Genomic DNA, 144,179 nt, shown 5'->3' with positions numbered 1-144,179 from the left:
TTGTAGTAGACCTGTTTAATTTATAATTTATTTTTAGGTTGGGTTTTATAGTTTGTATTTAAGAAAGGAATTTGTACATTTTCCCTAGATTATTCATTTTCTATTGACAGATACCTTCAACATTTCTTTTTAATAGATTTTTTATGTTTGAAAAGCTGTCAGTGGTGTCCATTCTTGCCTCGTTGAGACTTCTATTTTCTTAATTAATTTATGCAAAAGTTATGTTATTACTCATGAATAAGTTTCAACTTGAGATTAGAAAAACATGCTTTGTATACAGCTAAAAGTCTCTCTGGCTCCCTCGTTCCTGCATAATGTAAGTGCCATCTAAGACTTTCTAAGTTCTCCCAATTAGAGATTCCCTGAGGTTTTATCCCTTAGAACTATGGGGTTCTTAACTGTCTTTTCCTCAGTATGGAACCTGTTTAGGAAGCTGGAACATCTGGAACAGCAGTCCCTAAAATGTAGCAGTTCCTCTGCAACACCAACTACCCATAAGCTTGTTAGAAATGTAAGTTCTCAGGTTCCCCTCCAGATCTACTGAGAAGACCTTGTGTCTGGCATACTTTTCTGTTGCTGTGATAAAACACTATGACCAGGTTAAGTTACAGAAGGAAGACCTAATTTGTGTTTATAGTTCTGGAGGGTTAGAGTCCATGATGGTGGCACACAGACAGCAGACATTGTGGCCAGAACATAGAGCTGAGGGCTCACAACTTGAGCTGCAAGCAGGAAGCAAAGAAAAATAATCAAAGCTGGTCCCCAGTGAGGTATTTACTCAGTCAAGTCCATACCTCCTCAGCCACAAAGCAGCAATACCAAGGACCCAGTATTCAAATGTCCCATGTGGGACATTCTGATTTAAACCACCACACTTTGTGTCCTTTAAATACACTTTCCAGTTGAATCTGATATTTTACAAAGCTATCAGCAAAAAATGGATAATCCAGGTAAAATGTACAAATTACCACTAATCAGCCCAACCTTCCATTATACCCATCAGGATATCACATATAAACCGTGCTGAAATCAAGAGAAATTGGTCTCTCCTACTAGTAGGTCCTAAAGTTCTTCTCTGCATTGGACTTACTCACTTCCCAATGGCATTGGTATATTCTGGAACAGGAATTCTGTGAACAAAAGATTAGGAATAACTAGAGTTGTCATTTAGGTTAACTTCAGTTTCTAACTATAATGTCCTGATAACAGAAATAATGCAGAAACTGATGTATCCAAGAGAATACTGGGGAATATGAGGAATATGCATGGGGAGAAAAGGCATTATTTTACTTGCTTCATTGAGAGAGAGAGAGAGAGAGAGAGAGAGAGAGAGAGAGAGCATGAAAATGAATGGGTGGGGAGGATCCAGGAGGAGATGAGGGAGCAGAACCCATCATCAGAACACATTGTATGTAAAGAATTATAAAAATCAAAAGAGTAGACAATTATGGAGTTTGAGAGTAGACAGGTGTTTTAGTAATCACAGTCTAGGTGTGATGTCCTAATAATTGCCATGGTAGTTTGGGCTGCTTAATGCTGGTTGCTCACAGATACACTGTTCCTTTGGCATTCCCATAACCTTTGGAGTTTTGCTAACTTGAGTCTTGTTAGCTTAGATATTCCCATTTACCACAGTAATGAATATGTGTATAATGTAGTGTTCCCTTCCCCACATTGGTACATGCAAGTGTCAGATCTCTGGAGATAAGGTTTTGCTAAGACATGCTCATACTTCTGTATGTTTATTTTCTATTTTCATATCATATCTTTTCTTGGCATATTATATGAATATGGGTGCAATTTTTGTATTTAACAACCTTAAATAGGCCAAGGAAATATTTTAAAGGCAAAGACAGCTATATTCTGTGAAATCATTTTATTTGTTTAAAGTTGTGTTTATAATTCTTACCATACCCTGTGATATTACCACACAGAAGAAAAAGTCAAGAGACCTAGATTCTAATCTGAAAATTAGAAAATTGTAAATTAACTACGCATTAACTTCCACTCTTGAACAAATTGAAAATCATCCTCTCAATTTCTTTATCTACAAAGTATAGAAAATGGCTTCCCAAACCTACTTACAGAATTGCTGTTGGAAATTAATTAATCAACAAGTTCAGGAAGTGTATTAACTCCTGCATGCTAGGCAATTGACATGAAACACAGTGGGTGGGTAAATCCTCTTCTATTGCCAGGGGACATAAAATAGAAGCATAGCAAGCAAAGAAAATATCAGGTAACATGACAGATGGTAGTAAGTACTAAACAGAGGAAAATAACAATAGAGAATTGGCATAGAGAATGGTCTAGGGGAGAGGTATATAGGATTTCAAACGGATTCGACATGAGAATCCCGTGAAGAAGCAAAAGCAGAACATTAACTAGAGATCGTTATACATTGATTGCAGGAGAAAAGGATACAGAAGGAAGACAAAGCCAAACTACCAATGTCAGGGGTGTTCAGTAATCAGAACAGGTGCCACAGTGCTTGGTATGGAATAAAAGAAGGAGTGGTAGAAATGAGCTCAGAGTGGTTGTATAGGTTGGCGTAAGGACATTAAGTGGTTGTGAGGCTTGTCGTGTCACACAACTTTTCCTGGGGAGATACAATACACATCTGACCACTCACCCAAAATAGGGAGCCCAAGGCACACCAAAGATACGATCCAAGTTCTATTTGGCAAATCATGAGTTTTACTATGGTTACTTGCTGGAACATGGGCGAGGGGTTACTTACAGCATCAGAAATAACTCAAAGATAGCTGCTTTTCCAAAGTCCAGCCCCAACCCCAACCCAAGCATGGGTGGCAGCTTAAGCCTGCTAGCAAGTCAACAGGGTGGAGAGTGTCCTTTCGTGTGCCTCCGTTGGTCTAGAGCTACTCCATGCAGCTCAGATGGCCTCGGCATCTCCTTGGCAACTCAGATTCCTTCTGTCTGAGAACTCCCAGCTTTTATTGTTTACTGAAACAAGGAGCTCCTGGTCAATCTGGTCAATCTCGGAACTTCTTGAAGTGATTTGAGTGGCTCACCTTCCTGTTTAAAGAGCTTCCCTACAGGATGGAATGTTTCAATCTAGGAGGAAACAGTTACACAACTAGGCTTCCATCAGGATATTTGTTATTGTTTAGAACCAAGCAAGGGCTATTGTAGAGTTTTGGGCCTAGGTCTCACATCACCTCATTAGTTTTCAGTATGGTCACTCTGGCTTCTTTCTAGGAACCAGCTCACCACTGCAGGACTACAGAAATTGCAAGAACAGACTAGTTAAAAATCAGTGATAATATTCTTTAAAAAAATAACCAAGCAGTTCTGAGAAGTGGTCATATTCTAGATTTATCTTTGCAGGCAGACTCTGTAGGTAATGATGAGGTTGCTCTTAGCAGGAGGTTGACACCACACACCTGGAGTGAGTGAATAGGAAGATACAATTGCTTCTTCTTATCTGCCTTCTTCAATTCCATGACCAATCAGAACAGGGATCTATATATGTCTTCTCATAACAATTATTCTTCCTGACCAGGATCCCTTCAATAAATGAACTTTGTATTATAAAAGATTAGTCTCAGAAGATTTAATGTGGAGAAGTAGTTCAGAGTTCAGTACCCTCTGTTAAATGGTCAAGGGACTGAGAAAATCTACAAAAATCTACAGACACCATATAAGCATATCTACATGCACACACAAACAGATACTTAGATACTCACAGTGTATCTTTGCTTAGCAGTGTGTTCCCCTTTATTTGACTTGAAATATCTTTGACTCATTTATCTTCTGCTGAAATCTCACAGAATATGTAAATTACAGAAATACTGGTATATTTTTTGAGCTTCACTTCTAGAATGCACTCTAAGCCTCCTATTGACTCTAGTCACACTAATTTTCTTATGACATGATTTTTATGGGGGGGATGATGGGGGAAGTGCTTCTGTGTATGTGTTTGTCTTACTGGATGATAAATAAAGTACTGTTTGGCCAATAAGGCAGCAAGTTAGGCAGGACTAGGAGTCGAAGAGGATTCTGGGAAATGTAGTAGAGAAGTGGTGATGCAGGCAGGAAGTGACATAGCAAGGAGACTCATTTAAGGAAGGAGAAGTAGGAAGTGGTCCTTTTTCTCCTTCGCTTCCTCCAGCAGCGCCATGTGATTCACCGGCAAGGGAGGACACCAATGGAAGGTGTCCGATAAGAGAAGTCTTATAAAATATATAGATTTATGATAATTAAGACTGAGCTAACAGTTGAGAAATCCTAGTCATTGGCCAAGCAGCATTTGCACCTAATACGAGTTTCTGTGTATTAATTGGGGCCCTAACTCGGGCAGGCGGCTGGTGTAAAGCACACATGTGGTAATGGGGTGGTGGCTTTTGCCAGAAAGATTTATCGTTAACAGGGGAATTACATTATTTTTTCAAAAGTCCTATAGAGGAATCCTATAGGATTAATTCTGAGTTCTACATTTAAATTATTCACAACAATGCCATCCTCTTGAAATCCCAGATTCAGGTGTATGTTCTTGCAATGGCCTCCAGTTCCTCCAGATACACTTTACGATATCTGTGAGTTCTAGAGAACCTGCCTATATAGGTGGTTTCTGTTCATTAACATCGCCTAGTGCAAGGGCTGTTTGTCCTACCAGTTTCTGATGATTACTACAGGCTGTGGCAGGCTTCTAGCAAACCCAAACAACCCTCAGAGATTATGGTCTTTATGTATTTTTTAGGACATACTTTCTCGAATTGATGCTAACATTTAAAGTTATGGGCTTATTTTCAAAAATATATTTCCTCGATAGCCTAGATTAATTTTTACTCTTTCTTGTATCATCCATGGGATCTCCACAACCTTGGAAAGATATGCATTCATAGACATTTGCAGAACAGTTATTGGTAATTTTGAAACAAGTATGCTACCATGTAAGATCTTGTACAGTAATAGCACTTGCTGTTTTCTATTGCTGGTATTTTCTAAATTTGTTCTAATTATGATCCATGTTCTTTCATTCTGTATGCTGACATGTTTGCATGGATGTCTATAGGTGTATTCTCACAGGTTGCTGGCAACATCATAGAATTAACCTCAGTACCTGGATATCATGGGAAGTAAGAGAAAATGGAAATTAGGAAGAACACACTACTGGGGAAAGGAAGTAACAACAGGCCCAGTCTTTATGCAAAGAGCAGCCTGCCAGTGTGAAACACAGCACATGTAGGTTTGCTTCCTACCCAATATTGCTTGCAAGATGGAGTCAAAGGGTTATCCTGACACATCTGGCAACCTACCTACTCAAAATAGGACTAAGATTTAGAAACAGGACCTATCTTCCTAGGGCAAAATCTGCAGGTGGTTTGGAATTAAGGCAGTCTGTTGCACTGGTGAACACTGGAATGCTGGAGAGAACCTCTAGTGCCACAGACATGAGCAATCGGAAATGGTTGAGTGGGAGACTGCCTGTGTTAGTTTATCTTGTGGGACCAGCTCACTGTGTAGTCTTTACAGAAGGCCTAAGACTTAGGAGCCTCTGCTCTTTAATTTGAAGAAGAAAATACCTGCTTGGAAACTTTAAAAACTTCTCTGTCTGTCTGATTGTCTATCTTCTCTCTCTCTTTCTCTCTCATTCACACACACACACACACACACACACACACACACACACACACACACACACGCACACACCCCTTGTTCAACATCAGGCACTGCTGGGTCCTAAGGAAACCTTTCTGTTCTTTATGTGTATCTGGTCACTGGAGCACCAAATCCCTTCTGTAGTCACTATTCCCCAGAAAACGGATGAAAGGAGCCTTTAGCTAAAGAACACCATTAATAACAATGACAGAAGGGGGCAGGGGTGGTAGGTGAGCTAGCTGGCTGGGTAGCCAGTCCTCGGTCCACTATGTTTCCTATGTTCAAGCAAATGAGAGCTCATTGAGCGTGTGTCCAGCTAGAGTAAAAATAACTGTGATATTAGTAACAAGCTTTGGTGTTTACTAAGTGACAGGCACTTGGAGAAAAGCATTTCTTTCTTCAATACATTTACAATAGCATGTCATTGGCCCCGTGGTGTTGAGGTATTGTAAGAGCTGGTTCTGGAGCTGGTAAGTTGTACAGCTCAGATTCCTCCCAGCAAAGGCAATTCTCTAGGGGTTCAGTGTGAGGACACCACTAGGAGTCACTAGAAAAAAAAAAGTCTAAGGGTTTTGGAGCCAGGAAAGACAGCTAGAGCTAGGATGGAGGTAAAAAGCTGCTTGACGGGAAAAGAAAGGGTTAAAGCAGTGAATTCCCAGGAGCCAGTCAGTAGCCAAGGCCAGAATCCCTGCAGCAGATTGCCCTCCATTGCTTTAGAAATTCAGATTCCTGAGCCCCTGTCCCTGGGGATCCCAAGAGTCTGCATTTCAAAGCTGACGTGTTTGTGAGAAGCAGTTGCACTTGTCAGTCTCCCAGAATAGAGCTCTCCACTATGTTCCCAGACATGGCTCAGCCACACCTCCTTTTTCCTTGTTTCTCAGTTGAGAAACTAGGCTGAGAGGTTGCTAGGAGTTCCGATTGCCTCCCTGACTTGCTTTTACCTTGGTTAGTTCACAGACCTGGCATTCTCAAGCTTCTACGGGGCCCAAGCCGTAGCGAGGGAGCTTGAGGCTGCCAGAGGCAGCAAGACTCCTGTCTGACCACTGGATGGCAGTGCTGTCCTTCCTTTCCTTACAGTATTCCTGCTCAGCATTCGCAGTTCTAGTGAGAGTGCCACTGCAGCCTCTTGCCAGTGTCTCCTCACAGCAATGAAAAGCAGTGAGTGGAGCCTACCAAGTCCTCTGGCAAGCAGGGAAGGCATTTCAGAGCCAAGTAGGCCCTATGTGGACGTGCGGGACAGCACATCTAAGGTGAAAGAAAAATGCTTCTGGTTTTATAAAATCAGCCTCCCTGGCTCCTCCTGGGATATGTTTAGAGGCCATGTTTTGAGTACTGGGGAATGAGACCAACTGAAGACAAGTCCAGGAGAGGTGAGCAAATAAGATTTTTCAGCAGGGAGGGTTTCTGAGCCTGCAAAACTGCTGAAGGAGAAAGTGGAGTGTTTTTATCTGATTTTGGAGGCAATTTGTATTCAGTGAAAGGAGTCATTTGTTTGTTTGTTTTTTTATTTACTGCCCTCTGGTGGAAACACATTTAGAATTTAATTTTTAGAAAGATGCCCCAAATAGAAAGGAACAAAGAATCCTGTCACACTTCAAAGACTCAGTCCTGCCTGGGAAGTCAATACAAGTTTTGTATTTGGAAAGTGCTTGGGGACAGGGCTGCTGCCTTACCCAAGCAAATGTTAAGCAGAATTTCATGTGAGCAGGAGTGATAGAAGAGCTCGAGGACAAAACTCAGATGTTGGAATCTGCATGTTAGAATCAAGATTTCTGCTCTCTTCTGGGGATTTTAATTTTTGTTTATTTACATGATGAAAATAAAGTAGCCTTTTACACTCTTTTGTTTCTTTGTTTTTCAAGACAGGGTTTCTCTGAATTGCTTTAGGAGCCATTCTGGATCTCGCTCTGTAGACCAGGCTGGCTTTGAACTCACAGAGATCTGCCTTCCTCTACCTCCCAAGTGCTGGGATTAATGGCATGTGCCACCAACGCCTGGCTGTGTTGTGTTTTCTATTCTTAAATGTCTTATAGTCTGACTTTTTTCAACCTTCTCATGTTTTCCTAAATTTTCACCCATTTTTTGAAGTCCAGCACACTCTGGCTAGGCAGCTGCTCTTTTGGAAGGAAACGAAGCTCTGCCTTGACGCTGCCCGTTGACAGTCTGTTTCTGGTTAGAGTCTTGCTAATGTAGTAGTGGGATGGACAAGCTCCAGTCCTGGAACTGAACCCATGAACCCCAGGTTTGCCATAGAGACATTTGGCTGAGTCCTGAATTCAGAGGGAATCTCAGTTCTGGGGATGGTGGAATGTGCCTGGGAGAAGAGAGCTGGACAGCTCCCAGATCTGCTTTCCACACTGTAGTTAAATCTGGCATTCCTTTGCGTCATGCTATCAGTCCCAGCAGCAAACAAAGAGAATAGATATCCAACCAGGGACATATTTGATCCATATAATTTTTTTCTTCCTTAAAAAATTAAATTTCTTTGCCTTGCCTTTCTTTCCTATTGTGTGTATTAGTTTATTTATTTAATAGTGGATGGAGATATTACTTATCCATTAGAAAACATACATATGCATACTGCAAAAACTGATCTGACTATCTTGTTCAAAATATAATGGACACTCCTGTGCAATATCAATAATCAGATATTAAAACAAGTCATCCTTATTGAAGTCAGAGGATAAGGAGACCTTGTCTCTTTCTATAGATATTTCCTTGTGAAGTCTCAGCTCTTTGAATGGAGACTAGTCTCATGTCTCTCTTTGATGGTACTAGTGTACCTTAAGTCCAGGGGGGGGTCACTTGGTTTTGTCTCTGTGAGTGCTGCTGGCACACTTCTATTTGTAGCTACCATAAATTCTAGAGTATTTGTTTGACTGTAGGATGTGACCCCAAATGTCTTTCATTTGAAGTATTGGAAACTAAAATATCAACGGAATGGAAGGCTTTTGAGGGTCATCTTCTTTCATTCATATGTTCTGAGGGAGCCTGATGTAAAATAATGAGTAGAAGCTGCTGAACTCTTACACTGTTACTAGTTAATTCCGGCCTCCATTCTGCAGTAGAGTGCACTGGAAGAGTGTTTATTAGTGTAATGATTCATGAAGGCATGAATCCAAAGAGTAAATATGCTCTTGTACAAAGGACAGCTGGTCCTTTGCCATCCCCATGATGTCTGGCTCTGGACCTCCAGTTTTTAGGGCTCACCACTGTGTACAAAGAACACACTGAAAGTGCATCTGAGACTCACTCCCATGAGGTGAGTGTGAGAAGCTTCAATTCCACCTTCTATGAAGCAAACTCTGAAGGAAGCTGTGGGGGACTGGATTTAGAGTGGGCTTCATTGTGTAAACTGTTAAGGGGGATGTGAGTCCTTACACATTGCATGGACTCTGTCATTAGACTCCCCTCTGAGAACACGTGGGTGTGAAGTATCAAAAACTTGTTATTCTTTCCATTTCTGCTATACTTACAAGCCACCTGCTGTTCGCATGATCTTTCTTCAAGTGTGGTTTAATGAAATTGTTTAGACTTACATCTGACTAAATTACAATCTCATTTTAGCCTCAACTCCTTGATGTCTCCTCTCTCTAGGCACTTCAGTTAGAGTTTTAGATGTTTTCCCAATGTGCTGGCACAAGTGTAAGACGTCTCTGGGTATGTTATGGATGTCTGACCACAGAAGCATGGCATAATGATAGCTTCCATCAGACAGCTATATTTCAGAGCTCCGAGGAGACAAACCATGGTTTTCCCTGTGTGCCCACGAGAATTACCACATCTCATATCCTCTAGTGTTTTATTATAAGGCAATGGCTCCTTTAAAAAAGAGCAGTCTGTGCTGAGAGCAGGTTAATCCCACTATGTTCTGGGAACCTGGCAGAATCATTAATAAGGAAACCAGTTGTCTGTAGGTTTAAATTAATCAGCAAGCAGCCAGCAGCCATAAACCTGAGGGGAGGAGAGAATGTTTCCCCTTGAAAAGAGAAATATAATCCTCTCTCATTGAGCGCAACACACACACACACACACACACACACACACACACAGAGAGAGAGAGAGAGAGAGAGAGAGAGAGAGAGAGAGAGAGAGAGAGAGAGAGAGAGGTGCATAATGTATATTCTGGCCATAATCTTTTATCCCTTAGGGGTTTTGTCAAGCTGTGCAAAGGAAAATGTTAAAATCTCTGAGACTAAGTATGTTCATAGGACAATACTTTCAAATGTAGAAGATAGGGAGCTGGTGGAGGCTTCTATTTACCTTAGTGGGGTGACCTATTTGGACTTCAGTCTGAGAATGGCAGCACATTTAAAATTTCAGCTCAAGTGAGTGAGGTGGGAGCATGGACACACAGATAGGGAGGGGAGAGCATGTGGCAGGATGTAGGGAAGCTGAAGGTTTCTTATCATCAATATAATTCATCATGGGTCTTCTCAGAGTTGGACAAGAGTTCTGTTGCTCTCCTTGATTAACACTAATGGCAACTAGGGGAAACAGACAACTGTGGGGTGTTAAACAAGGGACAGTATGAAAACACCAAGAGTTTATGTAACATCTGTATAAGTCAAAAGCTATTCAAGATAAAAATAGAAAGTTGCTTATTTTGAACCAAGTGTAGTTGACTTCAAATTTGTGAGACACACAGGTCTTATTTTTCTATTGCTGTGAAGGAACACCATAACCAAGGAAATTTATAAAGGAAAGCATTTAGCTGGGGGCCTGCTAACAATTGAGTTTGTGAGAGTGAGTTTGTGAACATTATGGTGGGGATCATAGCAGAAAGCAGGCTGCCATGTTGGGGGCTGGAGCAGATGCTGAGAGCATACATCTGATCACCAGGAGCACAGACAGAGCTAGCTGAGCGTTGAAACTTCAAAGCTCACTCTAGTGACACAGCTTCTCCAACCCAGCCAAATCTCCTCCAACAAAGCCACACGTCATAATTCTTACCAAACAGTTCCATGAACTGGGGGCAAAGCATTTAAACCTATATATCTTCGTGGCAATTCAAATTCAAACTGCCATGTAGCCGGCTTTTTTTTTTTTTGACTGCCAACCACCTCCTGAATAAAGACAGAGACTTATTTTTTGTTCTTTCCCTTTTGTAACAATAAACACTGAACAAGAGAAGTTGAACCAAGGGCAAAATGTTGGCTATTTCGAATGGTAGTTTTCTACTGTTCTGAAATCCTTTACACAGTAAGAAATATGAAGGATTCAAACATCAGTACACACAGTTCTGTGGTGAAGCAAGACAATACACGTGAACAAACTAAAATACAGAAAAGGACAGCTAGCTGTGGGCTGCTAGAGGACACTAGGAAGCTTCTGTATGTACCCAATGTTTTTCTCAATGGTTTTTTTTCATTTTTTTATTTGAATTAGAAATAAGATTGATTTACATGACAATCCCAGTTCCCTCTTCCCTCCCATCCTCCCCTAACACCCTCCAAACTAAAACCCTACCTATCACAAACCCTTTCTTCTATTCTTCACCTGACTCAACCTTCCTGCTCTCTCATGACCTCTGCATCCTTCCTCTTCTTCCCTTCTCATTCTCGTAGCTCCCTCCCCCCTCTTCCCATGCTCTCAATTTGCTCAGGGAATCTTGACCCTTTCCCCTTCTCCAGGGAACAATGTTGTCTCTTTTAGGGTCCTCCTGTTTACTAGTTTCTGTGGCAGTGTGGACTGTAGGCTGGTAATCCTTTACTGTATGTTAAAATCCACATATGAGTGAGTACATATCACGTTTATCTTTTTGTAATTGGGTAACCTCACTCAGAATGGTTTCTTTGAGTTCCATCCATTTGCCTGCAAATGTCAAGATTCCATTGTTTTTTGTCTGCTGAGCAGTACTCTGTTGTGTAAATGTGCCACATTTTCTCTATCCATTCTTCAGCTGAGGGGCATCTAGGCTGCTTCCAGTTTCTGGCTATTACAAATAGTAATGCTATGAACATCATTGAACAGATGTCCTTGTTGTCTGAATGTGCTTCTTCTGGGTATATGCCTAGGAGTAGAATTGCTGGATCTTGTGGTAGACTGATTCCCATTTTCTTGAGGAGTCGCCATACTGATTTCCAAAGTGGCTGTACAAGTTGGCACTCCCACCAGCAGTGCAGAATGTTCCCCTTTCTCCGAATCCTCTCCAGCATAAACTGTCATTGGTGTTTTTGATTTTAGCCATTCTAACAGGAGTAAGATGGTATCTCAGAGTTGTTTTGATTTGCATTTCCCTGATGGCTAAGGATGTTGAACATTTTCTTATGTGTCTTTCAGCCATTTTAGATTCCTCTATTGAGAATTGTCTATTTAGTTCTGTACCCCACTTTTTAATTGGATTGTTTGGTGTTTTGGAGACTAGCTTTTGAGTTCTTTGTATATTTTGGAGATCAACCCTCTGTCAGAAGTGGGGTTGGTGAATATCTTTTCCCAGTCTGTTGGCTGCCGTTTTGTCTTGCTGACTGTGTCCTTTGCCTTACAGAAGCTTCTCAGTTTCAGGAGGTCCCATCTATCTATTGTTGATAGCAGTCTCCTGTACCAATTAATTAAAGGGTATTTCCAACTTTATCTTTTAATAGGTTCAGTGTGGCTGGATTTATGTTGAGGTCTTTGATCCATTTTGACTTAAGTTTTGTGCAGGGCGAAAGGCTTGGGTCTATCTGTAGTCTTCCAGTTATTCCAGTACCATTTGTTGAAGATGTTCTCTTTGTTCCAGCATATCAATTTGGATTGTTTGTCAAAAATCAAGTGTTGTGTATTTTTGAAATTTTTATTTAGAAAGAGAGGGTCATGTGTGTGGATATAACTGAAGGCATGGCAGATGTATGGATGTCAAGGACAACTTCTGGCAGTCCATTCTCCCCTTTCACTGTGGGTTACAAAGTTAACTCAGATGATCAGACCAGCACAGCACAGCAAATGCTTTTTCACTTGCTAAGCTAGTCCACTGGCCCTAAACCATAGGTTTTGTTTTAATTATCACAGAGAGGGAGCACACAGTCCTGAATCATGGGATTTTAAAAATGATGTTTATATACTTTTTCTTTGTATTTGATAATTTGGCAAAAATAAAATTTATACGCACCCTATACTAAGTTCAACTTCTGAGCTAGACAAATAAAATTAATAACCTTAAGTTGCAATCTTAAAAAAAATCAAGTGTTCGTAGGTGTGTGGGTTAATATCAGGATTTTCAACTCTATTCCCTTGGTCTACCTGCCTATTTTTGTGCCAATACCAAGCTGTTTTCAGGACTATAGTTCTGTAATAAAGCTTGAAGTCAGGGATGGTGATGCCTCCAGAAGTTCTTCTATTGTACAGGGTTGTTTGGCTATCCTGGGTCTTTTGTTTCTCCCTATAAAGGTGAGAATTGTTCTTTTAAGGTCTGTGAAGAATGACAGAGAGACTTATTAATTTATATGCCTGTATATAAAACACACACACACACACATAGTTATATGGAAATAGATGCATTTTATATATCTATATAGACATAAATATTTATATGTTTATTCCAATATATTAAGTTATCTCTAAATGTGAGTGTTTAAACATAGGTAGATATTTAGATGCAGATAGGATTGAAATAATGACAAACCAGTAAGGTGTTGAAATACATTCAAATATATGAAGAAAAGGTAAAATAAAACCACTTAAATAATAGCATTAAACATGTTATTATTAATTTTAATGGTAATTTTAACCCCAAATTACTATCACTATATTGGTGACCATTGACCCTCTTGGTCAATTGCATGCCACTTTATATGTGGAGCAGAATTCACTATTGTGGTTATCTCACTGACTGAAATTACTTAGTGCTGACTTACAATATGATCCAATCTTCCAGAATCCTTCAGGACATGTCCGGCTTTCAGACAGGATTCGCTTTTCCATCAAGTGTAGATTGACTTGCATATGATGCGCCTTGTGGCTTTCTGCAGATTATAACTCATCATAGTGGCAGTGACTGCTTCTGGCTTCCTAATTCCACAGGCCAATGTAGACAAAATGGCAAGTCTGACACTAATATTGTTGATAAACACTTTGACATTGTGTTAATCTGAACCATAAGGATCATAAATACTCTAAGCATGTAAGGCATATTTTATATCTTCTTTAATATTAGTGTTCGATCTCATATAGCCTAATGTAATATATCAAGTATATTCAATACAGTTTTAATTCTAGAAGCTGTTAAACCCCTAGGTTAAAATAAAATGCAGTTAGGAGTTGAAATGTTCTTGTTTATTAATATTGTGCTCTTATCTTCTTCCTCCAGTCCAACACAACCTATGCGACTGACACGTAGTTATTGTAAATTGCTTCTTAGTGGCTCCTGCTCTAAGGCTTGCAATATCTATTAAGAATCTTAATGAGAGGGATTATAAACCTTCTTGGCAAAGATAAACAATATAAATGTTTTGATGAGAAAGGATAAAGTGAAATGGAATTTGAAGCGGGCCTAACAGCAATCACCAGGCTGGAGATTTTGTTCCACTAGGAAACAGCTTTACAACATTTCAGTGTGGAGCATGGCAGCCTGGCATTAGAGTGTGGTTGTTTTTTTTTTTTTTTTTTTTTTTTTTTTTTGTTCTTTGTTTTACAAAAAAAGACACAAGTTTCATTGGGTGATAGAATATGGACAAACTATCATTTTATGGCAAATATTACTTTCTTGGACCCTTTGTAGGAAGCATTTGCTATCTCTGTTCATATCCCACTTTATTATTTTCTTCTAGTGTTTAAATGGAGATAAATGAAATGAAATAAAAATACGCATCAAGATGCTTGCTCTGTATGTAGTACTGGATATCACAAGTTTTTGCATGGTTGGAATTTTTACTTCTGTCTGAATCTTATTGTGCAAATGACTTTGGGATGTCATGTGATTGATGTGTGTCTGAAGGTAGAATATGTCATTTGTTCCTGTTATTTACCATTAATAATGGATTTGATAATCCTCTTGTTTCTTTTCTCTTTCATTACTTCATGCCTTCTTGATTTGTATTGTGTCCTAAACTCCTTTAGCCTCACATGCATACTTGATACCATAGCTAATCCATAATCATAAAATTTTTGTGTATTTGATTAAACTTAGATACTTAAGTTGTGCCTCAGATCTAAATAAAATATGCATGGATAATACAGGGGAAATTATTAAAATATAATTCTTGGAAATTAACCAGTATTTATACTCCAAATCTAGGTTATCAATCAACTAAAATCATAAATCACCAGCTACAGCACAAAAGGTCACTTGTGAATTATCTCTCTTGGGAGAGCACTAAAGAGGTATTTGCAAACTTCATTTAGATGCTTAACTTGTACCTCTGAGGAAGGGACATATTGTTTTCATTTGATTCTGAAAGTCTGCCCATATGATTGCACATTATGACAACCCTTTTTCAGAGACTACTGCATCTCACAAAACAAAGGCATTGTAGTTACCATTGCTGTTTTCTAAATATTGATTATTAACTGAATCAAACAAACCACTTCATTATTTAACATTTTTCTATTTCCTGCAGAATTGAGTGGTTTCTTTCTTTTGGTTTAAAACAAACAAAACAGGATAGAAAAGTGAAAGAAATATGCAACCTTATCTTGTCAATGGAAGTAACCAATATGTCAGTATGAAGGCAATGAAAGTAATTAGTATGTCAGTATAAAAGCAATGGAAGTAAGCAGTATGTCAGTATAAAAGCTTTCTAATATTTCATTGTGACTGTGAAATCACTTTTGGCCATTCAGTTTAGAATATAGGTTCTTTCGGAATGAAAAAAAATCTGAGTATTTTATGTAGATAATATTTGTCTCATGATTTTTTACTGTGTCTTTTCTTTTTGAAATGAGTCATATAAGGGCTCTTTGTTCTTAGACAAAACTTTGACTGAAAAAAAAAAAGAATTATTTGCGTCAATGGGTTTGAGAAGAAAGAGGGTTTAAGAAGCATTAAATTCAAGAAAAATATTGTTAAAACTGAGTTCATATTTAAAATGTGTTGAAACTACTAACTGGAATAGTTTTAAGCCTCCAGTTGTTGCCTCTTGTTCACTCTGCTTTAGCAGGTTGTCCTTTGTGTATTTAGAGGTCATGGTGATGGATGAGCTGGTACCTAGCCAATGTGCTTAAGCATAACCTGGGAATTCTTGGGATAGCAGAGCACAATTCATATAATGCATTGGAAGCACCCAGAAGCTGTATTGCTAGCTTCCCCATCAAGAGAACTGATTTGTTAAATTCACATCCCACTGTTATTTATTTATTTTAGTCAAATAGCAATTTGGGGATACTCTTCTAAACTTTAGACTTACTTTGTATTCAAACATAAAATTTGAATTTTGTTCCTATAAACAGCAATAGGAAAACATGGAGAATTTATACTGGAAAGTAGTCTGGGCTCCAAAGTCATTACCAACTCTCCGATCTGGTCTGAGCTGGAAAATAGAATTACTTTCATTTCACAGGCAAGAAAATAGAGGTAGAGGTAGAAGAAATGATTTGGGCAAATTATAAAGGGAAGAAATTGTGCTCCCATCCCAGGGTATTTGTTTATCTATCCCCAAATAATATACTTGGAGTTATTTGAAGATTTGTTTTGTTGTTCTGCTTTATATAGTCCAGATGTCACAGAATATGTGGATTTTTATCAAATCCTTAGAAGAACATTAGCCAAGGAATTGTTGGGAATATTTGTACAAGGTAATGGGAATTAGTGGTGAATGAAGACTCAATCTAAACAAGATATTTAGGTCATCCCCTCAAAGGCTTGGGGACATTGTTCAAGAGTGGTCAGAAAGAATATGTGTCTGAGAAGGGTGAAAAAGGGAAAAATCATGTTTTGAACAAGACCTAGATATTACAATCATGAGCTCACATTATTTGCAGATACCCTCACTGGGTCAGCACAAGAATGGGCCTATCTGTAACATGAATTCTAACAGTTCTTAAAAACAAAAGCCTTGAGTTAGATATTAAGGGGTGAAAGCTGAAAGATCAGAGAAGCAGAGCATCCAGCCACTAGAGCTCTTACCTTTACAAAATCCTCAGACTGAAAAGAGACTTGAGTTCCTGTCTCCTCCCACCTATATTCCTCTCTCTGCCCAGCAATCTCACTTCCTGTCTGTGTAGTCCTGCAGTCCTCTGTGGTTAGCTAGTGGCTATCTCCACCCTCTGATCTTCAGGCAAGCTTTATTTGTTAGAATAGAAACAAGATATCATTATACCTATCAACAGTCAGGCATGGATAGAGAAGGGGGCCAGGAGTCTCTTAGTCATCACTGCTGAACTATTTGCTACTGATTTGATAGAATCAGGGAGAGGGAATCATTACCTTCAGTGCACTCACTAATGATCCCACTAAAGCAGAGTTTCAATACAGAGACCAGACTGATGACCCTGGTTAAACTAAATGGGTAACAAAAGAAGACCAGAAGTCATAATTCTGGGAATGGGATAGGTTGGGATGAGGGTTTGTTGATAGGAATGAGAGAGAGGGTGAGCACAATACATTATATACATGTATGAAATTGTCAACACAATTAATCAACAAAATAACACACAAAAGTAGCTTCAAAACATGATGCTACAAGCCAAACTATAAACAACCATTTAAGAAGAATCAGCACAGGTAGATTTACAAGTAACTTTCCTCATTCTAGAGTGTGCTCCATTTTATTTTTGAATAAAGGTCACAGTGCTTTCTCTGTTTAAATTCTGTTATGGTTAATTAAAATCATAATACTACATCATTTGTGGTGGTGCTGTACCCACCATTTTTCTATTTTCTTCAGATGTACTTGCTTCTCTAGTTTATGGAGTTATCTTTCTTGAATACAGATCATCACCTTATTAATCTCACTATTTTAGTCCAGTCCAAAAACATTTTGAAGTTTGATTGTAATCAACTATTTGTCTAAGTACTGTGTTCTTTGAAAAGTTACTTTCTAAGACAGTGAAAACAATTTTAGAGCATTTATAGCAAACAGGAAGAAGTCATTTCACTGATCTACTCTCATTGTGGAGCATCACTTAGATGTGAATCCTTAAAAATTGCAATTTTCTACTAAAGTTTCTTAGTTTCTAATTTAAGTTTTCTCATCTCTTGTCAAAGCCATTGTGACTGACCTCATTAACTCTGTTGCTGAAGCCTCACCACATCATGTTTATGTACACTATGCTTTCTGCATCCTAAGGCTATCCCACCCAGTAATTCTTTTAAAGAAATAAATTAGATGCATTAGCCATAACTTACTGATAATAAACCTAAATTGAGTCCACTATTTTGAACTCCAGTAAACTTTACGGAGGGTGAAATGTAGTAGAGACTCAGTCAAATGCACTGATGAGGCTCAAGTGTCATATGATGCTTTGAGTTTTCAAGAATTGTTCAACCAACTGCTGAAATGTCCTATTTTATATACTTCGATCCAGGAGAAAATTAAACCGAATTAGTAGGACAGCTATGTAAAATGTTTTCAATGAGGAGCTCACTAGTTTTCAGGATAATGAATTGGTTTACACAGAGAATTTATTACAAGATACCATGAACTATAAGCACGTGGATCCAAAACGTTTAAACAATAGTTGTTCATCCGTTAGGAGAGAACTGTGTGCAGTCTCTCTCTCTGACCCACTGGAACTCTATCAAAGATTTCTAGGAAACAAAAGAAGTTTTATTTAAGTTGGCCAGAGACAGATGTGTATGACACCTTTCCATTTTAGTGGAGTGGGGCAAGCATCACTGACTTGCTTTCATTGGTTTTTCTCTGCTTATCTTGCTCCAGCTTTTCAGATAACTGCAGTGTTATGAAAATGAATCCTGGACTATAGAGAAAAAACACAGAAGCTAGGTGAGAATTTTAGAAAATTATTACATGTCATGAAATCTAACTTTCAAAGGAGGTCATATTGTGATATTCCAAATCTCACCAAAGGATAACTTTCAGGGGATTGTTTTCTCCTTCATTCTGTGGGTTTTGGGGATGAAATCCAGGGTGTTAGGTTTGGCAGCAAGAGCCTTTCCCAGCTGAGCCATCACCTTGTCTCTAACTAGGTAATTTAAATACCAAGAAAATATTTCTTTGCCCTTGGGCTGCTTGAGAAAAGGAAAAGTTAGGGACATGCCATTTTCATGGGAAGGCCTGGTATGAAGACAGACAGACTGTAATTGAAAAGACTTGCAATCTCCTTCTTCATTGTGATTTGTAGTTTTGTATATGTGCTCTAGTTTCACTATCTGTGAAGGAAGACTTGGAACATCTTCCCTAATTATAGAAGAAAGTTACTGTGATGAGGAGTCAATGCTAAGAACCTCTAACAAGGCAGTGTACTTGTAAACACACACACAAAAGACTTAGTGCCAGAGAAGCAGCTGTTTTTTGTGCCATTCTCTGTCTCTACTTTTGCTTTTCAACACCCCATTCAAATGATTAGTTTCCTATGGAATCATTCTTGCTGACTACTTCTCTCCCTCGCTCTTTTTCTTCAGTCTTAAGTTTCTTCCTCAGTTTTTCTTCAGTCTTGGTCAAGGAATATGAATTCTTCCTTTTAATTGCTCTCCTCCTGGCCCTGCAAAAGCAAAAGATATTTTCAGATGAAACTGATTATTCGGTCCCATTCTAAATCATAATTTTATTGTTTGCAAATATATTGAATTTTTTCTTTTCTTTAAATTAGAAACAATCTGATTTTACATATCAATCCCAATTCTCTCTCCCTCCCATCCTCCCATCTATCCCACATCTCACCCCCTATCCACTCCTCAGGGAGGGTGAATCCTTCCATGGGAGATCATCAAAGTCTATCACATCATTTGGGGCAAGGCCTAGGCCTTCCCCCATGTATTTAGGCTGAGCGAATATCCCTCCATGGGGGAATGGGCTCCAGAAGTCCATTTGTGCATTAGGAATAAATACTGGTTCCACCACAAGAGGCCCCATAGACTTCCCAGGCCTCCCAACTGTCAGCCTTCTTAATTGAAATTATACAAAATACAAGTTTTTGGACTTCTCAGTATCACCTTAGTCTTTCTTTTCTTCAATCTCCTGTCCCTGCTTTATAATCCTTGCTCCAAATCCTCCTTTGAGATTAAAATAAAGTCAAATACCTGGGGCTTTTCCTACTAAGACCCTATTTCTGGTATTTAGTCTCTGTAACTCCTCAATACCTAGTTTCATTTCCAATTTAAATAAAATCTTTTAAAAGAAAAATGCTGCACTAGTCTTTTAATCTACATACCATGAAAGTAACCCAAAAGGTTTAAAAGAATGTAAAAACCCCAAACACTCTCAAAATCATTGGAAAGAAGTGATAGTGCATTATGATTTCTGAATCTTTTCATAGAAGGACCCTCAACTCTAAGCACCATGGTGGAATGTAAGTGTTAATCTGAATGTATTTAGGTCATATTGTGAGTATACCAAAGGAAGAAAATGAAGTCCAAGGCAGAAAGAATGCATGTGTCCTTGTGGACACTATGCTTTCCTCTGCTAATGCCATTACTGTTGGTGGTAATCACATTGCTCTGCAAACAAAAAGATTTTCATTTTATTTCATGGTTCTAATGAATAGATCTCCATTTATGCTACTACAAGTCATTTTAGAACAGGCTCTTCTCTTCCAGTGCAGTTAAAATAATGAATGATCTTTTCTACAATTACTCGGCTGTAATTAAATCTGTGGATTTTTGCTGACTGCTCTAATGGCTGAGTGCTGAAGCTTGTTGCTGGAGGTTTGTGGTATCAGTAGAAGGGCAGTTATCTTGCTTGGGTCTCTCCCTGAAGGTGGGTTGATAATTTTACAGGGCATAGCATCCTTTTCAGAACATATTGGGTTCAACACAGACACCAGGCTGACAAAAATTCAATGGGGACAGGGACTTAGTCATCATTTCTGTGTCACTGCTCCCTAGCATGACATGGCAGTCAGCACATAAAGGTCCTTAATACCACAATGACCACTTTTAGACCTGAGTCTGAGCTGATCACACACAATTGAGGAACATTGGATCTAGAAATCCGTATTTCAAGGCTAACAAGAATATTTGCCTCCCTACTTGTCTACAATATTTATGGACAGTGTGACAATGTTAACTTGGGTCAGTTTAATGTTCAACATTTTATATCCATGCTTCATGATTAAAAGAGAACCTAATATTCTTCATCTGGATGGGAATCACTCCATACAGTCCCCTGCTTTCTGTACTAAAATACTATTCAGTGAGCAGTAAATACTTCTAATGCTTTCACAATTCCTCCAAAAGCCTAAACCAAATCTCTAAATCTGTTGAAGTTCTTCTTTTATGTTTTCACCTTGTCTCATGAGAAAACCATGGCCTTCCAATATTATATACATAAAATTCCTTTACTAAAAATACATTGCTTTTCCTGATTTCTTCAAGAACAGTAATAATGTGAGAGGGGATGAATAGAAGGAGAGTGTAGGAAAAAGGAAGAGGGAAGCTATGCCTTCCAGAATGCATTTCCCCCGACATACACACAACTCAGCAAAATACAGAGGACACCTTTTAGGACATACATCATGTGGCATTTTTATCTCTGGACCTATGCTTTTTAGGAATGACAGTCATTTGAGGGTTCTTGTTTAAAATGAGGAAACAGAAGTTGTAATTCCTCTCTCAGATCCCATCATGATCATGTCTGCTGCCTTCAACAAACATTTTTCATATATTACCTAGACTTTTAAAAATAGGATGGTTCACACTAAAAGTACACATCTACATTAATCCAGCATAGGCATCCTTTCTCACTGGCTTAGTCTCAAGCAATATCTTTTGGACTCTCAGTTATAATATGATTTCCAGAGAGAGATGGGGAGGGACACAGTAGCATGGATGTGTCTTCTTCAATTTGACTAAATGTTTTATTTTTGTAATTGTTAATCTAAAATTTTCAGGTGATTGAGAAGCAGTCCTTATTTACTCTAAAACTCACCTTTTAAATCCATAGACTTGATTTCTATGCCTAGGCACAAAGAAGCTAATAAACATGGAGGTCCCTAAGAGAGACACACATGGTCCCCTGGAGAAGGGGAGAGGTTCAAGATCTGCTGAGCAAATTGGGAGCACGGGAAGAAAGGGGAGGGAGCTAGGAGAATGAGAAGGGGAGAGGAAGAGGGATGCCGAGGACATGAGGGAGCAAAAAATATGAGTCAGGGGAAGAATACACGATAACAAGAATGAAGATATCATAATAGAGGGAAACATTTTTGGTTTACAGAGAAATCGGGCACTAGGGAAATGTCTGGAGATCTACAAAGATGACACCAGCTAACAATCTAAGCAAGAGAGGAGAGGCTACTTTAAATGCCCTCCCCTGATAATGAGATTGATAACTGACTTATATGCCTTCATCCAGCAGCTGGTGGAAGTAGAAGCAGACACCCATAACTAATCACAAATCTGAACTGGAACCCAGATGCAGAGAAGGACCAGTGAAAAGCACAGAGGTCCAGATCATGCTGTTGAAACACACAGAAACAGCTGAGCTGAACATCTGGGAACTCTTGCTCCCCAGTCGGACAGCTGGAATACCAGCATGGGACTGATTCAGACCCAAGGAACATGGGTTTCTGTGAGGAAACCTCAGAAATCTATGGGACCTCCTGTAGAAGGCCAGCATTTATCCCTAGCATAGATGTGGACTTTGGGAGCCCATTCCATATAGAGGAATATCCCCTGAGCCAAGACACACGGGGGTGGGCCTAGGCCCTATCCCAAAGGATACGAAATACTCTGATGACACCCCATGGAAGGCCTCACCATCCAGGGGGAGCAGAAAAGATATGTGACAGATAAGGTTTTAGTTGGGGGGGGCAAGTAGGGGAGGATGGGTGGGAGAAGGGAAATGGGATTGTCATGTAAAACAATCCTGTTTCTAATTCAAATAAAAAAAGTTGGAAAAAAAAAAGAAGGAACAAGGGTAAGGAGATTGAGTGGCATCTGCACTGGCTTTTGTTGAGCTTTATTTTGGTGTAAAGGGAAGTATAGACCTATTTATATTGATTAATGCCTTTTTCTTTCCTTCTCAATAAGTTTGAGCTACTGACTGACAAGCCTACTATAATATTATTCTTTGTAGTGGTTTTAATGGCCTCCATAGGCTCATATATTTGGATCTTTGGTTCCCAGTTTGGGAAGGAAAATGAGGTGTGGCTTCACTGGAGGAGGTGTGTCATAGTGGATGGGCTTTAATGTCTGAAAAGCCCACACTAGGCCCAGCCTCAGACTCTCTCTGCCTCTGTCTTATGAATCAGCTGCGTCTACCATGACATGCCTGCCCACCAGCTGTCATGCCATCCCCCAAACTTGATGATTATGAATTAAGCACCTGAAGCTGTAAGTAACCTCCAGTTAAACACTTTCTTTTATATGTTATCTTGGTCATGGTGTCTCTTCACAACAGTAGAACAAAACTTAGATATCCTTTTAGTTATAAATTTAAGGAAGCAATCATAAGCTTGATGGTTGCTATATAACAGCAGGAATGTAGGAAAACCAGAAGAGGAATGTTTGTAAATGAACCATAAGAATATGTTGGACTACTTAACAATAATACTATAGGGGTAAGTGTTACCGTGCCCCAAGTATGATTTTCTAGAACTAAGGGTACCATATTCTTGAGTTGGTAACATCAGCAATTCTAGGCAAATCATTTGAAATTCAGACTTTTTACTGTCTTCTAGACCTACTTCATGAGAACACTGGAGGAAGATGATTCTTATTCAAGTTCAGGTATTAGCCCCTTCAGTCAAATGCAAGTGCTTTTCCATCAAGCACATTAGGTTTAAATGGAAGTCCATCACTTGCAGTATTAACCTTAAATACATTACATGACCTCAGAGCCTTAATTTCCTTCTCAATAAAAGGATTTCCTCCTTTTCTAGGTTGTTATGAGGATCATACAGCTAGTGAGCTGCGTTTCAATCTTGTACTTACTCTCTATCAGGCTTTGGCTGCACATGGAATGTCTTCCTTTGCTGTTCACAATCACCTACTGAAGCATGGAATTTATAGATGAGGAAACAGACAGGAAGAGGTACTCTTTCAGGCTCATTTAGTTTGTAAAGGGTAGAGACAGATTCTACAGATTTTTTCTTAATTATTCTTATTTTATAAGATGTTGGAGAGTAAGTATTGATACTTTTCAACTCATTTTCTTGGCATGCCATTATATTAACTATCATGAATTTCTTAATTGCCAGTTTATTCTTATTATAAAATAGGAATATTAACTATGACTGAGTAAAAGTTGAGAACTAAATCAATATAGATTCAAAATAAAAGTCAAAATATGAAGATTTTGGGGAAATTTAAGGTAGCCAAGGAGTCCTCTGAATTTGATTTTTCTCTTTCTAGCTAGTTCTATTTCATAAAAGAAAAAGAACATATAAAAGAATTTAATTTTTTTCTACCAGTTTCCTTTATCCTCTTACAAAGTATTGAAACTCTGTAGCAACCTTGTTTATATGTTTTGTTTAATTATAAACAGTATCACATTTTATCTCAGTCTGGTCTTGAACTCATGATTATGATCATGATCTTTCTGTTCTGCTTCCCAAGAGCTAGGTTTATAGGCTATAAATTGGAGTTTTTAATTAGTCTAAATAATAAAAACCTGGAGTCAGATATAGAGGAAAATGCTGAGAGACCAGAGAGAAGAAGGAGCAAGCCAAAGCCACCTTTACCTTATTAGCTTCCTAGAGGAAAAGAGCGAGTTCCTGTTTCTTCCTACTTACATCCACTCTCTGCCCAGCAATCTCATGTCCTGTCTTTCTGTAAAGACCTCCAGATATCCATGGTTAGTGAGTGGCAAGCTCCATTATCTGATCTTCAGACAAGCTTTATTTGTACAAGCATGATATCACTACAATAGTCATGTACCACCATGCCTGCCGTATATAAAGTTTATCGATGAAGATTACTGATTTTGAAATTAAAATATAATTATTAAAAATTTCAACCTTTAATCATAACAGTTACATGTGATCATTAAAAAATTGTGAAACTGGGGTTGGAGAGATGACTTAGTATTTAAGAGCACTTGCTGCTCTTTTAGTAGACTTGAGCTCCTTGCCTGGCATTCACATTAGGTGTCTCCCACTGCCTGTAACTCCTGCTCCAGGGGGATTTCACACCCCTCCTGTCCTTCCTGGGCATCTGCAGGCACATAGCTTATATTTACGAAGGCATACATATATATGCCTTCGTAAATATATCGAATGACATCGAAATTACATCTAAAAAATAATAATTATGAAGCAAACCATATTTACAATTGGAAACCTTACTGAGGAGAATGGTGTTTTGCTAAATTATTAAAAATCTGCATCATGTCTGGGTTTATAGAGGACAATTAATATTTATTCTTCTGAATTTCACTTGCTGCAGTACCACATGAGCTAATCTTTGGGAAATGCTTCTATCTCGTTCTAAAAATATAAAGTTTTTTTTTGGCTATGAGGTTTAGTATTATTATAAAATGCTTTTGGTATTTCAGATGTTCTGAATAGGTCTTAGGCTCACCAAGGGGTCTCAGACCATATTTTGAGAACTCTCTGTGATAGGGATGGAGATCTACAGCTGACTCATTATACTCTCATTTGAAATATCTTTCCTATTGGTAACAGCTTGGAGGTACTAGTTTATCAGCTAAGAATTAGAGTCAATTCATTTGTTGGTAACTATAGCTTGAACCCCAAAGAATATGATATGACACAATGGGGAGATACTCCGAAACAAGACAAAACTACCCTGATTTGGTTATTAATATTAACTTTGACAGCTGAGCCAAAACCAGTTACAAATTGAATGTAAATGAAGTAGAAGTAAAAGTGGGGGAAAAGACAAATGTATTTGATGACAAGGAAGTGTGTATGTGTGTGTTTGTATGTGTTTGTGTGTTTGCTTACAAATGGTTTCCAGGATGCCTATGTAACATCATGTCTTAGGGGTTATGCAAACATTTATAACTTCTTTTTCTTAGCAGTGAGCAATTAAAAGCAAATTCAAGATGAAGCTATTTGAATTTTACTCCTAGGAAAATGATCTACTTCAATGAGTAGTCATTCTAGTACCAGTGTTTATTTTTCACAACAAAAATGAACAGTATCCTTAATCTGTTATTAGCTTATTATATTCAATAAAAAGAATTTGAAATAGGATAATGTGATGGAAGGAAAGGAATGAAATAAAATAAAAATACTTTAAAAGGAAAAACATTGCAGTGTATATACTATATACAGTATGTCTGTTATTTTTATGTGGTCAAGTTGCTTTATATTAATTATTTTTGTATGAATATGACAAGCTTTCCAACACTGGTTTTGATGCTCTTAAAAAGAAGACAGTTTGCTCTTTAAGTGTACAAAATGTTCACATACTTTATTATATATATATATATATATATATATATATTATCCATTTCAATTTCATTGTCACTGCAGAGTATGACAGAATTACAATAGTGCAAACAGGATGGCTCATGTATAATAATGAATGATTTTTTTATAGAAGTGGTACATAAAACATATACAATGAACATAATATTTAGTATACCATAGATCATATTTAGCATGTTCAGAAGTTATTTTATAAGCATATATGAAATTTTATATCACTCCCAAACAGATGGGGAATAAACAGTAACAGGACTTGTTAATTTTTTTTATTATACATTGGGAGAAAAGAAGTAATAATGTTAGGAAAAAACATATTGAGGCTAGAAAACTATATAAAATGTTTTAAGACCCATTTAAAAATCTTAGGGTAGGAAAGGAACATAAAGTTAAAATGTTTTGGCAGCATCTGTTGTCAGTCATGGCTGCTCTATAAACCAGTTTTACATAGTAAGAAAAAATATTTTCAGGTTAAAATACAGCCAGCTGTTTTCTGAGATTCAGGAAACAGATACATGCAGAGTACATGAAAGAGGGGAAGAAAACTTTAAAATTTATAATGTAAAACAAATTAAAGCAAAGATGAAGACTAATTTCTGGCTTAGGTCTAACTGTAAGCAGTGATGCACTCCCATCTCTCTGGCCATCTGGGCAGTTCCCAACAGTTTTGGATGTGCTGCTTCGGATCTAGATGAGTAAATGAGCAATGGAGGAAAACTGCCCCCTTGTCGCCTTGCTCCAGACTTTTCAGGACCCCACCCCCCACCACTTGCTCTCCTAGATTTTTGATGCCTTCTAAACTATCATATCAGAAACAAGTCTTTTCCAAGTATGCTTAACCTTCCATATTAGCTGCCTGGTAATCCTCTTGAAAATAGATATAGTCATGTCCTGCCCAAGCTTACAAACCTCAGCTGCCACTGGGTGCTCCCAGGCTACACTTGAATATGGAATGTTCCACTCCTCACCCTCTGACTCATCACACACTCTAGTACCATCCTGGATCCTGCTGCCACTTTTTTTTTTTTTTCAGATGGTCTTCCTCTATTGTGGAAAAGCATCCTCATGTTCCCACCCACACTCAGTTTAGGAAGTCCTTGCTGATTTTACAAGTTGATGGTCAAATATATCTTCCTAGTATTTACAGGTTTCTGAGAAAAAGAACTGAGCTTCTATCAGCATCTTTACAGAATACTGTTTTCACACGTCCATGGACATGAGTATACATTTATTATGTGTCCATGGACATGACTATTACACTGTACATTTATTTATTTATTTATTTTTGGTTTTTTGAGACAGGGTTTCTCTGTGGCTTTGGAGGCTGTCCTGGAACTAGCTCTTGTAGACCAGGCTGGTCTCAAACTCACAGAGATCCGCCTGCCTCTGCTTCCCAAGTGCTGGGATTAAAGGCGTGTGCCACCAACGCCCAGCTTTACACTGTACATTTATTATGTGTTTACAGTCTCCTCTGCATTGTGGGCACCAAGAATATTGCAATGTCACTCCTGTGTATGGTGAATGGGAACTATGTGTTGATTAAATAGTTAAACGGTAAAGAATTTGTGACGTTTTAACAGACATGGGATTTTAGTATTCTCAAATTAAAAATGAGGCTTGGGATGTAAATCCTCATGGGAGAGTAACAGAAGTGGTGGTAGATTAAATTGAGAGCAAAGGTCCAATACCCTCTTTTGATAACTGTAAGCAAGAAAGAAGCAAAGAAAAGATTCTTGGAACAAAGAGTGAGAGAAGAGATGAAAGTTCTTTTTTTAAGGGGGCAGCAGACAAGCAAAGACACAAGGGCCTCTTGTACTGAAAAGCAATCTGATAGAAGCCTTTGGAGTTAAAGAGGAAGCATGTCAGTTGTATACTTTGTTTCAATTAAAGGCAAGAGATCTAGAACAGAGTACACTTGCTTTAGACAATGGTGACAGGAGCAGATACCTCGGTCTTCGTACGTGGGAGAACAAAACCCACTGAGGGCTATGGATGCAGATAGAAGAGACTTCTGTGTGTGGAGGGGCTCTTCCCTCAGTGGGCTCCATCCTTTTCTGCCCCTGATGTTTCCCTGGGTTGAGGTGGAAGCCAAAAACACCTTCTTTTTGCTACCTCAGAAAGCTTTGTGGCTTCAGTTACTTCAAAGACCCCCACCATCTGGTATTTTGAAGGTCAACTAGTCACAGTGTTAGGGATTTGGGGAGTCTTCAATCCCCTGTGGTCTCTCCAGTCTACTCTCTGAGCCTCTAACCTCTTGTTGTTGAGAAGAATATAAAACTCTGCTGCCCTTGACCAAGATGATCAAGTAAGGTGTTAGAGACTGAGAGTGCTAAATCTTATTTCCTTTACAACAATCAGTCTTTCGAAAATACAAAAATGCCTTGGACAAGAAATAGTAAAGAGCAGTGGGCTTTGAGTATTAATTGGTGGAGGATTTTTCCCACCAACAGTGAGACATGGGTAGCAACTTAGTCGTGTGTGTCAAAGACTGACACTTTCTACTGTCTTCACGTTATCTTTGCGTTTACTTCACGCTGATACTGAAAAGAAAAACAAGAAACCTTCTCATGTGGGGAAATATTGAATAGATCAAGCTGAGGTAAGTAAAATGTCCTGACTAATGGGATCCTGCTTAATCAGGGAGAAAGGGAAAACATGGGAGTGGCTCCGTCAACGCAGTACAGAAGTAGGTTGACCCTAGCACACATTGGAGACTCATAAGTAACAAGGAGGTTTCTGTTCTTTTGCTTAAAGTTTCCCCAAGCAGCCTGAGGCTGTAATGAAGCTCAGAGGAGGCCAGAGGCCCAATTGAGTCTCTTCCACAATTAATTCCCACGAATTTAGGAAAGGTAGCTTGGGAAGCAATTAAAGATTTTTTCAGTCTCGTTGCTTTTTTTTTTTTTTTTTGTACAAAATCTGGGTTTTCTGCTCCTTCTGTTTTTGTCATTTCTTTTAAAGCAAAGATCTAAAAGAAATAAAGCAGTTCATGATTTTTGCATCAAATTTGCACTTTGAAATCACTAGAGGAGGGAATGAAGCACAGACAATAGCTCATTTGTACCTGCCAGAAGACATAGCATATGTACTTCACCTTGTTGTTCATGTCACATCAGTTCATTTTACTTAGACAAACAGTGAAGATGTCCACTGTCTGAAGCACCACAATTTTAGGCATTAAAAGAAAAGTAAGAGTTTTTGCACATGAGATCAATATCCATGGAGATAGAGCTGTGGATAATCTGACAATGATTTAGCAAAGGTATAATACTATAGTTAGCATGCATATTTAGCAGTGATTTATCATCTGTGGTGGTTTGAATGGCCCCACAGGCTCATATATGTGAATACGTGGTTCCCAATTGGTGGAGCTGCTTGGGAAGGATTAAGAGGAGTGGCCTTGACAGAGGAGGTATGCCACTGGGGGCAAGCTTGAAGTTTCAACAGATTCCTGGGATTTCAGTGAATCTCTCTGCCTGTTAGTTGTAGATTAAGACACCAGCTCTCTGCTGTCCCTTCATTCTGCCATCACAGACCCTAACCCTCTGAAACTATAAGCCAAATTAAATATTTTATTTGAGAACCATGGTGTTTCAGTATAAAACAGCAAAGTAACTAAGACATCTTTGTAGCTTCCATTCTTTTTGGCTACTTTGCAGGGACACAGCCTGTTCTACATGCATTCTGATTTATAGAGGCTCCATATGACAAAGCCTTACTCTGGCCTATGCCTCTTGCTTCTTGCACTGGGTTTTATCTAGCTGTGTACAAAGCATCCACAGAAAAGAGGTGGATGTTTTTGTTTTAGAAATCTGGAAATATAGAAGAGCTAATATCATCAGTACAAGAGGTACAGGCCTCCTGATGGGTGGAGAGCAAGAGCTGGTGCATGTGTGCTTCTCTTTGCTGTCATCTAGAACACACTCCTGTGGTAAAGAGTAGTCTGCCAAAGAGTTAACTGCTTAAAACTATAGCCCCAAGTGCTGTCCTTGTTCTTCTCCACCCACACTCAACCTTGTCTATCCCACAATCTTCAATTGCTTAAATTTGAAACAGATACCTTCTCAGGCATCTAGGCCTTAAGTACTCAATTATCTGCTGAATGTTCAATTTAATTATCAAGTAAATAAAAGTTAACATGTACAAAAATGAATTCTGGATACACTTATGTTCTCATCTCTGTTAATGCCAACTTCATCCTTCTAACACTCAAACCATAACTGTAGACATATCCTTGAATTTTCCCTTTTACTCAGACCTGCCATCCTTCCCACACAAATGCTGGCTCTGTCATGTAGTATAAGCAGAATCTTAGCACAGATTCCTTCCACTGCCATGTGCTGAACACTCCTCCCTATTGCATGAACTGGTTCCAGCCAAAGATCTCCCTTATACTCCCATAGCCCACCCCCACCTATAATATTATAATTTTTACATTTTAACACTGTTTTTTAACCCTGAAAAATGCTTTTGTCCCTTGTTAAATAGTTGTAAATTCAATGGAGATAGCTGTGTATATTCATGATCAACATTTTAATTACATCTTTGGGGCAAGATATTTTTGTGGATGATTTTAAATCATTTAAATTAAAATGTCATTTATAATAACACCTCTACCAGGGAAAGGAGGAACTATTATTTTTTTAAATAGACTCACATTTGCTGAGGTCAAGTCATTTCTTGTCACAATGTTGATGTCTTTATACAAGAATGGGCCACAGAGACCTGAGCCAATACTCAGGAACCTGGTATTAGTCCTGTCCACCTAGCCTTCTGTCTCTTTAATGAGTCATTTCTCCTCCCGAGTGATTAGTGAATTCATACTGCACGGAGCTATTGTATGAAATGATATCATTTGTCAATGAATTATAAGTTATTTCCCATTACAACCTAATGAAACCCCCAAGTTTTTCTCTTAATTGTTTATAAAACTGTGTCTGGGTTGTGTGAATAATACAGCCTTTCTTTCATTCTGGAAATTAGTCTGTTGTTTTCATCATCTTCCCAAAGAGATATATAACCCAACAAAGAACAGATCATAGTACTGCTCAAATAAATAATCAATCAGCTGCACTCTTCCACATTTTGTCCTCAAAGGCTTCATTGTAGGTTATTTTATCCTCAGAGGCTTCATTGTAGGTAGCAACATAGAACTCTTTAACAAGAAATTTTGGCTTCGGTCTTTAAAAAGCAATGATGAGTTAACAAATTTCATGCATCTATAGCTGGGTAACAAGGCTAATGAGCATGGCTTTATAGGAAACTGTAAAGGATATATAGTTCAGCAATCTTAACACTCCTGTAATCTAGGCCAGACTACGAAGTTCTAAAAGCACATAGGGAACCACTTCTAAACTACAGACACAATAGGTGCCTACTGAATGTTTCCTACTGGTCTAATACCTCCTCTTCCCTGCCTCCTCCTTTTCTAGGCAGTTACCAGATCCTCCCTAGGCATAGAATGGTAGTGTCCTGGCTTCAGTCCTTAGAACAGTTCTGTCCTGAGAGCTTGGAAAGTAGAGACCCAAGTCCCAGAAAATAAGTGCATGATTGGGAGTCTGAAGTCTGTGTGGAATCCCAGCTCTGCTATTAAAATCACTTTGTGACCCTCTGCGGGTCCCTTAACCTACTGTGCTGCTATTTGCTCATCTGTAAAATTGCTCTCCCTCTTGGGCTCTTTGTGAGGATAAAAGAAAATAATAGGTGGCAAAGTGCAGTGAATGGTAAAAGTCTAATACTAAATCAAAGTATTATCATTTTAGAAATTTATCCCCGAGTAGTGCTGACATCTACATCCAGAAGCTGAAGCTGCAATTAGGGACCTGCTTCATCTTTAACCCACCAATGGCAAAGTACACTCCCAGCAGTGACCCACTTTCAGGTACCCTATGGCAACTCTTCCTTCTTATCCTTGGTTATGCACAGCAATTCAGGATTATTTTAGGACAATTTCAACACCAACTACTCTATAGTCTTACTTACTTAAGTTATGACTTTATAAAATGTTGATTAAACTATTAGAACTTTACACATGTGTATGGTTCTATGTTATTGTTTTCTTTGGGTAAGGAGATTTTTGGCCAAAGCCTGCTATATGCCAAACCTCAGGAACATGAAGGGCAGTGCCTAACCATTTGTGGATGCTGGCAGTATAGTACAGACAGATTAAGAAAATGTGTTCAAAGCAATGAGACCCCTTTCCATTAATATGGACTCCAGGCTTAGCACATTCCTATAGCATTTCACCAGTTAGCATGCGTTTCACTGTTACCACTAGTAAATCCTCGGTATCCTATATTAGTTAATTTTTCTCATTAATATGTCAAAATACTCTGACCAAAGCAATTTAAGGGAGAAAGGGCTGTTTCAGCTCAGTTTGTTTATAATGTCCACCACTTCAGAGAGGCCATATAGCACTAGGCTATTGAGGCAGTTGGTCATGCTGAATCCATAATCATGAAGCAGAGAGAAGTTACCACAGATCTTGGGTCACTTTCTCCTTTTCATTCAGTCCAAGGCCCATGAAATAATGCTTCCCAGAGTTAGAGTGAATCTTTCCAACTCAATTCACCTAATCTAGACAGTCTCTCACATACATGTCCAGGGGTTGTCTCCTAGGTGATGCTATATCATACCAAATCGACAATCCAGGTTATAACCACTTCACTTCCTAAGAACCCCAGGAGGCAAGCAATCTTCTATACACTTTGAGTGCCTGCACTTAAGCTTCAGAAATGTTAGCCAATATGTTTCCAAAAGGATTCAGAAATCACTCTGCTTGACTGTGATTCTATGCTATGAGGAGTCAAGAAAGCCCCAGAGAAAGCCAGAAAAGCAGCTGCGGAGTGACATGGAGTGCTAAGCTAAGCAATGCACTTGTCTGTTACCTGTATGTTGTGTGTTTTCTTTAACGTAGGCAATTGATTTTGCATTTTGATTTTATAAAAAGTACTAAATGGTTGAAGTAGCATGAATTCTAATTGTTTTTAACAATAAAAACTTGGAGTCAGCTATCTGGGGGTGAAAGCTGGTGAAGCAGAGAAGCCAGCCACTAGAGTTCTTACCTTTGCCAATGCTCAGACCAAAGGGCGATCTTGTTCACCTCAGACTGCATCCTCCAACTGATGCCTTTCTTTATATTCCTCTCTCCTCCCAGCCATGTCTCTTGTTATCCCCAACTTCTTAGTGCTGGGATTAAAGGCATGTGACTCCCAAAGGTGTGAGCCACCACTGTTGGCTCTGTTACTCTTTTAGACTTGATCAACTTCCTGTAGCAGAGGGTAGCCTTGAACTCACAGAGATCTGTCTGCCGCTGTCTCGCAAATGCTGGGGTTAAAGGTGTGTGACACCATTGCCTGACCTCTATGACTAACTAGTGTGGCTAGCTTTGCACTCTGATCTTCAGGTAAGCTTTATTTGTTAGATCATAAACAAAATATCATCACAGTTATCAAAGAAGCCCTCTAAGATATAAAAGACGTATATAATCCTGAAGATTTTAGGGCCTAAATCTCAAATCTTTAGAAAATTAAAACTTTTTTTTTATGAAAGCCCTATCATTATAAATGACATTAATAAAGTGCTAGATGCCTTAGTAGGCACCCATTATTCGGCCTTGACAATAAAGTTAACAAAGGCCAGTTTAGGTCATGCTTTCTTTTGTACATTTGCTGCATTCATAAAATTATTTTCTAATGACTTTTGGGATTTAGGGGTAACAGAAATGTCTCATTATTCTTTTGATAATTACTGATACCCAAGTTTTCACTGTGAGAGCTTCATTTCTTTTTACATGAATTTTGAAATCTATTAAGTCAGAAAAGCATCCTCGGAATGGCAACTTTTAAAATAAGGGATCAGAAAACTATGTCCTATGGGTAAGAAATGGCCTAAAGCCTGTTTCTGTATAATGTTCTAGGATTTTGTTTTTTATAACTTTAAAGAATATTTTAGGGTGCTGGAGGAATGGCCCAGTGGTTAAGAGCACTGGAAATTATTTCAGAGGACCCAGGTTCAATTCCTTGTACCCACATGGCTGCTTGCATCTCCAGTTCCAGAGGATCTAATGCCCTTTTTTTGGCTTTTTGGGGGTACTTCACCATGGTACACAGCACACATGCTTAGCAAACTACCCATACACATCAAATAAAAATAAACTCTCACAAAGAGAGTGCTTTAAAATAATTTGGAACAGACACAATATCTATCCCTTTAAGACAATGTCTGAACCCTGCTTTAAGTTCTAAGGTATGCTTTATGTGTCCTGAAAAGGTTAGTGTTCTAGCAGAGCAGGAGGCCCAGGGCCCTGGTCATGTTTCTCACTTCCCCAGGGCTTATGGGAGCCAAGGAGGTATGCCACTCACTTCTCCCTTTAGAATAAAACTAAACTTTGGAAAGAGTGCATTTTCTACCTACCACATCCACAAAATCTGTCTCTTCTTGCATTTATTGATTCTTGGAGAATTTTGTATTGTATACTATTTTATCATATTCTTTCCATTTCCACATTTCTTCCCAATCTAATCCCTCCTCTATTCTACCCACCCAATTTCATACGTTTTCTTTCTGTAAAAATCAATGAAGGAGGAGGAGGAAGAAGAAGACGATGAGGAGAAAGAAGAAGAAAGAGGAAAGGAGGGGAAGAGAGACAGGGATAGAAGGAGACAGACAGAGACAGAGACAGAGAACAAGTAAGCAAAAACCATGGAGTCTCTCCTGAGCATGAGGCCTGCTCTGGACAGTGGTTGATATAGCAGTGTCACTTCACTGAAGAAAGCAGATGTTCCCTTCCACCTCTGTTTTCAGTTTGAAGTCAAGCTTTTCTTTGGGTAACTGTGGAAGGTAACTTATATCAAAGACCTCAAACAAGTTCTCAGAGAGAGAGAGAGAGAGAGAGAGAGAGAGAGAGAGAGAGAGAGAGAGAGAGAGAGAGGTGGAACCACTTTAACTGTTGAGGTGGAAGGGGGTCTCTTAGTGGGCTTGTAGCTTGCCAATTTTGGATACTCTTGCTAACTTGCCCCCATGGGTTGCATCTTTACCTCTTAAATTCTGAGACATACATAGCTGTAGGGAATCTGCGCTTAGACTTGCAGATATGCTTTATGCATGGAGCCATGTTTGTTGCCCTTCAATACACTTATTTTTATATGAAACATCCTAAGCCCAAAGTGGGCCAGTGTCTTGCCTCGGGGTGCAAAGCAAGTCAGTTCAGAACCACCTCTGCAGCTTCAGGAGTCCCACTTAGAAGTCTGTGGACCTGAATCCCCAGTTCCCTTTCTAAAGGGGCACATTATTAGTACCTGTGTTACAGCTCTGGCTGAACTCCATTGTTATACCTTTTTGTTTCTGTCCCCATTTTTTTTCATATAGTTCCTTATCATGCCATAGCTTTTTATAAAAATAATTTTTATTGATTATTTGGGAATTTCATATCAAACTTTGCAATCCCACTCATTTCCTAGTCCTTCTGTACTCACTCTTCACTCTTATAGTGCCCCCACACACAAAGGAAAACTAAGAAAAAAATAAGAGAAAATGAAAATGAAAACCTGCAAATAAGAATATTAATTAAAAAACAAACAAAACACTTTGCTTTACCATCTTTTCTGCTTCTCTATCACTTCTTCATTTCATCTTGGTGGCTTTGGGAGCTGCTGTATATCATGCAGTATACCCCTTTGTCCACACAGCTTTACTTCCAATGTTCATTGTATGATGTGTATTGGTCAGGTTCACAGCCTCTGGCACACCATCAATATTAGACCATCACCTGCTGTTTTACTGAGTCAGGAGATCCCTTCACCACTCCAGCAGGTCATAGATAGGGTAGATGTTAGGGAGTGCCACTCAAAGTCCTGGGTGTATATCTGCATGGTAGCTGAGCTATTCTTAACAGACCACTGGGGCCACCCTCCCCAGGTGAGGGGGTGAGCTGGCTCTCCCATCCTCATAAGGAGGTGTGGGGCCAGCTATCTCAAGTGCTGGGGGTGGAGAGTTGGTGTAGAGAAGCTCTCCTATTAGGGGCAGGGCCAGTTTTCTCCTGCCAGAGTCATTGAGGTCCCTTGTCTTAGGTTCTAGAGGGGTGGGGTCAGCTCTCTGGTGAGGAGTGGAACCAGCTCATATATATGTAAGCACATAGCTCAACACATGGTTCCCATGCGCCCTTGAAGTAACGTGAGCATAAACCCTAGCTTCTGCAGGACCATGGACACAGACATGGTCATCAGCTACAGCTTGAACCCAGATGTCAACATGGCCCTGGGTAGAAGGCATGTGATGACATTTTGCTGTTGTTGTCTATTCACTGAATTTGAAGAGTCACTAAGAATTCACAAAATCCTAATCTTTTTTGCTCAAATCTTTTCGTATCTATATTTCTATTTTGGTTTGTTTAATTTTGGGGTATGTGTGTGTATGTAGGCTTGTGAGTGTGTGTGGGGTGGTACTATGCATATATATATACGTGTGTGTGTGTGTGTGTGTGTGTGTGTGTGTGTGTGTGTGTGTGTGTGTGTGTGTGTCTACAGGCTTATATGTTTGGGGACATGGCTATTCCTATATGTGTATTTGTGTGGAGATCAGAAGTCAGTGTTAGGTGATTTCTTTAAACTGCTTACTTTGAGCCTGAGTCCTTGGAGCATATCAATGCAGCCAGACTGACTGGCCAGTAAGTCCTAGGGATCCTCCTGTCTCTGCCTTCCCAGTGCTTGGACTGTGGGTGCTGGATCCGAATCACATCTTCATGCTGTGTAGCAAACAAGCACACTACTACCTGGAACACATCTCCCGCTCCTATATTTTATATTTTAATATGAAATTACTATTGTAAAAAATCAGGAAGTATAAAACAATACAAAGATGAGAATAAAATTTATCATGTCTTATGTTACAGAATAACCACTTGGAGTTTGAGTAAGAATAGCCCCCATAGACTCAAATATTTGAATGCTTAAGGAGTGACATTATTGGAAGGGAATAGAAACTGTGGCCTTGTTGGAGTAGATGGTGGTATTGTCAGAGGATATATGTCACTGAGGATGGGCTTTGCTGGTTTCAAAAACCAGTCTTAGTGCCTCTCTCTTCCTTCTGCCTGCAGATCTGAATGTAAAACTCTCAGCTACCATGTCTGCCTGTGTGTCACCATCATCCCTGCCATAAGGATAATTGGACTAAACCTCTGAAATTGTAAGCCAGTCCCAATTAAGTGCCTTCCTTTATAAGAGTTGCTGTGATCATGGTGTCTTATCATAGCAATACAACACTGACTCAGAACACCACTACCAAGATTTTGGTGAGATCTTTTATTTTGTTAAAGAACAATCTTGAAATAGTATTCTCTGTAAACTTATATAAACATGTAAAATGCATACTAGATACTTTACAGGTTGGTATTTATTCATTTTACCCATTTAAATTTTAATATATTTTATTTGATATATCATAATGTGTCCTTTATAGAATATTATATAGTTTATCTTTAAAGATTTTTTTAAGTTATATGTAATATGTTTCTGTGTATGTGTGTATGCGTACATGCACATTAGTGCAAGTGCCAGAAAAGGCTAGAAGTGATTGATCTCCTGGAGCTCAAGCTATAGGCAGTTGTGAGCTGCTGTACACAGGTGTGGGGAAGTGAATTCATAGCCTTTGAAAGAACAGTTTATGCTTTCATCTGAGAGGCCATCTCTTCAGCCCCCACACTATGTATTTTAAGTGTTTCATAAATGAATTCTATCTGTATATTTTATAACTTGAACACATACCACTTTGTAACTATTTTACAAACTAACTTGGTAGGGTTTTCATTGAATATGTCACATGTTACTACTTTGCCAGTGAAATTTTCTCTCTCTGATGTGATGGGTGCTTGAGTAAGCATTATTCTGGACAAAACCTCACTAATTATTTCCACATTGTATTTTTAACAGCACTGGGGATTGAACCAAGGGCCCACTGCACTCTAGCAAACTCTCTATCATTGAGCTATGTATCCCAAGTACCATTTCCATGTAGTAAGTACTCAGGATACATGCAAATTACAGGGTGATAGAACACAGTTCATTCCATCTTATTCATTTATTTTAGCAAAATGTTTTTCAGAAAGATTAGGCTGTTCACATACACTAACAATGTAGGGATGGCCCTTTTCTTGAATCTTTGTTGCCATAGTAACTGGCAATTTAAAAAAAATAGAATTACCCTAAGAGAATTAGGAACTATGATATCAGGTTACTTAATTTTCATTTCATTAGTTACAGAAAGATAAGTGCAAATCCTTTTGTGCATTTATAGGTCATTTATACTTTTCCTGTAATAAATTGCTTATTTTTGCATATCTACTTATCTTATTTTAGAATATTCATTTTTTACTAACTGAGATTTTTAAAATATACTAAGTTTCTTGATCTTTTAAAATTGCATGCCAGAAATATTTTTCTGGTTCCTCATTAGCTTTTTAATTTTATTTGTGAATATTTTTATTATATGAAAGTTCTGAATTTGTATGTGAATAAATCTGTCCTTTTTTCTTCACAGTCTTTGAAGTTATACTGCAAAAAGCACCCCTCCTTCATTTGAAAATATAAATACTCATCAGGATTTTCTTCCATTTTAATAAACAAATTGAAGTACTTGCATTTAACTTTCATTTATGATTTAACTTAGCCCAAAGCTACTTTTGTATGTGGTTTTCCTTTTTCTTTTTGGTATGTGGGCATTTTGTACACATTATAAAAGAAACAAAACTGAAATAGATACAGGTTTTTTCACATGTGGATTTCCTCATTTCTTGCATAGAAGTACATATGCAAAGAGTGCTTACCTGTGAAATATGACTCCCAGGGACATCTCAGGAGATCTCTAATGTCTTAATGCATCAAAAGACCTTCAAACAAAGGAGGCTTTTCTCTTTCCCTGACCTACTATATTTGCATAATCTTTGACGATGTCACATAGGAGGGACTAGATTTGTTCTAGCATCAGAAGGCAAACTAGGACAGGTGGTGGTGCTATGCAGAGAAAGAGTTCAGCTCAAATGTGGAAGATGATGCCACTTGGAACTCACTGTCTGCTGTGAGTCATGCTAAGGGTATGTCTGGTACTAGGATGCCCGTAGTATGGTGCTCTGTGGTAAGACTTAGTGAACAGACATCCTTAAGAGTGTGGAGTGATGATGTCGTTGAGTTAGATCACTAGAAGGTCTATTCTTACTGTTTTTACATTCTGTGTATGTGTGTGCGTATGTGCACATGGATGCAGCACCCACAGATGCTACAGGCATCAGATGCCCTTGAAGCTGAGTTAGAGGTGGTTGCAAACTGCCTGAGATGGGTGCTGGGAACAGAACGTGGGTTCTCTATAATAGTATGTGCTCTTAACCACACAGCTGTCTCCCAAGACACTGGGTTAATTTAGATACCTTGTTTCTTTCCTGTATGAGAGAGTTACCTATTTTTTTTTTTTAATTTTTGTGCTCTGCACACTAATCTTAAAGGGTAGATCATCAGAGCAATAATCATTTAGAGTGGGGAACAGTGAAGTACAGATGAATTTATATAATTCATTCAAACCTCACAATAACTTGGATGCTAAAGACCCAGGCAGACAGCCCCTTCATTTACTGTCTGGCTGCATCTGCAGAGCTGTTGTGTCTGCTTTAATTAGGGCACATTTCCAGTTCAGAAGGGAATGAATGCAGCATCTATTTGTTAGTTTATGTGCCAATAGCATCACAATGGTCTCGGGTTTATTTGCATTAACTGCTCTGGGGAACAGGTGGCTTTTTGATCATTACCTTCCTCTGTTCAGCCTGTCAGGGACCAAGAGAAGAGTAATAGGGAAGGGATGAAGTTGGTAACGGCAGTTGCATTACTGCTCCATGTTGTGTCTTCTAAGGGGGTTGTGGCCAAGACCACAGGATTTGGTCTAATGAGACAGTGAAAGCTGAATGCACACAGTGAGATAAATCTCCCTTTTTTGACCTGTTTTAGAGGCCATCACGCTGTTTAAATTTAAAAGAAAAGTAAATGGGCTGAGTGGAAAACTCTAGCCATAAAATGCACTGGAGATTTGACTAACCGTTTTGAAGGATCACTTTTCTCAAATGAAAATGATGTTTGTCAAGTTGTTTTATCCTGTATCACATCTACTCATTATCTGGTGATTTAAATTTGTCTTTGTAAGCAGCATCCTCCTTTCAACCTTTGGCTTCTAATCTTAACATTTATTTTCATGGAATATTATATCTAGCCTCAGCTTCCCACACTTGGAAACTGATTCCTGTTTTAAACATAAAGGAATCCAAGCCATTTGGCCTTGGCAAATGTTGGGTAGCATCAGCTTGTCCTCACAAGGACCTCTCCCTGCTTCCTAGGCCACAGCTTCTCACACTCCATGCTTAGTTGCAGATGCTAACCCTGCAATGGCACCTGAGTGTGGCGCCAGTGTTATTGCCTCCATGACTTACTGCCACTTACATCTCAGACTGGAGCTCAAAGATCCAGCTGTGGGTACAGCTCAGCCAGAAGGTGTTTTCATTTTTCTTACATGGAAACTTTTAAAGGACACTGTCCAGAAAAGAAAATCCTTTTTTTTTTGTGGTATGCATCAATTTAGTGTGAAATTAGTTCATTTAAAGTGCTATATACATGCGCAGAGGAACACACTGTAATCAAAATTGCGCCTGTACTATTGACTCAAAGTCATAAAACCAACTCATTGTCACTTTCTCATCTTCTGACTACTTGTAACCATTACTGGCAAATGAAAGTTCAGTTCAAGGTCAGCACTGGATGCTTGAAAAATCCAATATCTATGTCCCTAAGAGCTTGGGTTCCCCTTGCATGGGCAATTGAATCGACTTTTGTGATCATGCTTGGCCTTTTGTTACTAGGTCATTTTGTTCTTCCTCGCCATTTACAGTTATTTTTTAGCTCTCAATGACAGACAATAACATGTTTTAAGGAGAGATTTCTGAGGATCTGTAAGGCCCGGTTCCTTTACTTATGTCAGGTCTAACATACTGCTTAGCTTCTTAAGCTTTGAAAAATGAAGAAATAAATTATTGGAACATCTCAGGAACCTTTGAAAACTATTCTGTGGTGGTAGGAAGGACCACCTAAGTGCATCTTGGTTGTCTCTTTGAATCGGTGTCATTTTGTATATAAATTCATTGAGCATCCAATGACCTTCCTGAAGCATAATAACTGAGTGTTTAAAATAACATCAGCAGTTCCTTCTATTCCCTGTTGTCTTGTAGTCCTCTGAAGTGCTGTATTCTTTCCTGTTTGTGAATCAGAGAGGAGATGATGGGGGATGTCCTTCTGTATGCTGTGAATACATGTTTCTCTTATTAGTTGATGAGTAAATGCTGATTGGCCAGTAGCCAGGCAGGAAGTACAGGCAGGACTACCAGACTAGGAGAATGCTGGGAAGAGAAAGGCTGAGAGGAGCTGCCAGAGAGATACCATGTAGCCACCAAAGGAGTAACATGCTGGAGCATTATGGGTAAGCCACAGCCTCATGGCAATACATAGTTTAATAGAAATGGGTTAATAATTAAGAGAGAGCTAGCCAATAAGAAGCCTGAGCCATTGGCCAAATACTTTATAATTAATATAGACCTCTGTGTGTTCATTTGCAATTAAATGGCTATAGGACCTGGTGGCACAGAAACTCTGTCATCAAGGAGACTTGTGTTGTACCTCAGCTATTTATTTCACAACACAAACAAACACAAAACAGTGAAGGTTACAAGATATAAAAGTATTGTTAATTTCATGTGGAATGTTCTTCAGTAGGAGTCTCTTTTCTAGTTCCAAACCATATAATTGTTTATCTTCATATGAGGAAAATAGCATCTCATTACTAAGAAAAGTGTAAACTCTTAATAGCAATGGTACACAATGGAACACATCTTATAGGCCTTAACATTTGTCTCCTGGATTTTATTTGACACTTGAAGATTGAAAAAGCTATTCCTAGTCCCTCCATGCTGCCCTTATACATACTTCCAAGTAACAGACTCTACACACACACACACACACACACACACACACACCCCTGCTCCCATATTGTTCTGTAAGGAAGCTGAGACTAATCTAACAGGGAAGAACCTGCCCCCCCCCTCCCCAGTGCAGGGAGGTAAGGAATTAATGATGTTCCCAGAATGAGGAGGAAGGAGCTGTCCTTTAGCCAGTTTTAGCAGCCTTACTTTATCCAATTCATTCTAGAGTGGTTCTTTCCTCATCTATGGGACAGAGATATATTTAATACTTATTCACAGAGAGCCTCAAATTTGATAATTTCAGGAAAATTCAGCATAGACTCCTGCACATAGTAAATGTTCAGTTAATGTTAACTATTTTTACCACAAAACATGCCAGAAGCATCTCAGAAGAAATGAACGAGGTGGAGGGAAGAGCATCACAAAAGGGATACACGTCCAGGGAAATCCAGTTCAATTCGTAGCACTACTGCTACTGCTGTAGTTGGCAGAGTGAACCTGAGAGAGAGGGCCTAAAAATGAGGTGGACTGAAATCGGTTGTAATAGTCAACAACATTCAGAGCATCAGACAATTTATATTCTGAAGGTATTCTGACGGTTAAGCAAGGTCAAATGAGCAAAGGTCACAGGAATTTAGGCTGTAGGCAGGGCAACCCATGGATGGAAACAGCATTCTGAATAATAATGGCTAAAATGATGGGTAATCTGAAGCCAAACATACCCCTATTTCCTACATCTCAGAGGGGCACAAAAGCACATTCTGAGAATAGCCCACATTAAAGAGAAATGGAGGTTATAAGACTGTTGCTTTCTTTCCTTGGAGTTTTCTCACAAGCTCTCAGAATTCTCCTCACAGTTTCATTTGTGGACCATGTTCACTACTGACTGCAAGGCCATCCCCAGAGTATCCAGTGCCCTCTCTGACCTCCACAGGCACTCAAATACATGTGAAATACACTCTCACAAGATACATGCAGATATAAATAAAAATAAATATTTAAAAAGAGGCAACAAACACTCAAAGGAATATGAATACAGGTAATTTGGTTTCAGGATAGCTCTCTTGGAAGATATGGGCCACACTAACCACTGGTAGGCCTCTGTGAGGTTGCAATCTGTACACATAGCCTGTAAGACTGAGCCTGGGAACCTCTATGAGGCTATTATCTGAGTACATGCAGTCAGCCTGAGTGCCTAGGAATTTTGGCCTAGGTACCTCGGTGAAGTTGCCCTCTGAGCACACACAGCCTGGGAGCCTGAGTGTAGGCACCTTTTGTGAGGTCACCGTATGAACACACATATTCTGGGAGCCTAGGCCTAGGTACCTGTGTGTGTCACTGTCTGAGCACTCATAGTCAGCCTGGGAGCCTGGGAGCCTGGGAGCCTGGGAGCCTGGGAGCCTGGGGGCTTGGATCCTGGATGCCTGAGAGTCTGAGCCTCCTCCTTAAGTATCATTTTCCCAACTGAAAAACTGGTGCTTCCAAGAGAATGGAAATGGTCTCTGAGGGGAAAGTAATGCCCATTTGGGAGAGAAATGGGTGTCCTCAGCAGGAAAATAACAGAATACAGCAAAACAAGCTTAATGCATGTAAAAACGATGCACACAAATAGCAACAATGAGGCATTTGATTATATCTAGAACTGTTCTCATTGTAATATTCTTTCCCTATTACCTTCAAAGGTGCTCTCCCACACACAATTAAGTCAATTTGTGTTCTACTCTCTTTAAATTCCATCTCAGTAGCTCCTTCTCTGGAAGGAAAACACATCCCCTCCAATAGTAATGCAGAAACAGGGCAAGGGCATTGGCCCATATTCAAGCAACTACCTACCACATGGGAGGAAGACACTGAAACAGTGTTGCAGGGTTTGCTTGGTAGTGAGGTTGGTCTCAAACAACAGTGTTTTGTCATTCAAATCTCATTCAAGCACAACTCAAGGGTCAGTTCTAATTCACTCTAAATACTTTGGTCTTAAGAAGTCTGGGAATGTGTGTAACTGACTTCCTCTGCAACACCAAGGGATTTCAGAAGGCACTATTACTAATGGAAGCAGAGGATTTAAACAGATGAGGGATTGAACCAGGGTGTTCACCAGAAAAGAAAGAGGCTGAGTACAATGTTTACAAATGACCAAACTAAGGCTTCTTAAAATAAGGGTCATGTAACTGAATATGGGGTCATGAAAAACTTGACAGCAACCAAAGTTGCCTGAACACAAATTGGCCAACACCTAATTCAAAGCCAAATCATAATTAATCTGACATGTTTCTGGTATCTAGCAGCTCCCACCCATGTGGCACCACAGGATATAATTGCAGCCTTGGTTCTCCACATCCTGTATGTGTGCTTTGTGCAGAGTTACATCAGTGAAGTTGCTTGTGACACCTCCACTCAGATTCAAGACTATTGTTTTATGAATTGCAATCTTTATATGAACCATTCATTCAGTTTTCTGCTCTTATAAGATGCAATTTTATCTGTGGAAAACAAAGACTTTAACATCGTACTGCCTTATTCCTTAACATATGTCAAATCAGGCAATCTTTAGAAGGTATCAGAAGATTTAATTTTAAAAAGGGAGTTGCTGAATAGAATTTTATTTAAAAATCATGAAGTGAAATTGGGCTTGGGACTTGAATTTCCATCTATTTCCAAAATGATCCTAAGCTTATCTTCTTCCAATTTATGTTATATGTTTACATGAGGTAGTATTGTCAGCATTAGTGATTATGAAATCAAAATATTGATCGACTCTGAAAACTGTTGAAGATACTCTACATTCTGTGCTGTCAAATATTCAGCTGAGATTTAATTCCTTAAATAAAAAAACAATCATACACATTCATTTCATTAGTATGCAAATTGTTTTTGTGATTAATGAGCGCTAATGTTATATGTATGCCAAAGAGCAGTTTTAAAAACAAATATTTTTATGATTTATTATCAGAGCATATTTGATTTGTATACCTATTTAATAACATGTATACCAGGGTCACATAAAAACATTATGGGTAAAAAGTCATTATAAATGCAAAAGCCTTACAAAGTCCCTATCTAGAGGAAAGAAGCAGCTTTGGGAATAAGAGAGTTGAGATGGTGAACCTAGAAATATTTACCACAATGCAAGCAAGTCAGAGAATGGAAGGTGTATGTTGTTCCAATACAGTAATAGAAAATAATACAGGTCAGTCAGTTCAGGAGTTAGGGGCTTCTGGCACTCTCTCTGTTTATAGCCTCAGCCTACAGAAAGCGTGCTCATGGCTGAATCTATGAGTAGAGATACAGACTTATTTAGATGAACAGGAAAGAGTAAGGGTAGAAAGTCAAGTTCCAGGTGTCATCTGCCCCAGAAAAACTCCACGTCCAACAAAATAAGTTTTTATCTGTGGCCAAACTCATTCATATTTCTTTCTGCAAACCTTTCTTTAAAGTATTAGGTCTTAACTATCTTTAGCTGTGTGTGTTTCTTTAAAAGTAAAGTAATGTATCTGTGTTTTGAGTGTCTTAGGAGAAGCTATTAAGGAGGAGTCATATATGGACCTGATGTGGAGTTAAAATTTATGAATTACTGTCTTATCAACAAGAAAATTCTAAGTACCATGTGAAAATTTCCAAAGCAGAGGAAATACATTATACTAACTATAAATAATGGTAAATATTACAAACAAAAATTTAGAAAAAAATAAACTTTAAGAGAAAAAATGATTGATTTCCGGCTGGAGATGTAGCTCTGGGCTGACACCACATACCTTACATTCATGACACTGGGGATTTGATGTCAAGCATCACAAAGAAAAAATAAATTTGTACATACAACAGAACACATACATAAAAATATGCCATGTGTGCATGTGTATGTACATATCTACAAACTCTTCTATACACATACACAAATCCTCTTAAATTAAGGCAGAAAAATAATAGCATTTCCAAAAGTCAGAAAGTACTACAAAGTTTTCACATACTAGAAATTACTTCCTCGACAAGATAGCCTTTTGTGAAAGCAGCTTTTCAGCAAACATATTTTGACAATTGATACCCCATGAGCACCGTTTGTGGAAAACAGTTTTTTGCTGTAATTTGATGAAGCAGGAAGTGGAAATCGATAGAACATTGCCAACTGCGTTCTGTGCTGATGCCCTTGCCTTTCTCTCCCCTGCTCCTGTTCTGCAGCAGATAAGAGAGAGGAGGAGCCAAGAACAGGATATATGGATTTTCTAAAACAGCAGGACAACAAAGGAAGGAATGCTTTTAACTCTGAGATGTTTTCAGCACCCTGGCATGCATTTGCTGAGTAGCAGTAGAGACTGATTTCAAGCCCAAAGATTCCCCCAGAACTTCAAGGAGAACCTTCCTCACTGGGTCTTGTTGCTATGTCTCAGCACTGCTGGTTTCCATGACAACCCAGCCAGTGTCTGGCTCGAATTTGCAAATACTTCCCAAAGCCCATTAGTCTTAAAATCTTTTTTCTAGACTTTCACAACTGCCTTACTCTCTCCAACCTTCCTAGTACATCCTCTCCTTTTAATCGTCCCCAACTTTTGAAATAAAGAACATAAGATTTTGTAGTTGCAAAAATACTTGGGAACTATTGAAAAGGAAGGAAGGAAGGAAGGAAGGAAGGAAGGAGGGAAGGAAGGAAGGAAGGAAACAAACTAGAGAAAACATATTGAAATGTGGTAAAAGTGACTCCTGGTTGCCTTTATGTCTTGCCTGCTCCCTCATTGCCACTAGGCATCTCCTCCTAATTCAGACCCTGGAATCACTGGATTTAATGAATGGTGTCTATTTGGAGCTGACGAAAAGGACACTGCATTGCAGTAGCAGGAATACTGTGCTGTGGCAGAAGATGTCTCACCTCTGTCCCTCACTTGACCCTGTGACGATGAGCTTCTGTGAAAGGAAGAATGAGACGGAAGAACCCTGAGGAACTTCTCAATGAGGGCTTTCCATGAGCTCATGTACGCAGGACTCATTCTGCCCACCTTGGGGAGAACTGGCATTTCTCTTATATAATATTCTTCCTGTTAAGTAGTGATTAGATGATTGCTTATCTTATATCAAGAAAATGATAGAAAAGCAACTATTTCCAAGAGCCCACTTTATTCCACAGCTCAGTGTAGGAATGAGACACTTGGGAATATCTCTATAGACACAGTATTAATCCTGTATAAAATGTGAGTGTGAATGCATGCTGCCATTCCCTGACCAATTTACTGCTGATTTCTATGTCCCAAAACTAATCCATAGCCATAGCTTAACTGTTTCTGAAAACCATGTTCTGTAAAACAAAGCTGTGCTTAGTAGCTGCTCTAAAGATATATTTAAGTTTCCTGTGGTTCTGTGTGGTCCAGGACACATCCACCTCCTAATCACTTTCATGAGCATCTTGAGAAATCAAATACCAGTCCTGTATGCATGATAACAGGTATGGTAGGACTTTCAATTTTGCTTGAAAGATTAAGGATCTGGCTAGAAGAATATGTTGCAAAGATTGTTTATCTGAACTTTCATTTTCATGTGAAATCGCAAACAAGGGAGAGTTTTATGGTATGTTTAATGAACACTAAATTTGGGTGCTTTGGAGTAAGAATTGTTATGGTGAGAGAAGTTGTAGATGAAGATCAATTTAAGGATGTTAAAACTACTGTTTGGCAGAAAGACTTTATGCTAAGTTCTGGCTTGTCTCAAGTAGCTGCATTAAAGTTATGCATTTTATTATTGTTAGAGTTAAGGATTCTATTTTCTCTTTGGTTTTCATACTTTGCAGTTATAGTGTAGGGTCAGTGGACATCCTGAACAGGGGGGGGGAGTCCTCTGTGGGTTTCATCAAGTGTGTGAGTTAGCATCACTTGAATGCTGATTTCGATTGAAGGTTTCTTCCTATCTTTTTTCCCAAATCTAGCCACCTAGGTGTTGACAGTTTTATTGCATTAAATTATGAATTTCCTGTTGTCCTGATGAGCCATCTTAAGATAACATCTGAAGGGTTACATTTCATCAATGGAAACATTAGGTCATTGAGAAGAAATAAGGGTCAGGAAATATATAAAATGTATTGTCTTTGTAATCTTGTTGATAGGTAGGAATCTTTGCATTTTCTTATGGTTACCTGTATTGCCTGAAAAGTAGGAGGCAATTTTGCTTGAAAGATTAAGGATCTGGCTAGATGTTTTGAACAATATTATTGTGTTAACGCTTTTTTTTTTCTTTTTTTTCCCCCGAGACTGGGTTTCTCTGTATTGCTTTGGAGCCTATCCTGGCACTCACTCTGTAGACCAGGCTGGTCTTGAACTCACAGAGATCTGTCTGCCTCTGCTTCCTGAGTGCTGCAATTAAAGGCATGCACCGCCAACACCTTGCTCGTGTTAATTCTTTTTAAATTATTGTTATTTAAATGTTTTTTCATTTTACATTTTAGCTCTTAAGAACTGATGTTTGGTTACATTTTATTAAGTTTCTGCTAGCCTTGGTTAAAACACTCCCTACCTTAAAATATGGCCCCAGTAGGATATTATTTCTAAGTAAAGTAAGATCTTTAAAACTAGAAGTAGCTGATCAGTTTTCAAACAATTGCATTAATCCAAAAAAGAATCCTTTTTATTCATAATGTCCCCAAAGGGCTTGAGATGTTCGGCATTCTGTCACCACCTCACAGACCTTTGGCTGGGAAGGTGGTTTGATGGTATTGCTCAAGACATTTGGAGAAAATTCAGAAAGAAGCTTATACATCAAAGTACAGGAAATCCAACTTAAGCTTTAGGATAAATGCTCAAATCTCTTATCTCTTCATATCAGTTTTTTGCTGTAATCCCTGCAAAGTAACCTTTAACGATTAGGGAGGAGCTCAGTAAAGGAAAAGCAAGAGAAGTGATTGAATTTAAATATCTGATTAAAACAAAAACATCAGGAAATTTTGGAACTCTTAAAATGTGAACTGAGTAAGAATAGGTAGAGGGAAGAAGAAACATTGTTCAAAATTTGCATAAGCTTCTTAGAATAAAAACATATCTCCCAGTGAGAACAATTTTCCTCAAAGATTTACTGTAACCAAACTGGTGGGCTTCAATTACCATCAGGACAAACAGATAATGAATCTGTGTAATAATATTGCTCATGTTTGTAAGAGAGAACAGAAAATAGGACCTACTTTTTCATGGACTACTCCAGCTGGGTATGGGAGTCCCTAGGATGATAGGGACTTGAAGGTCCTCCAAGACTAGGTTGGTAAGGATTTGGTGGTGACAAACAGGAACAAACAAAGAGGCAGTTTAAATCTGAGTGCATTTTAAAGTTCTCAAGCAAGGTTTTTTTTAAAGAGATATTTTCTCAGGGGATGTTTTTGTTAAGCAAACCCAAAATATGACATTATTGTTACTTGGCAGAGTGACACAGAAATCCAAAACATGAAATCATCCAGTGTAGATCAAAACACAAAATTGTCCATCCTTGGACATATATATTTGATTTTTCGAGACAGGGTTTCTCTGTGCAGCTTTGGAGCCTAAACTGGCACTCACTCTGGAGACAAGGCTGGCCTTGAACTCACAGAGATCCTCCTGCCTCTGCCTCCTGAGTGCTGGGATTAAAGGCGTGTGCCACCAATGCCCGGCCAAGTTAATATATTTTTATATCTGTTATTGCTTAACAACTATTTCCTAGTTCTTGTGAATTTTGTGAAATATTAAGCTATTTTAACTATTTTGGCTCTTTCTTATTAAAAGCTTTCATTACCAGACACTTAAGCCCACTCTCAATGACACATATATAGCCATATGAAATTTTATTGTTGGGAAAGTTTTTACTATTTGTACTTATGTGAATGACATGAATGATTTGTAAAGTGCTGTTTTTTTCTGGAAATGAGGTCATGGTTAGTGACCCCATCTCAGGGGAATGTTTCTTATCTACCTTTCACTTACAATGTCAGTGTAGGCTTTTAGGAACATTTCATTAATATGAAAAAAAGGAGGAGAAGAACAAACAGAAACTGCCATGATAATCACATCCCAATATTTTTCTCTGGCTGAGAGTTCCACAGCCGTTTCCAGGAGACCTCCTTCTTTTGAAGTTATCACCTCAGTCTATGGAATTTGTCACACAGAGCTATTGGATTTGGTGTGGCACTACTTCATAGTTTTGTTTGTTCATTTATTTGTTTTGTAAAAATTAAAATTGGCTTACATATATTCATGAGAACAGTAGCTAGTATGTTATAACTGCTGTGTCAGAACTTGCTGATATGATTGTTATTTCTGTTATTAATAAGTACATTTTTTATCATGCTTCACTATAGGATTTCTCAGTCTTGGAAATCCTGACATTTTGGAGTGAATACTACTTTGTTTTGAATGGCCTGCCATGTGTGTGGCATGGTTCTCAGCAGCATACCCAGCCTTTATTAAATAGACATAGGCTTCATTACACCCAATTGTGAAATACCAATGCCTCCACACAAATGTCCCATGTAATAGCAATGTCACCATATTCAATAATATGTCCCTGGTCTTACTCCAAGTGCTTTTAATATGGTATACCTTTGTTGAACACTACTTTAGTTTCTTGTTTATAGATACAATTACTGGGTTAGAGAAAGGTTAGATAACTTATCAATTCACACAGTTAAACATGATGGAGAAAGGACTGTGGTGGTATAAACTGGCATTATTTACGGCATTCATACATTAATAGGCTCTGGGCAGAGAAAACAACAAGTGTTCATTATTATATGTGCATGGTAATTGTTTCTTCTCTGCTCTTACTTCACCATCTCCTTGTTCTAGTTTTTCTTCTATTTCTCCTTCTCCTTCTCCTCCTTCTCGTCCTCGTCCTCGTCCTCCTCCTTGTTCTCCTCCTCCTCCTCCTCCTCCTCCTCCTCCTCCTCCTCCTCCTCCTCCTCCTCCTTCTTTTCTTCTTCATTGTCCTCCCTTCCGCCTTCCTTCCCATTCTTCACAGGATCTTATGCATTTCACATTAGCTTCTGACTTGTTCTATATTCAGGGCAGACCTGGAATCATCTCGAAGGTGCCAGGATTACATGTGTAATTTATAATACCCAGATTAAGTTTCTTGATTGTCAAATAGTGGTGTTGCAGTGGTTCACTTCTAGACTACAGTGACATGTGACCTTTATCTGGTAATACAGGACTTCTCTGAAATATTAATAAAATAATAGGAGATACATTAGAATTCTTAGAATGTTCTCTTTATTTGGTTCCTTCATCACTGTTCCATCACTGTGAAGAAACACCATGACCAAGGCAACTCTCATAAGAAAAAATATTTAACTGGGCTTACTTACAGTTTCAGAGGTTTAGTCCATTATCATGATGTCAGGGAACATGATGACAAGCATTCAGTCTGCAGAAGTAGCTGAAAGTTACATTCTGATCCATAAGCAGAGAGAGAGAGAGAGAGAGAGAGAGAGAGAGAGAGAGAGAGAGAGAGAGAGAGAGAGAGAGAGAGATTGTCAAACTTATACCATTTTGTTACAGTGAAATACTCACTAAACATCTAAAGTTCACAGATAACTTTTTGAATGAAAGAGGTTGTTTCCATAGTAGCTATTAGGGAGAATTTGTCAGCAACCACTTTATTTCAATTCTCCCAAATTGGTTTCTAACAAAAGTATTTGTACATCAGAGTAATGTGACCCAACCTTTTGCATCACCTGTTTCAGGTGAAGGCAATCTAGGTCTGCAATCTATATAGGTCAATCGGAAAGTATTGGAGAGAAAGTCTGTTTTCTGACCAGGTAGGTTTTAGAGAATTTTAAGGAGTTGGTGAGGTTTCTGCCAGGTGAAAGGGTGTGTCTGCAGTGACAGTGGCTAAAGTGCATTGTGAAGAGGAGCAAAGATGTGAAGCAAAGTCTTGAGACTTTCTAAATTCTTGGCTTAGGTTATTTGGAGGCTGGGCCACATTGCTCTGCTTTTGTACAACTGATGGTTCAGCCTCGCCTGTGACTTCCTATGCCAGCCAATTCAGTTTAGATTGTGAACCAGAAAGCCCCTGCACTCTGCTGTCAAGAGAGCTTTTATTATGCTCCTTATCTCAAAGATCTTAGACTCAAGGGGCATTTTGTGATGCCTAATATGGAGGGCTTTGCATGCCTCCCATAGGCAGAGGACCTACTGAATTCTTTTGTGGGGATTTCAAAAGTCTTGAAGGTTATGAAGCTTAGGTTTTGTTGAGTCATATAGATGGGAGCTAAAAGACCTGTGAAAATTACTGACAATATTCAAGGAGAACGAAGCAAAGTGTCATACTATAATAAGATCAACAATCCTGAGGTAAATTAAAGTAGGAGAAGAAAAGAGGAAAAGAAAATAAAGGGGGAAATGAAGAATGTATAAGCTTTTCTCCATCAGGAACACACATTAATGCTGTAACCCAGAAAACTCCTGCCTAATTATAAATGATCTTGGAGACTTTATTATTTTTGATAAGGCAGAGAACCTCACTGAGGATGAATATTGTTATTATTCATTAAAAATACTTGTTAAGAGCCTGCAGATGCTTCCAAATTTGTGCATAAATCAGAAGAGCAAAAAGACAAATGCAAACTTGACTTTGAAATCTAACTTAGATAACACAGAGAAAAATAACACAGAGTGACTTGAAAGAGATAGAAGTAGAGATCAGGAAAACTTCCAATTTCAAGTCAATAAGTCCTTTTGAAAATATATTATTTATCTACATCCTAAAGATTCATTTTAAGCCAAGGCTTGTGTAGACATCAAGAAATAGCTACTCTCAGCATAGCAGTTGACAATTTTCTCAATTTCATCCCTCTCAAAGCATAACATAAGCACAATTTTATGGTTAAAAGGGAGTAACAACATGATGGGAAAAGACAGGATGCCTTAGCTCATGATTGTGATTTTTTCTTTTCTTCTGAAAGTCACCCTCCTTCTCCATTAAAATCCATTCTATTTTATTTTTAATCAGTGAAAATATCTATATTCATCACCTATTCTGAAAATGATACCCTTCCCAGATTAAACACCTCTAGGTACAAATAACCCAAACCACACAGATCCCACATAACTAGTCTAAGGAAGTTAAAACCCAGTATAATTACTGGAACCCAAATTTAGGGCCCTGCAAAGAAACTAGTGAGGTGGTGGTGGGGCTACTATATGTGACCAGGTACAACACAAAGGAATCTTCCTATGCTGGAGATAATTCCTTCTGTGTTCTCTAGTACAGTAACTACCAGTCTCATATGGCAGAGGCTCAGAAATCTCATACAACCTCTGAAGAGCTACATCTTCAATTATACTCATTTTATTTACTTACAACTTCAATAGTTGTGCCTAGTGGTCACTACATGGGCCATGTGGTTTGCACTCTTGTCTAGAACTACTCACTTACGGTTCTCCAGCATGATATGCCTTTGATTCTAAGGTGAAAATTTCAGAGGATAGAGTCCTACTTTTAGGCAGCTAGATGAAGCTTTGAGAAGAAAGGAATTTTTCATCTGGCCTCTGGGTGAAGTGCCAAATCAAGACAATTCCCGTTGTGCAGTAGTTAAGAGAAGTCACATATATACAATTTTGCAGACTGGAAAACTGTGCTGTGTTCTCAAGTCTAGTGCAGCCATGCTATTTCCTTCTATGTTGCCTTCTCCAGAGTCATTGAATTCTAGGAGTTCCATGTGTAGCTAAAAGGGATCTGCCATTCCTTCCCCTGTTAAGTTGCCCAAGGCACCTCCTGGTGCTTACAATAAATTCCCCTACTCCCTTTCCCCTTCTCTTCTTCCCCTAGGAGATATAATTGGATTGTGTGATTTCCATTAAATGTAATGTACCACATGTGGATGAAACACAATAGCAAAATGCATTTAGGTAGACTCTGGGAAAAAAGGGTTTGGGTGCTTTTCTCTTTGTTAAAATTAGCTGCAAAATTATTTGTGGTTTTGTACAATTAACTGCAAAGATTTAATTTACTCATTTTTGAATGGTTATTTACATTTCATATTCCAGTGAAGAAAGAATCTTTTAGATAAAAGAGACACAATATTTTTTTTCATTCATTTTGTCATGAACAGCATCCACATGATAAAATACATACAGATTTTTATAGACACACCAAAAACCACAGAGTGGTGCTCTAAACCTGCGCAAGTCATACATATGAGCTCTGCAGTTGCTGGCTAATAATGTAGTGAACCTGATTGCAGTTGGAATTTTCTCTGAAATGGACTCCTGATCAATTTTCTTTAAAGATATGTTTTCCAGCACTCATCTTTTTGCAGGACAGAACCTTTGTACATATTCAGAAGTGATGAGCTGAACAAATACCACTAGATGAGAGCAGCATCGGAGAAAGTGCAGCCCCATCTAGAAACCTAAAATAGCCATTTCTTTTCCTTCTATTAATATCATACTATCAGATTTTAATTAAGTTCATGATACCACTCAGTGGTTAAGTTAAAGAGTCACATGTTACAGACAAAAGGGAAATTCAGTATTATCTATTTCAGGGTCCTTGTGTTGCCAGTCCCTTTCTTCCCTCCCTACACCCTACATCATTTTCATTGAGAATTGTAGTTGGTGGGCTGTGAAACCTTTCAGAATCTCAGAGAGTGTTGGGCCAGGGACTAAGCAGTCTTGGAAAGTGCTTGACTTTTACCAACTAGAGCCAACAATTTGACATTTATTACCAGGTAAAACTAACAACCCCTTTCAGCTGATACCGACAATGCTGGGGACAACCTGATATTATAATCCTGATACCTGCTAATCTTTCTTTAATGCTGTCCCTAGCTATTACTGTGCTAACCCTTTGGAGTAATGAATCCACTTTAATTAGTTTTGCTTATAATCATGAAGGCATATGTATATATGGGAAGGACCAGTATAAACACTGTAGTTTCTGGAGACAAGGAATTTGTGGATACTGTACTTTGTTCTGGAAAAGGCTTTGTTTAAGTGTTAAATATAACCAAGTGGCATTGGTATTGTTTTCATGTGAATATGAGGGCTTGAGGATGGTTCTTTTAGTTTTAGCTTGTCCTGTTTGTTCTTTGTTGTAGTCCTCTACACACCTGCTATTGGAAGCAAATCATTTGGCTGAAGCTATTGCAGGATCAGCCAAACAAGTTTCTTCCATGTGATCTAACATTTTCTCACATGTTAGTGTAGGCTTGTTCCCACAGTAGTAGTTAAGTTCTAAGAAAGAGTACAGATCTCATTATGTACCATGAAGATTACCATAAGCTATCATTCACTAGAGAAAGTCACCAAGTCAAACTGAGCTCAAGGGGCAGGGGGCACAGGCTGTCTCTTGATGGAAGGAGAATCAGAGCTAATTATTCTTCACAATGAATGTCTTCTAACCCATGTATTCTCAGAAATATGGGAAATTGGGCCTTACAAACAATCTGCTATTATATTCAAGGGGATGTAATTTTTTCTCAATTCTCCTATGTTTGTAGATATAATGGGCCCCTGTGCCAAAAGCCGAATGGAAAGGAGTAGGAAAAGCACATTTCTTTATACATGTAGTGCACATCAAAGGGAAATACTGCAGTGGAAGACTTGAAGCGTTAGCTCTCTAGCTTTTAAAACATTTTCTACAAAGAATACAACATTTCAGAGAAATAGCAAGAAAAAGGCAAAAGATTTTGACTCTTTGGAACACAAATGGCAAGGAGGCAAGCAAATGACAGATAAAGGTTCACTCATACAAATTCTTCTAATATCATATCTCTGCTGGTGATGCTTCTGTACTTTGGAATTAACTTCTGTTCTCATGTAAGGCATGGAAGGATGCTTTTATCATTGTAAATCTGTTTTCTGCTTGTAAACAATGAAAAGGAAAGCAGAGGGCTTTCTACACCTGTTACTTCTTAACCACCTTCAGGGCAACTGTCCTTCATAGTCTTGAGAGACATATTCTGGATTCTTCCAATTATAAGTTTGTGAAATCTTAATATTTAATGTAAATTCTTGCCCTGTCCATTGTTGCCACAGCCTATAGCATTCCTATGCATGCAATAACAATTAGTTAAAAAAGAGAGAAAGGATAGTGAAGAGGGATATAGGGGAGACTTTGGGATGGGAAAAGAGAAGGGAGAAATTATATTGTAATCTCAGAAAAAAGAATGAAAAACACTTGTAGGAAATAACACATGTCAGTAAGTTTAAGTATTAGAGAAAGACTGTTCATTATCATCCAGTAATTTTCTCTTCAAGTTCTTCCTGGTTACAGAAATTTCAAAGGGGGATTCTGACTCAAGTCACTGTCAATGTTCAAGAACAAATTAAAAACAGAAACAACAGCAACACCATAAAATCAATCAAACAAACAAACAAAAAAAACAAACCCAAGACTGTGTACTTTGCAGAACAGCAATGGAGCCATGGCTTATTTATGATATTGGTCCTTCTGATTACAAACTAGGATAATGCTTGTTCACATCTGCATTGTATTTCATAACATCTATATGCTTTCTCTAAACTGTGTCACATCAAACCATTGTCTATTGCTAAGATACTACAGGACTAATTAATTATGCAGAGTCTCAGTTCTGGCCTGAGAATCTTGTTGTACCAAGCTGAATATCACATAGAGCACCATAAACTTCACAGAGCTATGATACATGGAGCATCTTAATAAAAAGCAAAGATTAATCTGTGCAGCCAGCATTAGTGCTGCTTGCCAGTGAGGTAGGCTTGTTGTTAAACATGTTTATTCTGCTCTCAACATAAAACTATCTAGACTGAAATACAGAGAAAAGGGGCAATGGACAGCTGTGGCTCAAGGCTTTCATCTTTTGTCAGTTTTCACACTTGTATTGCTAAAGACTAGGGGTTCATCTATGAGATCACCTTCTTTTCTTCTATAAGAGGTGGGTGTCTGAGCTGGAGAGTAATTCTTTGGAGACCCCATGGAGATCACTTTTCAATGTCTGTGGCTTATTAGACTCTCTCAGAGACGCTGAGAAATATTGACATCCATGTTTTACCTAAAACCAATTAAAATATGAATCTCTTGTGAGTTGGGCTCAAAAATCAGTATTTAAAAGGAAGATCCTCTGGCAATTGTAATCTGTAGTTAAGCTTGAGGACCACGTTTGAGGTGAATCACCAAAGGACATCAACATCAATTAATACAGATTCGATTTCACTCAAGTACCTATTGCCTTATTCTTAATTTAATTTTGATTTATATGCATACTGTTGCTGGTACATTTAATTTAAAAGATAAAAATGCTTCTAATTGTCTTTAGAGGCGACTGAGCCCTTTTCTTTTCATCAGGTGCTTAAGTATTTCGAGACAGATGTCTAAAGACAGCCAGTGTTTATGGTAACTATATATGATTACTGTAGAGAGAATTTGGAAACTTCTCTTTCAAAAACATAGATCAAATTTAAAGTGAGATTTTTCAACTGTGAATCTATTCTGTTGGGCCCAAAGTTGGTGAAAGTCTCTGTTACTGTACTCATGTGGTGGTTTGAATAGAAATGCATCCCACTCCCCTGCCTCATAGGCTTATATATTTAAATGTATGGTTATCATGCATGGTACTAGTTGAGTTAGGAGGTGTGGTCTTGTTGGAGTAAGTGCGGTCTTGTTGGAAGAAGTGTGTCACTGGGCATGAGGCTTGGGGTTTCAGAAGCTCAAGCCAGGCTGAATGGTTCTCTTCCTACTGCCTGTGGATCTAATGCAGAACTCTCTGCTCCTTCTTCAGCACCATGTCTGACTATATGCTGCCATACTTCCCACCATGATGACAAGAGACTAAACTTCCAAAACTGTAAGCAAGCCTTAATCAAATGCTTTTCATTGTAAAAGTTGTTTTGGTCCTGGTGTTTCTTCACATTAATAGAATACTGACTAAAACAACTCAACATGTCTAAAGACATGGACAAAACAAAATAGAATACCCCATTAATAATGATAGAAAACTTTTTCTTGGTCAACTAAGACAAAAATAATAATAAAAAGGAAAAGCTTGAAGAAAAATGGCATTTTATTGTTATGATTTAGTTTCGAAAGTTATTTTAAAAACATCTCCTTTCTGAGTATATTGGAAGATTGGTAAACCATGTTTTATTGTTATGTTCCAAAGCTAAGAGATGGAAAACCATGCTTTGCCTCATATGGGTTGGCTTATGGAGGCTTGGAAAAAATATCACCTTTTTGCTTCCTAAGTGAATGGAGAAAAACCAACATCCATCACTTGGGTATGGTACTATCTGCCTCCTTGGAGCATACTGTCAGACAGGTTCTCAGACACTCACTTCAATCTCACAGACAGCATTGTCCCAGAGTTGATGTTCACTTCCAACTATTGGCCATTTCTCATATGCTTGATATATGGGTGTCTATCAAAGGGATACAAGTTACCTGACTGAATAGCTAATGCCAGGATGGGAATTCGCCACACATTTCTCATTCATTACCTTAATGAATCCTCAGAGAGTTAGACAAAGAGGGCCTTCTGCTATTCACGCTTTAGAGAAATAAATGAACAGGTAAGTCAAATAACATTCCCAAGCAGGTTTGACAACTCTTTCAGTTTGCAAATATTACATACCTCATCTTATTAATGTAAATCATTCTGTAATATACTAAGTTCTCAAATGGAAGCATGACTCCATTTTAAGTCAGAGAAAATGTGGTTCTTATCCTTTTGTCAGTGAGAGGGCACTGAGTGTGGTATAGGCTTTGACATACATGCTCACATACACATATATCTAAAGGCAACAGAGAATGTATTTTTTTATCACAGTAGATAAGAAATATACACTAATGGTTTGCATGAAGAAATGCATCGCTGTCTCTCAATACACACATACATGTTCATAAACACACATGCATACATACACAAAAATCACTCATTCATACCACTGTACCCTATCTAGTTTATCTTCCCTCCTGATTACCAGAAAGTTAAGTAAAACTGTACTTATACACAGTTTCAACCTCTTCATTATCTTTGTTCTCTGTGGCAATCTATTTTATTTTTCTGCAGGTGAATTCTGTTCTTCTTAACTTCTAGAACCTAGAAATTTAAGAGCAGTTGCTTTAAATAAATGATACAAAGTTTCAGAGTCTATTTCTAGACTTTCAAGAACTGAAAAAAAATGTAGGTAATTAATTTGGTTTGGTATCTTTTTTTCTCCTTAAGTTTGACTTGTCCCCAGTGAAATGACCTTGCTCTGTCTCCCTACAGTTCTAACACATTAAGGAATTCCTTCTAGTGAGTCATACTTTTTCTCAGTTCTAAAGAAGACTGTTGTGTATGGTTCTCCCCTGTGGTTTTGCTTTGGCTAATTTGGATGGGCCACAATGTTAAATTGAACTTCCTAGAATTTAATTTGAGTGTTGAGCACTGGAATTTGAATGTGTTTGCAAATTAGCAAATGTATATTTTGGGGAGCCAATTTCTCAAAGGTCAATACTTTTTTATTTTCAAAAGCTGTACAAGATTTTTTATACCTTTGTTTTGGCCCATCTTTTTAAGTCTGTAACAGTAAAGAAAAGAATTTGTCATCTCTCTTTTTCACAGGTATACAAATAAATATATATTTATATATATTTGTACATATCTGTGCATATGTCTGTGTATATACAGGGTGGATTAATGGCCATCTGCCTAGATATTTCTAAAGCACAGGATAGAAACTCTTCAGAGGAAAAAATATCAATGCAAATTATGTAATAGTCAACCATTATCTTCAATGGAATGAGATATCACTTATTTCTGAGAAATCACTGGTGCACATGACTTTGTGGAGCTGGAAATAGGCTTATTATCTAGGAACACCTATTGAACTGGCAGCACATCATGCAAAGACTGGTTCTCTTCAGTGATCAGAATGCAGTTCCTCTGCTTCACTTTGACTATACTGCACTAAGATCTGTTAGCAAAGATGATTACATCAACACATTCCATTTGGTACCACAGAAAGGAAGCTACTAGATGAGAACATGTTGGCAACAATCAGTATTTCTAAATTTGTGTCAACATTTGCTTTCTGCATCTGTCTGGCTTCACTTTGCCTTTTTTTCTAGCAAAGGGAAACTATTATCTTGTGACATTATGTCCATCAATGATTTTAGCTTTCATTTTTATATTTTGAGATATACATGCAGAAATGATGAGTATATGAGCAAGCAAAAAGGAAATCTGTCGGTAAATAACAGCATTATTATGATTAATATTCAGCAAGACTAAAAAAATAATATATATTTGTGCTGAAAATTGACCTAAATGGACATTCAATACCTCTTGTCTTGGTTAATATTTTCCTCCATCCTTATTCCTTTCCTTCATCCTTCTTTTTGCTAATAACAAAGGTGATTTTGAAAGTTTAAGTAAAAAGCCTTAAATATTTAATGACAAGCTGTTGAGAATTAATATTTTATTATATATGGTACAGTGAAGAGTGGTGTATACATGTATCACCATTTTCTGATGCTTGATAAAAAGCTAAAAGTTGGCTTGTTCTTGAATGTAGACATTTGTCATAGCTTTAGTGCAATCGACAGAGAGACCTCTAACTCCTGCTTTTGGATGGAGAAGTCTAGAGTCCATGGATTACTTGTCTATCCCTCTTCACTTTTTCTATTCATGCTTCTTAGTCTATATTTCCTTCTTTGATCCAATAGCTTTCATTTTATATCTAAACTACATGTACAATATATACATGATTTTTGTGTCTGCAAAGAAACTGTGTAACTTGGAAGAAAGGTTATAGATTCTAATGATATGGGGGTTATAATCCATACTCTACTGTGACTCATGTTGGCCTCTGTGGTAAGGCACAGCAGCAATTTACATTTCGTTTTCCCTATCTACAAAAGGGAATTCTCACCTACTGGACAACTGAAGTCCTCCTGATCTTATGAGGCTCTGAGCACTCAGTATGCATCCATAGGCACAACAATGTCAAAATTATCATGAGTCAACCAAGCTAACACTCTGAATAAGTAAGTTATTTGATTGAACTTCTTTGCATCCTTTCAGATATAGAAAAATGTGAATTTCCTAATATAACACTGCCATGAGGTAATGCCAAATCATTACTACCTTCTCCGAGTTTCATTTTCTGTTTTATAAATGGACTCTATGATTTTCATATATCACTGGTATGTGCTGCAGACCATATCCTGTGTTATGTGTATTCTCTTCCTTTTGAGTTTCATCGCTAGGTATTTTCTCTTCTGAACAGTAGCAACAATTTTCCATAGAGAAGTTGCACTACATATACTAGCAACAGATTGAAGCACGGGTTTTGAGAATGTCTCATTTTTCATAAAGATACTCAATCATTGCTGCTGGATGTAATAATCTGCTGGGTTGAAATAACAGTATAAGTAATATTGATGGAGCGATGATGTGATTAATATATTTAAGATACCAGGACATAAAAAAATACAGTGATACATGCTGTGTTAAGCTAAAATTTTCACACATATACATATTCTTTTGAAAAGATTATGCTTTGAACCTTAGGCTACTTGCTAAAGACAGGAATCATATTCAGAATAATTGGACTATTACTCATTAACTGAGACTTTCGAAAAAATACTACTGGAGCCAGTGAATGAAAACAAACTGTGGTTTTCTTTCTTAAAAGGAAGTCTTTTATCAACTTGGAGGGGTTTCTAGAAGTGGTTATTGTTCTAGAAGTTGCTCTTTATGTTCTTAAGTAATGGATATAGCATGTTCCTCATTAAGACATGATAATGCATCACCTCTATTCTCCTACGTCTAGCACAATAAATCCCAGTTTATTGTGCCATCACACACATTCACTGAATTGTAAAGTTTTACAGCTACCCAATCTATCTCATGTACTAAAGTAATTAGAATACATCAAATTACAGATTGGGATTAAAGTTATACATCAAAGAAAACTGAGTTTACTATGAGTTCAAATCTCCTTCCATTTACAGAACTATTCCAGAAAACAACTGTAGCTAATGACATTGGGGAAAATTTTGAGGTGAATCTCCTAATAGCCTCATTAGTTCAAATCATTGGTTTAGGGTATAGTCAGATAAAAAGTAGTCATAGTTTACACAAACTTCCAAATTCTTTTAAGTCTGATTTACTTCATTATTTTCTATAAATTGTTAATGATATACAAACAAAAATGATGCCTCTGATTGAGCAGTGTCATTGAGTTTAAATAAAGGACCAAGCCATATGTCACTATTCATTCACTGGTCTGAAATTTAGAGCACTATCAAGTATCATGGGTTGTCAAAAGAGCATAGGCAAAATAGTGGTATATAATTCAGTTCTATTTAGTGCAGCCTGGCAAGTATTTATGTCTTTGCTGATTTTTATGGCTCTTAAAGATAAAAATCTATCCTTTTAGTATCTAAAATAAGTTAAGGGGCATGTGATGAATATGTGTATATACATAAAATTATTATTTGAAGTAAAATATAAATACTACATATAATTATAAAAGTAAAGATAATTTCTAAGTAGGAAATGATGACTCTTACTTGGACAAATCAAAAATTTCAAAGACTAATAAGATATGGGAGACAAAATGGAATAATTTGGGGACTGGAAAAAGTATGTTTTATGAGTGTGTCTTAGTGATGTGCTACAATAGGCTATAATTTCCATAAAGTGTAAGGTACTTGTTGACATATGATTCATATTTTAATTAATCATTGAATGGCTTGAAAATCATAGAGCACCAACATGTGCATATCAATAACATGAATACACTTGTGTAGAAGGACAAGGTGCAGTTAATAAAGCATAAATGAATAAACATGGCTGCTTACCAATAAATGCTATTTACAAAAATGTTGATATGTTCTGTCTGTTCTGTCTAATTCCTGACTTGGATATTCAAAATATTAATCATTGGGAAATGAATTAGTGTGACCTGAATTGTTTAATGTATAGGTCATGTTGAAGTGTTTGCTGATAAGTTGGTGTTATATAATTATTATTATTGATAAATAGTATAAAATCATAGCTAATGTTTATTGTATGTCAGGTGTTGTGTTGTATTTTCTACAGACAGACTTTAAGTTGTCTATCGAGTGTGGAGATTTTCCTTGAGCTGCTTTCTCTAAAAGGTAATTCCTCTCATACTCTTAGAAGCAAACCCTTCACATCTGTAAACTCAGAAATTACCTCTTAAATTGCTCATAGGACCTTGAGCTTATTCATCTGAAACATATCCATTAATGAGCATCCATAGTATTTCTCTGTGTACTTGATGATATGCTCTACACTATGATAGATAGATACAGCATACATGCCTCTATAGAGCTCAAGGTTTACTAGAATATGAATTGTACTAGAAGTAATTGTAGTATTAGATAGTATATAGCTGAGTATGTGTATTGGAATTATAACCACAAGAGAATAGTCTAGGAAGGTCAACAAAACATTATAAATATACTATTCAAGACAGTATTTGAGAACATTTCTGCCTTTCTATCCAGAGGACACTAAGAGTATTGCAGAGACAAGAACAAAAACATGCATGTGCCAGAGACACATTGACTGCTTCCCTGTCCCTGTTGACTGCCACTACAGTACATCAGTCTGAATTCAATGTTTAAAAACCTGTCTATACCCGACATTGTTATCTAGGTAATTAAAAATCTACAAAGAATAGTGATATAATATAAAACCAATAATTATGGGAACCCAATCTCTGAAAACTGTGGGAAGAAACTGGAGTTATTTCAACTTTGATATGTGCAGAGGAGGCATGTGTGTGTGCTGGGACTCAGGCATTGAAACAGAGAAAGTAAGTTGGCTGGAAGTGGTACCTTCAAGGGGCCCATTATGAGGCTGTTTAAGTGGCAGAAGAACTGTAAAAACAATTCAGTTACTTTTATGTGAAGAAATGGCTACTTTGGTGACAAAGAAGCATCCCTTGTGTTAATGCTAGCAAAGGACAACACATGGGAAGGAATGATTTCTTCCTGCCCTTTCTCATCTGAACATCCATTTCTTATTGTCTATTGGTTGACCTAGCATAGATGCACCAACAATGCGGAAATGCTGTGCAGAGTCTTTGGTTCAGTATCACTGAGCTGAAACTGTGAAACTGGGTGGCAAAGGCTTATAATGAATGACTATCGAGTGTGTTGGGAAGTTATTGAGTGTTATGGTCTGTTTCATTATTGTAACAGAAATCAACTTCAGAGGAGGAAAGCTTGGCTTGTACTTAAACATTTGACGTTTTCAGTGTATGATTAGTTGACCTTTTCTTTTTGGCCTGTGCTGAAACAGTCCGTCATGCTGTGAGCATGTGGTACAAGAAAATGCTTATGTCATGGCAAGCGGGAAGTGAATGAGAGGGAGAGGAAAGGGCTTGAATCCTCATATCACGTTGTAGAGTATTTCTCTTAGTAAGCCAACCTCCACCTTTTAGGCCCCACCTCAGAAAAGTTCCACCACCTCCTGACAGTGTCACTGGCTGTTGACCAAGTCTTCAAGCACATGTGGGACAGTTATACAAAGCATGGAAAGCAAAATATTTAGTCTGATACAAAGGCAGGGGTTAACCTTCACCATATCAGGAATGAAAGTTACATAAAATAAATGGATTCATAAACATACAGAATCCTTCCTTGTGTTATAGGACACTATATTCTTGGTCCTCTAATAAGCTTGCTTAGTGTTTATTATTTCAGAATAATTTTGTAATGGTAACAAATGTCTTGTATATCATACAATAACTATCAACAAGCAGTGCCTACAGCTGGATTAACTGTCACTTCATGGTTTGGAGCTTTGGGGGACAACAATATTAAATTTGTTTTTACTGAGAGACCTTCTGACTTACCACTAGTCTATCTACAGAAAATGTCTTCCCAATTCAGCAGTTGTTCTTCTGTTTTTAGATGGAAACTATTTTTTAGTGAAATATGTTTTATAACTTGAGATTAGCATTCTCCATGTAGGGCTTTCACTGCTCAGGTAAGAGTGTATTTTTCTAGATGAGACACATGAATAATAAAATGAAAACATTTTATGATACAGGAAGATGAGCAAGCAGTGGTAGAAGTAAGTGGGGTGGAGATGGGCATAATGACAATGATAATCTTTCCCTTGTCTCCTTAGAATACCATTTTGGACCAAGAAAATCAAAAACAAATACATAGAAAGAGTTAAAAGATTTAGAATACACAGATACTTGAAGGAGAGTTGCTCTACATAATTCAGGGGTTGGGAATAAATCCTGTATTCACTCATTAGTTTGATTTTTTAAAGTATCTTAAGGACTTTATAGAATTTTAATGGGGGCATTTAGAATGTGATGAGCTATAGAAAGATTGAAACTAATAAGTATATTCAGAATTGTTCACACGGAAATCATGAGTCTTTGTTAGTCTCAAATATTGGCTCTATTCTTTTGGATGACAAATCTTCTAAAATAATTATGAATGCCTCCAAATAATTCTAAAAGCACCAAAAAAATTCTGAAGGAAAATGATTTCTTCAGTGTAGGATATTTCTCTATGCCCAGTGTGTCATCATTTAATAGACTTGATATTAATAAATTATTGCAATAGAATCTAATAACAGTGGGTTCTATGTGACAAGAGCAAATTTCATTGCAAGTGAGAACATATATTATGATCAGACACAAAGTACTTGAATTGAAGATCACCACTCTATTAAAATAAAAAATAATGAAACTGATATTTGAAAAGAAAAACATGTCAAGTAGATGCATGTGATAAAATATATATTAATTTTTAAATTTTTTCTCTTAACTCCTTATTCTCCTGAAGACTTAATATCAGAATAGTTAGCCTAGAATGTGTGCCACAGACAGTTGGGTGATATAATTTAGAATCAGCACAAATAATTTAGCATGCTTTTATTTGAAACTTATGCTATAAACAAATAAATAGAAAACCACACACACTCTAACTAAATGCATAGATATAACATGGATATTGAGCTACTGTGTGGAGGGTATGTAAGAAGCACCATTGGGCTTTGCAACTGAGTAAATAAATCAACATTAGTGTAGCTCAGGAGACAGTTGGCCATAATGTTGCTATCTCCTTGAGAGGCAAATCCAAAAGTATGTGTGATATGGAGTGGGGTTTTCCAGGGAAGTTGAGCATATGTTGGGCTTCAGGTCTGGAAGATGTGTCTTATGATGGGCTTCTGTTTTGGTATAAGCATCCCCATGCTGTGGGCATTTCCTTGGCTTACTTCTGGACAGGATGATAGGCACGAAGTTATCCAGTATTAGTTGTATAATCTGGTTAAGAAGACTAGTTAGATAAATGCAAAATAAAAAACATGTAAAATAAAACAAGCCACTTATTAAAAATAAATTAAAATATTATCCTGACCATAGGACATTAAGCCAATTGAATATATGTCTTTCTCTGGGGGGGGGGCATGAACTGCATTTGCTGCTTGTCCATGAAGGTGCAACTGGAATTATTATTTATTCACTCTTGTGATTGATCTACTCATAAATAACTATATTAAGCAACTATCATGATGTGGCATTGTGAAAAGAGGGACACAGAAAGTAACAGACAAGGCTCTGGTCTCACAGCCATTTTATGTATGTAGTCAATGGTATTTGATACTAGGCTCAAGGACTTCATCAGACTTCTTCAAGTCATGTCAAAAGACCTTAAAATCAAATTTATAGGATAATTATTGGTATGTGTACAATATTGTCTGCTTTCACAATTACTTCTCTTTCATTCATCCTTGAAATCTGTCATCCTGAAAGCAAAATTAAAAACCATGTCTCAGGGGGCATCCAATGTTTCTTTTCTTTTCTTTTCTTTTTAAAGAAAGGTAAGAAGGACCTTTATTCTTAAGATAAGAAGTGGAAGCAGTCAGTTAAAAGGTGTGTGTGTGTGTGTGTGGGGTGTGTGTGTGTGTGTGTGTGTGTGTGTACACCTTCATGTAACAAACAAGAATGGATAGCATGTGAGCAACATTAGAACAGTATCATCAACAAAGAAACAAATAAATGAATACTGCTTAGTGGGCACCAAACACTATTCTAACATTCATTCACTTCCCAATCAGCTCTATCAAGTAAAAATTAGTATTATCCAACTTCACAACTGGAGAAATACCATCAGGAGCTACATGACTTGCTACCTATAATACACATATTATAGGTAGGGAAGCCAAGTTTTTGAACTCAATTTGGGCCAAACTCTTCACAAATGTTCTTTCCTGTTTTCTACAGAAGTTAAGGGTCACAGCAATTTGAGACATCATAGGACAAGGAGACATGTTTATGCTGTGGAAGAAATACACTTCACGGACAAGGATAGTAGCTAATAACTCCAGATACCTGAAGAGTTGTCCTGGAAGCCATCACCATCCCAATATCATACTATGTGTTGAGATTCATTTTTTGTTTTTGTTTTTGTTTGTTTTTTTTTTTTTTTTTGAAACCTACTTCATCCTCACTGTGCACAATTCTGGTAGATGAAGGTACACTCTCCCTCCCTCCCAAGACCTAGAATGCATTGAGAGCTGAGCTGGGCTCTTGGACCCTTCCTGTTCAGTATCTATTGGTGGGCAGAGTGGGTAGTACCAAGACACATACTGGTTGAACATGACTGTTGGAGGTTGTGGGTGCTGAGATTCTCAGGTGTCAAGCTTGTAGTTGCTGACTTCAGTGCACTAATGTAATTCTTTTTTTTTTATTAATTCAAGTTAGGGAAGAGGCTTGTTTCACATGTAAGTCCCTTCTCCCTCTCCCTCCCCTCACCCCTATCCCTCCTTCCCCACCCCCAACCTACCCCCCACCCCATCCACCCACCACTCCCCAGGCAGGGTAGGGCCCTCAACAGGGGCTCTGCAAAGTCCACCAAATCTTCCTGTGCTGGGCCTGGGCCCTTCCCCATGTGTCCAGGGCCAGAGTGTATCCCTTCACATGGGATGGGCTCTCAAAGTCCCTTCTTACACCAGGGAAAAATGCTAATCCACTTCCAGAGGCTCCCTGGAGTGCAGAGGCCTCCTTATTGGCATCCATGTTCAGGGTGCTGCATCAGTCTTGTACTGGCTTCCCAGATAGCATCTGGGGTCAATATGCTCTCCCTTGTTCAGGCCAACTGTTTCTGTGGGTTTCTCCAACCTGGTACAGACCCCTTCGATCTTCATTCCTCCCTCTCTTCAACTAAATTCCAGATTTCAGCTCAGTGTATATCTGTGGATGTCTGTCTCTGCTTCCATCAGCCATTGGATGAGGGCTCTAGAATGGCATAAAGAGTAGTCATCAATCTCATTTTAGGGGAAGGGCTTTTAGGTTATCCTCTCCACCATTGCCTGGGTTGTCAGATCATGTCATCCTTGTAGGTCTCTGGAGATCTCCCTAGTTCCAGTCTCTTCTCAGACCTATAGTGGCTCCCTCTAATATGGTATCTCTCATCCTGCTCTCTTTCCTCTATTGTTCCCCCTACTCAATATCTCTGCTCCTCCATTTCCTCTCCTCTAATCCTCTTCTTGTGCTCTTATTCAACCAATGTTTCTTATCTAGCCATTTGATATCTGATCGTATGTTTCTCTTATTCCTTGGGATCCCTTGTGGAAAGTTTAATTAGAAATGCAACACATTCATTTGGATTTTAGTTTCTATGTTCCTAAGAGTATTTACATAATTGATTAATCATTAGGGGTTTTCTGATCACTTGCTCAGGATCTTGCATGGGGCTAGCTACTACAAGATTCACTCAACAAATTCAAAGTCTCCTAAGACACTGGGTACAGATGGCCTAAGTAAATCCTAAAGATAATATCATACAGAAGCAGTGACACTCATATTGACCATTGGTCCCATGCAAAGGTCAGTTTAATTGCTGTCATCTATATTCACATTCCCAGTCTTCAATTCAATGAAATGATTCTTATTACTAAAAATGAAAAAAAGTCTTTCTTGAGGCTTGACAGCTAGCAGGTGCCAAAGGAAATATCACATACAAAGTGCTAAATAGGACATATTTTTGAATTAGCTTAATTGGTAGTCTTTCTGAGGATGCTTACCTACCTACCTGTTTTGTCTAAGAATTACCCATCTCCCTTTCATCCAACCTGTGGCCCTGAAACCATATTTGTAAGTGGAGACTCTGCATACCTCTCAATGACCTTAGTTGTTTTAAGTAATTCTATACACTTCCTAAAACCTGGACCCATTTGATTGCTTACCTTAGAAATCTAAAATCAGGACTCATTTTAATTAGTCTTGGTTTTATAGGATTTATTTGTGGGTAAGGCCTAGAGATTTCTTGATTCCTTTTCTGAATTTAGTATCAGAAAGGTAAGTATATAGCAGTAAAAGAGAAAATGGGAGGGGAAGAGAAGTATAGATAGAAAGAGAGATGGCAGACAGATTGATCATGATAGATGATAAATAGATACAGATATATAATCATAGGTAGGTAAATGGATGGATGGATGGTTAGATGAATGAATGGATAGATGATAGATAGATAGATAGATAGATAGATAGATAGATAGATAGATGTGTTATAGAGATATGTAGCACTTGGCTAAGATAGAATAACAGAGAGACAAAAGGGTAAGGACACAGAGAAAAGAACAGAGAACCATGCAGGACACTGAATGATAGACTCACATATGTAAGGCATGGAGAGATTGGAACAGACACAAGTAACACAGAAAACAAGAGCAAGATAGAGTTACAGACAGCACAACAATGGAAGAGGTGACGGGGAAGTAGAGAAGGAGAGCAACAAGGAGAAGAAGAGAGGGAAGTATGTCCTCACAGATATATATGCTTTGTGACTGTCACATGTCTGTGAGGGATGGTCAAGGACTTATTTCATATTCTCAATGCTGCCTTCTACTGTCACTGCCTCACAGTTTTCAATTCCTCTTACATCACTGGTGTAGTTGTGCCTTTTATTTCTTCTTTCCATATTCTTCTGTTCCTAGATAAATATGCACAGCTGTTATTTATTTGGCTTTCTTTTTATAGCTTGAAAAATATTTAGCCATGTTTACCACAGTGAGAATTTGGAGACAACTTATGTATACAAACATACATATATATTTTGAAACTGATTTGTAATAAACACACTAATTTAATTTTTTAAAAATATAAGCTGATTATTATACTATTGAGGTTTAAAATAACTCATTCCTTTCCAACAGCCTCTTCTTATAGTACAAAGGGAAAGCTGTTCTGTAACATTTAAGATGTTAGTATTCCTAGAGCCTTCTCCAGTAGCTGTTGGAAGCAGAAACAGGTGCCCAGGCACCCACAGCTAAATACTGAACCATAACCCTGGAATCCAATTGTGGAGAGGGAGGAGGGATGAGCAAAGGAGACAAGACAGTGCTGCAGAAACCCACAGAAACAGTTGACCTGACCTAGTGAGAGCATGGAGGCCCTAGTCTTAAAGCTGCAGAAACAGCATTGGACTGAACCAAGTCCTCTGAATGTGGGTGCCAGCTAGGAAGCCAAGACTGTCTATGGGACCTCTAGCAGTCAAGCCAGTCTTTAACCCTAGAGCACAAATGGACTTTGGGAGCCCATTCCCTATGGAGGGATATTATTGCAGCCCAGATACAGCAAGGAGAGCCTATGCCCTCCCCCAAATGAAGTGACAGGCTCTGGTGGAGGGCCTTACTATCTCTGGGGAGGAGTTGGGGGATGAGTTGCAGGGGCTTGTGAGGAACATGGGGGGATAGGAGGGTGAGGGAATGGGGGGATGGATATGTAAATAGGAGTAGTAATTAAAGAATTTAAATATAAAAAGAAATATAGATACAAAATTAAAAAATGAAAAAAAGAACTTAAATGCTGAATATTCCTGCAAATTCTCTAGTTTCTATGTAAATAAATAAGTAAAATTTAATTCCCAAAAGTTTGGAATGTTTTTTATTACATTGTCAACTTCAGTTATGGATGCCTCTTATCAGAGAGCATCATCTAGCTTGTTTCTCTCTTTTGGAAATTGTTATGCTTTGTGTTGTGGGTGCATTGTCTTCAGTAAAGGAGATACACAGATCTCTGAATAACAGATGTATCTCCTAGCTAAACCAAAAGTCAACAGCAAATCTTTATTCTGTACTGGAAACTCCATCCTTTTAGCAATCAGGACAGTATTAACTGAAGTTTCAGCTATGTCATGCACATTTTCAAGCATTTCACATCTATATCTTGTTTGGCAAATATCTTGGTTGCCATGTCATGATTGGATGTGTTTTACTCTGGACTATGAGTCTGACATAGAATAAACAGTTTGTTAAAGCTGTTCTGAGTATCCAGTGAAAGAATCAACAGTTTGTGGGAAAGCAAGCAGGTCACCACAGTCAAGTTGTCTGTGCCTAATAAAGCTGTCCATGGTGTCATATGTTGAAATAATCTGAAATTCTCCACTGTTGGAAATAATTTTGAAGCAAAGGGAACCATTTTTATGCAAGCAAAGGATAAAACTGAATAATTCCAGATAGATGTGGAGAACAAAAATGTTCCATGATCCCTGCAGGTTCAAGAGTCCCAGATTTTTTTGTGTCTAAACCCAAATACCCTTCTGTGGCCATTAGTCCTTGTTATTCCTTAGTCTTTGGGTTGCAAGAGTAAGTAATGCTTTGGGAGGTAACTTTGACACAAAATGTTAATGCCATTTATTTTACTTCTATCAAGTGTTATATTTTTGGTATTGGCCTTTCCCTTTTTTGAAGTTATTACAATATGGATTTATTAGTATCAAAACTAATTTGCTAATTAAGCTCCCCACATAAAGTAAATATTCAAAATATTGTTCAGAATCTACTTGCTCCTGCTTTTTCTCTACCCCTTCCTCCTCTTTCTGTCTTCCCTATCTCCATTTCTCCTCAGTCTGACTGTGCTCAGGAAGGACCAAAAGTGTAAGTAAATGATGAATCATTAAAGGCAGATGTGATGATAGACAGTAACACCCCAGTGATTAACTGAGGCCCTATTATATCATTTTTCACATCTTAGCATATCACAATGAACAACTTTTAAAAGTTGAAGACTTTATATTTCTCATATGGTAATTCAGCTCCTGTCTTCACGTACTCAACCCTTCTTTCTTAATGTTTATTAATTTAAATTAGAAGCAAGATTGTTTTACCTGTCAATCCCCATACCCTTTCTTCCTCTCCTCCCCTGTCCCCCACTAACACCTTACCTATCCAATACCATTTCTGCTCCCCAGGGAGAGTGAGGCCTTCCAAAGGGGGGGTCTTCAGAGTTTGTCATATCCTTTAGGATAGGGCCTGGGCCCTTCCCCATGTGTCTAGGGTGAGGGAGTATTCCTATGCTTGGGATAAGTTCTGATCTACTACAAGAGGCCCCATAATTTCTGAGGCCTCCTCACTGACACCCACATTCTGGATCAGTTCCATGCTGGTTTCCCAGTGATTAGTCTGGGGGTCAAGAGCTCCCAGTTCAGGTCAGCTGTTTCTGTGGGTTTCACCAGTCTGGTCTTGGCCCCTTTGCTCATCACTCCTCCTTCTCTGCAACTGGATTACAGTTCAGTTCAGTTTTTAGCTGTGATTATCTGATTCTACTTCCATCAGTTGTTGGATGAAGGCTCTAGGATGGTATATAAGTTAGTCGTTAATCTCGTTACAACCCTTCTATCTGCCTAAAATTCTCACCGTTACTAAATGTCGTCTTAACCTCATGGCTACAAAACCCACATGATTTCTAACTCTGACACTTGCCTGAACTTTCTATAATGTAGTAACCACTCAGCCATGAGGCCAATAACCACTTACTCCCGCATGGTTGTAATTATTAAGCATTATAGTGATCACATAACTTGTTGACATCATGATTCTCTTTTCTATACAAGAACCTGTAATATGTCATGTGGTTGATACTTAGTATTTGTTTATTTATTGAAAAATACACAATCCATTAAATAAATTATGACTGCCATTTTATAGGAAATGTGGTTATTAGGACTTAAATTGGGGACTGGAGAGATTCCTATGTAATTAAGAACTCTGGCTCTCTTAGAGAGGACCTGGGTTCAATTCCCAGCACCTACATGGGAGCTCATTGTTGTCTATAACTCCAGCTCCAGGGGATCTGACACCCTCTTTACCCTCCAAGAACACACATGTCTCATAGAAATACATTTATACCCATGGTATAAAATGATAATAAAAATTTTAAAATAATTATGTGGGAAATATTTCTAGTGTATTATGTGATGGCTATAATTAAATATTATTTTGATATATCCAATATGTTCATATGTATTTATGTACATATACAGGAAAAAAGAGTGTGGAAAGATATAACAAAATGTATAGTGGGTATTTCTTGGTACTGTAGTATGAATGATTTTATTTTAAATTGTTCTTTTAAGCTATTAAAAGAGGCCTTTCATTGCTTTTCTAGTCCTTGGCTAGAGTGGTTTCAGCAGTCTCACTTGGTAGTCATCTTTTATTTCAATGCCAGCATTAATTTTGATGAATTTAGGTATGACTAAGGCCCAGAAGTCATTTGTTCAAATGCACACTCCTTTGTGTTCTGTTTAGCAAATGGTTATGAATACCAGCACAAATTCCAAGAGACCCTAAGAGCATTTACATAGGAACACAGTCCTATCTGTACATAAAATAAAAGAGGGCCAGATAGAGAAGAAGTTGGGAAGGGCCATGCCATTACTCAGGTGCTTAATGATCTTTTGATGTTTTAAGTTTCACAATCCTATATACAAGATGCCACTGTACATAGTAGCAGTTTCCATCCTTTTATGTTGCTGCTGTCTGGACTGTGCCTTTTTATGAAAATTTTGTCCTTGCCATTTCATAAGATTAATGCGTTCAGATCTAATTATTGTGCTGCTGTTCTCTGGTGGTTTCTTTATTTGCACATTGTAATTATGGATCACATTAATTGCTCATGAAACAACCATTTCTCCTTTTTATTTTTGCATATATGTCAAATACCCATTGGAACTTCCCTGTCTTCTACGTAGTGGATCTATTTCACTGCAGTGCAGCAGTCACAATCATTAGTCTTGTGCAAAGCCCTGCACAGAATGAGAGCTGCAGAGGAACATCCACACTGCTGCTTGCAGGCTGTCTCGCTCGGAGTATGGATATCAGTGTGTCTCTATGAAGCATACATAGTCATAGCAGCATGTCCATTTCTTCAGGGTTACGTAATTTGGGTCAGTATTTTCTGCTTCCATTGGCAACCAAATGTCCTATCACAGCAAATTGATAGCTGTAAAACTGACCTTTATGGTGGCCTTTATATTTACTTACCTCAGAGGGATTCATAGCATTATATGTTGTTACCAGATTGACTACTAATGGGAACTATAAAAGAATGATTCCTTCTTACATATCCTTTTTATTTTCTGAAAGCCTTGGCAGTATTTACCAACCAGACTTTCACATTTAAAGATCTCCTCTTAGATATTCAAGGAAAGTTTTATGAAACCAAAGCTCACTTATGTGAAATATATATCCTCCTACATATTGTTAAAATAATTAAATGCTTCTTATAAATTTGGGCACCAAATTAAAAATTCTCTTATAAAACTGAGAAATGATTGCATACAGAATACAAAAAAAAAAAAAACCAACCCAAATTCTGTGGGGGAAATCCAACCAAACTACAAAGTAATCCAGATCACCTCATTTGTAAATAATGAGAATTTAATGAGTATCATGTTTTTAAAAAAAAAACTCTCCCATTTCTAGTGGTACAGCACAGACTTTCACAGCAGCCAGCTTTTCCTTGCTTCCTTTGCAGAATGCCCACAGGGAATGCTAACATCTTCAGTCTGGAAGCTAAGGACTATTAAGGCCCAGCCTAGAGCTGCTCAAGAGTCCTTTGAAGCAGAAGGACAAGGCTTCATTTGTCAATCCAGACTGCAAAGGAAGGCTCTCTAAGGTGTTCTTGATAGAGAAAAGATTGTTCCTGGAGGCGTGGGCATGGAGACATATTCAGGGGAGCTGTGAGGAATGGGTAGTTGGTGGTATCTGAGTTCATTGTAGGCAGCACAGCTGTGGGCTATTCCACGGTCTGTTAAAGAGGCCTGCCTATGAAGACAGTGGTGAGTGAGCATAGGGCAGAAGCAGGGCCCACTGCAGTCCACAGCTCTGTCTGTACTAACAATTCTGAGTTCCTGTTAGCCTGCAATGTCCTCATTATTCAAAACTTTACAAAGTTTCAAAAATAGGATTGAAAAGCAACAGCAACAACAAAATAAAATACAAACAAAAACAGTAAAACAAATGTAACCCTGTCTCCATCTTTCCAAAATAGTTGTGAAATTTTTGAGTTTTCTAATTTATAAATACAGTATTAAACATCACTAAATTACTACTTGTTTTGCTTTTGAATAGGTCTTTTGCTACTTTATGTTATGAACTTAACATTTATATTTTATTTTAGCTTTGAAAAATAAAATTCATAGTACTAAGATATTTAGATTCTTAAAACGGTTAATGAAGGTTGGACCACAAAATCTACAAAATTCAAACAAAAGAAGTAAATCCAAGTACACAATAATGAAAATAACTATTGAAAGGGTCTTGCCGAAGGTATACTGAAAAGTATTACAGCCACTCCTGTTCCCTCTGTCTCCTCTCCTGTCTGCACAGACTCTAGAAAGAATCTGTACCTCCTATGTCAGCTTCACTCATTCAAGATGGTTGGGCAATTCTAAATCTTCATAATTGCAGCCAATATTGCAATTACTAGTTTGTTTATATTACATTTGCTAGGCGTGGTGTTCTGTCAGCAGAATGTATTTCTATGAGTGGGATTGCTCCACCAGATGTAAAATGCATTTGTATTTAACACCAAAATTGCCCTATTGGGTCAAATGATAAATGCACTTGCTATTTTTGTGAAGTAGGATAAAAATGCCCTCATTAGAGTATTCCCACTATAAATGTATGAAAAAGCTCCCTTTCTATATTATGGGAATGAGTTATCTAAACACTGATTTTGTAAAATCTATAGGAAAAAAACATGTTAGGGTAGTTCAAGTTTATATTCTCTTACTATGGATGGAGCTGGACATATTTTCAGATCTTTATTTAGGGGTTCAGGGAGACTTCAAACTAGACTGTGCTGAATGAACAGAAGTTAGTCCTTTATCTGATGGTGGCAGGCAAGTTTGTCAGTAAAATAGTATAAGATGAGGGCTTGTTGGAATTATGGAGCTGACAAATGGAAGTAGTCAGAGCAATGCCTCACATATAGCAGGTCTGATTCTTTACGATGCCCATGTTATTGTGAGTGGATGTAAGTAAGCCTAGTAGATTTGAATTGTTCATCCTTAGCTCTGTCCAGAAATAAAAGAAGAACCTGTTTCCTTACCATCACAGAGAAAAGCCTTTGCCAACCCAAGCAATCAAGTCTGAGACTTGCTGTCAAAGCACTCTGGTCATTTATAAACCTGTCTGGTCTCCCTTACAGGTCATGCCTGCACAGCCTCATTTCTGTTCCCATCAGCCCATTCTCAGGGAATGGCTCATGGCCATTCCCTGAGAATTTGCAGTGGACTACAATTTGCACTACAATTTGCAGTGGACAGGAGGGTAAGCAGTGTTATAGAAGCCCCAAGGAGGCTGTGTTTGGGTTAATAGGAGTTGTCACAGCAACACTTGGTGTGTAGTCAGCAGATGAGGTTTACAAAAGCCTCAGACTTAGTAACAACAGTAACTAGTAGCTGTTCTTGTTCTTGTGTACTCCATACATTTTCTGTTCTGAGCCTGAAAATACATATACAGAGTGGACTATATTATCAGAGCCTTGTGCAGGACATCTAAGTGAGTGTTTCGAATGAGACTGGGAGGCTGCAGAGCTAAGTATTTCCTGGGCAATTGAGCCTGCACTGCTTCACCCACTGTACCGACTTGTGCCCTTTGATGTGGAGCAGATGTGTAACAGACCCCTGGATAAGGACAGTTTCCATCTCCACATACTGATTTTCAGTGGAGGCAGTTTTAATTCACAGTCTTGACTATCACAAAACCATTCTCTTTATTTCAAAACAAAGTTAACAATCTCTTAGAAAATTACAACATAAAAAGTGTTTTTAAAGAACATAAAATAATTCCCAATGGAACAGTAAGACCATGATTTAAGTAGAGTTATTTAGAAACGGATTTCTTTAAAAAGCTTCTTTACCTTTCAAAGTGTTACATACACAAATGATAGGGATGCAGCCACTTATGAAGAATGCATTATACAAATATTTTTTATGACCTCCAAATGTCTATAACCTTTACCTGTAACACATATTCTCAGGCTTTCAACCAGTAATGATTTTATGTTTCCACAGTGATTATTTCAAAAGATAACATGTTTCCAGTAGATGAAGTCAAGGAATATTAGTTTATTTTCCCTTCAGCCTTTTATTCTTTGTTTGTTTCTTCTCTAGTAATTTGTCCATAATAACCACACATATGACTGAAAGAACACTAAAGGAAGAAAAAGTAATCAGACCATGGTTAATTATTGAAACAATCCATTTATTTCTATGCTGAAGAAAGAATGTTATCTAGTATAGAGTGACAGAGATTAGAAAAATATGAAGGCTGAACACATCTGTTTCTTTGTTTCATTTAAGAATAGAGGGCTCTTGTTTTTTTTCCCCTATTGATTTTTACAAGGTAAGTCATAGAAGGAATATACCAGAAAGGTTTCATGAAACAACTCAGAATAGCAACACATTTTTCTCCTCCTAAATTATTGCCCAATTCTCTTTCAGCCTGTACAATTAGGAAAACCCTTTCATGTAATGATTACTCAACTTGGCTTCATGGATCTACAAAAAGAAATATGGATCCTGTCCAGGTAGGCTTACCATAGTAAGCTGTTTTTGTTACACCTTATTATAGCTGAGGTATAAAAAAAATTTCCTCAAAACACATTCATGTAGTTTGTCTTTAAAATATATAATCATCATGACAATAAATTGGTGGACATATGATGGTATGCATATATGTCTTTTTTCTTTTGTTACCATTCATTTATTTCCTTTTATTGGAAATAGAGTTTTCTCACATAATATATCCTAATTATGGTTTTCTCTCATCTTTATTCACCCTTCCATCTGGATGCACCTCCTTTCTATCTCTCACTAGAAAACAAACTGGCTTCTGAGGAATAATAATAAAACAAGATAAGCAAAAGCTAAAACATCAGAATTGGATTAGACAAACATACAAAAGGAAAGAGAACAAGAGAAGGCATGCGCACACACACACACACCAAAACCAAACCAGAGACCATCTTGTTTGTACACTCAGATATCCCCCCAAATTCTAACCTTGAAGTCCTAATACTGATGCAGCAAACCTTGTGCCAACCCGTGAAGACCATGTACATGCTGCTTTTGTCTCTGTGAGATCATATGAGCTTTGATCATCGTGATGTAAAAGACCTTGTTTTCTTGGTGTCCTCCATTCCTTCTGGCTCTTACATTCTTTCTGCCTCTTCTTTCATAGGATTCTCTGAGCTCTGCAGGAAGGGATTGCTATATAAAACTTATTTTATTACATGCTGCTTAGGGAACTATATAATTGCCCTATCAATTCTAGATGTAGAAATAATCAATTTTGGTAAAAAATGATGGTAACTGCATTATGATGTTAAAGCTTTTTAAACTACATTCACTCAGTGATTGCAAGATTGTTTATGTCTTTGACCTTAGGCTTCTATATAAATTCAAACTGTCAATGATATTTTGCAATAGTTCAGATAAGCTCTAAATAAATTTAAATGCTCAGGTGTTTATGTATTTCACCTATCAGTCTATTTTGTATCAATTGCTCCCTTCCTATCTCTATAGCACTTTGATAGCTATGTAGACATTAATAAGTTTCTACAACATGTCTTAAGTATGTAACAGTTAGAAAACTCCTGAAAGATAGCAATTAGTTTTCACTGAAGCCACTATGCACCTCTTTAGATGCAATCAGTTTGTCGATGTCAGATGATGGCCCTCTTCCTCATACTCCTCAGTATCTTTATTTTTACCCTAAGCCAATGTAAAGTGTTCATCCTTAAAAGCAACTGACAAGAGAATTGTGGGGAAATCTTAGCAATTAATCTTATACTTATTCAAACAATTAGTTTTAAGTATACAGGGGATTCAGATAAATAAATGTATAGTTTTTTTCCTTCCATAATATACCCAAATATACCCAAATAAGGAGGAGTAACATGGGAAACACTACTGTTTGTGAGTTAACACGAAGCAGCAACTCTAGCTGTGTATGCCCTGGTCATGTGCTGCAAAGCATGGGCAAGTGCTGCTGCCAAGACTGATGGCCACTGCACTGTCCACAGGGAATAGCAAGTCCAGTGAAGGCCTGTAAGAGGAAGAGTGTCTTATGCTCAATACTTATGAAGCTAGGAAATAAATGAGAGACACTTCATTTCATCTCATCAAGAGATTATGATTGCACTTTTATGTTACTCTATCTAAGTAGAATTTTGAGTTCTTTAAAGGCTCCTATTCACTCTCTGTCCAGCCATGCTAGCCTCCAAACAGTATTCAATCACAAGAAAGTTTCAATCTTTGTGCTCTTGCATTATTGAACACTCTGAATATTCCCTAGGCCTACTCACTCTGAAAACACTTTTCTACCATATGCAACTGTCTGAGAAAATATACTTGTATGCAGTAGATTGCTGTTATTCATTATTCATTACAACATTATTTAGCTGAACAACATACCAAAGAAAACTTGGTTCTGTTGTGGAAAATGTACAAACTTAAAGAACTAAATTATTTTACTATAAATGCTTTAAAAAGAGCAGGCTTTATGGTCCTCATTATTTGGTCTGTGCTGAGGAAACACGTTTTCTCCAATGGAAAATAAGCCATAAAGGCAGAAGCTATGTGATACAGTGTATTCAATAAAAGTTGGAGGTCTGGATTCTGCTAGCAACACAGTAAATGAACAAGGAAATCTCATTAAAAGTTTTACAATTGACAATCAATAAGCATTTAGTGAGTAGCCATTAGGTGCCTAGAACTGTTTTAATTTCAAGAAATACAAAGTTTATTGGCCATAAAATGTGGCTGGCTTATGCCCTTGATTGACATTCCTTAGCATGTTTGGGGGTAAAACGATATTTTTATCAAGATGTAATTCTGTAACCTACTGTTGTTCTCTTTGTTACAAGAGAAAGTCTTGGTGAGGAAAATCGCTAAGTTTCTTTGGACATTATCAAGTAACAATATACCCAATCTAGATTAATATGAAAATTGTAAATGATCAGGTATAAAACACTTCCCCCTCCTCATGTTCCCCAAGTCTCACCCCTCTTACTGTTTCCCTGATTCAGATGTGCAGAAGCATAACTATTTTCTCCCCGTGGGTTCATTTGTCCCACAGGAAATTTACAAATCTGCCTTGAAAATTCTAGTTACACAAATGACCCTAAAATAGCTCTCTCTTTATTGTTTTAAGATTTTATTTTTAATTACGCATGTGTGTGGGGGGGTGGTGAGTGAACATAAGCTCATGTGCCCAGATGCCAGAGGAGTCAGATCCTCCTACATCCCATGGTAAGAGATCACTTGTCTAGCATGTGGTTTCAATCATCATGACATGAAGAGAGCAGGGGAAATATTCTTCCCCAGGAATGAACACACTAATTGACTTATTTAATACTGAATGGCCAACCCTAAAAATACAAACATGCATAAATAACATTTTACAGAACAATCAGGTTATATATACTTAATATATATATATATATATATATATATATATATGCAAAAAACATTTTTTTTCATTTTTTGATTTCAATACATGCCAAACATAATTTCTCTCCACTCAACTCCTCCCAATCCACCTCCCAACTCCCCTCTTCCCCAGATTCACACCTTCTCTATTTCCCTTCAGAAAAATAGAGCAGGCCTCCCAGAGATATCATCTAAACATGGTCTAAAAGGATACAATAAGACTAGCCAACCCAGAAGGAGGAAAAGCAGTCAAAAGAGTCAATGACACCCTACTCTTACTGTTAAGAGTCCCACAAAAAAACCAAGATAACAGCCATAATGTACATTCAGAGGACCTAGCTCAGACCCATACAGGCTCAGTGATTGCCACTTTGATTTGTGAGCCACATTAGCCCTAATGAATTGATTCTGTGGACTGTGTTTTCCTGGCGTCCTTGACCCTTCTGGATGTTTCAATTCTTCCTCCTCCTCTTCCATGGGGTTCCAAAAGCTCCAAAGGGAGGGACCTGATGGAGATCTTCAATTTGGACTCTTTCTCTACCTAGTTATTAACTTCGAGTTTCTGCATCTGCTCCCATCAGCTGTTGGAGGAAGCCTCTCTGATGGTTATTGGGCTAGGTACCAATCTATGAGGTGTAGCAGAATATCATTAGGAGTTATTTTATAGATGTTTTTCTATCCTAAATCTCTGGTCTATACAGCTTTCAGTCCTGGTCATCAGGCAGTGGTGGGAATGGGCTCCCTTTTGTGGCCTCAAATTACATTATTCCTACAAGTTCTGTGCCATCATTGCCCTAGCACATCTTGCAGGAAGAATAAATTATAGGTCAAGGATTTTGTGCCTGGGTTGGTGTCCCAGATCCACCAGAACACTGCCTGGTTACAGAAGACAGCTGGTTCAGGCTTCTTATCCTCCATTCCTAGGAATCCTACCTAGGGTCACCCTGTAGAATCCTGGGAGTTCCTACTGTACTAGGTTTCCACATTACCCCTCCCAACGCACTCCAATTCCAGTCTTTTCTGTCTCTTTCTCCATCTACCACCCCACCATATTCCTTTGGGTTCCCATTCCCACCTGCCACCAGTCCACCCACAAAATCAATTCTATTTCACTTTCCCAGTGACTTCCATGTATCCCTCTTAGAGACCACCTTGATGCAACAATAATAAATGAAAAGAGGGGGGGCATAAAATTGAAAGAGAGAAAAGAGGCATATGATAGGGTTTGAAGAGAAGAAAGGGGAAGGGAAATGATATAATTATATTATGATCTCAAAAATGTCATAAATAATAGACAATTAATGCTGACAATGGTATGAAAATGAGAAACACCATCTACATTGTTGGCAGGACCCATAGATGGAGAAGTATGGAATTTCCTCACTATGAAACAAAACTAGAAAGATATCTGTCATATGACCTAGCAACTCACTGCTTTGATATCTAAATGAAAAAAAAGAGCACAACATCCTGACTGCTTTACTATTTTCAAGAACTAAGAGGTAAAACTAACTCAAGTCTACATGAAGTGATGAATAGATAAAGGAAATGGGGTGCATATTCATGAAAGAATACTATTCCTTCATACACTGAGAAAATCCTGTCATTTTCACCCAGATGGAAGTGGATGCTATTATGTTAAATGAGGTAAGACAAACACAGAACAACATGCTATCAGTCACTGGTGGAATCCATAAAAGGTAACTCCATAGAAGTTGAGAACAGGAGGATATAACAAAATAATTAAAGACCCAGAGACTGATATTGGGGTTCAGCTTTCAAGCTGAAGATCTGAAAAGCAATGCGGCAAGCCAATAGCTCTTACTGCCACCTCAGCTCAGGCCAAAGGGGCGATTCCCAAACTGCTTCTGACTTCACTGCTCCTCAGATTCACTCATACTGCTATCCTCTCCTCAGCATGGCTGGACAGAATCCTGAGACAGAGCCTACTGAAAGCTCTGCTCCCATCTTTTATAACTCTTTATTGCTGGAATTAAAGGCATATGATACCAAGTGCTAGGATCACCTTGTGTGTGCTGTTTCTTTTGGAACTGGATCAATTTCCTGTAGTCAGTGTGGCATTGAATTAACAGAGATATATCTACTGCTTAATCCTGTGTCCTAGGATTAAAGGTGTATGCCACCACTATGTGACCTCTATAGCTAAAGGCTGGCTTTGCTTTATGACTCCTTAGGCAAACTTTAATAAATCATAAATAATGTATCAACACATACATGTGTTGTGTGTGTGCATATGTATTGTTATGGGTTATATGTGTGTGTAGTTTATGTATGTGGTGTGTGCTTTAAGTTTATGAGCACATGTGCACGTAATGGCTGGACAGTGTCCTGTTCCATTGCTCTCTGCCTTACTCAATTGAGGCATGGTTTCCCACTCACGTGAGCTTGGATGGAAGATTAGTATGTTGACACAAGCCTCCTGTCTTTGCCTACTACCAAAGTGGGGTTACAGGAACCCAGTTATGACCAGATTTTTGCATAGTTGTTAAGGATGCAAACTCAAGTTCTCATGGTTGTATGACAAGATATCTTGACAGCAAAGCCATCTCCAATCCTTTTTACCTTTACTCAAATGTCATCCCTCAGAGGAGTTTCCATAGCCTCCTTATCACCAGTTCCAACATCCTCCCCCAGGCCAATTTATTTCCATTTGCTAATTTACTTAGCACTTCTCCCCATCTCCTCAGCACTTACTACTATCTAGTACACTATGTTTTAAATTTTAATATTATTTGCTGTTCCTGCACTTTGAAAATGTCATCCCTATAGGTCAGGAACTTGTGCCTATTTTGTTAAGACTGCATTCCCAAAGCCTATAAGAAGGCCTGACAAAAGATGTTAGATAAATCATTGTAATGTTTCAGATATAGTCCTGCCTCAGAGACTACCTCAGCAAGGCTCTGTGAGCAAGAAAGAGATGTCTTGTGATAGTTAGTTTTGTTTTTTTTTTTTGTCAGTTTGTGACAAACTAGTGTCATCTGGGAAAAGGGAACTTCAACTGACAAAAATCCCCGTAAGATTAGCTTTGTAGCAGAGTAGGTGGAGCTGTAAATAAGTCTATGGGGTATTTTTTTTTCATTAATGAGGATTGATGCCAAAGGGTTCAGTTTACTACGGGAGGTGCTATCCCTGGGCAGGGTTAGTATTTAAGGGTTACATATAAGAAAAAAAGGGAGGAAGGGAGGAAGAAAGGGAGGGAGGGTGTAGATGGTGATATCTTGCTTGTACAAATAAAGCCTCTCTGAGGGTCAGAGAATGGGACTTGCCACTAGCTAACCATAGAGGTCTGGAGGTCTGTAGAGAGACATACAGGAAGTGAGATAACTGGGTAGAAACAGGATATAAGCAGGGAAAAACAGGAATTTGTTCTCTTTCTGCTGAGATGCCAAGGAGGTAAAGTGTGGCTGTGGCTTGCTCCTTCTCTCTGATCTCTCAGCATTTTTCTCTAATTATGACTGCATATTTTCATTACTTAGACCAATTAAGAACTCAACTTATAGGAGAAAGAGAGGAAGAGGGAGAGGAAGAGAGAGAGAGAGAGAGAGAGAGAGAGAGAGAGAGAGAGAGAGAGAGAGACTGAGCAAGGCATTAAAAAGAAGCCAGTGAGCATCACTCCTCTGTAGTAGTTACTTCAGTTCCTGCTTCCAGATTCCTGACCTGCTTGAGTTCCTTCACTGATGATGATGTTGAGATGTTTGAGCTACAGTTACCTTATTATATTCCAGCAGATATCTGGAGGTAGCTCTGGCAAACTGCCACAGGGGTTCTGAAGACAGAGGCATCCCCATGTCTAGCAAAGCATAGCAATAGAGAACCCAATACAAGAGGCATGTTCAGAGGTCAAGGAGCTTGCAGGCAGTTGGCATGGTGAAATCTGCCCACTCATGGCAGCATTCACCTCAACTGAACTAGAGCTACAGGTAGAACTTCAGACTGGACAGAGCAGAAACAATAAAGCTGAATTATAATTTATTTTCAGTGTACATACACATTATGTAATGACAAAATCAAGCTTATCTGCATGTCCATCACCTTAAGAAGTTGTCCTTTCTATATGATAGACATTTCCAACTCTTCCTGTATAACTGAGTTGAGGGATACAGTACAGTAGTATTAACTCTATTCGTACTACACATGTGGTAGAGACTATAGTGACATGTACCTAGAGAGGCCAGAGGATTGCTTGAAACTCACCCAAGCATTGTAGCAAGACTTGGCCTCAGAACAAACATGCAAAGAAAATGATAATACATTTTTATCTATTAAGAAGAACAAATCCCATCCTTACCAAAAACACTCAGCAATGGTGTTGAAAGAAATAAACCAGGCTCAAAAAGGGTAACATCGCATGATCTGACTTATGTGAAATCTAAAAAATTAAATACTAATTTTGAAGGATCTATATAGATGTTTGAGTGGATGTTTAAAACCCTAGAAGAATGCACTAGAATTTTTTTTTTCTAAAATCTGGAATACCTTGAGCTGGGATGAATTCCAGATAAAGGCCTGTTGTCATTCCTAAAGTAAGTCCACAAACAATAGGAAATGAAGATGACTGACAGGGCATAGTGTGTGAGAACCAAGTCTTCTAAAATCCAGAAGTTACAAGATTAAGATGAAAAATTGTCTTACAGAGGGATAATGACAGTGAGCGAGCAGACAGTCCCTGGCACGTGGCCCACTTGCCTCTTCATCATGCGGTACTTTCCTGATCATTCTGTCCCCAACTAAATAAAATTCACATGGCCAAATAGGGCTTAAACATACCCACAGGTATAATTTAGTTTGCCAAGAAGCAAGTTTTAAAATTGACTTGCAGGTCTGTTTAGCTTGGCATTGATGGTACGGTTTGCTGCAGGCTCTGCCTCTCCTGAGCTTTTCAAGTCTGTGTCACCTGGCTGCCCTGAAGGCTTTTCATTTTGCTTCCTTTAATTATTTCTATCATCCACTAAGACCAAGCCTATAGTTTCCTGCCCCCACTTTTGTTTTGCTTAGAGTAAAATCTTCAAATTTCTTAATTTTTATAACTTTATTTAGCACATGATGTTTTCTTTGTAATAGAAATACTTGTATGTATAATTGCTTCTGCTTCTGCTGGTGCTGTTGGTCAGGATCTAGGTCTGAGTCAGCTCCATGCTTCTTCAGTGTCTAATGCAGTATCTTGAGCAGAATATATTTCTGAACCTGATTCATAACTCTGAGTAATCTCTGGCCATCCAAAAAATCAGGTGTTCTTCAGAAATTCACCAGTTTATTCATTTTCACATCACATTAGTTATTTATGTCATCATTAAAGTTAAACACTGAAGAAAAAAGAGATCAATTTGAAAGTGTTCAATCCAATCTGTTTGCTTCACGATTCAAATAACTGAATCATGCTGGTTAAGGTCAAGTGATTAAGTTAATTGGATTGGATGACTACTTTCTGAGTGAGCAATCCTGGTTGTCACCATCAACCTTTGAATAGGTGATGTAATCAATTGTGTGGATTTACAAATAATTGCAGAATAAAGTGACTTTAAAATTCCATGGATTGCATTGTAGGTTTATTTGCTATCCTCTTTTCTTAAGGGACTCATGGAAATGGGCATATCAGCAGAGAAAACAGCAATTTTATCCACCTCCTGGATATCTTCTAATAAGGGGCAGACATTGAGATAAGAGCTATTTATGATGATGATGATGATAATGATGATGATGATAATGATGATGATGATGATGATGATGTGTTTGTGTAATGTGAGTGGGGGCAGTGGCAGGTGTGGCATGATACACCTGTGGAGATACAAGGACAACTTTGTAGAGTTGTTTTACCCCCTCCATTTTTATTGAATTTTGGAGATTAAATTTAGGTTACTAGGCTGATGAAGCAAGTTCCATCACTCTTCGAGACATATCGCCTGCCCTAGACAAGATATTTTTGACTTAACAAATAGTGTGTAAGCACTAAATACAAAGTAAACTGACTAGAAGAAATGGTCAGATGCAGCTGGGATTTGTAAGGTCTGCTTTGTGATGGGGTGAAGTAAGCTGTGAGCCCAAGTCCAGCCATTTTGACTGCCCTGTTCTGTAATCCAGCTTTTTCCTGTGGATTGTTCTACAACTGAGTTACTTTAGCACCTGGAAACATTACATGAAAGGAAAGACTGACTTAGCTAGTACAAAGGGGAATGGTGGTGCCTCCTGGTTTCTCTCATTTGCAGCATTCCAGTTTTATTGTACTACTAGTAACTTTCAACCCCATAGTTGTTTATATTAAGGAAGATAAAAGAAAACTTCCCTAATGTAATTGTCATTTTACAGGGTCAATATATACTATTTCTGATCAATGTTTAGGATGAGAGTTTTATTTGGTCAGGGAGACCAGCTGCTCATTTAGTTGAGATCCTGAAGTGTAAGTTTTACCTTCGATGAAAAAAGGGGGGGGGTAGCAGAGTCCACTTATTTCCTTAGGATTCATTGGCTTTCTTCAGCCCCCCAGAGATCATATGGAATCTGGAGACTATACTTACAAGGCTTTGGGGGAGAGATCAGCAGTTCAGTGTTGATAATCATACAGTAAATAAAAGCACAATTTGCCTTTTATGTAAATTTTGGTTTGTTGTTATGTGAATGAGGGCTTGAAGCAAGAGCCAGAAATTCAGTCTCAAAGATGACAGCAGCTGCTGTCTTTTATTGTTCTAGGGGTTAATTCCATGTTTTTGTACCAAGTAGGTCTGTTTTTAATTGAAAAAACACTACAGAAAAATGTGCCTTGATTAGAGATGCTAAGATTTAGTGACTGAAATAGATCTGAAAGACTTTTCCAGCCCAACTTCTTATTTCACAAATGAGTTTAAAGTGACATTCTCCAGCTTCATAGAGTTATATAACGAGAGCATCAGGGATACATCTAATGTCTTGAGTACACATCTAGCTCCATTTTCCATAGACCATATTCCAAGATCATGTCAGATTTATGCCCATAGAAAAATACACAAGTCTAATAGGTAGGTTCCCTAAGAATATACAGATCTCAGAAGGTTGAAGATTGTGATATAAGAAGGCTATGGGTGAGCTTAGTTCTTGCTAGTCATCCTCCCTCTGTGGGTCCTGCCTTCTCCAGTGGCACTAGCAGCTACCCTCAGGGCTAGAAGTCTTCTGTGTCTGTGAAGGAGAGAGACAGGCCTTTCTTCTTTGGTGAAGCTTATTTCAGGGATGCTCTGGGAAAGCAGCCGAGGATACAGACTTTCACCTTTTACCAGGGAGTGTGGCAGAGCTGTCTGCCTTTCAGATTTCTTGATCCTATACCTATGGTTTTCTTGCTCCATGCCGCTGTTCTGTACCAATGGTATTAGCATTTAAAAAAATCACTTCCAAGAGTTTTACATATGGCATCTGGGAGGTTTGCAAACCACCGCCTTCTGGCTTGCTTATCCTGCCAACTTCCTTAACTATGTTAGCTGCTGTAGCCATTTGACTTTTCTGCTGGGCAGGTAGTAGTAATTTGGGGGCGGGGTCCTTAATTAAATTCCGGCAGCTCAATTCCCTGGTTCATTTACCCTGAACCACCTTCAAATTGAATTGTTTTTGTGTTTTAAATTTTTTCCCCTCACTGCCAGCCCAAGTAGGAGTGGATCCCGAGGAATTACACAGCGGCACAGCCTTCTCCTTTTCCCCGGCTTCTGATGAATCCTCCTGCCCTTTTGTGTCTCTCTTCCATTATGCCTTCACAACCATGTGCTTTGTACCTTCTGCTTAAACTGCTTGCGTGTCCTCTGTGAACTATCGTGATGTACAACACGTACAGTCCCAGGGCCAGATGAATGGTTTTCCATTAGAAGTACACTGTGCCATCTGGGGCACCTGGGAAGATAATGCCACAAAGACACCCCCATCTCTCACACACTGGAAGGGAAGATTTGTACCGCTCTGTCTGGCTCTCTGCTACTACTGCAGTGCAACGTGCCTGGGTTCTGAAATCGGTGTCATTCTCTGCAGTATCTCGGTACCTCGGCAGTTTGCGGTGGGCGAGCTTGAAATGGGATTCTGTATGCACCAAAAGGTAAAAATACAATTGCAGTACAAACTGTCAATACAGATACAAGGATTTCCCTCCCTTTAAGCAATCACTTGAAATCCCTGCTTCTGAAAGGGCTCACAGAAGAAGAGAACTATTTATAAAGAGCAAGGCCTTTCAGTGGGCCAAAAAATTAGCATTTTCTTATTTCATCACCTTTGTTGTTCCTTCCTTGATTGAAAGTTATTGGTGGGGAGAAGTCTTGGTTGCTGCATAAGACTCCTTAAGTGATTCCAATTGTGTGTGTGAGTATATACACTTCCATTTCGTTTAAGTCTGTTAAGACAATGCTGTTGCCTTGAAAGGAAAAAAAAAAAGAAAGAAAGCCCTTTGATTAGTATTCTTCATAAGACACAGTCTTCATTGCAGTAGATACACAGAATCTATCTTCACTTTCACCACCTGTCACCTGAGAATTTTAGAGTGATCTAGCTCTGAGATTGCAGGAAGCAGTCTTTCTGATTGTCGCCTTTACTTCTTCCACACCTCCCTTCTGTCATTGGCACTGTATCTACAGTGACCTCCAGTCCATTTTTTTATTCCTTTGTCAAATGCTTTTATTCATGGGAAACCGAAGGCTCATGTTTACCAGGAGTAGAAATAGAAACACAATAAAACTAGTTTGATAGATGATCTCGCCGATTCTGCACTCTTCCCTGTTGTTTTATTGATTTACAGAACACAAAGGCTAATCTGAATTTACATTGCTTGTATTTTCCCCTGATCTCTAAGGAATTGTTCCCTTTTGCTCAGATTAACCAAGCCAATTTTTCCTTTGTATCCAGTAGTTCTTTGACAGTCAAATAGCCCGTCAACTAATCAATTTATACTGCAAAAACTAATTTTTACTTTAAACAAACATCCTAACATTGTGTTGACACAATTAAATGATTTCTGAGTTATACCATATATCTAACACACGCCCTGGGGAGCAGGTAAGAACTACATCTGAAAACAATCGCACGTGCTCCGGCATCAAATTAAATATTTTCCCCTTAATCCTAGCACCAGCAGCTGTTAGGTATGGTGGCTTATTGCATATGGCCTACATAATGAGGCCGATCCAGGCAGTTCCAGCCTCTCCACTGAATGCTGAGTAGCTCTGCTCTCCCCAAGGACTTTAAGAGTTACCGAGATTGGAAGTTCTCATGCCAATGAAGAGCCTCCGCATACATGTTTGGAGATGAGGGGAGAAAGCATTCAAATCTGGAAGCTTCTACCTTGATTAAAATAGAAGGGATTGGCTTTCTGAATGACTTGAAACTGGCAAACTCCCCAGAGTTATGGCAGGACAGAGGAAGGAAGGGGGAGGCAGGGCAAACAAGGCAATCTTTGCTCTCTTTGAAACCTGTCAAAAAATTAGGTCAACATGATTTTGTATTTTAATGAAATAACTTAGGGTAAGCCTGAGACCTGGAGGCCGCTAATACTTTTATGCTAGAGTGGTTTGTCATGCTTGACGTAATGTCTGGCTCTGCATAAGAAGTATCGAAGCTAATGTTCTCCATGGCTAATCGTAGGCCCCTAGCTGTTGCCGTCCTTTTAAATTTTCAGTAGCTGGAGTATCAATATGAATGTTCCCCTCACTAACAGTATAAACACAGTGCCGGCTGCACATCATCATTTCAATTGTCAAAACAGATGAAAGGATTTCTGATACTCCAATTAAACTAACCCGCAAAAGTCATTTTAAAATATGCTCCATAAAATAACCTGAATGTTAAAACAGCAGAACCTCCAGCTACTCTTCCGACTGCATCGTTAGCATTTTCCCCTCTGCAGCCACAGTCCTTATCTGATTTGATTACTTTTAGAATGAATTTGGTTTTGAACATGAAAGCTGAGGAAGCTAAATTGGAAGAATAATGGCTTGGCATTTTATGTCATTTGGTTGCGATTGCAGGTGCGGGACTGAGGCCCGCTCTTGTAACTTGTGCTTGGCTATTTCCCCTTTAATTTTCTGAATTTGAAATGGATTGCCTGTTCCAAATTACACCGCACTTAAGGGACTTGCAAAGAATGTTTATGATTTAGGATCCCACGATATTGCCTTGATGAAAAATTATGCAGACACACTTATAGCCCTGCAGGAAAACTACATCTTGTAAAACAAGAGTATTTGACAGACACCAGGAAGCTGAAGATGATAAAATGCATTTTCAGCTACTTTTGTTATTAATCAAAAAGGGGTATGTGCTAATGGTGGCCTGCAGAATCAGATGAGAAGGCTCTCCAGAAAGAACTCATCACAGGATCTCTGTGGTCAGAAAAAGTAACAACTGGTCCACATGAGGTGAAATTCTCTACTTTGAAGCCATGTTGGTTGAGGGATAGTTTCTTTAACATCAGAATGCTAATAATTTTCACATTCTCAAAATGACTTGTATTATACCAAAAGCTATATCCCTGGATAAATAAAAAGATGCATCTTTAATAAAAGAACAGTATCCTATTTGTCAGCTCTAATTCCTTAAGGTACCAACACATACTTTCTCACAGTTTTACCAGTTAGGTTTCCCATGTTCTGAGCTCAGTGTTTGTTAGGTTTGATCAGCCTTCCTGGAGTGCCCTGCTATCTTGTGTAAGGCTTCCCTCCAATGCTGCAAAGCTTGCTCACTCTGAATCCATATTTCATCCCACTGATATAACCCATGGCACTTAGTCTTATTGGTTTTTGCACAGTACCTTTAAAAAACACTTTTATTATGTCGTTATAATGAAAATGGTTTTATAGGTAATGTAAAGTTTAATATTACTTTTATTCTGATGATGCCCTTTTATTGGTACACTTAAGATCATTTATATCCAGGGGGCTTACTGATGCAATTATACTTCAGCCTAGCTATTTCACCCTCCTAAGTTTTCTGTTTCTGCTCTCTGACTTTTGTTTTGCTCCTTCCCTCTCTGTTTTTGTGCTCATTTGGACTAGCGGAGAATTTCACTGGAAACAGAAATCTTGATTCATAGAAATATTTGATGTGATGGCCTACTTTACTGCTGTTCTTATCCCCTACACGGTGCTCATTCATCTGTTATCTAATTTTCATGATTTCTGATAAGAAGCTTGCCATTATTTCTGTGATTGTTTCTCTCTTTGTAACATGTCTTTTCTTCTGGCTGCTTTCAAGTTATTTTTCTCGTCTTCATTTTCTGAGGTTTGATTATGACGTATCTGAGCATATTTCTCTTCAGTTTTCTTATGTTTCAGGTTCACTGAGTTTGAAATAATACATTTGTGCCAGCCATTTACTCTCAATGGGTTTCAGAATCATAAAAGTCCTTGGTATATTTGTGGATCTTCTTCTTTTGTCATTATCAAAATAAAAAAAATGAGGCACTAGAATTTATATTACTGAAAGGTGTGAGCTGTTGAGCACATTATATTGTTTTAACTACAATGTTACTAAATTGAAGGAGCTTGATTTGTGAAGTAAAGAAGAATGACAGAGTTATATCTGAAAATCTAGGGAAAACTGTGCAAATTGATAAGACTGGAGATTATCATAGTAAGAAGGCAATAATGAATATTTATGTTCTTGGGCTACAAAAGAGACAGGCTCTGAAGCCACCTTTATTTGACCCTGCTGAGTAGATACTGCAAAGGCACTACTCTGGATAAATGACTTAGGAGAGGCCAAAGACTAAGGAAAGAACACACACAAATGAAAGAAATATACTTACAGGTACCATCATACAGGACTTAGCTATGGCAACTTAGAGGAAAAGCTGCAAATGAGGCAGAGCTGACAAAGGAAAGTATGAGAAACACACACACACACACACACACACACACACACACACACACACACACACAAGATATGTACAAGCATATATTTTATTGCAATATTAGTTAAAGATTAGCACTTGAAAATCTGATTGTCTATTATTTTCTACTGACTCCTGTCAGAGAATTATACATGGAATTGGATGTCCTAGAGCCACCAGATTTTTTGAAATGCTTGATAATAGCAATATGAAGAATAAAATCATAAATGGAAGTATATGAGTAATTTATCTACAGATGTCATTAATTGACTTGTTACTATACCTTGCATCCTAGGTCAGGATAATTATACAAATCCTTTTATCCATTTCTTCTAATAATTCTCTGAAATATGTGTTCAATTATCTACTTCTAAAACAAGGAGATAGAAAAGTGGGCAGTAACAAGCTTAACTGTAAGGTGATAAGAATAGATATTAAACTAAGCATTTCTCAGAGAATGTATGCTATCATTCATCAGGTAACACTACTTAGTTTGGAAAATTCATACTTAGTATGAATTTTCCAATCAACAGAAAGAAACTGATACTAATCACTGACCTGGAATGCTGAAGCCTGGATCACGTAGATATACTAGATTGTAGACTATTATAATGCTGGAATATGTTGGAAGTCCCCATTAAGCAAATGAATATCATGCTTCAAGTCCCATACCTGACTGCTGTACATGCCAGACCTCACGAAGTAAATGAGGGTGAAGGAAGCCTCTTTTCTAAACCTAAATTAATTAAATAGAATTACAGAAATCCTTGAAGAAATATAACAGTTCAACATATTATGACCTCAAAGGAAACAGTCAATTCTGTATATCAGATTCAGCCACATCACCTCTCAAAAAGTTCAAAGAACATTGCAATGCATTTGTGGGTCTTCAGATGGATAATTGGGTCAAGAAAGACATTTTTTGAGAGTTAAGCGAACGACTCTAAAATGCAATCTTTTTAAGAAGGAAGGGAAGTGACCATTTTGGAAATAATATTTTCTTTATTTAGTACTATTAGCTCTGACTTCAAAAGAAATCAAGAGCACTAAAGATTAAAGATTACAAAGGGGCAGAGATTCAAGTAGAATAATGTAGAAATATGTTCCTGTGAATATACTGACAAAACTTTGTAAGAAAGAGACAGAACATGGAAGGCTGGATAAAAGAGAGAGATACCTTCTACTTGTTTTTTCTCTCTATGAAGAGAGTGAGCTTTAGATAAAGAAACTAGGACCCCACAGACAGAAGGAAATGAAGAGCTACTGTCTTTTGACTTATTTCTGTTATTATTCTATTCAACCACTCATGTACTTACTTACTTACCTCCTTAATTAGTTAATTAATGTGTGTGTGTGTGTGTGTGTGTGTGTGTGTGCATTATGAATGTGGAGGAGGCCAGAGGTCCTCTTCAACTGTTATTCCTCAGTATCCATCTTCCTTTTTTTTTTTTTTTTTTTTTTTTTACACAGTCTCCAACTGGTACCTGAGATTCTCCAATTATGTTAAGCAGGCCAGAGGGAAGGCCCTTCTATCCCTGCCATCCCACTGCTAAAAATACAAGAATGACAAGAATGAACAACCATGCTGGTAATTTTAAAATATATTTTTATTCTTTTGAAAACCCTATACACAATATTTTGATCATGTTACTCATCATTCCCAAACTATTCCCAGATCCTCCCACATCCAATTTAAAGAACTGGGTTTGGGGCATATAATCGAAGGCTACGAATGGATAAATTATGTGTCTTAGTTGGAATCTCTATTTCTACTATAAACACCATGACAAAAAGCAAGTTTGGGATGAAAGGGTTTATTTCAGCTTTCACTTCTGTATCACTGTCCATCATTGAAGGAAGTCAGGACAGAAACTTAAGGAACCTGGAGGCAGGAGCTGTTGCAGGGGCTCTGGAAGGTTTCTGTTTATTGGCTTGCACCATGGCTTGCTCAGCCTCCTTTTTTATAGAACCCAGGACCACCAGCCTATGGATGGAACCACCCACAATTGTCTGGGCCTTCTTCCATCAATTATTAATTAAGAAAAGGCCTCATACTCAGATGTTCTGGAGACATTTTCTCAATTAAGGTTTCTTCCTTTCAAATAACTCTAGGATGTGTGTCAAGTTGACATAAGACTAGCCAGTCCATGATGTAATTATATTTTGATTAAATTTAAAAGACCATGTCCTACCAACCCCACTGGTCTTTCTCTCTTGGAATCTGTTGTTTTCTTCCCATTATCGGAGAACACAGCTATACAACCTTTTAGTCTCACTTTCTTTGAACCTTGCTAATTCCTGTAATTTATAAGCTTCCCAGCCTACGCCCACCCCCAGTCTAGACCTTGCTTTCTCCTGGCATGTATTTCTGTCTCTGTCATCAATATTCCAGGCTCACTATCCAGGCCAATATGTCTAAAAATCTGTGACCATCATGTTTTTATCAAGCACCATTAAATATCTCTCCTTGTACTACTAAGTGGCACAGTAGTAACACCTCTATGGTTCCAAGGGTTCCCCAAGTGAGAATTCCAAAGTAATTGACATTTTCTTTTTCATGAAGAACAGAAAATGAAGCTCTGAGAAAAATTAAAAGTCAGATGGCAAGATCCTCAGCCAATAGACTTCAGGGTACGCATTGTGGTTGGACTGTTCTTGTACCCACTGACTCCAGAAATTTCTAGTCCTAAATAAGGTTATGGTGAATTTCTGGGCTCATTTCTCCAAAAGTTAATCTAAAATCTGTAGCTCAGAGGATAATGGTACTGCCAGTGGGACAGGATTTGTTTGAGTGTCATTCACAGTAAGGTGTTTACAAATGGGGGTACTTTAATAGTGAGCCAGATTAGTAGACACAAGTTCTTCAGGCTAATGGTATTGTCAGTATACTGTGTTCTTATGAAAATAGACTTTCAATTTCTATTTTTGTTTGGGAGCATGAAAATTTGAAAGAGATGATAAAATTCATTTATTGAAAAGCATCAGAGAGATAAGGAAATGCAAACTCATGACTAATTAATGTTTTAAAGAACTGGTGCTGTTTGATCTGGAGAAAAGGTGGCCTGAGTGAAACAATTTTTATGTCTGCATTTAAATTCTATTAAAAAAAGAACCTAATGAAACTTTACTACATGTCAGTTGAGGATTGGAATCAACACAGAAACACAAAGATGGTTCTACTCCAATCACGAAAGAATAAGTATAAAATTACAGATGTATAGAAAGATTTGTCCTTTATATTGAGCCAAATTTTAATGGAATTACTCAAGGATGAAATGACCTAGCTTTTCACCACCACTAAGGGTATTCAGACACATGGTGGAAGTCTACCTGGTTTAGGAGCTAGAGAAGTAAATTAGCCATCATGTGAATGATTGAATGGTCTGACCTTTAAGCACTTCCAGCCTTAGATGCTATGATTCTTTCATATGTGCCATCCCTATCCCTTAATATCATAAATAATTGAAATATAACTGCCAAAGTTTAATTTACATGCTACATGAAAATCATCTGCTTGCATACAGAAGAGTTGTTCTTACTGTTTTAAGAATGTATCACTTCTTGAAGAAAATTATAGGGAACCTAAGACAAAGTAGATATAACAATTAAAATTGTGAATGAAGGGAAGTCAAATGTCTACATGTTTACAAATGTTTATTTTCATATACTTACTCTGTGTATCAAACACAAACCTGATACATGACAAAAATGTTCTTAGAAAATACTTGTTTTTTTAAAGTATTATATGTGAAGTGACTTGCGACTAATTAACATAATTTTATTACTTCATCATGTGGCACTGAAGGATCCTTTTGCTCAAACCGAAATGGTAACACTCTCCTCACAATGGCTAACACCTCTAATTCTATCATGCCCGAGGCAGTGAGTGCATCCCTCTTGATTAATTTCATAAGGTCGAGACATTCTGTAAGTTGATTTGATCAGGTTTAGGGAAAATCATAACAGTGAACTGACAGAAGAGTTTTGGAAACAACAGACAGAATTTGGTGAGTTCCCATGTTTTTTTTGAACAACAACAACAAAATCATGCCCAGTTTTTAGGTTTTTGAAAAGTAAAAGGAGCAGAAAAACTAACTAATTTGAGGTTACATAATGAGCTTTCCTGAATATGATCATCCCAGTAAGTCCTAAATACAGTTTTCTAGCATATAATATTTGATTAGACAATTTTCAATAGCAACATGACTTTCTCATCATGTGGAAGAAGTGATGTACTGCACTAAAGTTTGAACCAAGCTAGCTAGACAGTGAACCCTAATTGTCTGGTGGATCAGCTGCAAAGAGAAATGAATTTTCAAGCACATGCTACATAGATCTATGTGCACTGTTATGCAATCATAGGAGTTTTTTAATTGCTGATGTTGTTATTATAGTTTTATTTTTGAAAACAACTAATTTTAAGTCATATAATATATTAGTTAGGGTTCTCTAAAGAATCAGAATTGATAGAGTACACACACACACACACACACACACACACACACGAGGATTTATTAGAGTGACTACAGGCTCTGGTTAAACTATTGAGCAGTGACTGCCTCCTGATGGAAAGGCCATTAATCAGTAGTTGTTCCTTCTATGAGACTGGATATCTCAGCAGTACCAATCTGCCACTCCAGTCCTGGAGGATGCCTAGGAAGCTACTGGTCTTCAATCTATGTTGGAATTTGGAAGAAGTTTCTAATACCAGCTAAAGAATGCCTCAGTAACTGGTTAGATTCATTTGTCAGAAAAGAAGGACAAGAAGACAAAAAGAAAATGCTTCCTACTTTCACGTTCTTTTTATGTGGGTTGCCACCAGAAGTTGTAGACCAGATTTAGTGTAGGTTTTCCAAGATATAGCATAGGTTTTCCCACCTCAAATGTGCCCATTAAAAAATTCCTCACAAACATGCTAATCTTCTGAGGTGTAGTCAAGTTGACAACCAAGCATCTTATTCTCATTCCACAAATTCTTTGTGGGAAAATTGTAACATAGATTGAAATAGAATTTTACTTTGCAAATGGTCTAATTATGTGTGCATTTCACTACTCCTTACATGTAGGCTGACAGGGATGTCCACTTTCCTGCAAATATAATGAAATACAAACAAAATCTATAGCCAAGAAAACAAACCGCTTATCTTTGAAGATTATTTAGAGGGCTCATTGTTTTGTTTTATTTCTGCTATGTTCTGGATTCTAGCTTTCAGGTTAAAATTATTACTGGGGTAGGGGTGCAGAAGAAGAGCTGGTTACATTTGGCTGAGGAAGATCATGCTACAAATACAGTAATAAATCATTAGGAGAAAATTGGACTTGAATCCAAGCTAAAAGTGACAAAAATGGATGATTTTATACTTCTCTGAAAGAGATAACTATATTTTTTTCACCAAAGCAAAATGAAAATATTCATTTTGTACAAAATGGGAGGAAATACCATAAAAGTAGTAAATAACAATCTTTTTTTTCTTCTGTGCTCTAGTTCTTGACATAGTAATGATTTTTATCTACTTTTTAATGCTGTTCTATATAAAAAGTAAAATTGAATCAATAGCATAAGTTTTATCATTTACCATATTTTGTATCACAGTTTTAAATGAGAACATATGAGCACTTAGTTGATATGTAGAGTCTGAAATTACTGAAGTCATATTCTTATGTATTTTGCATATGTTTTCAGCCAGAAGAGTGTTAAATGCAGTATGAAACTAACTAAATTTGTTTTTATTTTAGTTTGTGCTTTCAGTCAATATTTCCAAAGAGAGAAGACAACTATTTTACAAAGGAATTATTATTTTTCCATTTCCTTACACTTCACTGTTTTCAGTGTAAGTTCTTGGATAATACAAAGAAGTTACATTAACAAAGACATTTAAACTGCAATTTTTCCACAGAGAACATCAAAAGTGATTCATGTTTTTCTGTATCATGAGGTCTCATTTATTAATTGTTGATCTTAGTGCCTATGCTATTAATGCTCTGTTCAGAACTTCTCCTATGTCAATAAGTTCAAGGCTGTTCCCCACTTTCTTTTCTATCACACTCAGTGTATCTGGTTTTATGTTGAAGTGTTTGATACATTTGTACTTGAATTTTGGTCAGGGTGATAGGTATGGATCAATCAGGATTGTTTTAGCTCTCCTGTGTTCTTCGTGTCACCAACTGAAGCTGAGAATTATACTTTCAAAATCTGTAAAGAATTGTGTTGGAATTTTGATGATTATTGCATTAAATCTTGAGACTACTTTTGGTAGGTTGGACATTTTTGCTATGTTTTTCCAACCAATCCATGGATATGGGAGATCTTTCCATTCTCATTTCTTAAGTTGTTTTTCACACAGGCCTTTAAGTTGCTTGGTTAGAATTACCTCAACATATTTTATATTATTTGAGTCTATACTTAAAGGTGTTGCTTCTCTGATTTCTTTTGCAGTTCATTTGTCATTTATGTATAGGAAGATTACTGATTTTAGTGAGTTAATTTTTTTCAGCTACTTTGACGAAAGTGTTTATCAGTTGTAGGAGTTCCCTAGTGGAAATTTTAGTATCACACATACATACATACATACATACATACATACATACATACATATGATCATATCATGTGCAAATAAAGATACTTCGACTTCTTCCTTTCCAACCTGTATCCCCTTAATCGCCCTCATTTGTCTTATTGCTTAGCTACAACTTCAAGTACTATGTCAAGTACTATGGAGAGAATTGACAAACCATGTCTTATTCCTGATTATAATGGACCTGCTTTGAGTTTCTTTTCATTTAGGTTGATGTTGATATGGCTCTCCTGGAAACTGCCTTTTCCTAAACATGTTCATTGCTGCTCTGTTCATAATAGCCGAAAGATGAGAACAATCTATATTTCTCTCACAGGAAGAATGGATAAAGGAAATGTAGTACATTTATACAATGGATTATTACTCACCTGTTAAAAAGATGACATCATGAAATTTGTAGGCAAACAGCTGGAACTAGAAAGAATCATCCTAAGTCAGTTAACCCAGACTACAAAAGATAAACATGGTATGAATTCATTTATATGTGGATATTAGCCATTGTGTAAATGGTACCAAAGCTACAATCCATAGACCTAGAGAGGTAAGCAAGGTATAGAGGAATGGACTAAGGGGAACACATGGATCTCTCTGGTAAAAAGAACTAAAATGAATTTTATGGGTGAACTGGAGGCAGGATGGGGAAGGGAAATTCAGAATCAGGTGGGCAGGGGGAAGACAGGTATGGCTGAGGGATGGTATGCTAAGAGGGAGCTAGAATTGAGGGGCATTTGTGGGATGATATGGAAACCTAGTGCAGTGGAAAATTCTTAAAATATATTAAGGCAATCCTAATGAAGTCTCCAAATAATGGGGGAGACAAGAGTCCCAACTGGACATCTCTTGTCAACAAACAAAGCTTCTAGTACTGGAACTAGGTTATAGCAAATTGAGTTGTTGGCCAAAGGAGTCCTATGGAAATCGCCCCCACACACAAAATCTAGGATGTTGTCAAGGTAATATGTTGCTTTCCACAAACTAGCAGCAAGACCCCAAGGATTCATACAACACCCACACAACCCATTGGACATGGAAAGGTCAAGCTGATGCCTACACAGAATCTTTCCCCTACATTCTAATGTCTTTGATATGGGAAGGTACTCAGAAGGGTGCCAGAAAAGAAAACATCAGCCCCATCACACACCCTGTGATCTACAATGGTGTCCTGCATGCAAAATATGCTAGGGAAATGGTAGCACATTGACTTAAGGACCACTCCATGAGATGCAATTCATACCAGACACTCCTTGGGTGACCAAGAATCAAAGACTAAATAGTCCAGAGACATAGGGTACAACTAAATACTACTAGTCTAAATTAAACAAAAAATTAGTCATAAAATGACTCCTAATGATATTCTGCTGTACCTATACATCAGTGCCTTACTCAGTGATCATCAGAGATCCTTCTTCATACAGCAGATGGGAACAAATACAAAGACCAATAGCCATACATTACACAAATGGAAACAGACCATATAATACACAGAGCTCTAAATGAGCTGTCTCCTTACTTCAAAGCTCAGTGATCACTGTGTAAGAGAAGGCAGGCAGTATGTAAGAGCCAGAGAAGATAGAGATTAGCATGTTCCTCTAGACTGGCTGAGCAAAGTTAATATGAACTCACAGACACTGAAACAGATAGCACAGGGCCTGCATGGGTCTGCACTAGGTCTTTGACACTTATATTCTGACTTCCAGGTTAGTGTTTTCATAGGAATCCTGAGTGTATGAACAAGTGGGTCTCTGATTGTTGCACCTTCTTTTTGGTTTTTTTCCTTCTGTTGGTTTGCTTATCTACCTTCAGTGTAATGATTTTTGTTTTATCTTATGTTTTATTTTGTTATGTTTTGTTGTTATTCTTAAAATTTTAATTATTTTTAATGGGAGACTAAATGGAGTGGAGGGACTGGGAGAAGTAGTTGGAGGGGAAACTGTAGACAAGATATGTTACTTGAGAGAAGAATCTATTTTCAATAAAAGGGAAATAATTTTTGCAAAAAGAAAATAGTAATGGTTCATGCTAGTGTGGCAGTAAGGCCTAGGAATCAGATGCATTTTGAGAGCTTTTATTTATTCATGCACACAGGCCATCATTCAAAGAATTTCAGCAAGTTCAAACATAAAACCATGGTATCAGAAACAACTGAGCAGAAAAATCTGGACAGTGCATGCTTGTAAAGTAAAGTGTGACTTTACAAGTTACACTTTTGAAACTGGTATTTATTTCAGATGGACACTGAAAAGAAACTGCTGGCAAAGAGACTGAAAGGGATCCCATTTTTATTCTTTCACTCAAAGGTCCTAGGTAACTATCTCTGAAAATGTCTAAAAGTTTTAGCAAACAACTTGTCCTCTCAATCAAGGAAGTCAAGGAGACCCTGCATAATACATGCAACATAAAGAAGGAGTCAACACACAGAGAAATTTACACCATATTTCCAACAGAAGCCATGGTTAAGCAAGGCAATGTCACAGAGCTGAAACAATGGATTTAAAAAAAAAAAGTCTAAAGGACTTGGGACTCCTCTCAGGCACAAGTGACCCCCCTCCCCAGTATCATATCCTCAAACAGCCTTGACCTAAAGAATAATGGTTGTTTTGGCTATTTTCACATCTTAAGCACACAACAGAAAATATAAATGAGGATTAAAATGATCAGTATGTTTGTTTTTTAACAGTTCAAGAAATCATGCTTCCTATACATTAGTCTTAAGTCCACATGAAAGGTTTTATACAGACAAATATTTATCTCTAATGATTGTCTTCTTGATCAGGACGATCCTGCCCAGATATAATGCAGTATGGCTATGGCTTAGTTTTGAAACTGTAACACTTAGATTGGCCCTGCAACTATGGTCTTAACATAATCAAATGATGCTCCAATCTCTTCTTTTGTTTCCCCTCTGGAATGCACTTTGGAGAGAATTCATGTGATTCTAGACATTTCTACAGCTATCAACCTGCCTGAAAGAGATTACTGGGTTTATTAACTCAGAATCCAGAAGAAAATTCCTCAAGAAGAAAAGGAAAAGATCCCAATGCATAGATGTCCATAAAATGACTACACTCATAAAGAGAATGAGCTCACAAAGAGGCCCTGATGCACTGTAATTCAGACATTAAAAATCTCATTTGTTCTGGCTTCTTTTGGTTCTTTGCCTACATCTTACAATGTTAATTACTCTTGCCTTTACTTCTCCCTCAAATCTCTCTCCCAGCACTAACCAGCTACTTCTTTTCCTCCCTATACCTGGCTATTATACAAAAGTAAAAATGGGTGTAATTTTCAGGTAGGCCCAATGCCATACTTGGTAACCCCACCCAGCTATAAGAAGCTAAATTTTATTGTTGTCTCAATTTTTAAATCACAGTCAGGGTAACCTCTTCAGAGAGGGCAATGATGAGGACAGGACATAGAAATGGAACAGTTTAGGGACATAGGTCTCTTTTATTTCCATGGTTGTAAGCAAGAAATGTGTTGGTCCTGGAATGAAGTCCAGAAATGCTATAATTTGGGGGACTTGATCCATGGTATGCTTAACCATTTTAGGGTTACCTCTTCGGATAAAGGGATATTAAAATAGCCCTCATGAGGACTCTATGGATGCCCACTAAAGAGAGCTGTTTCTCTGGCCTGGATAGATACCTAATATCTAAACTACTATGCAACACATAAAAGCTAACCAAAATAGGCTTGTCAATCAATAACTTGGTCATGGGACCAGCTCTAAGGAAGACAAGTTTACATTAAGCCATGTTAAAGAGGTAGGAAGAGTAATTATTCCTTTCATGAGGTAATATATTTTACTTACCATAATTCCTGCCCCTAGTGCAGTTTCTTTGAGAACTATAGCCCCTGAGATTCTGTGGGGTCTGCCTAACCTATTGAGTCCTGCCACAGAAAGTGTCGCCTTTTCCTTTTCAAATTCCTTTGCTTATGGTTTTCTTTCAGATGAAATTGAAAACTAAACTGTGCCTATTAGGTTTCACCCTTTCTCTGAAGTTCTACCTGCCAGGTGGTTGCTTATCCACCTGCTAGTCGAACTGTAATGGCAGTTTTCTCTTCATCGTATTCATCTTTCTCCTTTGCACAGATGCTGAGATTAATAGATTACCACCTTAGAGTTTTCCTTTAAATTCTAGCAGAACTGTACTTGAGTAAAAGAGAGAAAGATGAAAGAAAGAAAGGAAGGAAGGAAGAAAGAAGAAAGGAAGGAAAGAAAATAAAATAGGAAGAAAGGAAGGAAGGAAAAAAGGAAGGAAAGTTTATACTTCCAATGTCTGCCAGTATGATGGTTTGAATGAGAATGGCTCTCATAGGCTCAAATGTTTGAATGCTTGGTTCCCAATTTGTGAAACTGGAAAGGATTAGGAGGTGTTGCGGTGTTGGCAGAGGTGTGTCACTAGGGATGGATTTCAAGGTTTCAAAAGCCCACATAATTCCCAGCGTCTCTTTTACTCTGCCTCTTATTTGTGAATAAATGTAAGCTTCCAGCTACTGCAGTGCCATGCCTGCCTGCCTACAGCCCAGCTTCTTGCTATGATGGTATGGACTTGAAGCCTCTTGCCCTGAGCCATGTGACTTTTCAGGGGACAAGGCCTGAGAATATCATAAAATATTCTCTTTGTGGCAAGGCCCTGGAGAATCTGACCCATTTTTGGCAAGGCAGATGGATAGATCCCTACATAATTCTAGGCAGGACCCCAGGAGCATATGTGCTCCTTGCTCTCCTTGCTTTGTTTTTACCAATCATATTGCTGGTTGCCTCTAGTTTCACTTTATTATACCTACGGATGAAATGGCTATTGCATAAAAAATATGCAGTGGACCTGACTCAGCCCCTAAAGCCTTTGATGTTTCATCTGTGACCATGAAATCAGGCTTCTTAAGAACAGGATGTTGCCTTTCCAATGTACCCTGAGACAGGCTGAAAGAAGTTCATGACAATATTACAGATTTACATAACTGTTCTGGAGAGAATGATTTTAAACACAAGAGTCTAGGAGAAATGCTAATAAATAGATGATATCAGGATTTAATGGGAAGAGTCTAGGAATAGGGAATGAAGCGGAATCATAGAAACCCACAATGCCCCCATGTCTAATAGATGTGCCAATATTATAGGAAGCCGAGGGACATAAGAACAAGGAATAAGAAGTGCCAATTATTAAAAGTAAGCTTTTTAGGTATGCAGCTTATGCGATGATAGGAAAATAAAACCTGGTATATCTTCCCATAGAGGATAGAGTAGTATAGATTGAATTGATTTAGCTTTGGCTGATAAGCTTATTGTAAGAACTTAGATTTCACCAGAGGTAAACATTAACCATTAGGAGCAAAACTTTCTTTCACTTTGCATGACTCTGTAACCAAAAATGCTGCCAGTTGGGCACACTGTTCTATCTGTAGGTGTTCCTAGTTAGAAAAACTTCCTTTGTTGCTTGTGATACTGCTTACTCTTTTAACATTAGAGCTACAAGTCAAGTAGGTAATGGTTACTGGTAGGAAATTTGTGGGATGGGAGAGGAATGAGGTAAAGGAACAAACTGGCAACGTAACCATTATTAGATATGAGAGGAAACAAATGCAAACTACCGAAACTTCATAAATAAAAACAGCCCAGGCTACCCAGGGCTGCTTTTTTAGAACATGTGGTCACAGTTTCTTCGCTGCACCAATTTCACACATCCCACGTCATCAGATCAATTTGCAACAAGGCTCCCTGCACCTCTGAAACTGTGAATCCCAAAACAAATGTTTTCTTTTATAAGTTTCCTTGGTCTTTGTGTTTTGTCACAGTACATGGAAAGTAATTCAGATAGTTAGGACTAAGTATGCTGTTTTTAGTGTTTTTAAGCAACTAAATGTTTAAAATTCAAAACATAACTGAGAGATGAGAAATAACTACAAGTCTACTGAGAGAGAAAATTAAAATAAATTCTAGGCAGGTGGTTCTGAGAGCACATCACTTCCCACTCGCCACCCCCCCGCCCCATCCCTCTTAGCTCCTTTGTTTCCAAGATTTGACTCAAAAGAAAATCAAAATAGGATTTCTATGTTTTCTATGGATTTCTATGTTTCAGACTCTGAGAGAAGACAGTTGCTACCAGGGGCCTAAGTAGAGGGCCTCCTATGCAGCTGAGAAATGGGTGCCTAGCAATATGCAGCTTCCCAGGTAAGCTCAGGCCCAGAGACTACCCATAGGCAAATCTCCATTTTCCTTAATCAAAGAACTGTTGAATCCTTTGAGAAGATCCCAGATACCTCTCATTTACAGAGAGTGTCACCCTTCCACAGATGTAGGGGCCTGGAGAGGAGTCTTCAAGCAAGGATGGTGATAGGATTTACTGGTCTCATGGTGGCTATTTACCTCTGGCAGTAAAATAAACTTAGAGCCCCTCTACAGGGTATTGTAATTGACTCCTTGGACTTCCATACCTTCAAGTTATCAAGTAGAATTATTGTCCTTTATGGTTTCCCGACCGACTTCCTTAGCGTAATTACAGAAAACTGGTTGCATAGTACAATTCCCCTGCAGGCCTGCTCTCATAAAAAGCTAGCATCAAAATGTTTTTGCCTTTGCAATGTTTCTCTATTCCTTTCCTCATTATATGAGGTCACATTTTAGAAATTTATTTCAATTATCTGTGATTTAAGCAGGTAATCTATTATCTCCTGTCAGTAGACAATGCAAAAGAAACACCCCAAGTAACAGTGGAATGTATAGAGACCTCACCATCTATCTTTTCCTCTTTATTTTAGGAAAATATTCCAACTTGTTTCCCACCTTGATATTTAATTAGGAGCCAGAAAAAAGCAGCTGAATTTTATTTCATTTTCCTTCTCATTGATAATTGTTGATAGCAAGAGAATGAAAGATGTTAGAATATTCTTAGAAAAATTTACTGAGTTCTTGAACATGGCAGGCACACAGATGAAAACATGTCCTGGTTGAATGTGTGGGCATAATTATGAAGAAGACCTTAAGTGTTGTTAGGATATATGAGTAAAGGGTTATGGAAATCATTAAAAAGAGATGATGTTGCCTGAGTTGAGCCATTTAAGGATTAGAAATGATTTTTTTCCAAATATAGACAGAAAAGTTTCTTTCAGGCCATGGGTACAGCAAGAGCATAGAAGCAAGAGAGCCTGATGGGATGGTAGGAAGTTTGGAAAGTCTTGATTTTGGGCATGTGAAGGTTCTACACAAGAATGAGGGTGGAAATGACGATTCAGGCTCCAATGAAGAGGACCCTACTTTCTTCCTAAGGAATCTGACCCATAGCTACAACTTCCAAAAAGCCATTTGTGGATTTAGGCAGGAGAAAACCATTATTATGATATTCATCCATTTGAAGATTTGGCTTCTATGTGGCTAATGGTTTAGAATGAGTCAAGGTGAGATACAGGAAGGCAATCATTAAATTGACATAGGAAAGAGTTTTAAGGCCCCAGAATCAGAAAGTTGAAAAGGTATCAGAGGGACATAATTTTCAGTTTTCTGATCTTGCTGATAATTTCAGCTGCATTGGTGTACAGCCTCCCATCACTCCCACCATGCACTCCTGTCATGGATGTGGTTTGTCAGAAACTGATTAACACTTTTGTGTCTTTGTGTTTTATCGAACACAAATAAATGTATAAGGTCTAGCAATCTCAGGGCAGCTATTTGCCAGATATTAGTGCTTTCCTTGGTAAATCTGGCTTATATGAACACATTTTTTTTTTACTCATTAGAATTAACCCTCAGGTCATACATTTCCCATCACCTTGGAATGAATATATATATATATCTCAGAGTGATTACACAGGACAAAGAGGCAAAGGGTTTCAAAGAGGCCTGAGAATTACACAGCTGGTAAATGGATAGGGTTGTAAGGTAAGGAACCTGAAGCAATCTGTAGGGAAGGGGTTAGAGAAACCACTAGCAGGAGGGATTCCTGTCAGGCTACTCTGTGTCACAAGCTTGAAGGTGAAGCCAGAGAGTTGAGTCTCCTGAAGAGACCAAAGGGCAGGACTTGGCCTAGAATTGGCAAATAAATGGATGGTGGGTTTAGAGACAGGAAGAGGAGGATGGGCAACGGAAATTTGAGTAAGCTGTGTAAACAGTAGGACCAAGCCAAACTGGAAGTCTGTGTGACAGTCAGAAGTCCTCTTCTTGTCACTCCTTTATCTATTCACTGGGTTGAGGTGTTAGAACATAGGCCTACACATTTAAGAGAGTAGTCCCTCTCAAAGGCCAGATCTCACAGGCCAAGGAGATTGGGCTACTCTTCCCTATAGCTTTCTCCTCATGACAAATCTAGGAAGCTGTGTTGTGGCTTGACAGCTCTTAATTTATCATATTGTACTCTTCCATGCTCTGGAGGCTGCTTTCTGAAGAGGTTTGTTCTTGGGTGCTTTCTGCTGCTGTGATAAACATTCTGGCCAAAAGCAATGTGGGTGAAAAGCACCTATGTCATCCTACAGGTTATTGTCCTGCAGAATTGAATGACGTCAAGGCAACTACTCAAGGTAGCAGTTTGAAGCAGAAGCAATAACAATGAAGGAATGCTGCTTTTTGGCTTGATCCCTCCAGAACTTTTTCTGCTACCTTTCTTATTAAGACCCAGTTGCCTAGAGATGGTCCTACCCACAGTGGACTGAGTCACTCGGCATCTATTAGCAATTAAGAAAATGTTCCCTTGGCCCCTAGGCCCATAGGCCAAGCTAATGGAGAAAATTTCCTTTTCCAAGATGTGTCTTTAACAACTAAGATTAGATGTTAAAAGGCTCCTCTGCTGCATCTCTACCTCACCACCACATTCATGCTCCACCCTCTCCCCTCCATGTCTCTAGAACTCATTTAGAAAAACGTTACTCTTCAGCCTTTAAAAGAAAAACCTCTTTCCCTCTAAGTCTAGCATCATATTTGATTCTTCTATTTTCTGTCTCGTGTTTTCTTCCTCCCACCTCAAGGCCATTTATCTTAGTAAACTGTATCTTCAGAAGAGAATTTTGCATCTGCTTTTATTATATTTAACAGTGTTTAGATGCCAGGTCAGTGGAGATGTTACTGTTATAGTGATGGTGTCCATTATTTTCTATGGTCTGAATGAGGTAGCTGCGATGCATCCCTGATTTGGCATGTCTATTAAGAATTTGGGCCTGGTTTCACTGATATGACAGCAATGTGCCTACACATTCCTACTGTTTCATTTCACCCTGATAAGTTTGTGATAACTGTTATACTACTACGAGGAACAAGTTTTTTATCAGTCTGTACTGATGTGTGTACTGAACTAATAGTATCATTTGCATGTCTACCTGGCTACTGTCATCCTCCATCTTCAAAACAGACTCATAAGTTGCTTGTAAATTGGTACAGTCAGAAAAACTGCTTTACGTATTATGAAATAACTTAGATCAGGGAACTGCCTGATCTCAATACCACTCAATCTCCATCTTGCAGTACAGTACAGATTCCGTAGGCCTGGTAAACATGGCAACTAATTACAGTGACAGCTAGGTCTATGACAAAGGTAGTGGAATTCTGATATTCCCAGATAAAAGGAAGAGGAGAATATTATCGGGACCTCACCCAGTATTCCAACCATTACCTCTTTCTGTCCCCACCTCAGCTGCAAATGGTGTTAGCAAATGTTAGAGTATGCCAGAAGTGGGTGGCTAACTGAAAGAATTCCATAATGCAGTTTCCACAAGATCAACATCTATGATGAGGTGGGCCTTGGTAGTGATGCTGCAGTTTGAGGTCAACCACACTCTAATAAGTCAACAGGTAAACCGTGACCCATACTCTGTAGGTTAGCCTAAAATCTTCATAGATGCTTTTTTTTTTAATCTCCCTGGGAAAAGCTAATGCACTGTTACTTTATATTGATGCCAAACTGATTTGGATTTATACTGTTTTCCTTATTATTTTTGTGATTCTTCTTTTGAGACAAGATGGACCTCTGTTACTTAGGCTTGTCTGAAACTTAGAAAGTAGTCTCAGGATAGCCAAGGCTCTGTAGACCAGGCTGGCTTGAAACTCACAGAGATGCAGCTTTCTCTGCCTCCTGAATGCTGGGATTAAAGGCATTCACTACCATGCCTGATATACCACATTTCTTTTATCTTTTCTCCTCTGAGGGACATCCATGTTGTTTCCAGTTTTGGGCTATTATTAATAGAGCACCAATGAACATGGTTGAGCTAGTGTCTCTACAGTAGCTTTTGTGTATATGCCCAAGAGCAGTATAGCTGGGTCTTGAAGTTGATCAATTCCATCTTCATGAAGAACTGCCACAGTATCAGGGAAACTGTACCCTCATGACAAGAACTGAGCAATGCTCCATCTGTTTCTATTTTGTGAAATAATTTGGTGAAGATTGGCATTAAGTCTTCTTTGAAACTCTGTGCTAAAGTCCAACCAGCTCTAAGATTTTTCTTTGTTGGAATACTTCTGATTACTGTTTCTATTTCACTAGGGGTTATACTTCTATTTAAATTGCTCATCTGATCTTGATTAACTTGTATAAGGGGTAAGAATAAAAAAATCATTCAATTGTTTCAGATTTTCAATTGGGTAGAGTACAGGCTTTTAAAATATGTACTTATATTTCTCTGGATTACCTCAGTGTTTATTGTCTTGTCCCCCTTTTCACTTCTAATTTTGTTAATTTAGATATTCTCTCACTTCTAATTTTGTTAATTTAGATAAGTATTTATCAATCATATTGATTTTCTTAAAGAACTAGCTCATTGTGTTGTTCTTTGCATTTTTGTGTGTTTGTTTCTATTTCATTGATTTCAGCCCTGAGTTTGAGTACTCCTTTTGTGTATGAATTTTTTAAATTTTGTTCTAGAACTTTCAGATGAGCTATAAAGTTACTAATATGATATTTCTACATTTTTTTAGATGTAGGCACTTATCACCATCAACTTGTCTCTTAGAACTGTTTGCCAACTTGCCTCTTAGAATTATTTTCCATAAGTTTGGTATGTTGTGTATTCACTTTAATTCAATTATAGAATTCTTTGATTTCTTTCTTGATTCACTTTTAATTCAGTATAAAGTTGTTCAATTTCCTGGACTTTGTGAGCTTTCTGTTTCTGTTATTGTTTACATTCAGCTTCAAAACATAGTGGTCAGATAGAATGCAGGGTGTTATTTCTATTTTCTTGTATCTATTGAGGCTTACTTTGTGTCTGAGCACACAGTCAGTTTTGGAGAAAGTTACATGAGGTACCGAGAAGAAGGTATATTCTTTTGTGTTTGGTGTACTGTAAATATCTGTTACATCCATTTGTTGCCTGCCCCTGCCAAATCACCCTTGGCAGCCTTGACTGTTCTGGAACTCACTCTATAAACCAGGCTGGCCTCAAACTTGCAGAGATCCACCTGCCTCTGCTCCTGAATGCTTGTTTTAAAGGCATGTGACACCATAGCTTGGCTGGTCCATTTGGTTTATAACTTTAGTTAGTTCCAGAATTTCCTTTTTTAGTTATTCTCTGCATGGCCTGTCTATTGGTGGGAGTGGGATATTGTCATGTGCCATTGTCAGAATGTGAAGATCAATATGCCATTTCAACTGCAGTAGTTATTTTTTCAGAACTTTTGTGTCCTTGTGTTTGATGCATAGATATTAAGAATAGCAATGTCCTCTTAGTAGATTTTTCATCTAATGAATATGTAGTGTCCTTTCCTACCTATGGTGATTTTATTTGGCTTGAAGTCTCCTTTCCAATGATATATAAGAGGTTAATAATTTCTGGGAGATAGTGACTTTGTCTCTGTAGTTGCCATGATTTGTCTACCTTCCTCTGAGTAATACCTCACCCATGCACCTGCTTATAACCTGGATCATGACACTGACTCACCAGGCACGATTTGGGTGGAATTTTCTCTGGTCTGTCATTGTCCACTCTCTGTGGAGTGAGCAGAAATACCCTCTCTAGGGTGAGTGACACAAAATAAAACATGTAACACAAATAATAAAACACTGAGATGCATATTTTGGTTAAAGCTGAAGATTAGAGATGCAATGCATCCAAGCGACCAGAGAGCTCTCACCTCTGCCAATGCTCAGACCTTAGGTGCGATCCACCGAACCTCAGATTGCATCTTCAGACTTCACTGCTCCTCATGAAATCTGAGACTGCTGCCTGAGACTATACTAAGCTCCTTCTATTCTCTTTAGTGCTGGGATTAAAGTCATGAGCTCTGTTCCTCTTTTAGACTGTTTCAGTCTCATGAAGCCCAGGCTGGCTGGCCTTGAACTCATAAAGATCCATCTGCCTCTGTCTCCTGAGTCCTAGGATGAAAGGTGTGTACTACCACTGCCCAGTTTCTATGGCTGTGGCTAGCTTTGCATTCTGATCTCCAAGCAAGCTTTATTAGATCATAATATATCACCACAAAAACCAGTGTCTTCTTTTATTCCAATGAGGTGAATTAGGTGTGAGACTATGGGGATGACTTCTGCTTCAATGATAATGGTGGATTTTCTTCAGGCACATGACAAACCATAATGCTGTGGGTTTAAAGAAGGTCATGTTAGTGGTCTCACTAGGAGTTATCTAGGGAAGTAGACAAATAGACAACTAGGGGTTCAGTGAATGATCAGAAATGTGACCTTCATGCTCTGACAGTTTTTTTGTTCATTTGTTTGTTTCACAGAAGACATGGTGATCATCAGCAGGGCAAGCTCTTGCCGTCATTGCTTCTCCCTTAGCCTTACGTATGTCATTACTACACTGCTGTGCCAGCAATGGGTTAAGTATGCTCCACTTCCTCTTTTCCATATGATAATTCTTATCATGGGAACACATTAATCTTGGGCTATTTTCTGTTTCCATTACAATCGTTGTCACACAGGTGGAGCATCAGAATGTTAATGCCTCGTGTCTTCTGTGAAGGATAGTAGAATTCACCACTGCTTTGACCTTTCCGATGTGATGCATTTCGATTGGGTCTGGAAGTTGATGATTAATGATAATTGCAATAATTACACCACGGGACTCTGTCAAAGGAAGCCACTTGAAACATTTAATAGAATCTTGAACAATCTCTGGCCCAATGTTCCCGTTTCTCCTCCTGCACCTTCATCACATGTTCCTGGGTGAGTAGGCTGGGAAAGATTCAGCTTCGGTTGAAACCAAAAGAATAAAAGAGCTGTGATTTGTGAGTCATGTTTTAGTTATAGGAAGGAGGAAAAAAGAAATCAATTTCTAAATCAATAGAATGGTCCTTTGCCCAAACAGCTTTGCTTAACAAAGAGTGAGCATTCCATAAAACAGGGCTTCGCTTTTGATTCAGATCATTAACTCCAGTTCCCATTAGCCAGAGGTGCCACGGGGAAAGGGGATATTTACTTGTCTCCTCTGCTCTGGTTGCTTGCCTTTAATTTTAGGGAAGTATAGTTCTCTGGTGTGAAAGGGTTATTCTATGCAGGCTTTGTGCTTTTCTTTTCTTTTCTTTCTTTTTTTTTTTTTTTTCCTGTTCTGAGGCTCCCAACCTGAGTACTAATTCTTATGCATGCATGTTCTGTTGGAACCTTTGCAATGATCAGGATGCTAATTTCCTCATGGTCCTTTTTTAAAATTTATTTTTATACATAAATAGTAAGAGAAAGCAGAACAAGGTTTTACTTGGAGATGGTTGGCTATTTTCTTCATAGTGCAGCAAATTCTGCCTTACGTTGTGCTATCAGCACAGTATATCTCTACCAGAAGTTTGGAGAGGTCGCTGTGCTACTGGGCATTCTAAAGGAATAATTTGCTAAATGCAAGCCATCTGACAGTGTTCTGTGGACAGACAGCAAGCACACTGTCAAGATGTAGATTCTGTTCCCACTGAGACATAAGAAGTACTTAGCTGTGCCAGTGTCATTGGCTGCTAGAAAATGGTTTCTGTTCTTTCTTTGGAGCTCTGCAGTGTCCCCTTGCTGTTCTCAGAGGCATACCTCCAAGGATGCTCTGTGTGGAGTGTCAGATCCAGGTAGGCTCTCTGACTCCTCGGTTGGGATGCCTCCATGTTTGCATACATAATTTGAAATATATTTTTCCTCTACCGAAAATCTCAATGGATTAACCTGGAGTGCGTTTCCTCCACAGTTTCAGCTAGCACCTATCTCTTGAGGAATATTGTCTATTCAAAAAGAATTTGATCTGGAGGCATGGTGTGCATGTGTTTGTGTGTGTGTGTGTGTGTGTGTGTGTGTGTGTGTGTGTGTGTGTGTGTTTCTGCTCATCTTAAACGTTTCCTCTTTGAGAATTGTCCACTTCTTTGGGGCCTTCAGGATATCCAAAGTCAAGTAAATGGCAGAAGGTCTTGTCTATGATCATAGTAGAGAATGATCTTTGAAGTACAGTTCATCATCATGGTTACCTCTGGGCTTGTACTTCTCATTGGTAGCAGAAACAGAGCTTTAGAAGGACAAATATGAACTCTGCTTCAATGCCTTGTCAGTGAGGAAACTAACACAGAAGCATTTAGACAGATCCACTCTTCAAGTAGACTTATGCTTTTTGGAGGCTTTTATCCAGCATAGTATTCAGAACTTGTAAACATGAACCCAAGAACATCCAAATGGTGACAGTTGATCTTATAACCTGGGCAGTTTCTACAATATTAAATTGCATCCTGATTATTTGGAAAGCACAATGCTTTTGATCAGCTACAGAGGTCATGGGTGTGGGGTCAAGTATCTCATTACACTTGTATTTTCTTTCAAATGGATTTGTACCGTTATTTAATTCTGCTGCTTGTTTCTCTGGCCTATTATTGCAGTCTATTATTGCAGTTTTAAAAATAACTCCTATTCTCACTCTTAGAAGTTAAAGGAAACATTTCTTTAAAAAAGAAAACAAGTAAATGTAATGACAAAGTTAATATTCCAGTACCTGTGTATTGTATGTCTGTGTGAGTGTGTATGTGAAGAAAGAAAAAGCGAGTTAGTTGGTAAGTGCCTGTGCTAACAGACTCAGTGATTAAATGCAAAGCATGGCAATACTGGGCAGTGTGCAAGCAAGCAATATTATAAGCTAGTTACCATTTGGGGGATGTTGACTTAGTTTGGACAACTACCCATGCCAGGGACTACTTAACTGATGTACTCAGCCTTGAGTGATATACTTAGCCTGAGTGGTTGCTACCCATTTCTGCTCTTCTTTGTAGCACTGGTCAATTCACATATGAAAGAGGAGGTGTTTTGTACATGTGTAGGTTAGTCAGTGTTAAAAAATAATAAAAGCACGAAGGCACTCATCCTGCAGATAATTTTTAAGGATATTGGGGCTTGATGCTTGGTGTCAGGAGAATCTGTCAGAACTTCAAGGCACTCCTGGCAAAGAAACAGCAACAAGAGCTTTGAAAAGGAAGAAAATTCCCCTGAATTGGCTTGGCTCATCTTTTGTGAATGACATTCCCAAGACTTCAAACTGCTGGGCATGATCCTTAGCTTGTGTTTGAGCCTATACTTGTCTGGTTTTTGTTTTCCTTTATTGTGTATGTCTTACGTCTAGATAGGTTTCTCTTTGCTTTGCTTCCATATGACTTTATTTAGACCCTCAGCTATACTGACTGACTCCATATTTGAATGCCAGCTTCAAACCTCATGCTCTATCTCTTCCTCTTAATATGGAGAAGGGATATTATAGAGGAGGGAGACCAAGTCCCTGTTCTCTCCGAAGTGTAGACCTGGGCCATCATCCTGCAACTCTGTTAGCTAATATTTTAAATGAGCCAGACACAGTGAAGCCTTGTATGTCCTTGGTTTGAGGTGAGCTCATAACAATGTGGTTATATACAACTGACTGAAAAATTGAGAGGCTAAATTAACCAAAGTCCACCTCCACATATTAAATCCATTGTGCTCATCGTGCTGGCCATAAACTCCACATATTAAATCCATTGGCTCATCGTGGCTGTTTTTACTTTTTCTTGCTCGTGTCTTGGAGGATGTGGCAGGCACTTGCTCATCAGCTGGTGCTGACCTGGAAGCTTTTGTAATCAGTCTAGGTCATGAGGATTCTATTTGTGTTCAATGGCAACAGCTGTAGGATTATGCTCTACAACCAAGAAATTCTGAATTCAGCCAAGTGGTCCCAATTCAAAGATCATAATCTGAGCCATTGCAATGCCTGGTCTTTTATAATACACTCAGGTAACATCAATGATTTGTAACTGGTTATTCCAAGTCAGTGCCTGTATTCTGTTTGTGTACATGAGATAATATTTTACCAGTGTTATAAATGTTAACAACTGCAGAAGTTCTAACATGTGTGCATTCTGTTGAATCACAGCAAACTGCAGACACCATCTTAAGCAGGAGACAGCGATCCTTGTTGGTGACTCCCCTGGACCTAGATCACTCAATGCCTTCAGCATCTAGGCTCACATTGCTGCTCCCCACAGGTGGGATGTGACATCAACCTTCAAGACTAATATATTTTTCTCATTTGTAGGGCTCCTGGTGGCTTACTTCTTCCATGGCATTCTTTAGTAAAAACATTCACTTTGCGATTCCTCTTACGATCTCCAATGTAAAACATTAAGCAAACTGAAAAGTCAGAGCAAAAGGCACTCTTATGCTTGGTATTAATCACTGGCTGCAAGTGAGTCAGGAGTCTGTGTGGCTCTGATGTCACTCTTCTGCCCTCCAGGCAGAATCCTAGCCTTATTTGTGCCTTCTGGAGCACCCAATACACTGCTGGAGCTCCATAAATAATTAATTCCCCCCATAATAAGGGAAAGCAGCCGCTTTCAAGAGGCTCCCTTTCCCTGCACTGTATAACTGGTGTTATGGTATTTTGACTATCAAAACAATGATGAAGCAGCTTTGGCACACTTTATATTGGGGCTAAATGCAATTCTGCTAATGCACCATCTCGTTCCTTCCTCCCCCAACACTCGTATTTTAATGATTTCTAATTAATATTGTAATATTTCTTGAATAATTCATGCTTTTAAACAAGAAAGGCTGGCACAAATTTATGTCAATCTGTTTGTGTATTGCAGTGCTGTGCATAACAAATAAACAGTCTGCTTCCCTTGGAGACTGGGGAAGAGGAGACAGGCAAGTAATGCATAGGAGAAAGGCTCTGGGACAAGGTACCTCTGCACAGAAGAAAGGCCCCCATGTAGCCCTTGGAGCTTCCCCAGGGCACCTTTGTCTTTGCTCTCACCCTTTATCATTTCATCCTTTCTGTAGGCACATGCCTCGGGCCCTCATGTTGCTCTTCCTTACCTGGAACCGTGCTCCTCTTTGAGCTCTGCTTCCCCTCTGTCCCACCTGTCATTAACTTGTCTTTTAGCTTAACTAAACATTGCTCAGGGATAGGTGTAAACTATACTCTGATCACTAGGCAAGAGTAAATTAATAACAATTGGGCACGAGCTCATTCATTTAGCCAACAAATATTTAATGAGCGCTGCTGTTTTCTGCCACAGTGAAGCCCTGGGGCACAAGGATTAGCGCCCTTTTGAGTGAATCTTGGGGAGCTCACACAGTTCCTTTTTGCAGACTCCCGAAGGGTCCATTTTCAAGGAGGGAAGCCTCTGAGGCTCCTTATAGAGAGCTGTTGTTTATCCTTTCAAACAGTTTGGGTCACAGTTGCTGTAATATGGGGGCTTTTTATTATTATTATTATCATTATTACTATTATTATTATTATTATTGCTATCATCATTATTAACTTTATGTTTTAGGAATAATCAGTTTAGAGAATACCATAAATGTTTCATATAAAAATATTGACAATCCAGACCCTCTTGTTAGCCCTACCTGGTGACAGTCCTATTTGTAAGGGACGAACTTCATATTCTGTTGAACTAATTATAAATTCTTCCAGAGACTTCTTTATGGATAGTACTTCCTCTTTCTCTGGGGTCAAAAAGGTTCCTGCTATAAAGGCTGTTTCCATGCGATATTTGTTGTCAAGTAACTTTCAGTTCCACCCTCCTCCTTTCTAGTGGGTATGGAAAAAAAAAAACCTTTAATATCTATCATTTCTGTTGGCATTAAGACACTACGAATGCTGTGATGACCCTGCCTCTGGGACCATTAATGTGTGTCACTGTTAATTAGTAGCCATTGGAATACTGAAGCTGGGACATGGTTCACTGAGATGGATGGGGTTGTTTTGATTGCTTTGCTGTGGCTGGGCAAACTATCATTTGTACTAATGATTTCCAAGTAGGTAGCAAAAGGGTAGGAGAGAAATGGCTTAATTTGATTTTTCCCTCTACTGTCTCTAAGAGCAATTTTAGTTGGAAAACACTGTGGAGGCAATGGCTCCTGGATTCCTTGAGGTCCTTGGGAAGACAGATTGTTATTAACTGACCATAAAGAGATAGGGAGTGTTGGTGATTATGTATACGGTATAATCTTCCCAGAATGGAGATAACATACCTGCCTTCTGATGTACTGCAAATGGCCTCTGTGGACACAATCATTCCACATACAAAAAGCATCTGCTGTTGCTGTTGCTAGTCCTAAAGACACAGGAAACTAGAAACAAAAGAGATTCAGATTAGTGAGATTGTGTGCCTGGGAGCAGAGGAGAAGTATAGCTTGTCACTGTCCACAGGGCATGGGAAGTGTTTAAGGAGAGAAGTTTGTAACTTTGGGAACTTCCAGGAAACATGCTTTCCTTCACTTCTGCAGCCAGGTCTGTGCTACTTTATCTCCAAACCCTCTTGACACTCTCCCTAACCTCAGGGCAGGAATGAAAGTGGACCTTCTTCTGGAACCAGAATTTAATGGGAAACCCATGCATCTAAACTCAACCACTCTGCCATACCAAGGGGCCATTTGAATACAAGCTCTTGTGGGCATGGTTCCTGTCCTTTGATCTTCCATCCAGGGATTTCTCCAAATGTCTTCCACCAGACTCTGTCCTTTTACCTTGTATCTCACAGCATTTCATTGTCTACTGGCCAACACTGGCAGACTTCACCCTCTCAGGCTGTAACCATCTTCCACCTGATCAACAACACTGGGAATGTCTCCTGGGGCTGAGAGTGAGCTCTGCCTCCTCTTAGCTCTGCTCCTTTCTCTGTTTTACCTTCCTGAGTTTTACCTTCCTGGTGGCTGTCTAGGTCTTTCCACAATAATAATTAATAATAATAATAATAATAATAATGATGATGATGATGATGATGATGATGATGATGACAATTCTTTGTTTTTGTTTTTGGCAGTGGGGGTTTGAGACAAAGACCCCCGCATTCCAGTCTGGTTGGCATTCAGCTCACTCTAGAGCCCAGATGTGATCCTCCTGCCTCAGCCTTCCCAGTGTTGGGATTACAGGTGTATGCTACCACTCCTGGTTAAATAGTCTTAATTTTATCTCACATTTTTCTTTGAACTAAATACTTGATTGTCACTTGCCTTCCTAACAACATTTCTTGGAGGAAAAGACAAAAAAAAATAGATTTCTCAGTTATAATTGTTTTTCAAACAAAGGTGAGTTTCTACTGTTTGTTGTATCATTAACCTGAAAAGACCATAAGCTACCCCCTATTGTAAAACACTCAGTGATTTTCAACTTAACTGATATTCTGCAAAGTGTCCCTGTTGGTTATTATGTCTCCCTACTTTTCTTCTTCGGTTTGTATTGAAGGAACTAGCCCCCTGCTTTAGCAGCCATGACAGGTTGCAGAAAAGACATGTAGGCCTCTGACTTAGCACTTGTCTGACCTTGTTGGGACTGCCCTAGTCACTAGGAGGTCAGATACCCTCCTTGTGCAAGGAACCAATCAAAAGCAACTGGCAGGACTCTGGATGTGCTTCATAGCTATGAGCATGCTCTTTACAGTGCAAGTGTCACAACATTGAAATACAGAGCATAGCAACCACCCTGGGAGGGCCTAAAGGCCATAACATCCAGTTGAGCAATCAACACAGGACAGGCTGCCCAAGCCTGGAAGTGCGTCAATCCTGAGACCCCTAGACACTCCCCTTATGCTGCCCAATAAATTCCCTGAATCATGGTTTCTCCGGGTCCTTCTCCTGCTACCCGACATGATGAATGGACAAACGGCCCAGGTTAGTGCAGTTAGCTTGCTAAACAATAATAAAAGACTCTTTGCTTTTGCATTGGAATGGGTCTCTTTGTGATTTCAAAGTTCAGAATCTGGGTACAACAGTGTGATATCTTTCCTTCTCTCTCTTCCTTTCCATTTGTCTCTATCTAGTTCTGTGTGACCCCTTCTCATTCTTATTAGGACAGGTAAACTATTTATCACTTAGAGGCTTAATTTCTGAATGCCCTCTCATGTGCTTTCTTTGTTTTCAGGGAATTTGTTTTCATGGCTTCTGTTACCACATACAAGCTGACATTGTCTTCTTGTCTTCTGCTTTCCTCTCTTTTCAAGTATCGTTGACTGGGGATCTTTTACTATTTTATCTGTAAGGTTGTGGCTTCTATTAGGACCTCAAATCATTTCTGGCCATGCATATTCTAACCCAAACTGTGGCTCTGCTTCTTTCTTGGGTTGGTGCATTGGTCCATAAGGATTGAGGGAGCAGAAGTGGGGAATAGTGTTTGGATGTTATGGATGCAATGGAGACAAACCTCTGGGAGATAACTTCAGGCAATCATCTCTGCTGTATTCCAGCATATAAGAAATATATGGGATTGGAGAGCCTGGCGACAAGCCCTAATTTCATTCAGTGCCATGCACGGTCCTTTCATAAGGTTTCCTATGTGGCATCACGGTCCTATAGCAAAGCTCCTAGCACAAGTCTTAGTTACCATATGTGAAGCAGGGGAAAGGCTTCTAGTAAGAAACTATGTCAAGGGTCATGCTAAAGGTAAATCAGGCATCCAGGCTCAGAGATAGCTTTCAGATAAGGTCGGTCCTCCAGGCCTAGGGATGTTCTCCAGATCAGAGCAGGTAGGGAATAGGAAGATCTCTCTGGCGAGGGAGTCCCCATGTTACTGAGAAAGCTGCCAGGGCATGATAGAATAAAACCTTTGACCAGCAAGGCCTCCCAATACCAAACAATTCTTCTTTACTCTGATCCTAAAGTCTGATCTCCCTGTTTCTCCAGTTCAGAACCTGGTGACCATAGACCCCATGATCAAAACTCAACTTTGCCCTTTCTTACCCTCTATCTTCATTCATTATTCCCAGAGTATAACTAAGTCTTTTTCACTCTGTGTTTCATTGTTATCCCCAAAGTCATAGCTCCAAAATGCATTGTCCTCATTATAAAGTTTTTATGATTTTAAGTTGTAAATGCCATTTCTGTTTAGCTGGGAAACCTGCTTCAGCCTCACTCCGACCCCCCACTCAGATCCCTGATCCTTCTCAGAAAGCAGTTTATTGCTGGAAGCTCAAGACAATGCCTACAGTGTATTTAGGAGCTAGTCCTTAGACCTGCCACATGATTTTTCTCCTGCTTTTCCTGAGTCACCCGGGAGTTGCTTTCCTCTGTTTATTAAACCTGGTCTTATTAATTAGGCTGGATTTGGCTTATTGCATCAGTGATGCAATCCACTACCGAGGATTCGAAGTACTTATCAATTTTCCTGCTTAGAAATCTTGAATTCTCCAAGAGTCTCACAAGATATGCCATGCCTGCCATCCTTTCCACAGTACAGCTTCATTGTTTGCCATCCTCTATACTCTGTGTTTTAATACCTCCCTACTTCATGTTACTGGGTGGCCCTATATATATCCTTTAGTCCTTCATGTGAAAGTGGGATCTTGTTCCTTGATGTTCCTTTCCTGGCATCCTCTATGCTTCCACGTAATTTTCAAAAAGCTATTACACTCCTTAAGCATTTTCTTAACAGCCCAAGGGAGACTGAAGTCCATTTCTTCCTTGTGCTGTTTTGCACATCTTCCTACCAACTGGGCTTTAAGCACCTTGAAGGAATAAATCCTTTCTGTGTATGGAATACCTGCTGTCTGTCTAACACAGTGTAAATGATAAGCAAGTCTCTCTCTCTCTCTCTCTCTCTCTCTCTCTCTCTCTCTCTCTCTCTCTCTCTCTCTCTCTCTGTGTGTGTGTGTGTGTGTGTATGTAGTCACAAAAAGATTCTATACTTACTAAAGGTTTTTCTATTTTCTTCCACATTAGAGTCACATTTTTTAAAAGACCCAAATTAGCTATAACTCTGGCTGCAGAAGGCTAGATTGCAGTTGTGTCCTTGTAAATTAACAAATATATGAGCCAAACTGAATTATTTAATCTTTCTGGTCTTCAGATGTGGGTGGAGCTACCAAAAGGTTTGAAATATTTTTTGCTTTTTGAGGATACTGGGGTTTCTGAAAGGTGAGAGGAAGGATGCTGATAAGGGACTTTTTTAAAAAAACTTTTATTTGTTTGTTAGAGCAGCTTGCCTTCCATAAGATGCAAGTATCATGATGCTGTGCAGAATTTTCTTTAGGCCAAATATCCCACTTCTTAAATATAATTTAGAAGCCACTTTACAGGGTTATCGTTAATTCTTCTGTAGCTGAAAATTGTCTGTGTTTCTGTGAGCTGCATAGTAATATTGGCCTGACAAAGCACACTTGCTGCAGCACAGTGGAAAGGTATCATGTGATCATTGCACAAACATTCAATTTTACACTTTCTCCATAGATAAAAGCGGTGGGCACACAGGGAAGTGAATAGGAAGAGCAGGGAGTTAGGTTTATGGAAGGGAGAACATAGAATGAGATGAGTTAGCTGTAGGTATGTGAGTCCCTTATTCCTCTTTCTGATCACAAGTCCTGAAAGGGCATACTTACGAGGTTGGGTGAGCAGAGGAACAGCAAGGGCTGTCTCCGGAACCTTCTCCTTCGCAGTGATAACTAAAAATGCAATAGCCAAAGCAACGTATTCTCCCTGCAAAAGGCTCCAAATAGTGAGCAAGCAACTTCATATTTAATAACAAACATGGGAGTTCAGTTCCAGAGATGGGGGGGACAATGATTTTAGAGATCACAGAAAAGGCTTGTCTCTTAAGATGATGCTGTGGAGACTGTTCCTTGTGCAATTTCAGAGCTGTTCAGAGTTCAGCAGTGGACCAAACCTGTCATGATTGAAGCTATGTGTTGGGCTGGAGATCTTGAGTCGCATGATTTTCTCTGCAAATCATCAATAGCATTCTATTCAGAAGGTGTGTTTCATGTAAACTGCGTTGCTCATTCACTTGCAATAGTGGAGAACTGGGGAAGAGGTGCTTGGAGAGCAGGCAGAGCCCGAAGAAGCCCTCAGAATGAGTTCTGCTTTGCATGTTATTTAGATGATGGGGTGTGTGTGGAGGGGTGTTGACTCGGAGGAAAATCAAATACATTAACACAGCGTTCTTTTCATTTTTAACTGCATACACAAACAAGCCTGAGACATATATACCTCTTTAAATGTCCTTGATAGAAAACAGAAATTTCACCTAATTATGAAACCAAGGAAAGAAAAAAATTAGGTGCTGAGGGGCAGAAAATGAAATGCTAAATAAAGATTTTATAAGCAGCAATATTTTCTATTCAAGCATCGGGGCTTAAAAATCTCATGAAATGTGCTGTGTAAAGTCAGATTGTCCTCAGACCTCTTACTTGGAAATAAAGTGGTCCATGGCTGATATTTCAGGGTATGAAATGGCCTGGTTTTTAGTAATCTAATGTAAGACCGAAGGTCTTTAGTAACCTAATGAAGCTGGAGGGATGTCTGACATTTTTTAGCAGGTTTCTGGAGACTCGAAGGTTGCTGTGGGTATCCCTGAAGTCATTCGCCTACTAACGTGACCAGTCAGAAATCCAGAATTGCTAACTAATAGCAGATTTGAGATTTGATATTTTCCCTATGAAATATTGCTGCAGACAGAGGAAGAGGTCAGACGTAAACTTTCATTACACTAGTTAATGTTTATCACTACAGCCTCCGAATGTCAACATGCTGCAAGCCATAAACCCAATCAAGTGGGGCCTCTTGGAAGCAGCAGACCACTGTATGTTTCACAGCGTACAAATCCAATCTTACTTGAAAACATTTCAGTAAATGGTAATATCATCTCCTTGTTTCTTTAATTGGCATTAGCCACTTTCCAGTACTTGCCCTGGTGAAACTGGCAGGTCGTAACGGATCTGGCTGGGGAAACATAGGGGAACCTGTGTCCGTGACTGGACTCCATCCTTTACTTTGCATACCCAACTTTGCTTGCCTGATGCTTACAAAGAAGGTGAGTTAGGTTCTCATGAGAAGACTGGCTCTACCCTAACTTGTGGGGAAGAGCTCCCAGGAAGTGAACGCAGCACACTGCCCTTCCTGTCTCCTTCTGCTGAGACACTGTGTGTGTGCCTATCACCTTTTCCTGGACTCTTTTTTTTTTTTCCTATAATCTAATAGTAACCTGGTATGGGACTGACTGTCTTTCCACATTTGATACCGAACCACTCTGTCCTTCTGTCCTTGCACCTTTCTGGGCTCTGAGCTGTGGATTTGGTTTGAAAATAGCTTCGTTTGGGGTATTTTGTCTTTAAAGGCAGAATATGCCTCATTTCGCCCCGTGGTTTACATGTGTTGTGTTTGTCCCGCAGACTTCATTGGATGGCAAACTTGCAAGTCCCTTCCTTTTCCTTTAGGAAGTTGGAATGTATCACAGGTGTGTGAGAGTTTGCTTCCTAATGTCTGGGTCCAACAAGGTCAACAGCTCAGCCCTGCAGAGGTTGCTCTCCAGTCTCCTAAGGACTTGCCACTGGCGGGGCTTTGTATTTACTTGTGTGATTGATCCCACACTGGACTCCCGAACATGAAAGTACAGACCACAGTTGTTTCATTGCCATGTTTATCACCTTTATAGCAGAGTCTTGGACACACAGTAAGTATAAACTGAACTAATATAGAGATTGAAAAACTGAAAGAAAGTCTATAAAGGTTTCTACTAGTATGCACACTGCCCTGCATTTCCATGCTGTTTGGAGCAGAGTGTTTGGACACTTCAGTGGTTTCTGAATCTAAGTGGAAAACAAGCACTTGTATTCAGGTTGGTCACACCTGTAAATAAATGTTTTTCTACCTGCCCTGGTGGTACACACCTTTAATCCCAGCATTTGGGAGGGAGACACAGGCAGATCTCTATGAGTTCAAGACCAACCTAGTCTCCAGAGCAAGTTCTATGTTATTACATAGAGAAGTCTTGTCAAAAAAAAAACCAAAGAAAGAAAGGAAGTTTTTCTGTTTTTATCCCTATAATGCAATGCTACAATACTATGAAATATTATAATTGCAAAGATAATTCAATATTATGTTACAAAATGCTCCAAAATAACATTAGCACAGAAAAGGATGTAGTCCAAACACATTACCATTTCTTATTTTATAATACGTGGAAATTTTTTAAAAAAGAGAAAAATACAAACAATTTCATGAGTGCTGATTGATACTCTTTCTGTATTGGAACAAATTACTCTTCATATTTAAAGAATTTTCAGTAGAAGGCATGTATTTATTTAAAAATCAGTATTGACATACTGGAAATCAGAGGAGAATTTTAGTATTGCCTCTGTGTCAATCAGCAGTATATTCCATATGCAAATAACAGAAACTGTTAGTTGAGTTGAAGGAGTGAACAAAAAAGGTTTTCAATGAATATATTGCTATCTAGGATTTTTTATTAGAAACAAGCTTCATTCACATGTCAATCCCACTTCCCTCTGCCTCCCCTCCTCCCCTGCCCCCGAACCCCTTTCTGCTTCCCAGGAAGGGTGAGGCCTTCCGTGGGGTTTCTTCAAAGTGCCATCTAGGATTTTTTTTAAGAATAACATATTTTATAGAAGTATCATTCGCTTACTAATAACTATAAGCATGGAATATATATATATATTATATATATATATATATATATATATATATATCTTGATGAGTTTAAAGATGAAACTGTCAGAATATATAAATGCCACAAATCCCTTAATGTTTCCTTCTTCCCTCCTTTTAAGTTGATGAGCATATTTGGCACAAGAAAATTTTAAGTTTGCAATAAAGTGTGTACAGTGAGTCTGTTTTTGTCTTGTGTCATGGAAGCCAGCAACCTTAGGGCTGACCCCTCTCTAGTTCTTCCTTCTCTCAAAACCTGAGTGGCAGTGCCATTCTACACTGTTTCTAAGACTTCAACTCTCAGACTTAATGTAGATGATGTTCTGCAGAGTTTATTCCTGTCTATAAGACTTGCTAATTTAGCATGATCCCCTCAAGTTTAATTATCTGTCACAAATGTAAAGGTTTCCTTCTTTAGGTCTGAGTAATATTCCACTGTATACATGTGCGTCATCTGCAATAGACTTCCAGGTATTTTCAAAGCTTCTCTAGTATGCACAACATACCTGAAGACAAGAAATCAAAAATGTCTTTGAGGTAGCACTTTCAGTCTTTCAGGTTAACTTCTAGAAGTGAGATTTTGGTTTGCAAGATATTTTTATTTGGGTGAGCACCTACTCAACATTGTTTCCTTAGGCTGGTCTACATGGGTACCAATAGTATACTAGGATACTTTTATGAAGATGCATCAGCAGCCACCATGCAGTTCTTTTTAACTGGTGTCATAACAAGCGTAAGAGGGATTTATTTTTAACATCATGCTGACTAGCTAACATCATGCTCTATACTGATCAGTTTTTTCATCTAGGACTTACTCTAGAGAGGTCCTGCATTCCAAGGAAGAGGGAGAAAGAAAGTGGCCTTGAACTAGGAAGGTGAAGGCTGGCATGCAGGGGCCATGTGACCATTTATTTGTAGTCTTTGTGGCAAGTATTTTATGCCTTTTCCCAGTTGTCTGTATTGTGCTGATAATCAATGTTTGGACTCTCCATGCAATTCATCTTTGATAGATATTATCTGCCATTTCGTGGTGCTGCCTCAATCTGCATGTGCACAGAGATATTTTGTTTCATTTTAATGGTCCGTCTCCCCTGTTTGTGATTTTGTTGTCTGCACTTTCTGGGTTATACCCAAGTGTTTGATGGTTACCTCGTACTGTTTTAGGAATTTTCTGGGTTCAGTTGTTCTGTGTCAGCATAACCTTTGTTGAACTAGGTTTTATGTATAGCACATGATAAAGTTACAATTTTATCCCATTGCATCTAGGTACCCTGTGTTTCTAGCATCTTTTATTGAAGCAAGTACCCTTTCCACTATTGTGTAATATTAACTCACCTGTCAAGATCAGTATACTGGGAATGTGTGGATTTTGATGCCAGCTTCATGCTTCTTTGATTGCTGTAGTTTTACAGAATATTTTTAAATAAAAAATATTATGGCCGGGTGTCAGTGGTGCACGCCTTTAATCCCAGCACCTGGGAGGCAGAGGCAGGCAGATCTCTGTGAGTTCGAGGCCAACCTGGTCTCCAGAGCAAGTAACAGGATAGGCTCCAAAGCTGCACAGAGAAACCCTGTCTCAAAAAACCAAATATATTCTTCCATTTTGTTCCTCACTAATGTAGTTTAGGCTCATTTGAAACTTTCATGGATGTGATGCATTTAGGACTTATTTATATTTATGTTTCAGATGGAACCATAGCTCTTTAAAAAAATTATGGTGATTCTTTAGAAGGAGCTAAAAAAGAAAATCATTTTAATTAAAATAAAACTAGTTTTCGTTTCCCTTGCCTTCTTCCTATCCTTAAGAAAAATACACTTTTCTAAAGGTAATTTTATATTGCCAACAAGACTGAATAGATGCCATGGCTATTTTTGGCACACCCCCTACCCCGTATGTGCATAGCTTCCCACACAAGAAACAGCCACAGTTTTTATTATCAGGAAGCATCCATCGGTATTATGTTATCCACCATTCAAATACAGGGTGTGTGCTTGAATTCTTATCAAGATTCTGTTCCACAAGAAGAATTTTTCAAAGTCCAGGGTCTTGTTAAGTGATCAGGTTTGAACTTCTTTGCTATTTAAAATAAAATAGATGCCAAAGATGAGGTGTTGCTTAGGATTTACTCTAGAGAGGTCCCGTATTCCGAGGAGCAGGGGGAAAGCAAGTGGCCTTGAACTAAGAAGGTGAAGGTTGGCATGCAGGGGCGATGTGATCAGCCTTGTTCAAGAGAATTTGCAGCCTCTGGCTGCATCCCTGTGCAAATTCTTTTATTATTATTAATTAAATTAAATTTTATTATTATTTATTATTGTTATTATTTTTAAATTAGTAACAAGCTTGCTTCACATGTCAATCCCAGCTCCCTCCCCCCTCCTCCCCGTCCCAACCAACCCCCCAAACCCCTATGCCATCCCCTCTCTGTTCCCCAAAATCTGTCATATTATCCCAGGCAGGGCTTAGGCCCTCCCCTATGTGTCCAGATTGAGAGAACATCCCTCTACGTGGAATGGGTTCTCAAATTCCATTTGTGTGCCAGGGATAAATACTGGTCTACTACCCGAGGCCCCATAGATTGCAGAGGCCTCCTCACTGACACCCAAGTTCAGGGGGTCTGGATAAGTCCCATGCTGGCCTCTCAGCCATCAGTCTGGGGTCCTTGAGCTCCCCCTTGTTCAGTCCAGCTGTTTCTGTGGGCTTCACCAGCCTGGTCTTGACCCCATTGTTCATCACTCCTCCCTTTCTGCAACTGGGTTCCAAGAGTTCAGTTCAGTGTTTAGCTGTGGGTGTCTGCATCTGCTTCCATCAATTACTGGATGAAGGCTCTAGGAAGGCATATAATGTAGTCATCAATATCACTATCAAGGAAGGGTATTTAAGTTAGCCTCTCCACTATTGCTTAGATTGCTAGTTGGTTTCATCCTTGTAGATCTCTGGAAATCTCCTTAGTGCCAGATTTCTCTTTAAACCAATAATAGCTCCCTCTATTATGATATCTCTTATCTTGTTCTCCTCCATTCTTCCCCCCACTAAAACGTCCTGCTCCCCCGTGTCCTCCTCTCCCCTCCTCTTCTCACCCTCTCTTTCTCTCAGCTCCCTCTCCTCTCCCCCATGCTCTCAATTTGCTCAGAAGGTCCTGTGACATCCCCCTTCTCTGGGGTACCATGCACATCTCTCTTAAGGTCCTCCCTGTTTCCAAGACTCTCTGGCAGTGAGACTGGGGATTGCCAGCCTGTGCAAATTCTAACTTATAGGCATTGAGTTTCCAAAGGGTTGTTGATGAATTACAACACAGTATAGGGAACATATGCATACATATATAACAAAAATGAATGTAGAAGAAGAGATCATGAAATTGAGAAGGGTGTCCCGGGAAACAGGAAGTACTGAAGAGGAGGAAAGGGGAGTAGAAATGACACTAAAACAGCGCTCATGTATGAAATCCTAAAATAAAAGAAACAAACAAAAATAGCAAAAGTCAGTACAAAACCAAAAAGTATGGAAGCAATGGGGTTGAATTTGGTATTCTTTAAAATGTTTATTTAGTAATTACTACATAGAATATATAAAATTAAAGTATTAGGTCAAAGAATAATAAATAAAGTTTAAAACATATCCAAGAACCAGAATTTGGGTACATGTATAACTGTTTTTAATCAAAATATTTGTGATAGGAAAGAAAAATTATTAGCCTTTCCCCAAGGTTTCCAGAGTAAGAAATACCACATGAAACTATGTGGCTACAACTTGTAAATAAGAAGAGAAGCTGCATAGCAGCCTGAACATGGGCTCTGGTCATCTAGTGTGTAAATGCCTCACACTACACTGGAGCGGGATTAACTTCCATAAGAGGCCATATTTGAAGGCCCTGTGGCACCTCAGGAAGAGTCATAACCCTGATATTAGACAAGTTGAGGGGCAGCCACAAAAAACCCTACCAGAACTCAGCTTACTTTTCTGTAGAATGGAAACATATGCCTTCTGTCTCCAGGCTCTGTGAATGTACAAAATGATAATTCTACAGAAAGTTAACAACACATCATAACTTTTAAAATGATACTGCACTAACTAGACATTAGATATTAGATCAGCAGTTCTCAACCTATATGTCATGACCCCTTCGGGGGACAAATGACCCTATCACAAGAGCTGCATATCAGATATCATACATATTAGATATTTACATTATAATTCATAACATCAGCAAATTTACAGCTATGTAGTAGCAATAAAAATAATTTTATGGTTGGAGGTCACCACAATATGAGGAATTGTATTAAAGAATCCAATTAAGAAGATTGAGAACCACTGAATTAGATGAAACAAATCTGTAATTTCTAGTGGCCTTCAAATTTTGCATGTAATGCATGGAAACTAGTGCTATCACTATGTTTTCACCTGAGTTTTGTTAGTTCTACCCATGCATTCTATAACTCATATACACAGCCAGATACTTGGGAGAGAAGATTTTGTAAAATACCTCACAATGTTTCTTAGACATACAAAATCTCAGCCCCTACATTAAACAGTGCTTTCCTTTTCAAATTCTATTTCACAGCCTGCTCCAGGCTTAATGGAAGACTTAGAGATACATTGTAACTGCTAATTGTATATTGCATGTTGGAAAACAGTTGGAGACTTTGCATCTATTTCTGACCTTCTCCATAGGTATATACAGCTTAGAGAGCAAGTATTTAACTTGTTACCCAAAGGATACAGGATAACTTCCATCACAGACCTATCTTTGGAGGTCCCAGAGAGCCACTTCACAAGTTCATCTCATGACCTAAATAAAAGTCATCTCCTAAAATATAAGTTTATTTATTTATTTACTTATTTATGCATAATTATTGCCTATTCTAGATTAGCTACCAATGAAATTTATTGTGAAAGACAGTAGCCCTCTGGCATTCAGATTAGTGTTGAGAATGAAAGCTTGTCATTTTTCTTATTCTTGGAATCATGTCTATAGATCAATCCATGGTTATTGTTTCTTTGCTTTTATTTGTTTTCAGCAGGTTCTTTTTCTTTTCAGCTGTTATTTAAGCGGAAGAGAGACTGGAAGTAACAATAAACATTTATTAGCTCCTTACATGCTAGGCATTCAAGTAGATTATATGCATTAGTATAGCAACTTTATGTTAAGAACATTGCTACTTACTTTTTTTTTATTTTTTCAGAAGAGGAATTGAGGGTTGGAGAAGTTTTTTGTTATCAAGTAGACAGTGGGATATATGGTAAATTGCATGTTCTAGGGATAAGCCTGGAAAATATGTTAGGAGAAAGTATTTACCTCACCTGGTAGGCTGGAAGGGACAGAACTCACTTGGGAATAGCTTAGTTAACAGAGCATAATTACATACTGCACATGCTTGAAACTGGATCAAACACATACACACACATATGTATACATGCACACATATAAAAACATACATATATATGCATAAATATATATGCATACACATACACAAACATATACACATATAAACAGATACACACACATATAAACAAACACATACTTACACACAAAAGCAACATCAATATTATGACATAAAATAAATCTCCAAGTCTATTATCAAAACACAAGTTAAATAGGTAAAAAAAAATATGATTCCCTGAGTAATGCACACTGGATTTAGGGAGAGTTAGTTAAGCCACGACCCTCCTCCCTGAGTTAGCATTCCATTATGTGTATTTCTTGAGTGCTAGACTTGTGTCTAATTATGACCAATGGATGCTCAGTGCATGAACCACAACCCAATGTTGAAGTCCTAGCACAACTAGTAAGACTAGTAAGCATTAGCTCACAAAGAGGAATCTATTTCTTTCATATTTTATATTGATTTGGTATTGAACAATATTTTGGTCATATTAGGTTAAAAGGCATATTATTGTAAATACTTCTTGTGTGATTTGCATTCTTATAGAAACTCAATTTGTGACTCACATTTGAGCCTCATGTTGTATTCTTGTTAAACTGCACTGGACTGAAGTATCTGTAAGGGGGCTAATGGAACTAACTATTCAAGGAGTGTTCTTGTTTCACATACAGTCACTTCTGAAGGAATGTGAGGGTTGAAGTCAAACTTTCTGAAAGCATTAGTCACTACTCCTCCTAAGTACTACTTTGACCTGAAGCTCTCAGAATCACTCAGATCTTATAAACAGCTTTTCATAATAGTGAACACTCAATCACTCCCCAAATGGCAAGTAGCTGGGTTAATGCTTATCACATTAACAAGCAGGTAGATTCATGCTGGGTAGGAGGAAGTCCTACTGAGGGTGGAGTCAGAGTTAGTTGGTGATGCAATGAGCTTGGAGAATGCACTTAAAGAAACAGGGCTGGAATGCTTTAGACTCATCAAAATTTGGAAAAGTAAGGTACCAGAGGGAAACTTGTCTCCTTAATTAACTTACTCTTCTTTCTCCTCTCAGATTGAGCTGTATCTATGGAAGGTACAATGAACAGGCCACAGTACAACTAATCTCCTCAATTCTCCTGTTGCAAAGATTGATGGAGACCATTGTGTGATCAATTTGGTCATGACACTGGGTATCAGTCATGGGCCTGACTGAAATGAATGGAATCACTTTACTCTACTCTAGTTTGCTTTCACTGTGTAAACTTAGCTGGTCCTAAGGTTTGAGGGTCAGGGAAATCAGTGCTTCACTTAAGTCTAGTAACCTCCTTGGATAATTTATTAAAGGAAACTGTTTATTCATGTGTATTAGTTAGCAGAGAACACATCAATCAACTCACCTGCCTTACTCAATTATCTTCTCACAGGGTGGGCTTATCTTCTGTGGAAGTTAGAAAAATGTTCCAATATAATATGTATAAAAATGTTTTTGATCATATAGGGATACCTAGCTCAAATTAATATATAAACCACCTTAAGAATGTAAAATCTCCAGAAAGTTTATTCATGTTCCAAGAAGTTGTACAGCGTTTGGGATAAACTCACAGTCCCTGTTAAGTGGTAACTTCAAAGAACTGTTCTTTATAATTTTATATATATGATTATATATATGATTAATTTCATCACTTTATTCTTTTCTTACAGATGTTGAGAACATCAGTATGATGGATATGGGGGGCAGTCAATATTGCAACAGCTGCACAATAAATTTTACATGACATTGGGGGTTTTGAAATTTCTTGGATGGAAATTCTGAAGTTCCTGTGACCTTGAACTTCATTTTCTGTCATTCATAGTGTCACATTACTTTACTCTTAATTCTCTTCCTTGTTTTTCCTGCAGTGGCTTCCTTATTTTCATTCAGATCTGGTTCAAAACATTGGCTGCTACTTTAACCTACACTGACATTTCAAAGGCTGAAGAATAATTAGTGAAACAAAAACCTCATAATTACTTTCTTGCACACACCCACACAAAGCCTTTTGTTGAGCTGGCAGAATGGATTGAGATTTTGTTGTGTTGTGTTTTGTTCTAAATGACTGCGCAAGGAATTAAGGGAAGTGACAGGCATTTTCTAAAGGCAAAGAATGATCTAGAAGCTATGGCCCTCAGTGTTCACCTAGCAATGTTGAAACGTGAAAAAGCAGTCTTACAACTGGTTTTAAACCATATGTTTTACCAAAGAGAAGTCCTTAATTGGAGATAATTTTAAAATAGATATGGTACAACAGTCAAGATAGCAGTCAATCTTGAGCTGCTTGCTTTTAGCTTGGTTAGAATTTCTTATTTATGGATTGTTTTCATTTGGATATTAAAATGACATTAACTACTCAATATGTGAGAAATATTTCCAACACATTTGACATGATGAAATATGATCTTCATCCACTTGCCCTTTCTTCTAATCTGATTTGTTGGAATCTGTTTGGGGGTCTAATCACAGATGTAATCAATTGAGAGGCTGCTTATAGCAAGCTGGCTTTCAGTGAAAAGAAGAGAAAATCAGAGGCTTCTGGAAGGATTCAGGGATTATGCTGACCTGCCCCTGTCACCTGGCAGGATACACTCAAGCAGCACCCTGGTCAGCCCAAGTGCAAAGAACCTCTTAAAAAAAAAAAAAAAAAATTCTCCCACTTACACTCTCTTCCCTGCTCTTTCCTGCTGTTCCTCTGGGGCAGTCAGGACTTTTTCTGTCTCCCTCTTCTCTTCTGGCCTCTCTCTGTCTCTGTGTCTCTTTACCTCTTTTATCTTTTCTTCCCCCTCTCTCCCCTTTCTAATAGAACTTCTCACTTAAGCTCTGTCTGCCTGGCATGTTTGTCCCCCAGCTCAGTCACTCTCACCCGCCAGGGAATCTTGCAAGTTTCCCCACAGGCATTATCATACCAGCTCTACCTCTTCTGATTTGAATCCCTTGGTTTTTTATGGTCCTCATATTTATCTAAAGACAATTATCTTACCAAATAACCCTTGGTTATTAATTATATAGTGAGCCTTGCTGAGAACTGATGGCTTGTGTGCCACATTCTCTGCTATGAGGTTCTTGACAGGGACACATGATTTTGTCTATTTTGTGTTCTTTTTCTACTTGTTGTTTGACTCACCTGTATAATCTTTCATTTTTACTTGATGAAATTTGTATGTTGAATAGGCATGGCTTTTGGTAAGCAAAACAGGCACTTCTAGAATTTTTCTCAGCTTCCTTTACTTTCTTATAATTTCTGACTGTGTTGAGGGGATTTTCATATGTGTGTTGTGGTTACTGATTACAGAGAGTAAGCTAAGAAATTTAAAATATCTATTAACTTACCTAACATGATAGCACATATTTAAATACTATGTTTGTATAAGAATGTCTTTTCCAATTTTTTCTCAATTTTTTAATTTAAATTAGAAACAAGATTGTTTTACACTTAAATCCCAGTTCCCTCTCACTTTCCTTCTCCCCTGCCCCCCACTAACACCCTACCTATCCCAAACCATTTCTGCTCTCCAAAGAGTGAGGTCGTCCATGCGGGTGGTCTTCAGAGTCTGTTATATCCTTTCGGATAGGGCCTAGGCCCTCCCCGATGTGTCTAGGCTGAGGGAGTATCCCTCTATGTAAAATGGGCTCCCAAGTCTATTCCTATGTAGTAAGTAAGTACTGATCTTAGTAGGTAACTACAGGAGGCCCCATACATTTCCAAGGCCTCCACACTGACACCCACATTCATGGGGTTGCATCAGTTCCATGCTGGTTTCCCAATGATCAGTCTAGGAGCCAAGTGCTCCCACTTTTTCAGGTCAGCTGTTTCTGTGGGTTTCACCAGCTTGGTCTTGTCCACTTTGCTCATCACTCCTCCTTCTCTGAAACTGGATTCCAGTTCAGTTCAGTGTTTAGCTGTTCATATTTGCTTCTACTTCCATCAGCTTCTGGATGAAGGCTCTAGGATGGCATATAAGTTAGTCATCAGTCTCATTATCAGGGCATTTAAGGTGGTCTCTACACTGATGCTAACATGGTTAGTTGGTGTCACCCTTAGAAATCTCTGGACATTTCCATAGTGCCTGATTTCTCTTTAAACCTATACTGGCTTCCTCTCTAATGGTATCTCTTATTTTGCTCTACTCTATTCTTCCCCCTACACAACCTTCTTGCTCCTTTATGTCCTCCTCACTCTTCCTCTTCTCCCCTTCTCATTCTCCTAGCTCCTTTCCCCCTTCCCCATGATCCCAATTTGCTCAGGAGATCTTGTCCCTTTTCCCTCCTCTGGGGGACCATGTATGTCTCTTAGAGTTCTCCTTGTTACCTAACTTCTCTAGTGGTGTGGATTGTAGGCTGGTAATCCTTGCTCTATGTCTAAAATGAGTGACTGCACACCATGTTTGTCTTTTTGTTATTGGGCTACCTCACTCAGAATGGTTTATTCTAGTTCCATTCATTTGCCTGTGAATTTTAAGATCCCATTGTTTTTTTTCCTGCTGAGTAGTACTCCAGTGTATAAATGTACCACATTTTCTGTATCCATTCTAGGGTGCTTTCAGGTTCTGGCTATTTCAAATAATGCTTCTATGAACATATTTGTACAAATGTCTTTGTTGTATGAATGTGCTTCTTTTGGGTACATGCCTAAGTGTGGGATTGCTGGATCTTGTGGTTGACTGATTGAAATTTTCCTGAGGAATCACCATACTGATTTCCAAAGTAGCTGTACAAGTTTGCACTCCCACCAGCAGTGGAGGAGTGTTCCCCCCTTCTCCAAATCCTCTCCTGCATAAGTTGTCATTGGTGTTTTTTATTTTAGCCATTCTGACTGGAGTAAGATTGTATCTCAGAGTTGTTTTGATTCGCATTTAACTGGTGGCTAAGGATGTTGAAAACTTTCCTATGTGTCTTTCAGCCATTTTAGATTCCTCTGTTGGGAATTCTCTATTTCTGTATCCCACTTTTTAATTGGATTATTTGGTGTTTTGGAACCTAGCTTCTTAAGTTCTTTGTAAATTTTGGAGATCATCCTTCTGTCAGATATGGGGTTGGTGAATATCTTTTCCCATTCTCTGGGCTGCCAATTTGTCTTGCTGATTGTGTCCTTTTTCCTTACAGAAGCTTCTCAGTTTCAGGAGGTCCCATTTATTAATTGTTGATTTCAGTGTCTGTGCTACAGGTGTAATGTTCAGGAAGCTGTCTTATGTACCAATTCGTTCAAGGTTACTTCCCACTTTCTCTTCTAAGAGGTTCAGTGTTGATGGATTTATGTTGAGGTCTTTCATCCATTTGGACTTAAGTTTTCTGCATGGTAATAGACATGGTTCTATCCACAGTCTTCTACATGCCAGCAAACAGTTTATTGTACTTGAAGTGTTAGCTAGAGCAATAAGACATCAAATGGAGATCAGGGGGATACAAATTGCAAAGGAAGAAGTCAAACTTTCACTGTTTGCAGATGATATGATAGTTTATATAAGTGGCCAGAAAAACTCTCCCAGTGAGCTCCTACAGCTGATAAACACAATCATCAAAGTGACAGGATACAGGATTAACTCAAAAACATCAATAGCCCTACTATATACAGATGATAAGAGGGCCGAGAAAGAAATCAGAGAAACAACACCATTTACGATAGCCAAAAACAACATAAAAAAATCTTGGGGTATCACTAACCAAACAAGTGAAGGACCTGTACAGCAAGAACTTTGTGTTTGTAAAAAAGAAATTAAAGAAGATGCCAGAAAATGGAAAGATCTCCCATGCTCTTAAATAGGTAGGATCAACATAGTAAAAATGATAATCTTGCCAAAAGCAATCTACAGATTCAATGCAATCCCCATCAAAATCCCAACACAATTCTTCACAGACCTTGAAAGAACAATTCTCAACTTTACATGGAGAAACAAAAGACCCAGGATAGCCAAAACAGCCCTGTACAATAGAACAACTTCTGGAGGCATCACCATCCCTGACTTCAAGGGCTATTACAGAGCTGTAGTCCTGAAAACAGCTTGGTATTGGCACAAAATTGGCAGGTAGACCATAGGAATCAAACTGAAAACCCTCTCATTAACCCACATACCTACAGACACCTGATTTTTGACAAAAAAAGCCTTTTCCCTTTTATTAAATATAGATTCTCTTTAAATTAATTTTATTTAAATAAAAATATCAGATTTTACATACCAATCTCAGTTCCCTCTCCCTCTCATCCTCCTATTCACTGCACCTTCCCCCTATAGCACTCTATCCACTCTTCAGGGAGGGTGAGGCCTCCAATGGTGGACCATGAAATTTTGTCATATTATTTGGGGGAAGGACCAAGGCCCTCTCCTGTAACAATAAATCTTTCTGCCATGCCACTGAGCCCCTCCAACATGCAGGAACCCAAAATAACACACAGAGACTTATATTAATTACAATGCTGCTGGCCAATGACTAGGATTTCTTATCTGCTATCTCTGTCTTAAGTATCAACCATAATTATTAATTTATATATTTTATAAAAACTTATCTGGTAACATGTGTCCTCTCTTGTTGAGCTCACATGGTCCCTCCAGAGAAGAGAGAAGGAGGAAGAGGAAGAGAGCGATTTCCTGAATGTCCCTGCTTATATTCTGAGTCTGCTTGCTATGACACTTCCTGCCTGGATCGTAAGACTTTTTTTTACTTCATATCCCAGAATCCTCCTGGACCCCTAATCCCACCTATCTTGCTTCCCTATTGGCCAACAGTACTTTGTCAACCAATATGACAAACATATACACACAAGCACTTCCCCCATCATCTCCTCTATTCTGTCTGAAATAAAAAGAAGGGTTTTAACATTAACATAGTAAGATATATAACAAAACAGTTTTCAAATAAAAACTATAGTTATAATATTTAGTTCATTAACATTTAGCAAGATTTAAAGAAAATATTCTATCATCTATCCTATCTTTATGAGTCTAAGGTCTTAAATGTAACTTATCTTTTATAATAACTAAAGAAAACTATAACCATAACTATCTGTCTTCAACTCCACCAAAGACCACCGAAGGATAATAGATCTGACAGAGATGTCTCGCTACCTGGACAGTCCCCAAAGTTTCTCTGTAGCTTGGGGAATCAATCTTCAGCCTATAGGCCACAGTGTGTCTGGCAGACTTCTCCATGAAGCTGGAACCCTTCAGGCCTGTCTTCTTTTGCAAGTTCAGCAGTCACTTTCCTGTGGGTCATGTATGTGTAATCAGTTAAAGCCCAATATACTCTGGAATTATCCTCAGGAGATAAAAAGTATACTGTTCCCTATATCTTCCCTTTTGTCAGTCTCCTCCAGGGCCTTGGCCCATTTGCTTTTCAACTCACATAAGCATCTCTTCCAGATGTTTCCAGGAGGCAGAATGATCACACGATAGACTTCAATCTGAATAATCCTTCATAATTTAAAAATATTAGCATTATAAATGTAGCTAAACATAGATTTCAAGTATTTGAAAATCTGGAATTATTTTCCTCTGTTGGTTTGCTGGAATTTGCACTAAATTTAATGAAATAGCATATTTTGTGTCATTTCTTCATGTCATCAGTTAAGACCTTTTGCACAGATCCAATAGAATAATTTCTAGCTAAGAGTGAAATACACATAGTCCCATGGAGGTTATTCATAACTTGAAAGAGACAGCTTGACATTTTATTCTCACATCAGCAATAGTCTTGGGTTTTGATTATTATTGTTTGAAAATATATTTCAAACTAACTACAGTGTTGCAAAATGTAGTTTATTTAATAAATACTGATAAGGTATCACTCACAAAATGAAATATGTTTTATGAATGTCTGCATGCATACTATTAATAATATTATCATATTAAAACTTAAAATTCAGACTAGCAGGTTGATTTCTGGTTATTAATACATTTTATTATGTGTAAGTTTTTCTCAATAATTGGTAAATTCTGAAAAGAATTTAGGCACTTAAAAATGTCTGCCTTTATGTAGCAAGAAAAGGTAATGGAGAGGAACACTGTCTTTTCATATTAGAGTCTTGCTAATTCAGCAATAAATATTCACCAAAGGGTATGCTATCTTGAGATAAGGTCGCTGTGACCATCCATTCCATTAAAAATATGTTTATTTTACTTACAGGTGTCATCCATTAAGACAGGCAATTGACGTTTCAGCTAGTGGCCTTTGTCAAGCAAATGAAACTTACTTTTAATGGAATGGAACTTTCTAAATGACCCAATCTCAAGTAGCACGCACTTCACTGAATATTTATTTATTATGAACTAGTCAGCTGAAAATACAATTTGTGCTGCAGTAGGTGATCTGGTTATTTACGAATCGCATTATATCACTTGTGTTCATCTACTGAGAAAAAAATAGAAAAAAAAAAAAAAAACCCTTCAAGCTACCCAGAAAATCATGCGGGTGTCTATGTCAATGTCTTAACAATCTCTTCAATTTCTTTCTTACTTAGCTTCTTTCTCTCCCTAGTGTTTTTACTGCATGTACATAATCTTCTGCTAGTATGCATCCCACTTTTCTCTCTCTACTCTCCCTTCCTTTCTTTCATTCCAGTCATTTTTGTATCTTCTGGAAAGATTCCAAAGTTATTGCATGCTCCCTTTTTCTTACATCTTTCCTTTTTCTCTGCCTCTTTCAGGCATCTGGGCCCATTGGATTTCCTATGTCACATAAGCCTCTTGTACATGAGCTTCCAGGAGGGAGAAAAATCACACATTTTCAACAGTAGTTTGATTTTCAATCCAAAGAATTATACAGGTATCCTTGCAAAAAAGAAGACATTTTTTTTCCTGTGAGACTCCTGTGGAATACAATATTTTAATCTTAACACTTCATGTTTCATTTTGCTTTTGTTGCAGTGTGGAATCACAATGCCTACAGTTGGACCTTGTTCTGTTTCTTAAAGTAAGACTAAGTTTGTAGTTTTCCATTATCTTTCTTGGTTCAGCACCAACCATACTGTGTATATGGAGGTTTGTGTTCTGCCTGGTCTCTCAGCTGTTTATTTCCAAATTAATCCAGAGAGGCTTATATTAATTATAAGTGGTTTGGCCAATGCCTCAGGCTTCTTATTGGCTAGTTCTCTCTTAAGTATTAACCCATTTCTATTAAACTATGTATGGCCACAAGGATGTGGCTAATGCTTAATGCTCTAGTATGTTACTCCTTTGGTGGCTACATGGTGTCTCCTCTCTGGAGACTGCTTCTCTGCATTTTTTCTTCCCAGAGTTCTGCCAGTTTGGTAGCCCCACCTATACTTCCTTCCTGGATACTGGCCAATCAGCATTTATTCATCAACCAATAAGAGAAACATATATTCAAGCATGCAGAAGGACATTCCCCATCAATACTGCTTTTGGACTAGTTAATGATCTAATGCCCAATCATTATTTCTTGTTTTCTATAAATCCTAGAAAGACTTTCTCCACTCAACTAAGCTAAAATGTCTATGGTAAAATCAGCAATCATCCCCAAATCACAATTTTAACTTAATTATAACCAGTAAATCCTAGTTTCCATTAATTAATTTTTTTCTTTTCTTTTCTTTTCTTTTTCTTTTTTTTTGTTTTTTTTTTTTGTTTTTTGTTTTTTGAGACAGGGTTTCTCTGTGTAGCTTTGAAGCCTATCCTGGAACTCACTCTGTAGACCAGGCTGGCCTCAAACCCATGCCTGCCTCTGCTTCCCAAGTGCTGGGATTAAAGTAGTGGACCACCGACACCCAGCTAATTAATTTTTATTAAGTAATCACACAATACAGTAAATTTCACTATAAAATTCCCCTGTAACCATATAATCTGCTTTGATCATATCCACTTCACCTTTTGCCTCTGAGTTTTCTCTTCTGTCTTCCTCTCCTACCCTTCCCTTTCTTTGTCAGAACTTTTACTTTCTACTCCCCTCCATGATACAGATATACAGGAAGAAAACTGCTTACATTTCTGGATGATCTCATTTATCATGGTGATCTTCTCTTCTTTCTGTTTTCCTGTGAATGAAATAAATTATTTATGGTTTAATAATACTCACTGTATGCCCATGAGCGTGTGTGTGTGTGTGTGTGTGTGTGTGTGTGTGTGTGTGTGTGTGTGTGTGCACCACATCTTTTTATTCATTCATTTACTGCTGGACACCTAGGATGGTTCCAAGTCTTGGTTATTGTAACTACAGCCACAGTAAATGTAGTTTTGCAAGTATCTCTTTTATATTCTGACTTCTCAGCCAATGGGTCTATATTTAGTTATTTGAAGAAAGCTCCCATGCTGTTTTCCAACTCTTCCTATGAAGAGTTGTAATCTTACTTCTTCTGGAGAAATATAAACAAATGTCTGCTCACCCAGGTGAAGCATCAAACAGACAAAAGCAAGGGTATCTCTACAGTCCAATTGGAGGAAGCAGAAAATTGATTGGGGTTACTCACAGAACTATGAAGGAAGGATTATTCGTAGGCTCATGGACAGTCCAAGGGAATATGCATCACCAAAATGCATACCTCAGTGTGAGTGATGACATGAATGCTGCATTCTTAGGCTCCTGCATGACATACAGGCAGTTAGGAAGGTAGAAAACTCTCACCTCCTCAGAAACTCTTTCCTGTTTGTGTGATTAAAGGATGAGGTTAAATGTGTCTTGCAAACTTCAGCTTTCAGAGATTTTAAGATTTCTCTGTCCAGGAGGAAACACTGGGAGGGAATATTTCAGTTCAGAGGAAATTGCTATGGGACAGCATAGAAAGACGAGTTCCCTTTTCTCTACCATGTGTTGGAATCCCTGCAATTTTGATTGTACATTTCCCCAATGGCCACAAAAGTTTTGCCAGTTGTACTTCTTTTGCAAATTGTCTGTTCTTAACACTTAGCAACTTTTGGCTCATTTACTTAAAACATGCTTCATCACTGGCATGCTAAATAGGTTCTTTTTTTTTTGTTGTTGTTGTTGTTTTTTTTTCCATCTAATTTGGCTGAGGACTTTAGTCCTTTTAGTTACTTAGAGACCCAAGTGTGGAACCCCTCCTTAACACATTTGTTCTTTCTGTGGTGTAGCAGTACACAGTGGACTAAGTGACACCCTTCACAAAGAGTGGCATTGTTACTTCTTTCATACTTCAGTAGTCAGTGTCATATAATCTCACCAACTTACAAATGAACTGCAAAGTACAGTCCTTTAATGAACTTGAAAACAAATGAGAGAACATAGTTACAGTCACGGCTGGCCCTACTCACTACCTGGATCACTTATACACAGGATCACTGTATTTGGAGATTGTGGGTCCAAGGGTCCCCGTGACACCTTTAAACTCTCAGTTTTCCTTGACTGTACTTTGCATATGGAAGTTGGATCATTTGTGGGAAAAAATTAGAGATAAAGAGGTTCGAATATCATTCCTTGAAAGAATTTCTGTAATCATGGTTGGGATAGAGAATATTTGCTTTTTGCAAAGTACTCTTACCTTAGTATCACAAGGAGTTTTTTTTTTTTTATGTTAGGGACAATAGCCTCAGGTAGTCTGCATTCTGCATTGTCTTTAAACTTGCTATATGGATAGGGATAGTCTCGAATTGTTGATGTTCCTTCCTCTACCTCCCATGCTCTGGAAATATAGGCATACACCATCATTCTTGACACCACTTAAGGTATTACAAAAGAGAATACATAGATCTATATCTGATTCCTTCACAGAACAAGTTTGATTAGGTAAAAGGAAAGAATTGACATCTAGGGGGAATACTATAAATACATGTGCAATGAACCAAGCATCTCACGGGAGCTAACTTTCCTGGTAAGTACAAAAAATGCTAAATTTGGCTTTTAGATTTGGATTATGTATTTTGTGTAATGTATTTACACATGATGCGTCAATGGGCTGTTCCCTCGGATAGTCACAAGGATTACCTGTGGCATTTGCACAGCTGTTAAACAATCAAGAAGGGAAACAACTCCTATAAGGTCACAAAATTTTGGAGTGTCTTCATTTACTTCCTCGCATATGTTAACTGTGGATCAGTTGATACACAGTAGTCATTTCAAAACAGTTCTGGTCTTTATGTGGCATAAGAGGGTGAAAAGAATGTTTTCAATAATAGCCATTGCTATGTGGGGATCTGTTCCATGTGTAGGACGATAAGGAATGCGGATATGCAAAGCTGCTTTGTTATTATCAATAATGATGTAAGATAGTGTTATCAGTCCACTTTACAGTGGAGGAAACTGACTCCCAGATCTCCAGTAGTGTCCTTCCCCAAGATAATCAGATATCCATAGATAGAAAAGAAATTCAAAGTCACATCTGTCTGATAACAAGGCTTGGGTGCCAACTGTGTGAATAGCTCAAGTGTATTGCCAGATAAGCAGCTCAGCTCCTTGAGAGAAAATATCTGCATATCTTTGTTTAGTGACTAAGGAGAATGTAAACATCTCTTACAATTGAATGTTTATGATTTCATGACCAGGGGGCTGATGTCATTCTATGGATGTGTCCTTCATTGTGTTCTCACAGGGAGCATGATTCAGTAAGAACCTAGAAAGCACTACTCCAAACTTTGATGTGTCTCAGAATTTTCTAGAAAAAAAATAAAGAACATGAAGGCCCAGATTTGTTAAAAACCTGTGTAGCTGGGGTCTTGATACATTCACTGAATCCTTTATGTCTGTATCTCTGATACCCATCAAAGTTTAAGAACCACTTAGATGAGGTGTTTGTAAATGAGTCACTTGTGGTATTACTTCTAAAAGGTGGTATATTGTTGCAAGCCATGTGGTGGAAAATACAGAATTTTATGTGGAAGTGATTATAAAACATTCAATGAAGTCTTTCCTAAACTGTGCTCTCCTAGGTGAAAGTTGAGGCAGTATTTAAGATATGGGGTATTGAAAGACCCCCGAAGAGGTACTTTCATAGAAGGAGACCCGTACCCAGGAATCAGCGAGACCACGAACTTGGATGCAAAAAGCAAGAGGCTTTATTGGATACACGGGTATCCGGGGCGACTTAGCTTCTGTGAGGCCAAGCGCCCCGAGCCAAGGGAGAGGGGTCCTTATATAGCAAAAAGCACAGTGCAGAAGCGAAAAGCATAGTTACAGGGATTCTATTGGTCAATTTAAATGAGGTACAGAGTTATTTCAAGTCAGTATTTTCTCAAGGTCTGGTAATCAGGCGAAACGGCCTTGGCTTTATCTTTTCTCCCTCCGCGTCCAGATGGCTGACCTTGGGACGGAGCGTTCCCCATCAGGCGGGGGCGAGGCGGGGGGGACGCCCTCTCGCCGCCTCACGGGCTCCTCGCTTGGCCCCAGCCCCGGGGCACGGTGCCAGGCGGGCAGGCCGGGGGCGCCCCCCCCCCCCCCCCGGGTGAACCAGCTTGGGAGGGAGCCAGCGGCCGGGCGTGTGGGTGCGCACGTACAGAAGTGTCACCGAGAGAGAAAAAGCTAAGGGGCGGGGTCTTTCAGTATGAATATAGTCTTTCCAACCCATCTGAGAAGTGTTTCTGTTCTGACTGCTTTCATGAATATTTATAACTCTCAATAAAACATAATTCCAGGAATTCCTGAAATAAGAAGTCAAGTGTTTATTAAACTAAGTTTCTTTTTACTTTCTCTTTTTAATTCCGTGTGTCTTTCACATCATGCATCCTGATCCCATTTATTTCCTTGTTCCTTTGCATTTGCCCTGTACTAATGTACCCCCTCACACAAATAAGAGAAAATTTAAGATAAAAAAAGGAAAAAAATTAAAAATCTTGTCTTGGAAGCTATAGTGTAAGACAGTGATTTACACAGTAAACACATTTGTCTTTGTATCATTACTTGCAAGTCTTCATTGCAAAGTCATTGGTTTGGT

This window comes from Cricetulus griseus, chromosome 5 (genome assembly GCF_003668045.3).
Source record: "Cricetulus griseus strain 17A/GY chromosome 5, alternate assembly CriGri-PICRH-1.0, whole genome shotgun sequence".
Taxonomy (NCBI): Eukaryota; Metazoa; Chordata; class Mammalia; order Rodentia; family Cricetidae; genus Cricetulus; species Cricetulus griseus.
This window is presented reverse-complemented; position numbering follows the sequence as displayed.